The sequence below is a fragment of the Opisthocomus hoazin genome, chromosome 2 (genome assembly GCF_030867145.1).
Source record: "Opisthocomus hoazin isolate bOpiHoa1 chromosome 2, bOpiHoa1.hap1, whole genome shotgun sequence".
Classification (NCBI taxonomy): domain Eukaryota; kingdom Metazoa; phylum Chordata; class Aves; order Opisthocomiformes; family Opisthocomidae; genus Opisthocomus; species Opisthocomus hoazin.
The window spans coordinates 107,389,140-107,533,318 of NC_134415.1; positions in this window are offsets into that span (position 1 = coordinate 107,389,140).

Consider the following 144,179-nt stretch of genomic DNA (forward strand, 5'->3'; position numbering starts at 1 on the left):
GTGTAGATAATTACCAGCTTTTGACTGAGACCAGGCATGATGGTAATCAGCATTTCTGCTTTAGAGTAATTGCTGCTGCTCTCCATCCAACTTTTTTTTTTTCTTTGCTAGAGATACCATAACAAACTCTTACTCTAATATTCCTGACTGCAGTCTTTTTACTTCTGACATACCTGATACTTCCTACGATGTTTCTGGGATATTATTTAGAAACCAAACATCTTTTATTTGCTCTGTCCCGTCCATATGAGTCTGATAGTGGAATTACATGCTTTCTGTTGCTTGTAGGTCACCATCTTCTGAAACATGTTTGTTAATATATAAATCACCTGAAGTGTGATTTCACAGTGCAATAATAATTGTGGATTCCCTGGGATTTTTTGGATGTCCTGGTATGAACTTAAAAAAAAAAAACACTTCATTTTTCATACTGTTTTCAGTTGTTCAGCTTAGATGTTTGGATAGATTCACCGATCTATCAGATCAATCCATTTATAATGAAGACTGTAGAATTACATTTCCTTTTATTGTAAGGAACTTTCGTTCTTTATGAAGGTTTATACAGTTTTACTTATTCTGATATGTTAAGTCTTAAATGCTATTTGTTTTTGAAATAAGATAACTTGAAACGTGTTTCTAGTTAAATAGGGTGTTTTTTTTCTTTCAGATTCCTTTTAATAATGGGTTTTATTCTACAGGATGACTTGAAGTCATAGATGAATTAGTTTTTATGACAGACCTCAAAGGAGATTGTACGTGTACCTGACTGTGAAGTCCTGTACTTTAAATCTGGTCTTTGGTAAGATTTGCTTCAACGTGACAATAGGGCATGGACATTTCTGTTTAGTGGGTAAACTTTTATTTATGCTATTATATTCTTATTTTTCCATTACTACTCTTGTCCAAACCTCTTTTAAAACTTGCTGAAAAACTAAACTTGGTTTAAAAGTAAACAACTCCTTTAAGGTTATGACATTAATTTTTTTATATTTTAGGAATGAATTAAATCTAGGCATTTTTTGGAAAGCCAGGTACAAAATTAAGTATAAAGCAAATACCATCACTCATACTGTGCACTGTTCATCATTCTGGTTAAATGGAATGTTGAATGTTGATTAACATATTAAAACCCTGTGACAGATTCCTAAAATGTCCATTTAGTTTAAGTGTTTTTTAATCTGTTTGTTCTTAATAGATATTAAAACCTTTAACGAGACCTGCTTCTTTAAAGCCAACATGTTCTTCCTATGATGAAGATATAAAATGCTAATTAGCTTCTAAGCTCTTCTGATTCATTTGATAAGACTTCTATATCCTACCTCTGGTTGCACCTTGAACCTCCTTTATTTTCCTTTTGTTTTTTTTAGCATAAAACAGAAATACTGACATCCAGTGTCTAGACAAATTAATTGCAATTGAGTAGTCCGTAAGGGTACCACAGGTGCAAATCCTACATTCTTTACATATTTTCTAAGTATGTTTAAAGGTGACAGTGCATTCTACAATGTAATAGAAACAGCCTTCTAGTAGATAATTTTTGCGACTGAAAGACAAGAAAATAAAAAAAAAAAATCTGAAAAATATCATCACAAAAAGGAAATCAGTTATTTCATGTAAAGCCATGAGGTTATATTACTATCAAAAGGAATTCCAGTTGAAAACTTATCGGTAGAAGAATGTAATTTTTTTTCCCCAGATTTCCTTTAATTGACAAAGCGTATTCAACTTAATAATTTTAAGTTTTAAGTTCCAGTCTTTGAAATATTCTCCTTTTTTTTTTTTCTCAAAGAGTTCATTCATTTTAAAGCATCTGCAGGATGTGAGCGATGCTAAGGATTGAGTATAAGAATATAAGAAATATGACAGAAGGAAGCTGTATACATGATTTGTATAATTATAGACAAGCTTTGGAGCACAGAAGAATTACAATAATATATTTCAGTATGCTACTTCTCCTAATTAAATTTCTGATATCATTTAACTATTAGACTTTTTTTTCATTTGATTTTACCTATATTGAGTCCAGTTAAAAAGCACAATAATGTATTTCAGAGATATCTAATTTTGATGTGATATCACTAAGTTATGGAGAATTTCCTTCAAAAAATGGTGAAGAGTTTTCCACTGAAACAATTTGTACTACCAGTGCAACACCAATAACAAAGAAGTATCATATCACTTTTTTGGAAATAATAGTCTTTCAGTGTTTACAATTTTGAGTACACATTTGATACAAGAATATTTAAAAAGTTGTTCTCACTTGTTTGTAACTTGCACACTATGTACTTAGATATTATACTTTACTATTACAGAAATATACAACAGTGGTAGAAGTAGATCTAAACTTTCTTTTCTATGTTCTCGAGCCCTTTCTCATTTCCTAGGCTGCTTGTTCAAAGATGATGATTTTGCAAGGGTAGGGGAGAAGTGCTGATTACTGGTAGGACTTAATCTGGCAGATAAGTTCAGATGTGGCTAAAACTAACATGGTTGCAAGATGGTATTTGGATGAGGGAGGACGGGAAACCTCTATGCTGAAGGACAGGGGAACGGCAAGGGTCTGGAGGAGGAACAGTATGGGAAAGGTAGGAATGGAGGAAGGAAAAAAAGAACAAGTTGGTCAAGATATTGAAATATTATAGTTTTAAAACTATTTATAACTGAGAGCAACAGGATTTGAATACACACATGATTGTTATGATTAGTAAGAAAGCAGAAGGCCTGCTTGAAGAGAATACGGTCTATAACCAGAATACAGGAAACCAGAAAGAGTGAAGGAAAACTGTGGTTGGGGTGAATACTCTTTCATTCAACATTGCTTGGCATGACTGATTGGTGCAAGGGTAGCAAACAACTCCAGCAAAATTATTGAGAACTTAAACACCCTAAGCAGTATTGTGGTTAACTGCTAATATAGGATTTTATTATATTTTTAAGAGCTTTTTTTGTAGATTTTTAATTTATCAGCACAATTATTTTCAGCATCCTGAGAACTATACACAAATCTATTTTCGATCCCCAAAGTCATTTCTATTGGAAGCAAAAATTTTTGAGTTCCCAAAAACAAAGGAAGATCTTCTTGTATGTCTCTGAATCAAAGGAGTCCAACTCATTTTTCCGCTTCTGAGAAGCGTTTGACTTCATAATTCATAGGAGAGTTTGTTTTATATCTCTCTAGTACTCTTTGCTATATCTGCCTCAGTTTTTGTAAAAAAAGTTTCCTTGTTATTGCAGCAGAAAATAAGTTATGGGACTGATTCTCTAACTTGGTCCGTAAATCATATTTCCAATAGACTGTACTGCTGTATTTTGGACTTTGTTTTAGTTAATCAGGCTTTCAAAGTGGAAGAGCATCAAAAGAAGATAGAGCAAATAAAAGTAACAAAATATCATCTATGCTGTTTCTTTCATGGACTAAATAGCTTTAATTCATTTAGAAAAAATGATAGAATCAAACTCAAATCTCATTCTGGCTGACTGGCGGAAAAGAAAGAATACACACCATTAGTCTGTAATGAACGTGAAACTTTGCTTTTCTTATAAATGCATGAAAATGAAATGTTTCTTTTTGAATTAAGTCTTTTTGAATTAAGAAGGATTTTAATTCAGATACTAAAGGAACAAATTTTACCTTGATTTTTTCAGATAGTTTCCTCTGATCCTTGTTTATTGGAGTGTTAATTGTTAAGTGGAGTGCAATGAAAAGGCTGTACAAAAGTGATTAAAGAGAATTTTTACCCATTGGAACTTTTATTCTGTATAATGCCAAAAATTTTCCAGCGACTGCTAATGTTATTTTGGCTGCTACGTCCTTTAGGCTTTTTTTTTCAGTTTTTGTATTTTTTTATTTCTAGTTCATATAATGTGTGAGTTATTAATAGGATTCCAGAAATGTCTGAAGACTTTCTAAGGTCAGGACAAAACAATGGCGTTCAACCTCACTCAGGAAGCATTTCTAGACATACAAAATGAGGCCCTGAATGCTTTTAAAATTTTGGAGAGAAACATGTTAGAGAAAAACCCATTATTAATGAAATGAAAATAAGCAAATTTAAGTATGAAAGGAAGCCTAGAACAATTAGGAGCTTTTTGCTCACTTATTAACTTACAGTTCTTGAAATTTGTCTGCTTATACTTGCCTGTGGAATATTTGAAGTATTTTAAGAAATGCTTTCAATAAATTACTAAAGAACATTTTGAGATCATTCCAGTTAATGTCTTTTTTTAATGTCTTGAAATTATTGACCACAATTCATATTTAATAGCCAAAAACAAAGTTTTCTTTCATAAAAATTGTTAAGATGAGGACTAAATTTAGCCTGTATCAGTTCACGCTTCTAAATGCAAAGCTTAGATCCTCAAAATCTTTTGTTCAATTACTGATTAGCTACAGGGGAACCTACATGTCCAGAGACACGTAAAGACTTATGCTGGGTTGGTTAAAAAAAAAAAAAATGTAAGGAGTCAAGAACTTGCTAAAAATTTCTTGAGAAAGTTACCAGAAATAGTCTTTGTGAAAATGCCACACTGTCAGAGCAGGCACCTGTGATCACAGTGGCATATCAGATATTCTGTTTAGAATGAGCAAGAGCTGTTATTCTTTGTCTACTATATTGCTCAGGTATCAAAGGGGCGACAACATTAGGAGGCAAATATTCTGTAAGCTAAAGTGTTTATTTACAGTATACAGGTTGTTTCTCAATAACTCCCTGTGTGGATACTTTCACTGTGAATTAAGAATTCCTCTTCATGAAGTGGTTGACTCTACTCTGAAAATGGAGAGAAACATTTCACACCCTGAGCATACTGAATGTCTTTACAGAAAGTTAATTTCTGACAGTACGGTATAAATGGACACGCTTAATGCTCTGTGCATGAATTTTCTCATATAAGAGAGTTAATATTATGCTCTATTCCTGACATCCAGGCACAGTAAATCAGCATTTTTAGAATTGCCCAGTATTTCTCATAACACTTTCAAAATTTATTTTGACATTCTGTATCTGAGTTTCAGAGAGATTTAGGTACTTCAAGACAAGATTTGCAAAATATGTTGGTGCCTTTGGTTGCAGGTGAGAATCTAAGCAGGCTACAAGTCTAAGCAACAATAACACATTTTTATCTCTAATATTTAATTCACAGTGCAAATGCACCTCGAATACCCAATGCAGTTCTGGAATCCCAATTCAAAAGAGATATAGTAGAAACTGAAAACAGAGACCTCACATGTGATCAAAGGTATGACTCAGTTTTCATGAGAAGTGCTGAGATACAATCAGGACCACTAGTCTGAAAAAGAGAAGAGTGCAGAGCAGGAAGAGATATGATAGAATTTTTTAATATCCTGGATATTAAGGTCAGCAGAAGTCAGCTGTCTCAAGTAAAAGAACAGGAGGTGTCAAATGAAACCACTGGTTTGCAGATTCAGAAAAAAAAAAAGAAAAAGAGAAACTTCTTCACACAATGTATAGTTAAAAATAACTTTGGGTAGTGTTACCTAGATTTTGCAGACTCTCTTGGACACCGTTTGAAAGATGATATTGTGGGTAAGAGTTTTTTAAAATCATAGAATCATAGATTGGTTTGTGCTGGAAGGGACCTTTGAAGATCATCAGTTCCAACCCCCCTGCACGGGCAGGGACACCTTCCACTAGACAAGGTTGCTCAAAATCCCATCAAACCTGGCCTTGAACACTTCCAATGGTAGGGCATCCACAGCTTCTCTGCACAACCTGTTCCAGTGTCTCACGACCCTCATTGAAAAAAAATTCTTTCTTTTATCTAATCTAACTCTTTGAGTTTAAAACCTTTGTCCCTTGTCCTTTCAGTACAAACCGCAGTAAAAAGTTTCTCTCCATCGTTCTTAAAGCCCCCTAGATATATTGAAAGGCCATGATAAGGTCTCCCCAGAGCCTTCTCTTCTCCAGGCTGAACAACCCCAGCTCTCTCAGCCTTTTTTCAGAGTAGAGGTGCTCCATCCCTCTGATTATTTTCATGGTCCTCCTCTGGACCTGGTCAAACAGGTCCGTATCTTTCTTGTGCTGAAGACCCTAGAGCTGGATGCGGTACTCCAGATGGGTTCATATGAGAGTGGTGTAGAGGAGTAGAATCACCTCCCTCAACCTGCTGGCCACGTTTGATGCAGTCCAGGATACTGTTGGCCTCCTCTACTGCAAGGGTCATTGCTAACTCATGTCCAATTTTTCATCCAGCAGTATCCCCAAGTCCTCCTCTACAGCGCAGTTCTCAATTAATTCATCTCCCAGTCTGTACTGATTGGGGATTTCCCGAGCTCAGGTGCAGAACCTTGCACTTGTCCTCACTGATTTTCATGAGTCTCCCATTTGCCCATTCCATCATCCTGTCCAAGTTTTTTTAAATGTGAGCACAGCCTTGGAGAATATCAGATGGCCTCTGGTTTTAGCTGGGTTCTACCTACCCAAGGTATGGTTCTGCTGAAGAGGCCCTGGGGATCCTGATGGGCAGCAAGATAAGCACGAGCATGAGCCAGCAGTTACCCCTGGCACCAGCTGGGGCTGTAATAACAGGAAAGCACCAAGTAGATGAAGAGAAGTAATTATTTCCCTTTACTTGGCTTTGCACACAACTGGCACGTTGTGCTCAGTTTCAGCCCTTCCTTCCCCCACCCTCCCAATACAAGAAAGAAATCAATAAACTTGAACAAGTTCAGCAGAGACCACCAGGATGACCAGGCCTGGAGCACTTGCCCTATGAGGGGAAGCTGAGTGAGCTGGGCTTGTTCAGCCTGGAGAAAAGACAGCTTCAAGGAGACCTAAGAGCAGACTTCCCTTGCCTATGGACACATTATCATGGAGACTTGCCAGGCTTTTCAGAGGACTATGTAGTGGCAAGATGAGACAGTGAACATAAGCTAAAACAGGGAGGGTTCAGACTGTATAAGGAAAAGCTTCTCCACCATAAGGACAGCCAAGCAGTAGAAAAGGTTACCCTTCGGACGGGAGGTTGGACTAGAAGCCTTTTGATGTCCTCTCAACTCTGAATTATCTTATGAACCTATGATCTAACTTTGGCCTTCTAAAATTCAAGTGTCTTTTCTATACTGTTTGTTTGATACCAGATCAACAGAGAGAGACTTTCTTGTAGATAACATTTCGTCTTATCTATTTAAGTCTTCATTCTTAGGATGGAATGGATTGTCTTACTGGAGATACTTTTTCCATCGTTATATTTGAGAAAGATGAATAACTTTCTTGGATCCTTTAGAAAAGTAATCCAGTACTTTCCAGTATTTGACACAATGACACAATATGAAGAGAAGTGAAAAATGGACAAGCTTACAAGAACCAGAAAATAATGAATTATACACAGATCATTTTAAAGGCCATCTGCTTTTGTTTGGTTTAGTTTTTTAGAAAAGAAAAGAATTCTACTAGGGCATATGGGTGAATATATAGTATTTCTTTGAGTTTTACTAAAAGACATTGACTGAGAATTGGGGGGTACTGTGGAAACTTATAAAGATGCTTTTTGAAAGTTTAAAATCATTATAGCTGTTGAAGAAAATGAGTGATCTATATACCTGACAACTTTGATTATGGGTTATTTGAGCCACTTGTAGCAGTACAAATTTTTATCCCCAATTTTAACATTTTATCTTCACTACCACTGGTCACAGAAATCCTGTTCCAGGGATTTTTATCCATATATTCTTCCTGAGTTACGCGTCATTTCTGAATGGCATGTTTGGGCAGAGCTGTCTTCCCATTGCCCTTGTGTGGAGCTAATTAAAGCTATTATAGTTCTGTATTTCTGCACTCTTCATTATTGGCAGGCTCTTTGCTGTTATGGCCTTCTGCGTTTTGCTCTCCATAATCTTGAACAGATTTTCCAAGATATGAAATAAGGATACTAATTATTCAAAATTCTTTAGAAGAAAGCAAGGATTTTAAAAAATACCTAGTCCTCTGCTAACCGCTAAACTACAAACTGTCATTGCATATCTCAAGGAAAGACAACTACTGAGTTGAGTCTCTATCCCCATGATATCGAGGTACAATTTTAAGTGAGACAGAACCACTTCTAAAAGTGAATTAATAAAATGAATCATATCCAATATCCTTAAGAATGTGTCCTGTGCAGCCTGCTGTAGGTGACCCTGATTCGGCAGGAGGGTTGGACTAGATGACCCACAGAGGTCCCTTCCAACCCCTACTATTCTGTGATTCTGTGATTCTGTGATTCTGTGATGCTGCTGTGCATTCCTGTCTTGAGCATGTTATGCCTTATAGAATCTGTGGTGTCACAATCACAAAAAAATCCAAACAAAATTATAATTAGAAAAAAAAAGCTGTTGCGTGGATTTACATAGGAAGAAAACAGTTTAAAGTAATACATAGAAAAAGAAAAAAACACAGGTGAAACCTCTTGGCCTGAAATACAATAACAGAGGCAAGAAGAAAGGCAGAGACTCCTCAAAGCCTTTTCTAGACCCCTTATATTTAGTCTAAATCATAAAATGTGTTGGAAGGGACCTTCAGAGGTCATCTAGCCTAACTTCCCTGCAGTGAGCAGGGGCATCTTCAACTAGACCAGGTAACTCATAGCCCCATCCAACGTGACCTTGAACTTTTCCAGGGAAGGGAGATAGACTTCTGTTCTGAAATATTGGATGCAAGCTACAATGTTCCTCCAAGGCTGAGACTTTGTTGTGTAAGGATATTAATGGATAAATTATGTTTAGTCAGTGCAAAGATATTCTATATATTTACACTATAAAATGCTGCTGGAGGCTGGATATAGTTTAAAATACAAAAAGCCGAACAGACATCTTTGACTAATCTCTCTTTTAAAAGACTTTAGTGAGACAGAAACTTTTAAAATTATGAAACTCTGAAAATCCACTGCAAACAAAAAGATACTAGTCAATAGGAGAAAAGAATTTCATGACAGTGTACTCACAGGTGTGGTCCTAGTAATGCCTAAGACAACAGACTAAAACGTGAAACTTGTTTTATTACAAAAAAATGCTCTCTTTAACCTGGCAGAAAACTCCACCCTTCCCTTCCCTTCCCTTCCCTTCCCTTCCCTTCCCTTCCCTTCCCTTCCCTTCCCTTCCCTTCCCTTCCCTTCCCTTCCCTTCCCTTCCCTTCCCTTCCCTTCCCTTCCCTTCCCTTCCCTTCCCTTCCCTTCCCTTCCCTTCCCTTCCCTTCCCTTCCCTTCCCTTCCCTTCCCTTCCCTTCCCTTCCCTTCCCTTCCCTTCCCTTCCCTTCCCTTCCCTTCCCTTCCCTTCCCTTCCCTTCTCCCTCACCACCTTTCTTCCTGCTGTACAGTTTGAAACTAATCAGTTATTAACAGAAGACCTCCATTAACAAAATAAGTATTTGCAGAACATAATAACTCTTAGAGTTGAAGCTAAAGTTACTTTTTGTTAATCAGTTAAGAAAAGAAATGTTAATGTTATTGAATTTTTTTAAAAAATTAGAAATATTGAAATGACCTTTAAAAATAATAAAAACTTATATTTTTTATTATTGTTTCTCTGTCCTCATTTTTATTTAAACACATTATAGTATATATATGCAGCAGAAAACAATGAAAATGTTGCAATAAATATGTAAGGAAATATTTTAAAGTATTTATTAGGTCTGTTATATGCTATTTTTCCTTACTATAAACATACACAAATAATATAAATAATGGCAAGGTTAAATTCTATATGAAATTAATGGACTTAAAGCTATAGAAAGGGACATTACTTAACAAATCAAAATCCAAATTACTTGTTTTGACAGCTATTTTGTTAAAAGTGCTGCAAAAATAAATATTTTGTTACGTATTTTGAAGAAAACTTTTCTGTAATAAATTTTGACGCAGAGTTTTTTCTTCCTGTATCCACTCTTCAGTTCAAAGAACTGATAATAATGGGTTTTTTCCTGCTGTGTTATAGCTATTCCTATTTATTATTTGTCATTTTTTTCCTGCTTTCGTTTATAGCCACCAGCAAAATTTTATAGAATTGACAAGGCTTTTTGAGGGACTAATGAGCAATATTTTGCATGAAGTTAGGATTTTTACTAACTTTCTAGGAATATTTGTGTGATTTAATTCTGACTTTGACTAGGAGAATTGCAGAATTCCATCTAATAATATTTGTATGCCTTATATCTAATAAAGAAAGATAAACTCCACTTCAGGAGTAACATACTCTGTTTGCTCTGTAGTGACAAGAGTTTATGAATCAGCGCAAATCAGAATACGGTCACAGGCAGCTAAAAGGACATCTCTGCAATTAGGTTATGCTGTAATATAAAAGCTATTAAAGCTTACGGTTGTGATTAACTGCAATTAACTTGTCTTCTGTACAATAGCCTTCAAAATTTCTGAACCTATCTAAGATAAGTTTTCCTTTATACTGCTGTCCTTGTATTACTTTTAACAAGTCTTTTTGAGGTTAATATGTCTCCTTGTTTAAAATTTATCTAAATTATAAGCTTTCAGTTACAGCTATTACTTTATTTAGACATCAAACTTAGACTTATACACGGAATTTTATAAGAAAGTTGCATTCTTCATCAAGTTGTTCAATGTTTTTACTGCTGTTTTCAGTTGAGATCAGCAGAGCAAAAGCTATTCATTTTCATTGACTTATCTTAGGCAATGTAAATCTTGTCAGTATTCTTCTTGGTCCCTGCTTAATTATGGCAGTAGAAAAGACCATAGAAGAGATAGTTAGAATACATCTTTTCTTTCAGCTTATCTGGTGTCACCTATTTTAAAACAGATTTAATGAGCTGATACAATTAGTAATCTTCTTTCTTGCCATCCTCAGGTTATATGTAACTACATAACTATCTCACAGAGTTAATGGGCCACCTGTAACATCACTGAAAGTAGTTAGGTCTGTTAGGTAAATACAAAGGAGACTGCAGATCAAAAACTTAGGTACTAAAGTCAATGTCCACTTGAATGAGCTGTGCACTTTTGAAGATTATTTGCAATGTCAATAAAATAATTTAAAAAATAAAACAGAAAGCCACTGTGGGGCTTTTCATGAGTAAAAGGCTATCTAGGCTGGCAGGCATGCAACCATGCAGTTAAAACTGAAGTGGTGTTGAGATGGACTTTATAACTTTTGTTTCAGTAGTGTTTTTCTTGAACTGATTCTCTGACAATTATTAGCTACTGAAGATTCTGCGTGATGCTGAAAACCATTAGTCCTTCATGTGAACTCCCCTGAAAAGACATAGTCCAGATGCATGCTCGTGCCTTATCTATTTTATACACATTTTGCTGGGGAATTGTACTGGTTCCAGCTAGAATGGGGTTAGCTTTTTTGTAGCAGCTGCATGGTGCTGTGTTTTGGAAAGACAGTACTGACAACACAGCACTGTTTTGGGTACTGTTGAGCAGTGCTTGCACAGTGTCAAGGCATTCTCTGTTTCTCACTCTGTTCCCTGCCCAGTGAGTAGGCTGGGGGTGACCCAAATAGACCAAAGGTATATTACATACCACGTGATGTCGTGCTCAGCAACAAAACCTCAAGGAAAGCAGAAGAAAGCAGGGTTGTACGTGATTATGCTGTTCATCTTCCCAAGAAACTGTTATATGTGCTGAGATACTGCTTTCCAAGAAGGGGCTAAACATCTGCCTGTTGATGGGAAGCAGTGAACAAACTCCTCTTTTTGCTTTGCTTGCACATTCAGCTTTTTCTTCACCTATTAATCAGTCATTATCTTGATCCGCGGGTTTTCTCGACTTCAGGAGATGTTTCCCCATCCTGAGGGGGAAGGAAATGAGAGCCTGGGTAGGTTCTTGACTACTGGCTGGGGTCAATCCAGGACAAAGGTAAAGTGTAACTTGTATTTTCGGTTGTGTAGCACAATCTTTTGGGGAATTTGGTGCTGCTATTGAAGCTTGACTACTATGCAGCTGGGAAGGATGGGGTTTGAAGGCTACCAGCTGGAGACGGTAGACTGGTATTTTACTATTTCATAGAATAGCAACATCTGGTTCACAAAAGAATGGGTAAGGACCTACAGTAAGTGTCATCCAGTCTACCTCAATCCAGTTCAAACCCTCTGAATAAAAAAAAAAAAACAGAATGATGCTCAGCAAGTAATTTTATCCAGAGCACCTTTACCACCGCAGAAATGGTGAGTCTGTTCTCAACTCCAGTACAGTCACATGCAATGCACCCTTAAGAAATTCTGGATGTAAGGTGAGCTTAAGCGGCAACAGGAGACTTACCCTAGTGGAGGGAAATTTCATGGTGGAGGGTGTTTACCAGAATAAACCATCCTAATCTCAGATAAAATTTTGGTTTGTATCTGACTGGTATCCTTTTATGACTGGTAGACGATGGTTGGACTAGATGACCCACAGAGGTCCCTTCCAACCCCTACCGTTCTGTGATTCTGTGACTTCAAATGATACTGAAGTTGCTGTTGTTTCTTCTTGAAGACTGAGGCTGTGCAAACCCAGAAGCAAAGGAAAGTATCACCAGTATTATGCCTTATTTGGTAAATACGTACTACATGGTCAATGGCCAGTGCTGGAGAATCCAGCCTACAGATGTCAGTCAAGACATCTGTAAATCAAAGGCAAGAGGAGAGTCAGTTGTCCAAGGCATAACTTCTTTTGTACATATATGATGATTTAAAGTTGAAATGTGAGCTCCCTTCTCTTTGGCTTCTTTCAAAGTTTGGGCCCTGGATCTGTCTCTTCTGCATTCTCAGTTCTTATTTACTTACTGCCATGTGCCACCTCTGCCCTGGGAAGATTTGTTCCATACTACTGCCCAGGATGTATTTTTTGTGGCTCATGTAAGTTCCAGGCTGCGTTATGACAACCTGACTGCATGTTTACACTACATTATTCATTTAATTCTTAAATTCTTTCTTGAATACTTCAAAAGTGTTTATCATGGATACATTTTCCTCATAGCAGTACTGACTGACTACTTACACATGTTCTTTATTTCCATAGCATTTATTTCCCGTATCCTCAAGTGCTTTAACTTTGTGCTTGTACTGTACGTTATCCTGACTCACATTCTTGCTTTGTAAGCATAAATAGATTGTAAAATCTCATCTTCCACATGGCAACCAAACTGAATGTCACAAAAATTATAAGAAAGACAAGTCCTACTTCATTCTTAGGTCGTCTTTTAAGGAATGGAAATGGATGAAATTAATAAGGGGAAACTGCGAGGTATTTTTCTTAGATGGTAAAGGTTAATTGCATGAATACATGCTGGGGAACAACTGGTTAGGCAGTTGTTCTGATACGGATCTGTAGGGAATAGATCACAAGCTGAACATGAACTACCAAGGTCACGCCCTGTGCAAAAGGCATATATCATTCTGACATATTCAAATATCAGTATAACTTACATGAAATGTGAATAATCTTTCAAATCATTTCAACGTTATTAAGGTTTGAGCTGGAATACTGTGGTCAGTTTGGGTTATTGCAGTTAAGAAAGCTGTGTAGAAATTGGAGAGGATACTGCAGACAGGTGTGAGGATGATCAGCAGATTAAAGATGTGACCTAGAGAAAAAACTTTTTTTTCAGTAAATTGAACTTAGAACAGTTCTATCTGGAGATGGCATAATAATAGTCTTCATACAATGAATAGAGCTAAAGATTTAAATCACTGTGAGAAAGATTCAGGTAGAATTATTAACCTCTGTAATGATGAGTATTCAGAAACAGTGAATTACCTGGGAAGGCTGGAATCTGAAGGTCTTTAAGGCAGATTGGACAGCTGCTGCTTTGGACTGATCCTGCCTTGCGATGGAATGACAGAACAGACAACTTTTAAGGGTCATGTTTTTCTTCCATGACTTTGGTTTTATTAGTATAAATAACTTCTCAAGATTTAACTTCTAATATGTGAATTGCTGGGATATTTTCTATCACATTCTAATGGCAGAGCGTAGACCTTTACCACGAAAAAGGGAAAAACAGCTCTTCTGTTAAACAGTTGAGACATTAGAATTTTCTGATTAGCTCATACTCAGATGAGTGTGTATGTGTTTATATTATCATACAGATGACTTCTTTTAATGGGACTTTGTTAAATATCCCTCATTCTCAGGTAATGAATAACGATTGTTACATAAAAAGTGGGTGCTATCAGTATAATCAGCTGCACACTTTGCAAGGTCCTGATCAATCAGGGTTTGTAAATGTAATCAGCATAAAAAATGCAATTCCTAATTAGATAATTTTCTGTCCTTCCTAACATAACCATTATATTTGGAAGATATTAAACAGAATGTTGGATGATAAAACAAATCAAACTATAAAACACAGTGTGTGTATACTCTTAAAACAGGTATAACTTCTAGAAAAACATAACTAGTTTTCATCTGTTCCCCAGCAGACCTTTAGTTACCTGAGGGATATTTTCTGTCATATTTCCTGTCTTGATCACTTTCTGCTCAGTCTCTAGTGCTGTTCAGAAAAGTTATAAACATTTTTGTATGGAAGGAAGATGCATTTTGCTCTTGAAAACTGAGTAGATTATTCTGCTGAACCCTTGCAAAATGTTCTTTCCTGGCCTGAGAATCAATCTAACAAACTGCGTCCTAAAAGCTAAAACACTGACAGCCACAAAAATGAAATGGAAGGCTTTATAAATTTTAAAATAAGAATGCTATTGTCACACACGCACTTACAAGTCTGCACACATACAAAGAGTTTTATTTTATCAAAACTTGTGTATATGCATATGTATATGTATATGTATATATACATCTGAAGTTCAGTTATTGTATCTCAGGATACATAACTTCCTAAAACTTTCATTAATGAGAAGCAATCAAGCTGTTTGGTACTTTCCCTTCTATTTCAATTTTTTTTTCTGTAGCTGCTCCACTGAAAGAATTTCTTTCATGTGTTTTAATACAAGCATCCATTTTCAGGCAGCTGTTAAAATCTGAATCATTATTGCTCTTGGTTATTGAGAAGGCAATATCCCCTTGCATACAAATTCTTTCTCTTCCAGATACTTTACTTAAATGAATCACTATAAACTCATTTAAATGAAATATATGTATGTAAGAACTTAATTGTATTATTCTATCAATTATTTTTTTTTAAAATTGAACTCTCAGAACCTGTTTATGCCAGTGGATGCTGTATTAAAGATAAACATTTCACAGTAGTGGCATTTTACTGATGTATTAGAGTATTTCATCACTAGAAAAATAATTTTGGTGATATACTATTAAGGCAACATCGCAATGATGATACACTGCTTGCTAATAATGCTGGCTACTGTACATAGGTTGCAGTTCTTCCAGGATTATAATTAAACACTCTTTTCTAAGTGTGTGGCTTAAAAAGAGCTATTCATTTAATAAAAAAAAAAAAAAAGTGTTGTGTGAAAATTATATGTTCTAATGCTTCAGACGTCCCTTCACAATTCATGGTCTGAGTTAATATCTGGACTCTTTGTTGCATGTACAGACTGTTCTGTTTAAACAACATTACTTTGGAATTTTGAGGTGTTCCTATCCCAACAGCAGTGAATTGCAATCTATGAGGACTGAAAAAGTCTAACACCTCTGATAACTCCAATCAATATTTCTGCACATAGTGAATAAATCGGGAGTAGTTGTGGTGCAAGGTCTTCCCACAGCATAACCCCGTCATGCATCAGCTGTGACCTGCAGGAGAGCTTTTAAAAGGCATCTCAGTCCTAAGCATTTTGTCTGAAACCAAGAACAAATAAAACAAAAAAAGGAAGGTGGAGTGAGGTTGGCTTTATTTTTTGTTATTTTTAATTTAGAAGCCCCCCAAAAGGAAATGGACTATAATTATCAAATACGTTGGGTCTGTGTGTCAAGGTGTTGTCAGAATGGGGGCTGCAGGGTGGCCCTGTGAGGGGAGGAGAGGCCGGGGCTGCCCCGGGCTGGACACAGCCAGTTCCACCGGCCCCGACTGACCCCGCACAGGGCACAGCTGAGCCCCACAGCCATGGTAAGGAGACCTCGGAGAAAGAGGGTTGAAGACAGGGCCAAAAATGCTGCATGGCAGAGAACAGTGAGGAAAAGAAAGTGTAGAAACAGCCCTGCAGACACCAAGATGAGAGAAGCAGGGGCAGGAGGTGCTCCAGGTGCCAGAGCAGAGATTCCCCTGCAGCTTCTGGAGGAATCCGTGCAGGAGCGGGGTTATCCAGAAGGACTGCAGCCTTTATATAAAATAATGTTCATGTTTGCAGCCTTACGAAATTGATGAAGAAAAGTGAATTTTATTATTAGTGGTAATAGCTGTTGGTAGATTTCTTGAAAGATGTCATTATAAAATTCTGTGTGAGTGCAGCATGGTGCACTAACCAACCGGGCAGCATTTTCCTTGATAGTAGTAAGAAGCCATCATGGGAAGGATAATGCGGAGAATAATATGGAGGGAATACCTGTATGAAGCAAAAAGGAAAGAGTATGTAAATACTCAACTACTGGGAGCTGAGAAAGCTGCAGAATGGGTGGGAGCTCGATGCATTGTAGAATAGTCTAAATTACAAGATCAACAGCTTTCACTGACTTTGTAGGGAATTCCTACTCTAGTTTTGTTGGCTGTAGGAAATTTCATAACAAAGGAGTATAACTTTTATTATCAGGGACTTCTCCTGAGTGATTCAGTAAACCATCTGTGGTCCATCTTTTCAACATTTTTACACAGTGCCATATACGGGCATGGTCATATCTTAAAAATTATTTATCCTTAAAAAAAGATTTCTGTAAACCAAACTAACTGAAAACTGAGATGGGACTGCACTTTAGAGAAAACTTGATTTTATATAAGGGTATAAGGAAGCAGGCCTTGTTTTCACCCTACTTCCTGAGTCTGGCTCTTTTCACTTTGCAACCTAAGTCTGATTCCTGCAGGTATTGTGGAGGTAATCTACACTGTAAGAGCTTCCTTCCTTACGTGCACATCTTCATTCAGATATCGTGGAACCTGTAAATATTGATAAACTCTTAACTTGTTCTAGGGGAGAGCAAGTCTAAGTCAGAATTTATTCAAATGTCTGAAAGGAAATTTCAGAAGAAATGGAATAGCTTCCTATGACTATTAGTGATAGAATGAAGATTTTATTGTGAGATTTATATTTAGTTCATTTTGCTTTTATTTGACAGTGATTGCTGCAAGATTTTTCATTCTTTGGTTGTTTTTTTTTATGTGACATTACTTTTGGCTTTGGACTGCTAATAAAATATCACTTTCTCTAAACTGTGGCGTTTGCCAACACATGCCCATGTCAGCTTTCATTGTCCCTCATTGCATCTGTTCTAATTTGCATCTGTTCTATTATGTCCATAATTTGTCTTTCACAAAGTCCTTGCTCATAGTTTTATTAATCAAGCCAAAAATTCTAACTTTCAGATTTTCTGTGGATAGCTTGGGTGCTGATAGGGTGGATTTTAGTGTTGAGATTCATCACTAGTGTTATAGTGGTTTTGGAATTCTGCAGAGGTGTGGTTGCTTTTTATCATGCAGAGATTCACGCATTCATTGACCTACTTGAAGAGGAGTCATAAGAATGTCATGCATATTTACAGAAAGTAATTTCTCATCTAAAGCTTGATTATATTATTTATATTGAGAATTACTTGTATTATTAATTATGTTAATGTTAATGTTATGTTGTTGTGGCTATCAATATTGTTATTGTCATTTTTCCCAAAACTTGAAATAAAGATCTAGGAATCAGAATTGCTATCTTCTACACTTCCAGTTGGTGACCATGGGCACATTGCTTAGAACTTGTTGTGTGTCAGTTTTTTTTTTAATTTAGACAGCAGTGTCATCTGCACTAAGACTCAAGACCATGCCAGTAAATACAGAACAGGTATACATCTACCATAGTATACATGGTTAAGAAAAATACCTGGTTTAAGTATGCAGAGCATAATAATGCTGTTTCCTAATTTCCTTGTACTTGACTTTGCATGCTTGTAGCACTCTTTATGCTTGTCATAGGACGTAACTAAATTTTAAAATTGAATTTATGTTATGTACATCATACTTAAATACATGCAAAACCACAGATAGGAGTTTTTTTCTTTCAAATTGTGTATTTCATTGGGAAAAGGCAGGGATAAAAAGATAAAAACTGCTTAGGTCTTTATTCTATAACTTTAATTAAAGTCTACTGTAGAGTAACCTGCCTTCTCGATAAGCATTTGCACATATTTCATGGAAAGGAATACTTCTTTTTTAAAAATCTCTTATTTCATTACATGTTCAAATGAAACCTTTCCTCAGGACTTTTATTCACTCAACTGAAGGTAGAGGAAAATATTCTATACAATGGCACCTTGTCTTTACTTTACATATGCAGATGTACAAACAGCCACTGAAAGAGTGAAAGTTTATTAATATGATTATAGAGCACAAATTCTGAAATAGACTTATAAGGTCAAATCAAACCTGATTATAAGCACATCAGTGAGAAACACAGTTAGAACCTAAGGAAGACAGGCAAAAATTGTAGAGGTATCATTAAGGTTCTATTCTCTTTTAAGAACTGTTTAATGTTTAATTTGTTATTTAAATTCTAAATTTAAGTTTCTATGTCAGTTGCAGGATCTGAAATGAACCCTGTGTTGACTAAATGTGTTTTTCTGAAAATGTGTAGTATTGTTCGTACTAGAAATGGGAAAAGACTACTTGAACTGGGAAAGCTGTAAGCAAGCTCCCAAAAACTTATTCTATAATTGTCTTATTTGTAAATGCAGACTAACACCAATATTAATCTCATAAGATATTAAAATGAATATTATTTAATTTTTGAAATGTGAATTATGTCACAAAACCCACTTTTTGTTCTCTTTACCTCGCTCATATTGCATTAAATATTTCTTTATTATGTCTGAATTCCGTTACCACGTTACTCACAGGGGATATTCATCAATTATACTTTTAATTTTCTTTCCTTTTAAGATATTGGCTGTATATGAGAACTCATCACAAATTTTAGATGGCATTTCAGCATTTTTCACGTTTAGAAATTTAGGTTTTCAAGGTACATACTGTATTTGCTATGAAGACACAGTTTACACTAACTTTCTCAATAAATTATAACAATTTTTGTTCTGTATTTTTCGGGAGTCTAATATAACAGAAAATAGAGAAGCAGACTAGTCCTTAAGGCTGATTTTAATGTAATGTAAAACACAGTGTGGATATGTACAATTATGATTTTTTTCACTGAGATATGTTCAGCGGAAGCGATGGTTCTGAACTACAGTAGTACATTGAAAATTTAGAAGAGAATGGTTTTAATTTTCCTGAAGTTATAATTTAAAGACTCTCTGACTTTAGATTATACTAATTTGTCTCACCTATGTAGAGACAGACAAGGAGAGATATTGAGCAGCGAGGCTTACTAGACAGAATTTCAACACGACCTATGGAAAATAATCATAGATAAATAATACATTTTACACAGATTGCCAATACTAATTCAGAGAATGTGAGTATTACCTATTATGATGACACAGACAATTTCTTTAGCACAATTACTTTGTGATATCTCTGACTTTTTTTTAGAGAAAATGCATCTAAACCTTCTGGGCTGACAAAAGGACTGAATTTAAGACAGGATTTCTTCATCAATGATATAATGAGCAAGAAAGAACAGTGGATGTGTCAGTAAAATTAACAGCTGCTATTACACTGAGAGAAGTATAAACAGTAATCAACACAGAGAAATCAGTTAAAAAAATAGGGACAGATTGGTGTATGGATAATAACATTTGATTCAGCTGAGTACTACATAACTAGAAATCTTTACTGTGTTTCTGAAAAAGAGTAGAGTATGATAAAGACTGCAGGATTTGCAGAAGTTTAAAACTCTTGCAGCAGATTTTTTGAGGGGCTGATTAAAATTCCTAATCAAGAGATTTCAAAGAGCAGACTTAAAGGACAGCCTTAGCCACAATTGAAAATAAACTGAGGATTTACTGAGTTTAAACAGAATCTTCTTACATCTTAATTTGGTTTTAATCAAAATAGTTTTATTTTGTTGTATTATTAGAGACAGAAACAGCGGGTCATACATTACTCTCAGTTTCCACCGTCGTACACATTAGCATCTCTGCAGAAGCTGTTGATATGTCACTGGCTTTATACCTAGGTAACAAAGTGGATTTGGTTAATGCTGAAGTATGGCCATGAAATGTGGAAAGACGGAGAGGACACTTGGGAAGAATACAGGAATGTGGTCAGAGCGTGCAGGGATGCAAAGAGGAAGGCCAGGGCCCACCTGGAATTGAAGATGGCAAGGGATGTCAAAAACAACAAGAAGGGCTTCTTCAACTACATCAGTAGCAAAAGGAAGGCTAGGGACAATGTGGGGCCGCTGCTGAATGAGGCGGGTGTCCTGGTGACGGAGGATGCAGAGAAGACAGAGCTACTGAATGCCTTCTTTGCTTCAGTCTTCATTGCCAAGGAAGGCCCTCAGGAATCCCAGGCCCCAGAGGTAGAGAAGAAGCCTACAAAGAGGACGACTTTCCCTTGGTCGAGGAGGACTGTGTGAGGGATCGTCCACAAATCCATGGGCCCCGATGGAATGCACCCACGAGTGCTGAGGGAGCTGGAGGATGTCATTGGTGAGCCACTCTCCGTCATCTTTGAGAGGTCCTGGAGGACAGGAGAGGTGCCTGAGGACTGGAGAAAGGCCACTGTCACTGCAATCTTCAAAAAGGGAAAGAAGGAGGACCCAGGGAACTACAGGCTGGCCAGCCTCACCTCCATCCCGGGAAAGGTGATGGAGCAGCTTATCCTGGAGGTCATGATCAAGCAAGTGGAAGAAAAGAAGGTTCACAGGAGTAGTCAGCATGCATTCACCAAGGGGAAATCATGCCTGACCAATCTGATAGCTTTCTATGATGGCATGACTGGCTGGGTACACGAAGGGAGAGCCGTGGATGTTGTTTACCTCGACTTCAGCAAGGCTTTCGACACTGTCTCCCATAGCATCCTCCTAGGGAAGCTGAGGAAGTGTGGGCTGGATGAGTGATTGGTGAGGTGGATTGAGAACTGGCTGAATGGCAGAACTCACAGGGTTGTCGTTAGCAGCACTGAGTCTAGTTGGAGGGTGGTAACAAGTGGTGTCCCTCAGGGGTCAGTACTGGGCCCAGTCTTGTTCAACTTCTTCATCAACGACCGGGATGAAGAGTCAGAATGTACCCTCAGCAAGTTTGCTGACGACACCAAAACTGGGAGGTGTGGTAGATACACCAGAAGGCTGTGCTGCCATTCAGCGTGACCTGGACAGGCTGGAAAGTTGGGCAGAGAGGAACCTGATGAGGTTCAACAAGGGCAAGTGCAGGGTCCTGCACCTGCTCAGGAACAACCCCATGCATCAGTACAGGCTTGGGATAGACCTGCTGGAGTGCAGCTCTGTGGAGAGGGACCTGGGTGTCCTGGTGGACGACAGGTTGACCATGAGCCAGCAGTGTGCCCTGGCTGCCAAGAGAGCTAATGGGATCCTGGGATGCATTAGGAGGAGTGTGGCCAGTAGATCGAAGGAGGTTCTCCTTCCCTTCTACACTGCCCTACTGAGGCCTCATCTGGAGTACTCTGTCCAGTTCTGGACTCCACACTTGCAGAAACATGAGGAGCTACTGGAGAGAGTCCAGCGGAGGGCTATGAGGATGATGAGCGTACTGGAACATCTCTCCTATGAGGAAAGGCTGAGGGAGCTGGGCTTTTTCAGCCTGAAGAAGAGAAGGCTGCGAGGGGACCTAATAAATGTTTGTAAATATCTGAAGGTTGGGTGTCAGGAGGATGGGGCCAAGCTCTTTTCAGTGGTGCCCAGCGACATGACAAGGGTCAATGGGCACAAACTGAAGCATAGGAAGTTCTGTCTGAAAATGAGGAAGAATTTCTTCCCTCTGAGGGTGACGGAGCACTGGAACAGGCTGCCCAGGGAGGTTGTGGAGTCTCCTTCTCTGGAGATATTCAAGACCCGCCTGGACAAGGTCCTGTGCAGATTGCTGTATGTGACCCTGCTTCGGCAGGGGTGTTGGACTAGATGACACACAGAGGTCCCTTCCAACCCCTACTATTCTGTGATTCTGTGATTCTGTGAAACTATGTTCTTCGCCTTGATGAACATCCAGTAGTGAAGTGCTATCCATATAGATTTTGTGAAGAATAATTTCTTCATTTGTGGGGCTACATATTGAAAAATACTGAGTCTGATTTTTGCACTCATCATTTTATTGATTATGTACATCCTGCTCTCTTGAATATTTACTGTAGTAGTCCAATGTCTACTTGGGCACAATACTTTATACATACTGTATAAAATAATACATGCTGTACTGATGCTGTTCTCCACGCTTTTTACTGCATGATCAGAGGTAATTGATAATTCATACATGTTTAAAATTAGTATCAAACATATGCTTTGTCAATTTGGACAAAGGACTAAAATGGATGAAGTGCTATGGATGTAAGTAACAACCTAATTTCACAAACACAGGTCATAAAACTTCTCCAATTGTTTCAAATCTATGAACTAGAAAACAAATCATGACATTGGCAATTTCTTCAAATGGGAAATAATTAGAGACATAAATAAAAATAAATCAGGAAAATATCTGGAGGCAGCATCTTTTAACATCCTTACAGGTAATTCCTCAAAAAATGTCTCCAGTATACAGATTTGCAGGTAATCAAGGGGCAGAACTGGTAAGTGACACAAGAAGATATAAAAGTCTAGTCAACAAAAAACTGAAAGCAACATTAGGTATTGAGAATAACTTCAGAACACCACAAGCTGGGAAAACATCGTAAAGTTTTAATTAAAAAAGCATCTTTAAACATCCATACACTCCTATTGATCATGGAAATCAGCATGATAATACTAAGCAGAAAACACAAATAAAACTTATTAACAAGTGTAAATGCTGATCAAAATATAAATTCAAAGTAATATATCGTAATGTCTAAAGTGTTTACATTCAAGGATGTTAGTATTGTATTATTTATCAAAGTTAATTAACTTTGCCAGAGAAGAAGTAATGTCCAACTAGTTTCTAGAACTATTTAATAAAATGTCAGCCTTTGTAGGATTTATATTCATAAAAATTCTTCACTGTTTGGATATTAATATTACCCATACAATCGGTCAAGAATGAGACAACTTTAGTATAATGAGGTGGAAGTGCTGGATAAATCTGTTAGTTCTAAATATCTGATATAGGGCTCAGCTAGCAAAGAGCTGAAGGATGAAATTGTTGCCAATCAACATAAGTTTATGGAAAATAGATCCTGTCACACTAACCTGATTTCTTTTTTTCCAAATAAAAGGTGGTTTTTGAAGTAGTAGAATTGATGCATTATATTTGACTGCAATTTATTTGACTTGGTAGGGCATAACACTTCCATTAAGGAGCTAAAAAGATGTAAAATGCACACGGCACACATTAAAAGGATTGTAGTCTTTTCTTACTGACAGATGACAAAACATTCCAGGTATCACTCCCCCAGCAGATATTTTCTGAACCGAACCCCAAACACAATTTCAGCTATAAGAATTTAAATACAAACATAAAGGAGTGTCAAATATGCATTTTCCTTCATAAAAGACCAGGCTTTTCAGATGAAAATAGCAACCAGAAATTTGGGACAACAATGTCATTCCATAGATGATTTGATAAATCGAGATAGCACCTGAGAATCTTATTTGTGAAATATCATAATAACAATTATTCTATTCCAATCTCTGTATATTTTGTTTTCAGGTGCAGAAAAGGATAATGTGACACTGCAGTAAACAAAAGTAACAAGAAAGTTAACCAAAGTAACAAAAAAAAGTTACAAAAGTAACAGAAAGTAACAAGAGAAAAAAGGAAAAAGAATATTGCATAGAGATAAATACAGAGCCAGTAGGATATTATCAAGATACGTGTAGATGACGGCTTGTTGGCAAATACTCTGTTTAAGCAAACTCAGAAGTCTAAGATCTGTTAAATGAGCGAGGCATTTGCTTCTTTTAATTATCGTTAAAGAACAAGTCGTGATATTCTTCTGAAACTCTGAAAGGTTACAGAACAGGTAGTTATGCTGGATATCTCAGTGGCAAGAAGTGATCTAAGACAAAAAACTGACATTTGAAATGGCAACTCATACATACACATTTCATTCAGGCATCTCAATTAGTTTTCATAGGTTATACATCTGAGCTGTAAGCCTCAATATATTGTGAACAACACAGCTGACTTTTTAAAAAAAAAAAACCTAAGTGCTGAAGGAGAGGCCAGGAGATTGAAAAAAGGATAACAGTTGTATATTTAAGAAGTGAGCAGGGCTGCGTACCCACGAATATACGTTTTTTCTCCTCATGCTTATGCATTTTTTAATATATTCATAGATTCTTCACTTCTTTAGAAATTAATTGCTGATGTAGCTTCAATCAACAGTTTATTAGTCCATAAGCTCATTAAAAGTCTTTTCTGCCGTCTAATGGGAACAGGTAAAGTAAAGTTTATCTTTTAACTATGGAATAATTTTTATACTGTGGCTCTAATAGATCAACATTAGCTACCACAGCCCTGATACAAACATCAAAGAAGTCCAGTGGAAGTCTAAACATTAACACAAATTAACTGTGAGTCCAGACTTAAAAACAAAGGCAGAAGTTCTCCATATAGCTTGAGATATAATAAAGAGTATAAAAATACATTATATGATATTTCATGTTTACATAAGGTGTAGTAAAATAAGCTAACGTGTCTCCAAGCAATAAGTGAAAAACCCAGAAAAATTTATATTCTAATTTTGGCGCAGGAAAGACATGAGGAAGTTAAAAACTCACCCAGAGGGAACTGAGAGACTGAAATTATCAAAGAAGCAGTAGAAAGTAGGTAATGAAAGAAGTGGGATAGAAAACAAAAGTTTAAAGTAGGATAGAAACAATTCTCAAGAAGACTTATTTTGGTTTTACTTGCCACTAGACCTTTGGCCATCAACTGAAAAAATCCATTTTTCTAGCCATGGCATCTTCACCTAAGGAAGTTTGTTTTAAAGGCTTAACCCAGAAGAAAGAAAAGTGATATGAACAACGAGCTGCAGTGTATAGAACACCAAAAAAGAGTTGAAATAGTCATTATAATAATATATGAAGAGAAAATCAGTGCACACACTTCTGTCTTCAATGACAGGACAATAAGGTACTTGTTTTTTTTCTTTTCATGGAAACTGTACATATTTTGTTATTAATAAAAAATAAAAAATATTAAAAAAACAAAAACAAAGCCAAAAAAGCTAGCCTCCTTCGTATGAAGTAGAGGAGCATTGGCACTAATCCAATTTTAATTTTGTAGACAAATGTTTTTTCAGAAACAGTACGTCCCAATGGAGAACACAAAAGTGAAGGGTGAATCAGCAAAATATGTTGAAAGAAAAAAAAAAAAAGGTGCTGAGATTTATTAGATTTCTTCAGAGGATTGCTCTGCAACTGAATGAAGATCAGCATAACGTGTCATATAAATTCCTGATGAAGAAAGAAGTTGTCTAATGTAGGAAAATAGGGAAAAAGTTTTTGTACAGTGTGTCTCAGCTGTCCCCAGATGAGATTTCTTTGCCTGCATTTAACTGTTTAAAGGTTTAATTTCCCTGTACTAGAAAATCTTCATCTAGATTCCTGAGGCTAAAATTCAGACATAGACTAGTAACTACTGATGCTATATGAAGCAGCATTTGTAGCATTATACAGGCAATTGACTAACGACCCTTGTCAAAGGAACATTACAGCCCTTTAAAGAAAGTACTCAGGAAACATTATTTGAGACTTCTGTTAACCCTGTTTCTTGCTACGTACATCTCATTGACAATAAGTCTGCCATATTTGATCCTTGAAGTATAGAAGAAAATAAATTAATAAAATGTCACATTACAACTTCAAACAGACATCATATTTTGCCAATTTTATATTTTGTTTGGAATTCTTATAGAATCATAGAATGCTTTGGGTTGGAAAGGACCTTTACAGGTCATCTAGCCCAACCCCCCCGCAGTGAGCAAGGTTCATCTTTAACTAGAGCAGGCTGCTCAGAGCCCTGTCCAACCTGGCCTTGAATGTTTCCAGGGATGGGGCCTCCACTACCTCTCTGGGCAATCTGTTCCTGTGTTTCACCACCCTCATTGCAAAAAATTTCTTCCTTATATCCAGTCTAAACCTACCCTCCCTTGGTTTAAAACTATTACTCCTTGTCCTGTCACAAAAGGCCTTGCTGAAAAGATTGTCCCTGTCTTTCCTGTAGGCTCCCTTTAAGTACTGAAAGGCCACAATAAGGTGTCTCCAGAGCCTTCTCTTCTCCAGGCTGAACAGCCCCAACTTTCTCAGCCTTTCCTCAGACGAGAGGTGTTCCATCTCTCTGATTATTTTTGTGGCCCTCCTCCGGACCCGGATAATCTGGAAGTGAGTTTTACAGTGTCTTCTTGTTAAAAATCTACCTTGACTTGGCCCACATAGGATTTCTGACACTAGAAAACTACTCTGTGTTAGTTTTAACCTTGTTCTTTGTTTGCTAGCTGTTTTTAATCATGTAGAATACTGTCATAGTGATAAAAATACATCTTTCAAGACAAACTAAGGGTTTGATTTACGATAGAAGAAAGGTCTGCCATATTTACTGCTGGATGATATAGGATTAAGTGAAGGATAAAACATGTTCGACATAACACTCGTTGCCAGACCTTGCTCAGCTTCACTGTTGTGAAAAGTAGTTTATCAGAGTTGATAAAATCTGATAAAGGTTAACATGGTAAAGAAGATATAAACTAGCTCCTCATTGCAGAGCAGAGTTTCACCCACACTGAGCAAGGAAATGATTTCAGAGCCAAAATCTTTCTTATATATCGTCCAGTGCAATTTTGTATTACTCTGAGGTAGTAGGTCTTAAATCCCAGATCGATATGAGAAGGAAGATACTTAATTTAGCACTCCTAGATCTACAGTCCTGTCATTATCACTAACACATAAAGCATTAGCATATTGCAATGGGAAATCACAACTCCCACAGCCAAAGATTAAAATACTGTAGACACAAATAGATAATACACCATAAATCCCAGATGGCAACGACCAGACTAAACTGCTGTAGGACCAGATTTCTTTTGTATGTATCTGACCATCTGCAATGCTCCCACCCTACTTCTTAACTAAACAATATAAAGTTGGGATCCTTGCATTAATTTACCATACATAATAAAACTGTATGTGCTGTATGTTCAATATACCATTATGATGAGCTGTGCCTTTTTCATATGTACTATAGATGAGTTGCATTAATAAATTACACCCAATTGAACCATAAACTCTATTACTTCTTTCAAGCAACCTCAGTAACTCAGAATCATAGGTTATTGCAATGATTCTTTAGATGGGCAAGTTGCTAAAAAGAATATTGTGCCTCTCACAGCTTTTACTGAAGTGTTTTCATTGCTTCAAAAGTCAAAGTGAATAAATGCCCAACTTCAAAAAAAGTGGAACTTCTTTTTTTAGGAAATCGTTCCTTTAAAATTCTTCAACCACAAGTGTTAGCAATCTTCATCACATAGCGAAATAAAACTGCAAGAGTTTATAAAATCAATAACATCCCATCTTTCCAAAATTCTATATATAAAGAGACTGCTATTTTAAAACAAGGTAGAAACCCTAAATTGTGTGGTCAATAATGGCATATTAATAGAGAGTCGGACCTATTTTTTGATTTCACTTGATGTGTTGTATAAAAATATATGTTCCTAATAACTGATGCTCAACAGTAAGGTCTCAGCTTACTTTTTCCTAAGGCTGGACAAACTGAATTCCATCAGCATCTCCTCACATGTCACATGCACCAGAACTTTAATCATCTCGATCATCCTCTGCTGGATTAACTCCACTTTATCCAGGTATTTTTTGTAATGAGGAGTCCAAACTAGTCACAGCTCTTCAAATACATTCTCACAAATACTGAATTTAGAGTTTTCCACAACTGCTCTGCTACTGAAAGAGTATATGGTGGGCTTTCTTCTTTGCAAGGACATGTGGCTGACTCACCTTCAGTTTGGTGTTCACCGTCATTGCCAGAACCTTTTCTGTAAAGCTTCTTGCTATCCAGACAGCACCTAATCTGTTTTGTTACACTGAATTATTTTATTCCAGATGAAAGACTGCATTTTCTCTTATTTACTCTCTTGAGCTTTCTGGCAGCCCATTTCTCCAGCTTGTTGAGGTTCCTCTAAATACCATCATGTTAATTGATCCCCCTAGTTTGGTATTGTCTGCTAAATTGCTGAGTGTGCAATCTATTAGGTCAACAGGATTGTTACACCGTGTTTGCCTCAGTAACAATCCCTGAGTAATACCACTAGAAACGAGCCACCAGCTGGAATTGGTATCATTAATCACACCCCTTTGCATCTTATGGCCCAGCGAATTTTCCATCCATTTTATTGGCCACTTATCCAGTCCACAGGACACTGGGCCGACTACAAGGATGCTATGGGAGACAGTATCAAAAGCCTTACTGTCTAAGTATACAACATCCACTGCTCTCCATTTACTCACAAAGTCAGCTGTCTCGTCACAGCAAGCAGTCAGATTGGCCAGGCATAATTTGCCTTTGGTAAATCCATGCTGGCTCTACCCAGCCAGCTTGTATGTGTTCCCTTGTTCTTTATGTTCTGAGTAATGGCTCCCAGGAGGCTGATTAAGATTATACATATCCAGATCCTCCTTCTTGACTTTGCTGAAGATGTGGGCGGCATTTGCCTTTTATCAGTCATACTAACTTGAACAATAATAATTTTATAATTTATTTTCATAATAGGGAATATATTTAATCTGATTTAAGAATACGTACTATTAAAAAGGATAATTTTTGAAGTTTTTTTAAATCTAGGGAGTCTGAATTAAATAATTCATTTTTCCTCTCATCTTTAACCTGGTATCACTCATCACATTTTGTCTTACTTTCTGTGAAAGCAAGCATCAATTTGAGGGTTCAGAGGAACAGAAAATAATATAATAACAATAAAGAAAACTACATCATCACCAGCAAGTCAGCATACGATGGTGAAAAAAAGCCATGGATTTCTCAGTTTGTCCTTGAAGAGTGTAGGTTAATTTTCTCTTGGAGTAGTACTAATCAGTCATTGAAATATTGTTGTAATTCAGAAAGCTAGCAGCTTTTTCTGTTTATTTTAGTTTACATTATATATTCTGAAGAAAAGGAATGCTAAATTACAGTGAATAAGAAAATGGAGCAGAATTTGATTTAGATTTAAGATATGAATTCTCATTTCATTGTTTTTCTCGTAATGTTGAATGGCTTCTTTTAATATGAATACTTTGAATTCATACAAGAGATACTTGTATTTCATATAGCAGGGTTAAGTTTTTAAATTTTCTTATTTAATTACAGTTGTTTTCTACCAGAAAGGATTTGAGAAGTCTTAAATAATTTTCTTTAACAGTCATTTAAGTCTTTTACTCATCTAGTAAACAGTACAAGCTATCCCTCTTGTAAATAAAGTACTTCACTTACTCAAAGTTAGACATATTCTTTATGATGTAACTGCCAGGAAGGTTCTTCACAGAGACAACTGAAAGATATTCTCTAACAGAAGTAACCACTTCTTACTCTTCTATCTTGCTTTCTTTGGTATTTGTATTTTCCTTTTCCCTGTGTGCTGTTAAAAAGTAGCTACAGTTAATAACCATAATTCTTTTGCCAATATTCAATCCTGGAGTCCTGCAAAGCACAGCCAAGGCTCCATGTATTTAAAATAATGAGAGCTATATCCATGAATTGCTTCAAGGAATTATTTCTTTTGACTGAAATTTTAGTAATCTTTCTGTAGTATTATTTGTATTTCAGCAGAATGAAACCTGCTTTCAGTACCTGAAATGAGTGAGTACAACACAGTCTTCTGAGATATTTAGCTTGGGTTAGACTATGTTTATAAAATGCCTTCAGGAAACATCAGATATTTTTTCTTATCTAAAATTAAAATAAAACATTCTGAGAAGATTATTTATTTTAGTTTGATTCATAAACACCTTTTATATTTTCTTCTAGAGAAATAATATAGAGTGAAAAAGAACATTTAGGAAGGCCCACTAATATTCATCACACTATTCTGGAACTTGCATTTTATTTTCTGAAAATCAAGAACATCAAACACAGTTCTGGAGATATATTTTCAGAGGTGAGTTAAACAGTCAGCTTCAGTGTCATTTAAGAACAACCTGGTGACAGTGGAAAAGGTTCTTACTCTTTGGCTAAAATAACTGTAACAGAATTATACCCTGTTGTACTCATTTTGACAGTGCTTTGAATATCACTAAAAAACTTTATGAGCAGCATATTGCTTCATAAAAAAGGATGCTCATGCTGAACTGAAGGAAAAGGAATAGAATTATAAACATATAGAAAATAAATTTAAGGCCAGAACAAAATTCAGCCTGACTGTGATTCAGCTCCCATGAGAGTGGTAAGATGTCAATGTTATACACATATTAGAAAAAAATAATTTATTATTTTTTGTATGATTCTTTTGCAAACAGCAATCAAGGAATCATGGTGACCACTTCTGGGTGCTTGATTGCTGGTACTTTAAAACACTAAGCTGACTGTATTTGAGTTTAAGTCAGGCTGTTGTTCATTCTGTCTTATAGTCTGAAACATAATCTAATCACAATAATAGCAATAAATTTTAATAATGAAACACAGCTACAATGGGCAATATTACATTTATTAGCCATTGTGTTTTAGATTTGCTTTTCATGTACCAACAAAGTACTGTAGGCTTACAAACAGGACAAATATTGCTTCTATTGTTCAGATTTATCAATGTAGAAACAAGGATATTGCATTCCTAAAATACCAGGCATAATACATGTATCCAATTTATCCATTGATAACTTCATCAATTGGTGCTTTGACATATGAATCTTTTGTATTATTGTATACTATTATATATATTATTACTATATATTATTTTTATATTATTATTAACCATAGTGAGTATTCCTAATGCGTTCTGTATTCTTTCATTAACACTTTAAATGTTGAATAAAATACAGAGAGATTATTGTAATCTGAAAGTCTGGTGATTTGCAGCTGTTCTAACTAGGGAATAGCCATTTACTGAAGATTAATGCTCTGTTTTCTGTTATGTTTTCTTGGGAAAGAATGCCATTTTAAAAGCATAAAGAGTATTTTCTGCAGTAGAAAACCTTATCCATACTTTGTAATAGTAAATTACATCCAGAATTATGTATTTCACTTAAATGTTAGTATTTTGCCTATAGTCATTGCTAATCCTGCTGTCTGCAGTTCTAAGTTATTTAAATTGAGAGAGTACATAGCTTGACCGTTTTTAGTTGGAAACCACAGTTATCCATAACATGATGTATTGCATAGTCATCTTTGTTGTGTTTGTATCAATGTTACATAAGAAACCAAAATTAATAAACTTCTCTTACTTAATTTTCCTTCATGTTAATGTTACAATATCATAATATTTTCCCTAATCTTTCTTTATAGAGAAGTATCTATAGAAGTTTTATCAAAAAGATAACTATTTAATCTGTCACATTTATAGTTTGTATGTTTTCCTTCCATACAGAGCAGCAAAGTCAGCTACTGCCAGCAATGTTTTATACCAGGAAGCAGGCAGATTTTTTTATAAACATTTTGTGTGATAGTGTCAGTGGGATTTGCAAAACTGTGAGTCTCTGGGATAGCTAGAACAATGCAAAAGTAAATTATAGATTTAGACCAGTACTCTGAATATATTCTAATTGTTGAAGCAGGACAATTCATGTAGAAGGAACTTGATTATTTAAGTTAAACTTTGCTGTCAGAGAGGTAAAGTTTTATACTGTGCACCATGTCTCTTTTATGTGGCCACTTCCTACCTTGAATTATTTGCCTAGTGATAACATTGCTCTAAATATGTAGCTAGTTCAGGTCAGTACTTCACACAGCAAATCAGAAATGCGTTCGTTCCTAGGTAGAATTTCCATTTGTTGATCTAGCTGCTTGCCTAAGAGACAAGATATAGAGACATGTGAATCTGTGCAAATAGTTTGTTCAGACAGTGTGCAGTTTAAAAATCGTCTAAAAGATTTAACATACAATGATGGAATTTCACAGAAACCAAAATCAATTCAGTTTGGTGAGATACATTTTTTCACAAAGACATTCTGATTAACACTAATTGCAGCATTTCTTCATCTATCTTCAGCAGTTAAATTCTTCATTAAACTTTACATGATTGTGCCTTGGATTAATACTCAGATGGCAAGCATCCACTTCCTCATAAAATAAGCTCCACCTTCTTTACTTATTTTATAAGATGCATTTTCTCTTAGTTCTCTGGAACTTCTTCAGTGTTAGAAAGACTTATTGAATAATAACATATTCAGACCAGAGTTCGCCTTGTCTAGTTCTTTCGAAAGTGTGATAAAGATGATCCTGCATATTTTAAAGTGTTTGTTTTTACAAGTATTACATACTCTGCAAGGTTACTGTGCAATGAAATATCATCCTTCATTGTGTTACATGGATATGTCTGATTTTTTTTTAAAGCCAATAAGTTTTATTGAACAATTCTGACTTTGACATAGTTATTGGTCATTTTAAGATTTCCATTAGGTAGCAGAAAGCACTACTAGACAGCTTTCTTTAGGGAGAGTATCCTTTGTTATAATTCCTTTCTTATAATTAATTTGTCCTTAATTTATTATTCCTTCTATCTGGAAGTTCCTGTGTTCGTGGTCCTGGTGCGATGCCACTTTTATCTGTTTCCTTCTTGCTAACTTCACTATGCTAAAGGTGGAGATTAACAGAATTTTGCTGTACAGTATTGCTGCATTCAAAACCAAAATCTCTTTTCAGCTATTCTAACCATTTACAGATGTTCTGATAGTCAAACCAGCAATACCAATCTACGGTGGCATCTTTGTAGAAGCTCCCATTCACCTTCCATCCAGATAATAATAGTAAAACATATCGGTTTACAGATACTTAAGCACTTACCACAAAAATATCCATTATTTTACCTGTTTTGAAGAAACTACTGTTGTTTTCAGTCCTCTGGTAATTCTACATTGCAGTTAGGAAAAACAGTTGTACTCTTTGGCCTTTTGGCATAATTATTATAAATCAGAGCCAACTTAGTCTTTACTGCCTGCAGGTGATATTTCAGTGTTAATCAAAAACCTTCTTTATTTTCTAGAAGAAGCTATTCTTTCCTCATGCATACCCTAAACGGACTGAAGCCTCCCAAGTCTAACAATTTTGGAAAATGCCTGTGGCTGGCTGTCAGTCTTGTTCACAAAGGCACTGTAGCAGTCACCATAGAGGTTACCAATTTTGGCAAAGTGAAAATTAATTTACATTTAGACAGTTAAAAATATCTTTTGCTCTCATGGAGTTCACCAGCTCTGGAAGCTGCTGAGATGAGAAGGACTGGGCAGCACTAATTCATCTCCAAATGGCTGTGGGATGTTTCTGCCATACAGCAGTAGCAAGAAAAAGTGCAGTGTCACAGTATAACATGAAAGGTCTTTAAAGGTGTGCCAGTTTTATCTGGGATAGAGTTAATTTTTGTCATAGTAGCTAATATGGGGCTATGTTTTGGTGCTGAAATCTACATTGATAACACAGGGATGTTTTCATTATTGCTGAGCAGTGCTTACAGAGAGTCAAAGCCTTGTCCGCTTCTGACACCACTCACCAGCGAGTAGGCTGGGGGTGCACAAGAAGTTTGAGAGGGGGCACGGCTGGGACAACTGACTCCAACTGACCAAAGGGATATTCCATACCATATAATGTCATGCTCAGCAATAAAACTTGGGGGGATATTGACAAGGGGACCACTGCTCAGGACCTGGCTGGGCATCAGTCAGTTGGTGGTGAGCAATGGTTTTCATTTGCATCACTTGTCTGTCTTGAGTTTTATTTATCTCTCTTTGTTATTTTCCTTTTTATTACAATTTATTATTATTATTAATATATTTTTTTTAATTTTCATTATTAAAGTGTTTTTAACTCAGCCCATGAGTTTTCTCATTTTTACACTTCCAATCTTCCCCATCCCACTGGGAGGCAATGAGTGAGCAGCTGTGTGGTACTTAGTTACCAGCTGGGTTAAGCCGTGACACAAGGGAATCAGGAAAACATAAGAATCACTGTTTCATGACCTTTAGGAGGCCTTGCTTTTGAATACAATTCAAAACTCTGTTCCGTGTTTGCATTCCCTTAATGATCTTTCGGCGAAGCTACTGAAGGTGAAGGGTTCTGGAGCAGAGGCTCGCGCCGAGGGACCCTTTCTCCAGTGGCAAAACCGCAGCGGCGAGGCGGCAAAAAGCGCCGAGAGAGAGAGGAGACCCCAGCCCCCCCCCCCACGAGCGGGAAAGCAAGAGGTGCCAACGAGGGGTAGCTCTGACTCAGCGGGGGCGGAGTCGAGTGTGACAGCGGCCAAACCCCCTCACGGATAAGAGCAGCCCCCAGGGAGCGCGAGCGAACAGAGCCGGCAAACAGAGGCGGCGCAGCAGCACCGGGGCGGCTCAGCAGTTTGCGCGGCAGTTCGCGCAGGCAGGGCGAGCGGGGAAGGCGACTGGCAGGGTACAGCCGCCCCTTCTGGCAACTCAAGTAGTGGGTATCGCTCTTCCAGGAGATATTCTAGCCATGGTTACCACCCGTGGTAAAGCTCTTGCTCGAAGGAGTGTGGGGACCCAGACGGAGGCCCCACGCAAGAACGCGGGTGTCCAGGTCTCCGGCTGCAGGGAGTGCCTGAGCCTGGTGCTCGTACCGGAGGACAGCAGAGACAATGGCTGTGTTCGGTGCGAGCAGGTGAATTACCTGCTCAGCCTGGTGGCAGAGCTGAAGGAGGAAGTGGAGAGGCTGAGGAGCATCCGGGAGTGTGAGAGGGAGATCGACTGGTGGAGCCGCACCCTGCCCTCCCTGAGGCAGAGGCAGCAGGAGGAGGCTCCACAGAAAGCAGAGAACCCCCTACCCTCTTGCCACCGAGCAGAAAGAGGGGGCCTAAGAGATGGGGGGGAATGGAAACAGGTCCCTGCTCGGGGGCGCAAGCGAATCTCCCCCCGGCCTCCCTCACCTGCCCAGTTGCCCTTAAGCAACAGATATGGGGCTCTGGAATGTGAGGGACTGGCCACAGAGGATGTGGGTGAAGGTGAGGCTCCATTCAGGGGGTTGCCTAGAACGAGTCAGACAGCCCCAAGAATTACGACTGCCTCAACTAAGAAAAAAAGGAGGGTCATTGTCATAGGTGATTCCCTTCTGAGGAGAACGGAGGGCCCGATCTGCCGACCGGACCCATCCCACAGGGAAGTCTGCTGCCTCCCTGGGACCCGGGTTAGGGATGTTGCGAAGAAACTCCCTGGTCTGGTGCGGTCTTCTGATTACTACCCCTTCTTGGTAATGCAGCTTGGCGGGGACGAGATAGCAGAAAGAAGTCCCAAGGCCATCAAAAGGGACTTCAGGGCACTGGGGTGATTGGTTGAGGGATCAGGGGCGCAGGTGGTGTTTTCCTCCATCCCATCAGTGGCAGGGAACAGCACTGAAAGGGGCAGGAAAACTCACCTGGTTAACAGGTGGCTCAGGGACTGGTGCCATGGGTCGAATTTTGGCTTCTTTGATCATGGGGAGGTGTACACAGCACCGGGCCTGCTGGCGACAGGTGGTGCTCAGCTATCTCAAAGGGGAAAAAGAATTCTTGGCCACGAGCTGGTGGGGCTCATTGAGAGGGCTTTAAACTAGGTTCGAAGGGGAAAGGGGATATTGCCCAGCTCACTAGGGATGGGCCTAGGCTTGGCGTGCCAAGGCCAGGGGTGAGATTGACAGCCCAGCTCAAGTGTGTTTACACCAATGCACGTAGCATGGGCAATAAACAGGAGGAGCTGGAAGCCATTATACAGCAGGACAGCTACGACTTGGTCGCCATCACAGAAACGTGGTGGGACAACTCGCATGACTGGCATGCTGTCATGGATGGCTACAGACTCTTTAGGAAAGACAGACCAACAAGGAGAGGTGGGGGAGTTGCTCTATATGTGAGGGAGCAAGTAGAATGCATTGAGTTTGGCGTGGGGGCAAATGAGGAACGAATTGAAAGCTTGTGGGTTAGAATTAAGGGACAGGCTTATAAGGGTGACATTACGGTGGGTGTGTACTACAGGCCACCTGACCAGGAGGAGGAAGTTGATGAGGCCTTCTACAGGCAGCTGCAAGCAGCCTCACAGTTACAGGCCCTGGTTCTCAAGGGGAACTTCAACCACCCTGACATCAGCTGGGAAGACCACACAGCCAGGCAGGCGCAATCCAGGAGGTTCCTACAGAGCATCGATGATAACTTTCTGATGCAAGTGGTGGAGGAACCAACAAGGAAAGGCGCGCTGCTGGACCTTGTGTTAACAAACAAGGAGGGACTGGTGGAGGATGTGAAGGTCGGAGGTAGACTCGGCTGCAGTGACCATGAAATGGTCGAGTTCAGGATCCTGCATGGAGGAAGCAGAGCGATAAGCAGGATCAAAACCCTGGACCTCAGGAGGGCTGACTTTGCACTCTTCAAGGAGATACTGGGAGGAATCCCGTGGGCCAGGGCTCTCGAAGACAGGGGTGTCCATGAGTGCTGGTCGCTCTTTAAACAACACTTCTTCCATGCACAGGAGCAATGCATCCCCCTGAGAAAGAAATCTAGCAAAGGAGGCAGGAGACCTGCATGGTTAAACAAGGAGCTTCTAGCAGAGATCAGGCAGAACAGAAAGGTCCATGCAACGAGGAAAGAGGGGCAGGCCACTTGGGAAGAGTACAGAAACGTGGTGAGAGCGTGCAGGGATGTGACGAGGAAGGCCAAGGCTCACCTGGAAATGAAGCTGGCAAGGGATGTCAAAAACAACAAGAAGGGCTTCTTCAACTACATCAGCAGCAAAAGGAAGGCTAGGGACAACGTGGGGCCGCTGCTGAATGAGGCGGGTGTCCTGGTGACGGAGGATGCGCAGAAGGCAGAGCTACTGAATGCCTTCTTTGCTTCAGTCTTCAGTGCTAAGACTGACCCTCGAGAATCCCGGGCCCCGGAGGTAAGAGAAGAAGCCTACAAAGAGGACGACTTTCCCTTGGTCGAGGAGGACTGTGTGAGGGATCGCTTAAGCGATCTGGACGTCCACAAATCCATGGGCCCCGATGGAATGCACACACGAGTGCTGAGGGAGCTGGCGAATGTCATTGCTGAGCCACTCTCCATCATCTTTGAGAGGACCTGGAGGACAGGAGAGGTGCCCGAGGACTGGAGAAAGGCCAATGTCACTGCAATCTTCAAAAAGGGAAGACGGAGGACCCAGGGAACTACAGGCCGGTCAGCCTCACCTCCATCCCGGGAAAGGTCCAGTCTTGTTTAACTTCTTCATCAACGACCTGGATGAAGAGTTAGAATCTACCCTCAGCAAGTTTGCTGACGACACCAAACTGGGAGGTGTGGTAGATACACCAGAAGGCTGTGCTGCCATTCAGCGTGACCTGGATAGGCTGGAAAGCTGGCCAGAGAGGAACCTGATGAGGTTCAATAAGGGCAAATGCAGGGTCCTGCACCTGGGGAGGAACAACCTCATGCACCAGTACAGGCTTGGGGTGGACTTGCTGGAGAGCAGCTCTGCGGAGAGGGACCTGGGTGTCCTGGTGGACGACAGGTTAACCATGAGCCAGCAGTGTGCCCTGGCTGCCAAGAAAGCCAATGGGATCCTGGGGTGCATCAAGAAGAGTGTGGCCAGCAGGACAAGGGAGGTTCTCCTTCCCCTCTGCACTGCCCTGGTGAGGCCTCATCTGGAGTACTATTTCCAGTTCTGGGCTCCCCAGTTCAAGAAGGATGAAGAGCTACTGGAGAGAGTCCAGCGGAGGGCTACAAGGATGGTGAGGGGACTGGAGCATTTGCCCTACGAGGAGAGGTTGAGGGAACTGGGGTTGTTCAGCCTGAAGAAGAGAAGGCTGCGAGGGGACCTTATAAATGCCTACAAATATCTGAAGGGTGGGTGTCAGGAGGATGGGGCCAAGCTCTTTTCAGTGGTGGCCAGTGACAGGACAAGGGGCAATGGGCACAAACTGAGGCACAGGAAGTTCCGTCTGAACATGAGGAAGAACTTCTTCCCTCTGAGGGTGACGGAGCACTGGAACAGGCTGCCCAGGGAGGTTGTGGAGTCTCCTTCTCTGGAGATATTCAAGACCCGCCTGGACAAGGTCCTGTGCAGCCTTCTGTAGATGACCCTGCTTCGGCAGGAGGGTTGGACTAGATGACCCACAGAGGTCCCTTCCAACCCCTACTATTCTGTGATTCTGTGATTCTGTGATTCTGTGAAAGGTGATGGAGCAGCTTATCCTGGAGGCCATCATCAAGCAAGTGGAAGAAAAGAAGGTTCACAGGAGTAGTCAGCGTGGATTCACCAAGGGGAAATCATGCCTGACCAATCTAATACCTTTCTAAGATGACATGACTGGCTGGGTAGACGAAGGGAGAGCCGTGGATGTTGTTTACCTCGACTTCAGCAAGGCTTTCGACACTGTCTCCCATAGCATCCTCCTAGGGAAGCTGAGGAAGTGTGGGCTGGATGAGTCATTGGTGAGGTGGATTGAGAACTGGCTGAATGGCAGAACTCAGAGGGTTGTCGTTAGCAGCACTGAGTCTAGTTGGAGGCTGGTAACAAGTGGTGTCCCTCAGGGGTCAGTACTGGGCCCAGTCTTGTTCAACTTCTTCATCAACGACCGGGATGAAGAGTCAGAATGTACCCTCAGCAAGTTTGCTGACGACACCAAACTGGGAGGTGTGGTAGATACACCGGAAGGCTGTGTTGCCATTCAGCGTGACCTGGACAGGCTGGAAAGTTGGGCAGAGAGGAACCTGATGAGGTTCAACAAAGGCAAATGCAGGGTCCTGCACCTGGGGAGGAACAACCTCATGCACCAGTACAGGCTTGGGGTGGACTTGCTGGAGTGCAGCTCTGCGGAGAGGGACCTGGGCGTCCTGGTGGACGACAGGTTAACCATGAGCCAGCAGTGTGCCCTGGCTGCCAAGAAAGCCAATGGGATCCTGGTGTGCATCAAGAAGAGTGTGGCCAGCAGGATGAGGGAGGTTCTCCTTCCCCTCTACACTGCCCTACTGAGGCCTCATCTGGAGTACTGTGTCCAGTTCTGGGCTCCCCAGTTCAAGAAAGATGAAGAGCTACTGGAGAGAGTCCAGCGGAGGGCTACGAGGATGATGAGCGTACTGGAACATCTCGCCTACGAGGAGAGGCTGAGGGAGCTGGGCTTGTTCAGCCTGAAGAAGAGAATTCTGCGAGGGGACCTAATAAATGCTTATAAATATCTGAAGGTTGGGTGTCAGGAGGATGGGGCCAAGCTCTTTTCAGTGGTGGCCAGTGACAGGACAAGGGGCAATGGGCACAAACTGAGGCACAGGAAGTTCCGTCTGAACATGAGGAAGAACTTCTTCCCTCTGAGGGTGACGAAGCCCTGGAACAGGCTGCCCAGGGAGGTTGTGGAGTCTCCTTCTCTGGAGATATTCAAGACCCGCCTGGACATGGTCCTGTGCAGCCTACTGTAGGTGACCCTGCTTCGGCAGGAGGGTTGGACTAGATGACCCACAGAGGTCCCTTCCAACCCCTACTGTTCTGTGATTCTGTGATTCTGTGTTCAGAAAGGATACCACAGAAGTACCTGACACAGGAAAAGATGTGGAGAATGGCCATAAAATCATTACCAAAATAAAACAGATATCTAATGATTTTTTTTCTTCTTTTGTAGATTGGCAAAAAGAAAGGATGAATCTGACTTTTCCTGATGAACACATCAGTATAAACGTAAAAAAATTAGAAAATATATTTAAATTACAAACCAATGACTTCATTTATAAAACAATTTTTCTATCTAGATGAAAATTAGAAGACCTTTAACTCTTAACGAAATTTACTTCTCGGACACATTTTTTTTCACTCTAATATTAATAAGAATATTGCTTTGAAGATGGGCCTTGGTAAGTTTAGGAAAAGGGTTGTTTTATCTGGGTACTATGATAACAGAATATTGGGTTAAATGATAGAAGGTCTGTTTCTTTTTTGCAATCATCTCACATACATGAATTCCCTCCCTTTACTGCTGTGTGCCAGTACCCATCTGGATCCAAGCAACATGCAAATTCCATCTGGTTGAAACTCAGCAATGTCATTGCCAAGCAAAAAATACTGGACATTTGTAGATATCCACAGAAAGTTGCTGCTGCTCAGTCAGGATGCATTAACTTTTGATGCCTGCTTCCATGTTGTTCAGCTATTTGCATTATCAAGCCTTCAAACAGCAGGGCAATTCACATTTGCAGCCTCAGGTCAGGGGCACAAATTAATGCAACCTTGAGTTAAAATTGCAGGATATGATCTGGACCCTGGGCCATTAAACTTTTACTTGCATTAGACAGGGGTTTTCTGTTTTGTTTTGGGAGACTGGTTGGCAAAGGAGGATTATTAGACATCACCTCTTAACTGCAGCAATCTATCCTGTACCTATTGAATAACTAATATTTGATTCTTTTTGGTCTTGTTCAGGCAAAGCCTTTTGGTGTAAACTGTCGTAACTTTACAGGTACTGAAAGGGGATCTACATTTTCATTAGAATATAACCCACCTGTGTACTGGATTCAGCTGGGATGGAGTTAAATTTTCTTCATAGCAGCTCATATGGTGCTGTGTTTTAGATTAGTGATCAAAACAATGCTGATAACACACAATGTTTTAGCTCTTGCTGAACAGCGTTTGCACAGAGTCAAGTCCATCTGTTTCTCACTCTGCCCCCACAGTGAACAGATTGGGTGTGCGCGAGAGGTTGAGAGGGAACACAAGAATGCAGCTGACCCAAACTAACCAAAATAGCTATTCCATGCCATACAGTATCATGTTTAGTAGTAAAATGCCTCCATTTTTAAGGAGGATCGCTGTCTTTCACATGGGTACTAGTTGGGCATCAAACTACGAGTGGGAGGAGGTGGCTGCTTGTGTTTGCATTACTTGTTTTATTTTGTCTTCACTTTTTTCTTCCTCTCTTCCTATGCTTTTTGAACTATTTTTATCCCAACCTATGATTTTTCTTGGTTTTACTCTTCCTTTTCTTCTCCCCTGGAGGCCAGGGTGGGTGAGACTGAGCGAGCAGCTGTGAGGTGCTTAACTGCATACTGGGATTAACCCACAACAATATGAAATAGAATACGTTCAGAGAAGTATCAGAAGGTGCCATAGGGTATTAAGTGTGTTGAATCCTCAGGATCTGGGGTTTTTTTTGATCATCTAACACAGCATCAGGTAATTTTACAACACTGATATGAGTCAAGGAACATAAATAATCAACCCTGTTGCAGAAGAGTAGCCTACACATCATAGCATTGGAAGTTTTGCATTAAGGGTAAGAAGTTTTGGTTTGAAGGTAAGAAGTTTTGCATTGAAGACACGGAACATTTGCCTTAGCTTGTGTACTGTATAAACTCCAACAATTCAAGGAAGGCATAAGTGCCTACAGTTAGAAGACATTTGATATGTTATTTCAATTTATGAAGAAATACCTGAAAAGAAAATACTTTTTTAATATCAACATGTCAGTGTTCAGGTAAGATAAAATTACTTTCTATTCAGAGAATGAATATATACATTAATTTAGATTAAAATAATTCAACTGATTTAGCATTCTTTTCAGCAGTGATGAATACTTCATCTAATACGATCTACTTTTCACACACAAAAATAAAGAAAAAAGTCAAAGGAAATATTCTGTAAAACCTTGAACACTTCCTTGGTGCTTTTTTGCTGAATGCTGTTGATTAACATTCCAGCCATGTCACGTAAAATATCCTAATTATAGTGCTACTGTGCATGACAAAGATTAACGGAAACATACTTAACAGAAAATTTGTGAAAAGGATGTTTTGTTAAAATTTGGAAAGCCATTTTTTACAAAGTGTTCAAATAACTGACAAAATTAATTATGCTATGAGTCTAAAAAGCAACAGTTTATTTGCTAATATTTGCTACAAGGTATTTTCTGCAATGGTCATCTTTTATCATTTAACTTTTTGTAATGTGTAGCAGCCAAAGAACTTGTACTTCACTGTGAATATGTTAAGATTTGATGGCAGTCTCCTAATGAACAGAGTAGAGGGAGAGTGGGCCACCTGGCCATGCTTAGAGTTGCTTACCACCTTCATATACTTGGCCTTGTGTTTTTTGCTGGGAATATATTGACATACATTAAGAGGATACGTCAAATCTCTGAATTATTTTTTTCCATACTGATCTCTTATGCATACAATTTGAAATAAATGTAAGGTACAATTGGATCTGTTCAAATCTGTAGCTGTCAATGCCTATAGAAGGTTTACAGAATCTACTCAAATGTGCGCCTTTCCTCTATTGTTCAACATAGAAAACCAAACAAGAAGAACAACACCAACAACACAGATGGAGCTACAAGTTTAAAACTAGTCACTAAAACTTTTCCAGATAAAGGAGTTCATGCCTTTCATAGACGGATGCAACTGGCCATCTGGCAAATAGAATAAATGTTCTGTGAAGTTCATTTTTATCTGTGTGTAGGGAAAATGCGTTTAGAACCTTTTAACATTGTGCTATAAAGAGAAATTAAGGATATAATGATTTACTGCGCTGTACTTCAAAAAAGTAGGAAGCAGTTGTGTACTAGTAGGGCAACAGTGTCTAAGAGTGTCTTCATCAACAAGTCAGCCAGGCTTAAAGCTAGAGTTAGCAGGGGAAGGGGATGCAGTTTTGAGTAACAGGGAAGAGCCAGGGAATGGTGCTGTATTAGAAACTAACAGGGAAACACCTGTGAAATGCCTAAAAGATTTAGAGCATGTTTCTCTTAAATGGTGACGTGGTCAATAGCCCAGCTGAAATGACTCTATACCAATGCACATAGCATAGGTAAAAAACAGGAGGAGCAGGTATCCACTGTGCAGCTAGAAAGCAAGCATCTAATCACTATCACTGAAACCTGGTGGGGTGAATCACATGACTGGATTGCTGCAATCAACAGCTATAAACTATTCAGAAGGGACAGGCAAAGAAGGAGAGACTGGGGCAGGCGTTCCTTTCTATGTAAAAAAATGAATTGATTGCACAGAGCAATCTTTGATAGACAGCAACGAACCAGTTGAGAGCTTCCAGGTGAAAATTAGAGGCCAAGCCAACAAAGGAAACCTTGCGGTTGGTGTTTACTGCAGGCTGCCTGATCGAGAGGAGGATCTGGTGAAGCATTCTTACTTCAGCTACTGGAAGCACCACACCCACAGACTCCGATCATGCTGGGGGACTTCAATCACCCTGACATCTGCTGGAAAAGTGGCACAGCAAGCTGTAAGCAGTCCAGGAGACTCTCTGAGTGTGTCAAGGATAACTTCTTAATCCAGGTGAGAGACAAACTGACCAGAGGAGAAAAGTTACTGGACCTGTTTCTTACCAACACTGATGAACTAATTAGAAAGGTCATGATAGATGGCAGTCTGGGCTGCAATGAGCATGCCCTGGTGGAGTTCATGATCTTCAGTGATATGGGCCAGGGGAAAAGTAGAGTCAAGACCCTCAATTTTAGGAGAGTTGAGTTTTCAGTTGTTCAAGGAATTTGTGGATGGGACCCCCTGGGAAACTGCCCTCAGGGATGAAGATGCTGAACAGAGCTGGTAGCTTTTTAAGGAAATCTTTCTTAGAGCACAAGAGGTCTTGATTACCATGTTTAAGAAATCAGGCAAGGAAGACAGAAAACCAGCATGGCTGAGGAAGTATCTCTTGGTCAAACTAACATGTAAGAAGGAAATGCATAGGCAGTGGAACCAGGGACATGTATCTTGGGAAGAATATGGGGATGTTGTTGTTTAGGGGTGACATCAGGAAAACTAGGGCATAGCTGGGGTGGAATTTAGCAAGGAAAGTCAAGAACAATAAGAGTATCTACAGGTACATTGATCAGAAAAGGAAGGTTGAAGATTCGAATAGAATAGAATAGAATAGAATAGAATAGAATAGAATAGAATAGAATAGAATAGAATAGAATAGAATAGAATAGAATAGAATAGAATACAACAGAACAGAATAGAATATTTCAGTTGGAAGGGATCTACAACAATCATCTAGTCCAACTGCCTGACCACTTCAGGGTTGACCTGAAAACACACCCATCCTAAGAAATGCAACAGGAGAACTAGTGACATGGAGGAGGCGGAGGTACTTAACAATTTCTTTACCTCTGTTTTCACTAGCAATCACTCTTCCCACATCTCTCTAGTTCCCGAAACTCAAGGCTGGGGAAACTAAGTACCTCCCATCATAAGAGAAGATCATGTTTGAGACCACCCGAAGAACTCAAACATACACAGGTTCATGGGACCCAACGAGATGCATGACAGCGTCCTGAGGGAATTGACAGACGGTAATCGATGGCCTTGCTGGACTTGTCAAATGCAAGATGAAAGACAAATGGACTGAGGCGTCTCTCGACTGAGGTGTCAAGAGCCGAGAGCTAACAAAGGAAGTAAATAACTGATGCTTATATTATCAGGCAAAAGTAAGGGGGGATAGCCCATCACTGTAAACCCAGTGATCTGTGGGGCGCTGCGGAGGCTGCGCAGCCAGAGATTTCTTCAGAGAATGATTTGGATAAAGCACAGATGGCCCCCGAATACACATACCAAGATGCCCGCTCCGAAGGCATGTCACACTGCTGAGTCCCGCTTCTGATGACACGACATTCCATGCCAAGAGCCAATCGATACAGAATAATTGACTTAGTCCCACCTCGCAAAAAGATTTCCAAACATATAAAAATTGGCACTTGAAAACTCTCTTTGGGAGGAGGAGCCAAGCGAGAACTTCACCTGACACACGGGTCGACGGACCTGAACCTCTCTTCCACCCCGAAGAAGAGATGCCTTTTTGGTAAGAGTCGCACCTCTGACTTTGTCAGACGTATCCCCGGGAACACATTGTTAACTAAAGCGCTAAACTATTACTTTGAGCTCAACTTTTGTAGACAGTGAATTTATCAATGGCAATTCCGAATCTGTGATAACTGTTGCTTGAATAAATTACCTATTTTTTCAACTTTGCAAAACTTTGTTTCAGTGAAAGTCCTTGGAGGGTGTCTGGCAGGCAAGTTGAATATTAGACTCCCCTTACCCCCCCTTTAACGCGACACAGATGCAGTTGCTAGCCACTCTCCATCATATTTGAAAAGTCACAGCAGTCAGGCAAAGTCCCCAGTGACTGCAGAAAAGGAAATACCACACCCAGTTTTGAAAAAGGTAAAAAGAAGAACCCTGGGAACTACTGACCAGTCAGCCTCATCTCTGTGCCCAGTAAGATCATGAAACAGTCCTCTTGGAAGACATGTCAAAACATACAGAATACAAGGAGGTGACTAAGGCCAGCAAACATGGCTTCACCATAGGCAAATTGTGACTGATTATCCAAGTGACCTTCTACAGTGAAGTGATTGCATCAGTGGACAAGGGAAGAGTGACTGATGCCATCTTCTTGGACATCTGTAAGGCCTTTGATATGGTCCCCCACAACATTATTCCCTCTAAATGGGAGAGATATGGATTTGATGAATGGACTATGAGATGGATAAGAAATTGGCTGGATGGTCGCATCCAGAGAGCTACCGTAAATGGCTCGATGTCCAAATGGAAACCAGTAACAAGTGGTGTCCCTCAAGGGTCCATACTGGGACCTTACTATTGAGTATCTTCATCAATGACATAGTGGGATTGAGTGCATCCTCAACAAGTTTGCATATGACACCAAAGTGAGTGGTGCAGTTGATATGCTAGAGGGAACAGATGCCACACAGGCTGGAGAAGTGACCTTCATTAAGTTCAGCATTGACAAGTGCAACATCCTGCACCTTGGTCACAGCAATCCCCAAAGCTAGCACAGACTGGAGGACGAATAGAGTAGAGCAGTCCTGTGGAGAAGGACTTGAGGATACTGCTGGATGAAAAGTTTCACATGAGCTAGCAATGTGCACTTGCAGCCCAGGAAATCTAACCGTATCCTGGGCTTCATAAAACCAAGCACATCCAGCAGGTCGAGGGAGGAGATTCTGCCTCTCTACTCCACGCTGGTGAGAATCTACCTGGAGTACTGCATCCAGCTCTGGGACCCCATCATAAGAAAGACAGGGACTGGTTAGAGCAAGTCCAGAGGAAGACCATGAAATGATCAGAGGGTTGAAACACCTCTCCTCCAAAGAAATGCTGAGAGTTGGGGTTGTTCAGCCTGGGGGAGAGAGGACTCAGGGGAGACCTTACTGTTTTCTTTTAATAAACAGAAAGGGGCTTATAAGAAAAACAGAAAAAATGTTTTTAGCAAGGCCTGTAGTGACAGGACAAAGGACAACTCTTTTAAACTGAAATAGGGTAGATTTAGATTGGATGAAAGCAATTTTTTATGATAAGGATGGTGAGACACTGGAACATGTTGCAGGGAGAAATTGTGGATGCCCCATCAAGTGCTGAAGGTCAGATTGGACGGGGCATTGAGCAACCTGATCTAGTGGAATATGTCCCTACCCATGGCAGGTGATTGGAACTAGATGACCTCATAAGGTCCCTTCCAACCCAATAATTTCTATGATTCTACAATTCTACAGTTTAAATTCTATGATTTCATGATTCTATACATTTGAGGGTGCAACATACACAGGAGTTTTCAGTATGAAAGAAAAGAGTAAGCATGTTAGCAATGAAAATGGCTAGCTCTCTCCACGTGCACCTATAAGTTGACATATTCATATCATAGCTTTAAAAAGCTAGAAAATGATGCTTATTTCCATCTTAATTATTTTGAGTAATTATACTCACTGCTTGAGTGCATTTTTCATACAACCACTACTTTCACACTACTTTGAAACAACTAATAAAGTTTGGTTGTATGACTTTATTTAGGCTAGTAAAAGAAAATGTAATTTAATCAATCTGTTATTTATGTAAATAAATATTTTATGCTACTTTTTTGTAATGATAATAATTTCATAACAGTTGAAAAAGTAGTTTTTTGGAAACCAGATGCTTTCAAAAACAAGTTATGTAACTAATTTTTTATCTGCCACTAAAAAATTTATCTATGAGATTTCAAGATATATAACATATTTCAAATTGTTCAGAGTTTTATAATTAAAACAAGGATATAGACAGCAAAGTCAGTTCTTGGGAAAAATGCATTAACAGAGATTTATTTCAATACTAGTTTCAGAATATGGAAGAGCAACACTTATTTGACTTCAGAATTTGTACCTTTCAAGAAAATTTCAGTATATGCCCACTACCAAGAATTGTTCTACAGGATTCTTCAAGAAATTTTAGAAGAGGCACATTACAGTTTCTGACCCAAGGAAACTGATTTGTCAGTATTTGGTTATTTCAAATGGCTTCTGTCAGAAGCTGCCATCAGCCTCTCTGCATATACAGGTACTCTTGTTCCTTCTTCTGATTTCATTCCAAATACTAAACATTAATTTTCTTTTTCACCAAGAAGTTTAAATGTAGATTTCTACATTTGAAATCACTGGTATTGATTGAATAGGGTATTGAAAGGAAGAGAAGGCTTCTGGGAGACCTTATTGCAGCCTCCCAGTACCTGAAGGGGGCCTCCAAGAGTCCTGGAGAGAGACTTTTTATAAGGGCATGTATGGATAGGACAAGAGTTAATGGCTTCAAGCTGAAAGAGGGTAGATTTAGATTAGATAGAAGAAAGAAATTCTTTACGATGAGGGTGGTGAGGCACTGGAACAGGTAGTGCAGGGAAGTTGTGGCTGTCCCCTCCTTGGAAGTGTTCAAGGCCAGTTTGGATGGGGCTTTGAGCAGCCTTATCTAGTGGAAGCTGTCCCTGCCCATGGCAGGGGGGTTGGAACAAGATGATCTATAAGGTCCCTTCCAACCCAAATAGTTATGATTCTATGATTCTATGAGTATCTGTTTAGTTTTTACCTTTACTTCATCTGACAATAGCATCTGACTTCATATCAAGTGTTGTACTGAGTTGTCATATATATTTTCAGAACATAAATTTATGACTCTTTCAAGATATAATTTAAAATATATTATGATTTGCTTCCTTTTCATATTAACCATCAAAATGATCAGTTACGAAGAGGTTGTGGCTATTCTGTCTCATTCATCCAGGACTTCAAGAGCTAGATATTTTTTGTGCTGTAACTGCCTGAGAACACCTAGTAGAAGGTAATTTTGTGGTATTACAAGAAGCATATATTAATTTTATGATTTTCTAAATTGCCTATGGAAAAGAGTAATCACAATAGCACACCAGACATTTTAATGCGTTTAGGAAGTAAACTGGTCGTGCCTAGTTACATGCAAATGACGAGTTAGGTATATGAATGGTTGCCTATTGAAAATATAGGCATACAAAGCAAAAAAACAAGCAAGGCATTCTACACAAGGAGACTATCCTGGTTTTGTCAAATGAGCTAAAATTAAGAATAAGTAAATAGTAATAGTAAGAAGATTATGAATAAGACAGGATTGCAATTAATATCAATAAATGCTGTGCTGTAAAAGTACTTAATAGCCTAATGGTAAGTCTCAAATATTTACTCATATTCTATATGGAAGATAGATTACAGATCAAAATTCAAACCTTAGTTAATTCAGCTGAAATGAATGCAGCAGTTATAAGGGGTAACCAGTTTCAGTCTTTAGACAGCAATGATGTAAGCAGTTGTAGATGATATGAACCTCTGATTAAGCAAGCCATAGATACAGAAAAAGCACCTTTTACCTTAAATTCACTTATCATTCAAATTCAAATTTTACCACTGTATTACTAAGCTACAAGAATATAGAAAGCATAATAACTGATGCTGAAAGAGAAAATTCCAGGTAAAATCTGGTTGTCGTACATCTTTCATGTTCCAGTTGTTAAACTCAGCCCTTGTTATCTATCTTGTACATTGTCATTTTCCAATATGTTTTTATAGTATCTAGTAGGAAGTATAAATCATGTATTGGAGTGATCATATCAGCTTTTAGCAAAATAATGCTGCATGTTTTTCCATCGCAGTCATACTCTATACAGTAGACTTACAGTCACACACTGTGATTTACAACAAACAAAAACTACTAAAGACAAACCCTATTTCCTGCCCCTAACAGGTAGCAATATCTGGGCTTCAACAGGTTCATTATTTTGAACTAGTGTGCTGTGGCTTGTTCTAGTATTGCTTTTGAGACATGCAGAATGATCATTGTAGAAGACAAAAAAATAAAAGCCCCTACTGATCATTCAGTTTTGTGTTAGAGGAAGAAAAAGAAGCACAGGTGAAGAGCTGAAAAATACTAATGGAGGGATTTTTCAAGTGCAGTAATCTTTGTGAAAGAAGACTAGAAGCTAAGATCTGTCAAATAAAATACAAACAGTACTAAGATGACAAAAAATGTTGAAGAAAGTTGGCCATGAGGAGAAGAAGAAGGTGAAAGATGACATTCATTAACAATAAAAAATAATGCAGGATAAGGTTGAGCAACACCTGGTTTCTGAAACGGATACTTCTGATGACGTCAGCCGAAGCTTTGCTACAAACCCCAACAGGACAGCTTTGTACTAACTGTAACCATGATAATTTTATGCAAGGTTCATAGCTTCTGCTTCAATGAACAGAAGCTGGCTAATAACTTACCAAAATGCCAGCTGAATTAGAAAGCTGCAAATCACTGAACTACATCAATTACATGCTGAAAAGTTTCCATGAACGTCAAAGCTCCATGTACGCAAGTAAAGTGAGCATTAGTGGCATCAATCTCCTACAGAAATGAAATGCTAGTAGTACATTCTGCAGTCTATGCCATTATTCCCTGGTAAAAATGGTAAATGCATAATTATGGGCTCTGTGTTTGCAATTAGTTTTTGGTGGGCCAGTCTGGGCAAACTCTTGGAATATATTTCTTTCCTGCATTTGATAGACTGATAATACAGCTTGCAATTTGTTATGAAGTTGCCTAGTGCTTTGGTGGATGTCCATCAGTAATTCACAAAATGAGATAAATTCACATATAATTGTGACCTTTGTTGGTATCTTACAGCATTTAAGCATTTAAGGTAGGTGCTAGAAAGCCTTTGTGAGATATTAAGCAACAACTTTTCTAATTGGTTTTGTTTCCAATATAGACGTCTTCAGAAGTCTTCAGAAACTTAGATACTCAGTGTTGTAAAACATTTTATTTCATAGGAGCTTTTGGATTTAAGCGAATATTCTGTTGATTTCTTAGGGCTCTAATTCATGACTAATTGTTTGACTTAAGTAGCCACATGAGATACAGAAACCCCACTTAGACATTTCCAATGTAGACACCACAGTGTCTAAAAAAATAGCTACCTGGCCCCAGGAGTGTGATTCAGAACACATAATTTAGATACTTATACTTCTTATATGACATAAGGGAAGGATGAAGTAATGAAGAGTGACTAATGACTATGAAGAGCGATTCAGAAAGATTACGTACTGAACGTACACTAGAAGCAGTCTATTGTCAGAAAGTTTTCATGCTTTCAAGCCACAATAGCTGTAGGAGGAGCTGCTGGAACAACATTTTGCAATTAGCCCAGAGACTAGTAAGCCAATACCAAACTCCAGCCTTGACCTTAGAAAGCTGAAAGACATATTCCTTGTTTCTCAGATGAATGCTTTACTCACTTGACTACAATATATTTGGACAAGGCACCAGTCTTGAGCAGAGATGGAGAATCACTCTTCTGCCAAGCATTTAGTTATTCGTGATCCAAATAAAGCAAATAGAATACAGACTGATTTTGGTTAAGCAGTCAGTGAACTAAACTCTGGGATGGACATCCGAAGACTTCCATGCAAAAGACTGGGTCAGAGATGATACACCTTGAGCTAAGGAGGAAATTGAAGTGAAACTCTTTTTCATTCACTTTTCAGCCAAGTCACTCCTATGTAAAGGATGATACTGGCCCCTCACCTTTTCCATTTGTGTTTTTGAGATAAACTGAAAATATCTTCTGTGCTGATCTGTGGTTTTAAAATGCTCACCAGCTTAAATCAACTTGGCCTTTTGAAAAAGTGTTAATTTCTCTCTGCATCATGATTGTGCTTGTACAGGTACTGGTGTACAGGGGATAATAAGGAAATTATAACTTGCTCATGTCCAATCACAAACAGGTATTGTTGGGCAGTGCTCATCTGGCAATGACAGGCTTACTTCTGTCCTCTTGGAACTAGAGGGGGGCACTTCTGCCATGAGTAGCCAGCCAGGGAGCTTCTAGCATACGGTGTCACAACACGAAGCCTGCACAAAGGCACTGCTCAGGACAAAAGAGACCTGGATTATGTCTGCCCAACTCTATCTGATGCTGGAATAACAAAGCAGATAAGGTAACAGTTCTACGGAAGGTTTGCCCGAAGATCTGGACTACATCTGCTGTATTATAACTGTTGGCTCTCAGGAAGGAAACAGTGAAGCCCAGAAGCACTCCTAACTTTACATTCTTACAACATATTTGAGGCAGGAGGCCAGAAGGGGATAGCAACCCAGGTAATAATCCCCAGCTGGCTTTAGATATGGAGAAGGTCAAAGAGACAGGTCTGGGATTGCTTTGGACTAGTGAGGCCACTGACTTTTTATAAAGACAAGTGAAGTTAAAAAGCAGTAAATGGATAAAGAGTGGGAACGCATCCTCAGGTGTCCAACAGCTTGCAGAAGTGTGTTTGTGTTGTAAAATATAAAACTTTGACCAGAAATCACCATCCACCCACTATATTAATAAATGTTAGATTTTATGTCACTGAGTGGTATGGTCTGATCTCTCTACCTACCCCACCCTACATTCACCATGACAATGAGGCCACACTCGCATGACCTCTGGAATCACATTCTGAGAGCACCTATCTCTAGAGTGTCATTTTTTTCTGGCAAAATTAAATATTATTTTCCAGAGTAATTAGTCAGAATGAGAACGAACATATCAATATTAGCTTGTCAGGTAAGGATTGGTAATGCTCTGTGAATACAGAAGAATTTGTGTACAACGTATGCAGACACATGCATTCAAAGGAGTGGGGTTTTTTTCTAATCTTTTTATGCATGTATTTTATGCCTTGCAAAATGAATACTGTTTATATTTTTATCTTTTTCTCTTTTTTTTTCTGCAGAGGACTGTTGCACATGTAGCAACTGTCACTGTGAGTATTTCAAACTGTATTAAACTTCAAATTCAGTCATTTGAAAAATATTATGTTTAACAATTTACAAAATGTCTTGAGGCTGATAAAGAGGTTTCATTTAGGTCCAGTCACTACCACTAGCAATTTAGCAGAACACTTTTCTGGAAGGTGAGAGTGACCTTTCTTGATTGAACAACTTCCCGTGGTTATTCCTCTTCCAGTGGGATGAGGAATGTTTTATGTAATGCAGCTGTTGGACATCATAGAATGGTAAATTACTCTAACCACTCTGCCAGAGAGTCTTAGGGTTTTTTAGTATGTTTTCTTTTTTATTTTCACTATTCAGAAAGAATTATTGTATGAACTGACTGTACATGGAAATTCTTCTATTAACAGCCTTAGAAAATGGAAGCTTCTGTCACAGAATAGCTGGTAGCAATACAAGCATATTCACTATAACTGCATGCTTGTTCCAAATAAAGGAAGGAGATAGTGTTGTTTAAATTCTGTCCCTGTTCACTTCTTGGCTGCTTTTTTAATGCTGGTAACAGTTTTCAAACTGTGATAAGTCTGGATGGAGAATGTGCTAGTACTGCAATTAATTATTACAGAGACAGCCCCCTGTAAAGAGGGGGCTTTTAGTTGCTGTTAGTGGGCTAGACTGGAATTATTAACACTGAGACAAAATTTCCTTTATATGTTAATGAGCTTTTGAAACATTTATTCTATGAAACAGTGACCACCAAATCCATTCTTAAAAAAAATCTGGAAGTGGTATAGGGATAAGATACAAATAAATCAGAGCTTGAGCAGAATCAGTGTCTAATAACATACTTATGAGTCAACTGTTTCTTTTTGCCCTTTCCTTTTTGGTCTGCATCTAGTCTTACCTGCGTGTCTGCTATTCAGCTACCACTTCACTTGAAAAAATTTGAATACCATTGCTAATGAACCCTTTAAAAATTCCTGAAGGTACTAGCTTTCTGCACAAGCCCAGAAACACTATATTTGAACAGTGTAGTGACTATCTACTGCCTTAACAATGCACGGGAGTTATGAGGAATAACCCCTACACACTCTAAGGGACTGTGATCTCTGATTGGCCCTGATTCACTCTGATAGGATCAGAAGCCTTTCAAAATAAATTTGTAATCAATTTTTTTAAGAAAAGTGGCAATGACACTAACCTCAAATATAAGAACTTAAGAGAGGTTACAGAATCCTCTCAGAAATGTGTAGGCATGGGATAAAGTCTCTCCTCAGACTTAAGAGGATTTAAAGCTGCTTAGAACATTGAAATTTCATGTGGAATTTATTGAAATAGAGCTCAGTTTTTTGTTGCTATCAGTACCTACAAAGCAAATTCCTTTTGTAAATTTTTTCTGATTAAATATTTATGTATTTCCTCATCATTGTAGCACTTGTTTTCATTTTATCCTTTTCATGTCTCGATTTTATCATGTTCCTTTAGGTGGAAAGAAATTATTTCCAAATCGTGAAATGGCAGATGCCTCAATTTAAAAAGTATGGCTCTGATTTTAGATTACCAAAAGTGAGAATTTCAAAGGAAACTAAATTGCTTAAACTCATCTTGTTCAGTAACTTTCAATGAGATATTTACTTTGCCCTCTAGTACCTTTAAGAATCCCTCCTCTGATCCTAATTTAATCACTTGTATTAAAGTGGTAGGTTTTTGGAAGCAGTGAGTAACAAGAGTTTCCACTGACTTCAGTCAGTGCCGGCCCTGCAGCCCCTCCAGCCCAACAGGCAGTCACAGCCCCCCGATGGGCACCACGGTTGCTGCTGCCACAGCTGCAGGGTCTGCCTCGGTTTCCCCGGCGGGCACAGCAGCTGCTCCAGCCCCACCTCCGGCTGCAGGCATCGTGACTGAACCCAATGATCAACCTCTGCTGGTAGCAGTCGCTACTGTAAAAGTAAAGAAAGACGCAAAGAGAGCAGATCGCTCCAGGAGGGATGACAGTGAGCCAGGGTCATCGCGGGAGATAGAGACAGAGATCATCAGCCGGTCCTTGTCCCTGAGTGAGCTGCGAGACATGCGGAAATATTTCAGCCACCACCCAGGCAAGCACATTGTCACCTGGATGCTGTGGAGCTGGGATAACTGGGCCAGTAGCTTGGAATTAGAGGGCAAGGAAGCCAAGCAGCTGGGATCCCTGGCCAGGGATGGGGGCATTGACAAGGCCATAGGGAAAAAGGAACAAGTCCTCAGCCTCTGGAGGAGACTTCTGTCAGGAGTGAGGGAGAGGTACCCCTTCAGTGACGATTTTGTATTCTATCCTGGCAAGTGGACAAATATGGAAAGGGGTATTCAGTACTTGAGGGAATTAGCTGTGCGGAAGCTGGTTTACTATGAACCAGATGATGACCAGTTACCCACAGACCCAGATGAAGTCCAGTGCACAGCATCTATGTGGAGGAAGTTTGTGCGGAGCGCACCCTCCTCATATGCCAACTCATTGGCAGTTGTAAACTGGAAAGGTAAAGAGGCACCAACAGTGGATGAGGTGGCTGTCCGACTCTGGCAATATGAAGAAAGCCTCTCTTCCTCCCTCATTTTGGCCATGGAGAAATTGTCCCAGAAGGTCCAGCGACTCGAAGAGAGCATGTCCCACTCCCCACCAGTATGGGCCATCATCTCAGCTGTTAGGGGCAAGCGTTCCTCTGCTCAGGAGAGATTATACAGAGGCTACACACCCCGGGGCACTCTATTGTTTTACCTGTGTGACCACGGAGAGGACATGAGGAAGTGGGATGCAAAACCCACCTCAAGTCCAGAGGCACAAGTGTGTCAGTTGCGAGGTAAAACAATCACCAAAGGGGATTCTGTTAGGAAAAATGCCACTCCAGTTTCCAGCAGCCAGCTCTCCACACCAGGTAGGCAGTTTGATCTTGATTCCAATCCTCTGGAAGGGACCTCCAAGTCATTCTTACAGCAAGTGAGTAGCAAATTCTCTGACCAGGATTAGAGGGGCCCTGCCCCCAGCCAGGTGGAGGAAAGGGACAACGGCGTTTATTTGTCGGTGTGGATTCAGTGGCCTGGCACGTCAGATCCACAAGAGTATAAAACTCTAGTAGACACTGGTGCACAGTGTACCTTAATGCCATCAGAGTTCAAAGGGTCAGAGTCCATTTGCATTTCTGGAGTGACAGGGGGGTCCCAAGAGCTGAGTGTATTGGAGGCTGAAGTGAGCCTCACTGGGCAGGACTGGCAGAAGCACCCCATTGTAACTGTCCCTGAGGCTCCGTGCATCCTTGGGATAGACTATCTTAGGAGAGGGTATTTCAAGGACCCAAAGGGGTATTGGTGGGCCTTTGGCATAGCTGCTTTGGAGACGGAAGAAATTAAACAGTTGTCCATTTTGCCTGGTCTCTCAGAGGACCCTTCCGTTGTGGGGTTGCTGAGGGTTGAAGAACAACAGGTGCCAATTGCGACCACAACGGTGCACCGGTGACAGTATCGCACTAACCATTCATCAGCTGATCCGCCAGCTGGAGAGTCAAGGAGTGATCAGCAAAACTCGCTCACTCTTTAATAGTCCCATATGGCCAGTGAGAAATTCTACTGGAGAGTGGAGACTGACAATAGACTACCGTGGCCTGAATGAAATCACACCACCGCTGAGTGCTGCCGTGCCAGACATGCTAGAACTCCAATATCAGCTGGAGTCAAAGGAAGCCAAGTGGTACGCTACAATTGACATCGCTAATGCATTCTTCTCCATCCCTTTGGCAGCAGAGTGCAGGCCACAGTTTGCTTTCACCTGGAGGGGCATCCAGTACACCTGGAATCGACTGCCCCAGGGGTGGAAACACAGTCCCACCATTTGCCATGTACTAATCCAGACTGCCCTGGAAAAGGGTGAAGCTCCAGAACATCTGCAGTACATCGATGACATCATTGTATGGGGTGACACCGTGGAGGAAATTTTTGAGAAAGGGGAGAAAATAGTTCAGATTCTTCTTAAAGCCGGTTTCGCCATTAAGCGAAGTAAAGTCAAGGGACCTGCGCAAGAGATCCAGTTTTGGGGATAAAATGGCGGGATGGGGGCCGTCAAATCCCAATGGATGTCATCAACAAAATAGCAGCTGTTTATCCACCAACCAGCAAAAAGGAAGCACAGGCTTCCTGGGTGTTGTAGGTTTTTGGAGGATGCACATCCCAAATTACAGCCAAATTGTAAGCCCTCTGTACCACGTGACCCGGAAGAAGAATGATTTTGAATGGGGCCCTGAACAACGACAGCCATTTGAACAGATTAATCAGGAGATAGTTCGTGCCGTAGCCCTTGGTCCAGTCCGGTCAGGGCAAGTTGTTAAAAACATGCTCTACACCGCAGCCGGGGAGAATGGCCCAACCTGGAGTCTCTGGCAGAAAGCACCAGGGGAGACTCGAGGTCGACCCCTGGGGTTTTGGAGCCAGGGATACAAAGGATCCGAGGCCCGCTATACTCCCACTGAAAAAGAGATTCTGGCAGCATATGAAGGCGTTTTGAGCTGCTTCAGAAGTGGTTGGCACTGAAGCACAGCTCCTCCTAGCACCACGATTGCCAGACCTGGGCTGGATGTTCAAAGAGAGGATCCCCTCTATGCATCATGTCACCAATGCTATGTGGCTTAAGTGGGTCGCGCTGATCACCCAGCGTGCCTGAATGGGAAACCCCAGTCGCGCAGGACTTCTGGAGGTAATCATGGACTGGCCAGAAGGCAAAGATTTTGGAGCATTGCCAGAGGAGGAGGTGACACGTGCTGAAGAGGCCCCACTGTATAACCAGCTTCCAGAAGATAAGAAACAGTATGCCTTGTTCACGGATGGGTCCTGTCGCATTGTGGGGAAGCAGCGGAGGTGGAAGGCTGCTGTATGGAGCCCTACACGACAAGTCGCAGAAACTGCCGAGGGAGAAGGTGAGTCCAGCCAGTTTGCAGAGGTGAAAGCCATCCAGCTGGCTTTAGACATTGCCAGTCGAGAGAAGTGGCCAGTGCTCTATCTTTACACTGACTCTTGAATGGTGGCCAATGCCTTGTGGGGGTGGCTGCAGCAATGGAAGAAGAACAACTGGTAGCGCAGAGGCAAAGCTATCTGAGCTGCCCCATTGTGGCAAGATATTGCTGCCCGTCTGGAGCAGCTGGTTGTAAAAGTCCGTCATGTGGACGCCCACGTGCCTAAGTGTCGGGTCACTGAAGAACATCAAAACAACCATCAGGTGGATCAGGCTGCCAAGATTGAAGTGGCTCAGGTGGATCTGGACTGGCAACATAAGGGTGAATTCTTTATAGCTCGGTGGGCCCATGACACCTCCAGCCACCAAGGAAGAGAAGCGACATACAGAGGGGCTCTTGACCGAGGGGTGGACTTGACCATGGATACCATCGCACAGGTTATCCATGAATGTGAAACATGCGCTGCAATCAAGCAAGCCAAGCGGGTAAAGACTCAGTGGTATGGAGGACGATGGCTAAAATATAAATATGGGGAGGCTTGGCAGATTGACTACATCACACTGCCACAAACCTGCCAAGGCAAGCGCTAGGTGCTCACAATGGTGCAGGCCACCACCGGATGGCTGGAAACCTACTCTGTGCCCCATACCACCGCCCGGAATACCATCCTGGGCCTGGAAAAACAAGTCCTGTGGCGACATGGCACTCTCGAAAGAATTGAGTCGGACAACGGGACTCATTTTTGCAATAGCCTCATAGACACCTGGCCCAATGATCATGGTATTGAGTGGGTGTATCACATCCCCTACCATGCACCAGCCTCTGGAAAGATCGAGGGGTACAATGGGCTGCTAAAAACCACTTTGAGGGCAATGGGAGCGTTACTTTCAAAAATTGAGATACCCATTTAGCAAAGGCCACCTGGTTGGTCAACACCAGAGGATCCACCAACTCGGCTGGTCCTGCCCAGTCAAAACCTCAGCACTCCGTAGAAGGGGATAAAGTCCCCATAGCGCACATGCGGAACATGTTAGGGAAGACAGTCTGGGTTAGTCCTGCCTCGGGCAAAGGCAAGCCTGTCCGCGGGATTGCTTTTGCTCAAGGACCTGGGTGTATCTGGTGGGTAATGCAGAGGATGGGGAAGTCCGATGTGTACCTCATGGGGATTTGATTTTGGGTGAGAATAGTCCATAAATAAATAAATCGTGTAAAGTTAATTGTTAAATAACCCTGTCACTGTCTGTTATCACTGTTATAATTGTTGTGTGTTGTACCAGTAGTATAGTAGTAAGAATTGTCCAGATTAAAGAAGGATGGGCTTTTTGATGAAAACCTAGCAGAGCACAGTGATGATGGGACTGGACCTGGTTTTCAACAACTGGCACCCAGCAACTTCATCGAGATCGACGTCTCCAACCTGCAGACTGTGGGCACGGGCCACACCAGATACATCAGCCGCGATGTCCAGATGCAGCAAGTGACCGCCCATCACCACACATCACCTCTCCTGCCACGGAAGACCATTACGACAGATGGAGCCCGAAGTCATGGATTAAATGAACTCAACGGACACTTTAGAGTGATAATCCATAGACTAAGGGAATGATATCTGGAGACAGGAGAAGTGGTGGTGATCAACCGGACAATGGGGGACCTGGGCATGACATAGATGGTATGGAATAAGGGGTGGATAATGCCCTGGGTTCGGCCAGGACAGGGTTAATTTTCACCAGAATCCAGGAAGGGGCACAGCCGGGTGGGCTGACCCAACCCCAACCTGGCCAAACAGAGCCGGGTATTCCATACCATGTGCCGTCATGCTGGGTTCCGGTGAGGGGGGGCACGGCACGGCGGAAAGTCACTCGCGGCTCGGGAGGGCAGAGCGGCAGTGCAGTCTGAGAGAGCAGTTCTGTTCTGTGGGCTCTGTTCTGCTGGTTTGTTCTGTGTAATCCCCTTTTCTGTATCTTTGTTTTTACTGTTCCCTTTATTTGCTGTTCTGTTAAACTGCCCTTATCTCTACCCACCAGTTTCTGCCTGTTTCTTTCCATTCTCCTCCGCACCCCGGCGGGGGGAGGGGCGGCTCTGTGGCGCTTGTGTTGCCGGCTGCAGCCGAAACCAGAACACCATGCCACTAGCATCACCAAAATATGGGGTCAGAGAAATTCACCTATATGACAGTAAATCTGGAATCTCTTTCTGAGGAGTGACTCATGTTTATCACATCTGGAATCTTGTTACTGCAGTAAGTATTTCTTGGAACTCGCTAACAGTCTGAAATGCAAATTGTCTATTGATGTTAACTTCATTAAAACATGAGAGTTTAAACAAAAATAAATCTTAGAAAGTTTCACTGAGATATTAGAATAAGGTATATTATTTATAAATTTCTAAAAGTATATAATGTCTGGAGGCAATAGTCTTTTCACCCTATGAATAAATTCTAATCTGCTGAGCCATATACTAAATAAAATATTATTTAACCTTACTCTGACTCAAAAGAATCCATCCACTCTGATGTTGTTTTCACACCCATCTTCTTCTATCATACGATCTTTCCAACACTTCTATAACAAAATCTGTTTTTCACCAGGAATAGTTTTTCACAGAAATATGATCTATTTATGCGTTCGAAGCCAGCACAGTCACATACAACAAGCAATTATCAGCACTCTTTCTAGTAATCATATGTCTCTAGAGTCACTGAAGTATTTGTCAACTGTGCTACTGAATTGGGTCACATAATATTAAAAACATCAAAGCTGGTCTTCGTATCCACCCAAAATATCTCCTAAGGAATTCATATTATGTTTCTGTACATTTATAGCTTAAAAACATACACAAAATTCTGTCATCTTTTCCTCTGAGATGCCTTCAGGTCTTTGCAATGATCTCTAGATCTTGAAGCTGCTGTAATTTACATGAAGAAGAAAAGGTGCAACAGATTTCTTATAAAACGAATACAAAAATCCTTTCTTCTTTTTTGCTGTTTCAGAGCAACTTATGCTCTCAGAATTTAAAAGGGCTATTGTTAACATATTAAAGTAATCTGACTCGCAGGAATGATCAAGACATATATTTCAGCATTTCTTCTGCAGACGTAATTTTATTTCCTCTGACTTGCATGATTTTTCATAACTTCTTATTTTGTCAGTTTGTTTAAATATTATATAACTGATGTCAAAATACTAAATAGTCACTTCAACTTCAGTTGCACTATTCTGATAAAAGGTAACTATCTTTTTGCTTATATTTTTAACATCTTTTTCCAGTTAAACAAAACATCCTTCTCAATGTATACTTTATTACATGTGTGTTATTTTTTTCTTTGAAAGACAGCAGGGCTTGTAAAAAAAACCCCAACTTTTGTTTCTTAGGAAAGTATAGCAATACAGAAATTAAGGGGCATTCCTGGGCTATAGTATTAGTTCTACAAATAGATTTAGGCACATTTTCACACTCACTCAGGAAGTTAATTCACAAATGGCCTGATCCAATTCTCATTTAAATCAATAGCAGCCTTCAGTAGACTTTCAGACTAGTCTATTTAATCTCTCTGCATCTCTCTCAGTTATACCCCCGAGGAGGAGAACTTCTTTATTCATACAAGTATTCTGAGGACAAATGTTTAATAATTTAGATAGAGTCAGACAATGCTGAGAGGTAGGTTGTAAGAGCAACCAGACAGCTTCATTCTGTAACTATTACTGAAAATACTGCATGAGGTCCAGCTTGCCTATGTTTTGTGCCCTGTCTGGAGGAAAAGAAAAAGTATCTTGGATGACCCTGAAAGACTCCTGTCACTTTTCTTTGACAGGGCAAGAATCATAGAATCATAGAAAGTTTTGGGACAGAAGGGACCCCTAGAGGTCATCTAGTCCAACCCCCCCACAGTGAGTAGGGACACCGCTAACTAGATCAGGTTGCTCAGAGCCCTGTCCAACCTGGTCTTGAATGTTTCCAGGGGTGGGGCCTCCACTACCTCTCTGGGCAACCCGTTCCACTGTTTCACCACCCTCATGGTAAAGAATTTCTTCCTTATATCTAGCCTAAACCTACCCTGTTTTAGTTTAAAACCATTACCCCTCGTCCTGTCACTGTTGTCTCTACTAAAAAGATTGTCCCCATCTTTCCTATAGGCTCCCTTTAAGTACTGAAAGGCTGCAATCAGGTCTCCCCACAGCCTTCTCTTCCCCAGGCTGAACAAGCCCAACTCTTTCAGCCTGTCCTCACAGGAGAGGTGCTCCAGCCCTCGGATCATTTTTGTAGCCCTCCTTTGGACCCGCTCCAACAGTTCCATGTCCTTCTTGTGCTGAGGGTTCCAGAGCTGAACGCAGTACTCCAGGTGAGGTCTCACCAGAGCAGAGTAGAGGGGCAGAATCACCTCTCTCGACCTGCTGGCCACACTTCTCTTGATGCAGCCCAGGACACGGTTGGCCCTCTGGGCTGCCAGCGCACATTGCTGGCTCATGTCCAGCCTTTCGTCTATCAGTACCCCCAAGTCCCTCTCAGCAGGGCTGCTCTCGATCCTTTCATCCCCCAGACTGTATTGATGCCGGGGATTACCCCGACCCAGGTGTAGGCCCTTGCACTTGGCCATGTTGAACCTCATGAGGTTCACACAGGCCCACCTCTCCAGCTTGTCCAGGTCCCTCTGGATGGCATCCCGTCCTTCTGGTGTATCAACCTTAACACTCAGCTTGGTGTCATCTGCAAACTTGCTGAGGGTACACTTGATGTTACTGTTCATGTCATTGATAAATATATTGAACAGCCCCGGTCCCAGTACGGACCCCTGAGGGACTCCACTCATCACTGGTCTCCATCCGGACATTGAGCCGTTGACCACTACTCTGTGGCTGCAACCATCCAACCAATTCCTTATCAACCGAATGGCCCACCCATCAAATCCATGGCTCTCCAATTTGGAGAGAAGGATGTTGTGGGGGACCGTGTCAAAGGCTTTACAAAAATCCAGATAGATGACCTCCATTGGTTTTCCTTTGTCCACTCTTGTTGTTACACCATCATAGAAAGCCACTAGTTTGGTGAGGCAGGACTTGCCCTTGGTGAAGGCATGCTGGCTGTCTCGAATCACCTCCCTGGCCTCCATGTGCCTTAGCATATCTTCTAGGAGGATCTGTTCCATGATCTTCCCAGGCACAGAGGTAAGGCTGACAGGTCGGTAGTTCCCAGGGTCTTCCTTTCTACCCTTTTTGAAAAGGGGCACAATGTTTCCCTTTTTCCAGTTACTGGGGACTTCCCCTGACTGCCATGACTTTTCAAATATCATGGAGAGTGGCTTGGCAACTACATCAGCCAGTTCCCTCAGGACTCTGGGATGAAAGAAACTCAGATGCATTACAGGGATTGCTTCAAACTGGTGACTAAATGGAAATTAAATATGTTAGGTGACAAAGATCTCACACTTTCTGTATACCTAGCCTTTCTGATTATCAGTACTTATTTGAGACTTCAACCAGACTCCCAAATACGCCCTCAGTTCAGCTAGCGCTGTAGTGCTATATTAACATGTAGTCATTGGATGTCAAGCAGAAAAGGTTTTGTCTATAGAGCTAAGCACTGCCAGAGACTATTCTGTGGCCCTGACGGCAAACAGTGCAGCAGGAATTTCGTCCAGATATCTAATGCCTCTTTCTGAAAATACAGGATGGTTTCATTCATCCTACTTATTCAGTGTGGTTCCTGGTTTTTTATATGCTGTAACTGTGACTGGGTGTTATCTGCGAGTGTATTAACAGGCACAGGCCAAAACCATGTGAGGCACTGTGCCAACATTTAAATCGTATTCTGGACTGAGGGCAGTGCTGAAGGATGCACCTTGCCCCCAAGCAGTTTACCAGCGCAGCTTGCACCCAAGCTGCCCACAAAGCAACCGACTGAGGAATTTTTGGCCTCAATCTTGGTATTGTTAGAACTGCTAAACCATCGATGTACAGATTACAACTCTCCTTACAAAACTCTATTTTTTAGTCTATTAAAGTGTTCATGTTATGGTACAGATTCAGTACATCCAAGTAGTGACTTCAACTTTTTCTTAAAGCTGCTAACACATCTCTTGCTCTTATATAGCGCTCCAAATTGGGTTTTTTATTGAATCACAGAATACAAAGCACACTTTGTTCTCCAGTCACGTTATTTTTGTTTAACCTGCATAAATGCCAGGGGTCCACCAAAACCGCTCCATCACTACCACTCCTCAACTGGACAGGGGAGAGGAAATATGATGAAAGGCTCAAGGGTCAAGATAAGGACAGGGAAAGATCACTTGCCAATTACTGTCACGGACATAACAGATTGAACTTGGGGACAAAAGGGAGTTTAATTTATCACCAATCAAATCAGAGTAGGATAATGAGAAATAAAACTGGATCTTAAAACACTGTACCCCCACCCCTCCGTTCTTTCTGGGCTCAGCTTCAATCTTGTTTCTCTACCTTCTCCTCCCGAGTGGCGCAGGGGAAGGGGGAATGGGGGTTACAGTCAGTTCATCACATGTTGTCTCTGCTGCTCCTTCCTCCTCAGGGGTCCTCAGTCCTTTGACTGCTCACACTCTGCCCCTGCTCCAGCGTGAGGTCCCTCTCATGGAAGACAAAATTCTCCAATGTGAGTCCTTCCCATGGGCTGCAGCTCTTCACGAACTGCTCCAGCACGGGTCCTTCCCATGGGCTGCAGTTCTCCACAAACTGACCCAGCGTGGGTCCCTTCCATGGGGTGCAGTCCTTCAGGAACAGGCTGCTCCAGCCTGGGTCCCCCATGGGATCACAAGCCCTGACAGCAAACCTGCTCCAGCATGGGCTCCTCTCTCCATGGGTCCACAGGTCCTGCCAGGAGCCTGCTTCAGCATGGGCTCCCCATGGAGTCACAGCCTCCTTCAGGCATCCACCTGCTCCAGCGTGGGCTCTCCCACAGGCTGCAGGTGGATAGCTACTCTGCTATGGACCTCTATAGGCTGCAGGGGGACAGCCTGCCTCACCATGGTCTTCATCATGGGCTGCAAGGGAAAACTCACTGCTCCGGGGTCTCAAGCACCTCCTCCCCCTCCTTCTTCACTGACCTTGGTGTCTGCAGAGTTGTTTCTTTCACATTGTCTCACTCCTCTCTCTCTACTGCTATTGCACCGCAGGTTTTTCCCCTTCATAAATATGTTATCACAGAGGCACTAACACTGTCACTCATGGGCTTGGCCTTGGCCAGCAGCGGGTCCATCTTAGAGCCGGCTGGCATTGGCTCTGTCAGACATGGGGGAAGCTTCTCGCAGCTTCTCACTGAAGCCACCCCTATAGCGCCCCCCCCCCCCCCCCCACTACCAAAACCTTACCATGCGAACCCATAACACGTGTGAAAGTAGATTTTGATAAAGATAGTACAATCAAATATTCAATGTTATGCTAGGAATCTACTAAAACAGTCAAAATAAAACTGCTGTTGAAAAAACACAATTTTAATTATATTCAGATTAACAGCTAACAGAGTAATTCAATGTAGAACTTTTTATTATAAAATAATAAGGCACATTGATAACATCTTTGCACTTTGATATGAGATTCAATTCTATACTAAGTTAAAGACTGCTTTCATGAAATCCAGGTGCTTATGGTCTGGTTAACATTTAAGACAGCTATGTATCTGAAGCTCTATATCTTCGTATATTTATGCCTGGTTTATTTTGTTATTAGCTTTACAGTTTATAAATCTTTTTGTTTTTCACAGGATCACAGAATGGTAGGGGTTGGAAGGGACCTCTGTGGGTCATCTAGTCCAACCCCCATGCCAAAGCAGGGTCACCTACAGCAGGCTGCACAGCACCTTGTCTAGGCGGATCTTGAATATCTCCAGAGAAGGAGAATCCACAGCCTCTCTGGGCAACCTGAAAGTGAAGAAGTTTTTCCCATGTTCAGCTGGAACTTTCTATGCTTCATTGTGTCAGTTTTTTTCAGATACATTTGTGAACCCAGTAGCCGGAGTGAGAGATCTACAAATACCACAATGTATCACTAAAAACATTAGAACATGATAAAGAACATTTGGTAACTTTTTTATTCAAATAAATAATTGAACTTTTTTCAATCCAAAAAATTAAAAAAAAAAAAGTTGGTCAACACTGTACTTAAAAGTGACGAATTAAGCTGGCTGAACATAGGTACTAATATTATAGGAATTATTTTGTTATCATATGGTTAAATGACTGAGATGATTGTCATAATTGTTAGGTGTTTCTTCCAGAAAAGAAGAACACTTATAGGGAAAGAAAAATAAAGAAAAGAAAAAGCTTTTCAGATGACAAATTCAATCTTTGCATAAAAGACATTTATCTTCGGAAGTTTTAGTTAAAAATAATACAAAATATTTCAACATTGGTATGATTAAACATAAGTTGGGAAATTGTTGGATTGTTGTCATATCTTCTGTCTAGTAGAGGTTTTCTTTTTACATTTACGTGGGTATGGGAACGTACTGATTCTCAGATAATAAAATGAAGTATTACGTACATTTCTACAGCTTGAACTATCAGAGTGAAAAAGTGTGTTAGAAATGTTAATTACTTGCTTTATTGCTCTAATAGTCCAATGCACACAATTATCGATATATTTCATTGAAATCTTTGCCTTATTTCCTTTAGTCTATTGAGCACCTGGATGTGGAGTCCTGGCTGGACGAGAGGGGACATAGTTTGGTGCTGTTGAGCAACCCAGGCTTGCTAACGGAGACAGACCTTGAAAGCAGCGAACACGAAACACTGCTACAGAAGTAGAGTGGCGAACACGGAACGCTGGAGCAGGGAGACTACCACGTTGTTGCTTCCTGCCTTAGCCGATTACGGCCACGTCGCCGCTTCCTGCCACAGTGACGCTTCCTGCCACAGTGCTGCTTCCGCATCGAGAGATGAAGCTTTGCACCAATTGCAGCAGTTTTGACTATATATAGTTAAGAGTAACTAACCAATTAGAAGCCGTAATTGCTTTGCTATATATACCCTGTTTTGATGACTAATAAAGGAGAATGATCTTACTCACATTGGGATGGTATCGTTTCTACCGTTTCCGAGTTCCCACTCCGACACCTGGAGCCTATAGTGACACATGAAAATTAGGACTCTTCCCACCAAAAAGAGAGTTATTTATTTCAAAAATAGCCAGCATCTAGTTAATATTATGTGGTTTCTTTTAAATCAGCAGCATAGATATCATTAGGGCTTTTTAGGAAATGAGTCAGATCCTGATAATTGCAAAGTTAATTTAACTGTGAAATGAAGGTATCTCTGTGTGCCAGTAAATGTCCTCTAGTAGTCTATGGGCAATAACCTCAAATGGTATAAATCTGCATAAGTATATTGAGTTGTGGATTTACACTATCAAAGATCCTAGTCCCATGCTAAATCCTGCTATTCTTCACAATGCCTTTTACATACATTAATGGATTATACAAATAGAGTTATCACAGAAATTTCACAGAATCACAGAATCACAGAATGGTAGGGGTTGGAAGGGACCTCTGTGAGTCCTCTAGTCCAACCCTCCTGCCGAAGCAGGGTCACCTACAGTAGGCCGTAGAGGACCTTGTCCAGGAGGATCTTGAATATCTCCAGAGAAGGAGACTCCACAACCTCCCTGGGCAGCCTGTTCCAGTGCTCCGTCACCCTCAGAGGGAAGAAATTCTTCCTCATTTTCAGACGGAACTTCCTGTGCTTCAGTTTGTGCCCAAATTTCCATCTCTTTGTTGCAACCTCAGTTTTTATTATAAATGACCAAGTCTTTCTCAGACTTTTTTCAGGAGAAAGCAAAGAATTCAATAACACATCTTTAGCCAAACACAAACTTGCATAAAGCTGTGAAAGCCTTAGGGATCACAGGATTCTTATACCTAGCGCTACAAATCTCATCCATAAAGGGAGCCATTCCCAAGAAAAAATTGCACAGAACATCTACCTTCTTCACAGACACTGAGCTTATAGAATAAGCTGGAAACTCTTCTAACAGCCCAAGGGTGCATCTTGCACTGAGATTTACAGCAAAATATGCTGGTGTCGGTAATTCCTCTTTTGACTTCCAGTAAGGGGGTTGACATGTCTTATGCCCCGTTATGATTTTTTTTGGCCTTTTGCAAATGAAGCTGATTCGTAGTATTTTTCTTTGGAAACCAAATGTGTCTGTTTTAATATAGCTTTCTACATGACATGTTCTTAGATTCAGGATTGCAATCTGTAGAGAAAATAATAGGTAGCTCAAAAGCAAGGACATTTTCCTGTGATCGTGCGAAGTGAGGTTTAGGGCTCTCTTCTAATTCTTGCACTTTTTTGTCTGAACTTCAGGAATTTTCCATTCAATCTGTTTTGCTTTGTTCTGAAATTCTTTCCATGAGAGAAAAAGCTCTTTTTCAGCTAACATGTAAGATCATGATGTATTCACATAGTTACAGTAAACTCAAATAACCTGGAGCGCTAAATACAGTATGGCTTCTGGGAGCACTATGTCAAGTCAAATTTCAGATAACTGCATGCCTTTCATGACCAAGGTTTCCATTACTGGTTAAGGGAGATCTGGATTTATTTAAATTTTCTGCTTTCCAGGACTCATCAGAAATAATGCAGGGAATCTGGGCATAACTAAATTATTTAATAATAACTAAAGAATTTTGTCTAGGGGACAGCTTTGATCACCTTAGGTTAGAGCCTGATGTGATGAATGTACACCAAATGTGGACAGTTAGAAGGCTAAGAGGGTGCTGCACCAAAAAGACAATCCTACAGGATAGTACAGATACATTTTAAATCTCTGGAGGAGCCTTTCTTTTGCTTTATTAACCAAAGAGGCAAACTAACAGATTATGCTATATCAGCCAAAATCAAGCATACAGTACTTCTTTCTGCTTGGTAATTTTGGTACACATTACTAGTCAAAAACGTGCTGTGGAGCTTGTGTTTAGAAATTGGTTTATGTTTTGCCTTAACTATGTACCTCTTTTGTCAGCAGTTTAATTATCAGTTTAAACCTGTGTTTCCATGGATTGTTCTATCTGCAGTAAACCTGTGGTGAATTACAATTAATAAGTAAACTCGTATTAAGCTCCAGTTAATATCTTAACTTTCTTAAATGTCTTAATTCTCAAATTGTAAAGGAATTTAAACATTCATTTATCATCTAAGCTAAACAAATAAAATGTGTATTATACCATTCTCTGTTCAGTACAATATTAACTTGCAAAAAGTAATGAATTTACATATACACTTCTATAGTCTTCTAAATTGCTTATGACTTTGAAATAACCTGCTTTTTTTGTACCTCACATTACTGTACTTTTAATAGTACTTTCACCTGACTAACTGGTGATTCCTTGCATCATGAGACAACAAGGGAAGCTCATGGCATCTGAGCATACTGTCCTTGTACTGCTTCCTGGTTGTTGCACAGATTCCGTAACATCTCCCTGGCATCATTAGTATCTGTCTTCATTGACACAGAAATTCTAGGGCATGTGGTAGGGTTAAGTTACCTTCAATTAATAACCACTTTTAGGTTGTTTCTTTTTGTACATACACACACTAACTGGTTCCTTAATGCATCATTTAAGCTCTCTGAACCAGCAATGCTCTGTTAATTTTCTTAATTCAGCCACTTTAAAAAAAAAATTATAGAAGTGGAAATGGCCTGAAGTCACCAGCAGTTTAGGGATTAGGTCATTTTGTGCAGTTTCCACAGCTATGTAAATGTTTGCTCCACTCGTATAATAGAAAATCTTAGATTATGCAACAGCTTAAAAAGGTTAACCACCATTACCCTCACTAAAATCACAAAGCTTTTTTCACAATTTAGGATATTAGTTAGTTCATATTGTTTGAAGCCTGAGATACAGGTCGGTCAGTTCTCTATTGAGCCATCAAAAAATTCCATTTCCCCCAAGTTAGACATTAACCTTTTTTCTTTTCATACAAGCAATTTACTCACAGTCCCGGTAGCTACATAACGTTTTTTCCTTAAGTTTTTTGCTAGGCTTTAATCACTCTCTGTTTTACAATATTTTATGAGTCCATTTTATTATCAGTGTTCTGTCCTTTGCCATTGGCTTAACAATTGTATTATGAAGGAAATAAATCAGCAATTTTACTGAGTGAATTATATGTGTAACTTTCAACTAGAAATATATACAACTCAGCTAACAGTACTTTATACCTAAGAAATGGTGAAGTGATCATAGTAAAATAATTTACAAATAATTTGAAGATATATTACCAACTTATTTCACACCCAGAATGTAAAGAACTCTTTGTTTGCATATTTTTCAACAGTCCCTGAGCACAGTTCAGTTTTATAGGTTCCACACACCAAAATATGAGGCTTTGCAGTATATCTCTGGTCATTTCCCCTGTTTATACACTGCCTGCTTTACAGTGCAACATTTAACCAAGTATAGCACACACAAAAAATGATTAATTCATCTTTACAAGAGGAAGATCCTGGTATTATTGGGAATGTATTGTGCATGTCCATACTTGTATTAGCTCAGTTAGTTACTAGTTAGTAACCAAGAAAAGCAAGGTAAATTCCTGGAATATTAGAACAGGAATGTAATCAAAAGCTAAAACCACCCTTCTGTCACTGTAGTAAATCCAGAGCATACTCACCTTTTGACAATGTGAGTACGTTGGAGCCCCATCTCGAAGGACGCAAGGTAGAACTGAAAGAGACACATAACAAAGTATCAAGGCTTCTAAATGTAAAATGCCTAAAAAAATAGGACTTTTCAATCTGGAAAAGAAATAATAAACAGATGGCATGACACATCTATCAAATTGAGCGTAACATGGAGAAGATAAGTCAAGGATTGTTGATGTTTTTCTCTTCAATGTAAAAATTCAGGGATTCAGTTGAATATTAGAACCCAGACTGTTTATTTCTGATATTGTGTGACAGGAGAATATACCTTATCAGTCTGTAGTAAGAGATGCCATTTAGAGGCCATTAACACACTTTGTTCACTCTGCAGTTGGCTGTAGTTCCAAGTGCACACATGGAGAGAGAGAAATTGGACTGCAAAAAAATGAATTTTAAATCAGAATGCTTAACGGTATTTCAGCAAAGAGTATTTTAATTTGAAATTCCACATTTCTTTTTCTGCTGCTTTGGGCTGCTGAACTGCTAAAGCAGACTCTGTAAATAATAGAGCAAAAGTATTTTTTTAGTCTTCTAGGTAAGACTGTTCTCTTCACCCCTGTTTATTACTGCTCCATAATATTTAAGATTTGTATGGCTTTAAAAAAATCACTAAACTTCATAATAAAGCTTGTAAAAAACTTGTAAAACAAAGGAAATTCAGAAGCTGTAAATAAATCAAAGTGGAAAATTGGGGAATAATTCGAAATAGGAAAACTATTTGGGCAATTTAACTTGAAAATAGGACATTATACAAGAAAATGGTAAAGGGGCTTGGGATTTTAGTGGGTTTTTTTGGGGTTTTTTAAATTTATTTTTAGTATCTCAGGTCATCTGTCTAAAGAGACAACAAATTGCTCACTTTTGGTTTTCTGTAACTAGAGTTGCAATGATCACAGCCAACAGAGCAGGATTATACAGGTAAGATTTTGTCTTAAGTGGCATCATGGATCAGTGACCACACACTCATTTGAAACTTCAAGGAAGGATAGACATTAGATTCATAAGTCATATGTCAGGAGATAAGAGTTATAATAAAAGTTCTGTCCATTATAATTAGACAAATTTGCGAAGTAAAACTCTACTTATAAAATACCTCTGGATATCTCTTCTACCATTACCATTAGCACTAAAGAAACTTAGAACTTTGAAAAACTTCAACTTAATAATTTTTTAAGCTTTATGTCTGTCACTAACATATCTATTCAAGTGTCAGTCATCAAGACAGGAAAATCCAGGGAGAATGTCTTCATCCCAAGTTTTGACACTATTTTCAGTGTCACTTTATGGAGCATGGAATAGGAGATATATATAGATTTGTGAAGTACTGCGAACACAGCCTTCAGCCTACATCTGTGCTTGGGTTTCCTGCAAGATCATAGAAAAGAATGAAATTATGAATTTTTGACTGTGGCAATCTGTGTTTTCATGAAATCCCCAGTTCTGGCTCTTAGTTAAAACTTTAAAAATAACTAAGTTAAAACTTAAAAAATAACTAATCAGCAAACTGACCAAATAAATTCTAGCCAAAGTTCTATTAAAAACTCTGAAGTATAAAGGGAAAAATACAAATCAGAGGTGCTATATTAGAGTGCTACATGTCTCTTCAGTATGTTACAAATGCAACAAACGGAAAACCTGTTGCTATAGAAGTTTATTTAATCCCTATTGAAAGTCTAGATAATAGGTCTAGATGTCATCCTACACTAGCATTGTTAATGCCATGTGACAAGAAGGAACATCCATCCATGGCCACTGCTAAGATCCATTTATGAAATGGACCAAGCAAGGGAATGTGTCAGGAATAGCTAGGCATACACACGCACGTGCACATGGGCACACAGACATATACACACTGATAAATATGAATAAAAACAGTTTACAAAATTCAAGACAGTTAAAAGAAGTATTTCCAATATCAAGTCAACAGTGTTTAATGCTTTGTAAATAATGAGTGAAATCCAGTCGCAAATCAGTAATAGGAAGATAGAAAAGACTGATTTTGAAAAAAGAACAGTGACATTTTAATTTTATCAAACAAACAAACAAAAATTAATCAAGACCAAGTATAATATCCACTGAGCATCAATGAACTCCAAATAAATAGCTATGCATTTGAGAAAAACTTCAGCTTGTGTAGATTAAGTTGGATATCCAGATGGATACAGATCCCACCCTGTTTAATGTACTTCTCCACAGACAGTCTCACAATTTCAGCTGTTTTTTTCAGTCTCATTTCCTCAATCTTATACCTTGCAAGACCAGACAACAGGTTCTTTTTTTTTTCTGTATATGGCCCAACTTTCAAAGTGTTTTATTTTTCTTGATTGAGTAAATTAATTCACATTTCCTGTTTATCACCATTATCTGTCATAGTGATTCTTTTTACAATTCTGAAATAACTATTTTGAATGATTTTGATCATACTGTATTCCAGTATAATCAATTTCATGGATAAAAATGTTTATATATTTTTTTCATAAATGTTTTATAATGTAAATGTAAACAATTATGTTAAGTTTTTGGATTAAAATCTACAAAATCATTAATGAAGTTAGCAATCTTCTAACTCTTCTAAAGGATATTAAAAGAGAAAGAAAGAGAAATGCACATATGTACACGTATGCATATATTTGTATGTAACAACTTTTATCCTGATAAATCAAAAAATGTTCTTCAAAACATTTCTGATTTTTTTTTTTATTCAATAAACCTTTTACATTGGGTGTAAAACCTAGGGTAGAATGTTCAGATAATCATGGTAAAATTTGCCCCAATATTTGCATATTAAATATGTATTAAATTTTAATCTGGGGAGGGGTTCTGCTGTTCACAGAATATGAAACTATAAATTTTATTTTAATCATTCTTACTGTGGTAGCATTTTCAAGAATTTAGATACTTACTTAAATTGCTACCAATTTTCAAAATAGCTTAATAGGTGAGTAGACTACAACATAATCTTCTCGCTCTTTTCAATACACTCTCCATTTTTTATACGACAGGCATAACTATTTTTGCTCTATCCAGTCTTTAAATCCATTGTGAAACAATTTGAATACAAAATTGTAATAGATTATTCAACTGAACCTGCACCTGGGATTGGCTTTAAGCATAGACATAAAAAGGAGCTGTTTTGGACAACAAACAGACAGATGTGCTATCTGCACGACATGGAGAGAGAAAGAAATACACAGAGACTCACAGATGGACCATTTGACCCTTTAGCCACAGTTAGAGCAGCATTTCTTCATCACCACTGGCCCAGACAAGCTGAGTACTGAAAGAGGTTGCTTTTCCTCATGATATGTGGGGACAGTGACAGCTTTCATCCTTCCCCACACTTCCACCAGACATCTCAGGCAGTCTTGGTGTACTTGTAAGACTGAAGAGGTAACGTCGCTGTCAACTGTATGGCTTGTGGGGATTGTCCTTTCTCAGAGGCATTATCTACTTATAAAAAACCCACAAAAAAAAACCAAAAACCAAACCCAAAAGTTTGTCTAATCTGCTAATTCAGTCCTAATTCTACAGTTACATATTACATAGGGAAAAAGAAACCAAAACACAAATAAGGTATGATTTCAGGTGTTGAAGTAGTTTTCCTATCCATTGCTGCATAATATCACTCCACCTCATCTGTCCTTTACGCCTCTCCACCTCTCGTTACAATGACTGTCTGATACCAGGCAGTGCAAGAAATGCTGTGGGAGTGCTGGCAGAGCAGAAGGTACACCAGGGAGGCTCTCTGATGCCAAGGTCGAACAGCTGAGATCCTCCCATCTCTCCTTGTTGGGAGAATCAGTACAGGTATCTCTGCTCATAGCCATTGATTTGCACCAGACTTTCAAGTATTTATTTCCCTTTGAGACTTGTAGGCCTTTGATAAACTTCAGAATTTTGACAATGGATCAGAAGGCTTTAGACATAGATGTGGCAACATTTAAAAATGGTCAAAGACTACAATTAAAAGTATGTCCAGAAATCCACCTGCAACTGAAAAGCAGAGAGGCTGTTTGCTTTTCTGGTGAAATTCTTTACCTGGGAAGCTATTTTTTTGAACTAGATAAGATTTTGCAATTGTCTGAGAGACCAGCATCTTATAAAGAGTTAGATCAACGTGAAATGCACAATTTTTTAGCGTTACCATTTCTTTGTCATGCATGTAAAATGCATGTAAAACATAGCTTAAAAGGTAAAAAATTTCAATAAACAAGTTAATGTCCTAATCAAATTACAGGAAACTGAGCACCACATAGAAAGGTAGTATCAGTTTTAATGAGTAAGTTACTGCTATTTTTTCATAATGATGGCAATATTGTACTTTTGAGATGTATCCTTGACCAAGAGGACTGTGTACGGAGAAAAGAAATCTTCTCTTTTTTTTTATTTTGGAGTGCTTTTTTATCAATGAGAATAAAAGTTTTAAAAAAAAAAATGGTCTCTGTCCTGTTATTGAATAATTTAGACTCTGAAATGCCTGTCTTACATACCTGCACTTGATTGCATTAATAAAAAAGAAAAGCATGTTCGAAGTTATTTGTGTACTACTCTCTTCTAACAGATATTATAAGAGTGAACTAATATTTTCACTAGATTTTAAATATCGCTGCTGATCTACAAATTTCTTCAGCAAGCAGAAGAATTGAGTATGTAGTGAGATGCTTTGCTCCATTACTTTGAAAAGCCCTCCGTTTGACAAGCCGGTAGAAACTTGTTCTGCGACCACAAGTGCTAAGCAATGTTTGTTATCTATCCCAATAAAGGACAGTTTAATTTTTTAATATTGTACTGGGTCTGCGTGGCAAGGTTTTGGTAGCTGGGGGCTGCAGGGTTGTCTTCTGTGAGAAAATGCCAGAAGCTTCCCCTATGTCCAATAGAGCCAATGTCAGTCACTTCCAAGACAGACCCTCCACTGGCCAAGGCCGAGCCAATCAGCAAAGGTGGTAGTGCCTCTGTGATAATGTATTTAAAAGGGGGAAAAAAATGCTGCTCAACAGCAGACAGGAGAGACGAATGAGAATATGTGAAAGAAGCAGCCCTGCAGATGCCAAGGTCAGTGAAGGAGAGGGAGGAGGTGCTCCAGGTGCCAGAGCAGCAATTCCCCTGCAGCCTGTGATGAAGACCACAGTGAGGCAGGCTGTCCCCCTGCAGCCCATGGAAGTCCGTGGTGGAGCAGATATCCACCTGCATCCCCTGGAGGACCCCACGCCAGAGCAGGTGGATGCACCCAAAGAAGGCTATGACCCAATGGGGAGCTGACACTGGAGCAGGTTTTCTGGCAGGATTTGTGACCCTGTGGGAGACCAACGCTAGGGCAGTCTGTTCCTGAAGTACTGCACCTCATGGAAGGGACCCACACAGAAACAGTTCATGAAGAACTGCAACCTGTGGGAAGTACCCACGTTGGAGAAGTTCAGGGAGGATTGTATCCCATGGGAGGGAGCCCATGCTGGAACAGGGGAAGATTGTGAGGAGGAAGGAGCAGCAGAGACATGTGATGAACTGACTGCAACCCCTATTTCCCATAGACCTGTGCCTCTCAGGGGCAGGAGGTGGAGAACATGGGAGGGGTGGGAGGAACGTGTTTTAACATGTGTTTTTATTTCTCCTTACCCTACTCTGACTTTTAATTGGCAATAAATTCAATCAGTTTCCCAGAGTCAAGTCTGTTTTGCCCACGATGGTGATTGGAGAGTGATCTCTCCCTGTCCTTATCTCAAACCATGATCATTTTGTCATATTTTTCTCCTCCTGTCTAGCTGAGAGGGAGATGTGAAGAGTGGCTTTGGTGGGCACCTGGCGTCCAGCAGAGGTCAACCCACCACAAACATAATAGCTTCCAAATTTTCTGTTATCTATTAGCAGAAGAAAATCTTCAGACAGAAATTAGATACTCAGATTTTCTAATAATTTAGAATTATGGCAATTGGATTAAATAATTACGGCTGTGTTCACTGAGAGCAGGTGAATGACCTGCTCAGCCTGGTGGCAGAGCTGAAGGAGGAAGTGGAGAGGCTGAGGAGCATCCGGGAGTGTGAGAGAGAGATCGACTGGTGGGGCAACACCATGCCCTCCCTGAGGCAGAGGCAGCAGGAGGAGGCTCCACAGAAAGCAGAGAACCCCCTACCCTCTTGCCACCGAGCAAAAGAGGGGGCCTAAGACATGGGGGGGAATGGAAACGGGTCCCTGCTCAGGGGTGCAAGCGAATCTCCCCCCGGCCTCCCTCACCTGCCCAGTTGCCCTTAAGCAACAGATATGGGGCTCTGGAATGTGAGGGACTGGCCACAGAGGATGTGGGTGAAGGTGAAGCTCCATCCAGGGGGTTGCCTAGAACGAGTCAGACAGCCCCACGTATCATGACTGCCTCAGCTAAGAAAAAAAGTAGGGTCATTGTCATAGGTGATTCCCTTCTGAGGAGAACGGAGGGCCCGATCTGCCAACCGGACCCATCCCACAGGGAAGTCTGCTGCCTCCCTGGGGCCCGGGTTAGGGATGTTGCTAAGGAAATCCCTGGTCTGGTGCGGCCTTCTGATTACTACCCCCTCTTGGTAATGCAGCTTGGCGGGGACGAGATAGCAGAAAGAAGTCCCAAGGCCATCAAAAGGGACTTCAGGGCACTGGGGTGATTGGTTGAGGGATCAGGGGCGCAGGTGGTGTTTTCCTCCATCCCATCAGTGGCAGGGAACAGCACTGAAAGGGGCAGGAAAACTCACCTGGTTAACAGGTGGCTCAGGGACTGGTGCCATGGGTCGAATTTTGGCTTCTTTGATCATGGGGAGGTGTACACAGCACCGGGCCTGCTGGCGACAGGTGGTGCTCAGCTATCTCAAAGGGGAAAAAGAATTCTTGGCCACGAGCTGGTGGGGCTCATTGAGAGGGCTTTAAACTAGGTTCGAAGGGGAAAGGGGATATTGCCCAGCTCAGTAGGGATGAGCCTAGGCTTGGCGTGCCAAGGCCAGGGGTGAGATTGACAGCCCAGCTCAAGTGTGTTTACACCAATGCACGTAGCATGGGCAATAAACAGGAGGAGCTGGAAGCCATTATACAGCAGGACGGCTACGACTTGGTCGCCATCACAGAAACGTGGTGGGACAACTCGCATGACTGGCATGCTGTCATGGATGGCTACAGACTCTTTAGGAAAGACAGACCAACAAGAAGAGGTGGGGGAGTTGCTCTATATGTGAGGGAGCAACTAGAATGCATTGAGCTTGGCCTGGGGGCAAATGAGGAACGAGTTGAAAGCTTGTGGGTTAGAATTAAGGGACAGGCTCATAAGGGTGACATTACAGTGGGTGTGTACTACAGGTCACCTGACCAGGAGGAGGAGGTTGATGAGGCCTTCTACAGGCAGCTTCAAGCAGCCTCAAAGTCACAAGCCCTGGTTCTCATGGGGGACTTCAACCACCCTGACATCAGCTGGGAAGACCACACAGCTACGCAGGCGCAATCCAGGAGGTTCCTACAGAGCATCGATGATAACTTTCTGATGCAAGTGGTGGAGGAACCAACAAGGAAAGGCGCGCTGCTGGACCTTGTGTTAACAAACAAGGAGGGAGTGGTGGAGGATGTGAAGGTCGGAGGTAGACTCGGCTGCAGTGACCATGAAATGGTGGAGTTCAGGATCCTGCGTGGAGGAAGCAGGGCGATAAGCAGGATCAAAACCCTGGACCTCAGGAGGGCTGACTTTGCACTCTTCAAGGAGATACTGGGAGGAATCCCGTGGACCAGGGTTCTTGAAGGCAGAGGGGTCCATGTGTGCTGGTCGCTCTTTAAACGACACTTCCTCCATGCACAGGAGCTGTGCATCCCCCTGAGAAAGAAATCTAGCAAAGGAGGCAGGAGACCTGCATGGTTAAACAAGGAGCTTCTAGCGGAGATCAGGCGGAAGAGAAAGGTCCATGGAATGTGGAAAGAGGGGCAGGCCACTTGGGAAGAGTACAGTAACGTGGTGAGAGCATGCAGGGATGCAAAGAGGAAGGCCAAGGCCCACCTGGAATTGAAGATGGCAAGGGATGTCAAAAACAACAAGAAGGGCTTCTTCAACTACATCAGCAGCAAAAGAAAGGCTAGGGACAATGTGGGGCTGCTGCTGAATGAGGCCGGTGTCCTGGTGACGGAGGATGCGGAGAAGACAGAGCTACTGAATGCCTTCTTTGCTGAAGTCTTCAGTGCTAAGACTGGCCCTCAGGAATCCCAGGCCCCAGACGTAAGAGAAGAAGCCTACAAAGAGGACAACTTTCCCTTGGTCGAGGAGCACTGTGTGAGGGATCGCTTAAGCGATCTGGACGTCCACAAATCCATGGGCCCTGATGGAATGCACCCACCAGTGCTGAGGGAGCTGGTGGATGTCATTGGTGAGCCACTCTCTGTCATCTTTGAGAAGTCCTGGAGGACAGGAGAGGTGCCCGAGGACTGGAGAAAGGCCAGTGTCACTGCAATCTTCAAAAAGCGCAAGAAGGAGGACCCAGGGAACTACAGGCCGGTCAGCCTCACCTCCATCCCGGGAAAGGTGATGGAGCAGCTTATCCTGGAGGCCATCATGAAGCAAGTGGAGGAAAAGAAGGTTCACAGGAGTAGTCAGCGTGGATTCACCAAGGGGAAATAATGCCTGACCAATCTAATACCTTTCTACGATGACATGACTGGCTGGGTAGACGAAGGGAGAGCGTGGATGTTGTCTACCTCGACTTCAGCAAGGCTTTCGACACAGTCTCCCATGATATCCTCCTAGGGAAACTGAGGAAGTGTGGGCTGGATGAGTGGTCGGTGAAGTGGATAGAGAACTGGCTGATTGGCAGAACTCAGAGGGTTCTCATCAGCAGCTCTGAGTGTAGTTGGAGGCTGGTAAAAAGTGGTGTCCCCCAGGGGTCAGTACTGGGCCCAGTCTTGTTTAACTTCTTCATCAACGACCTGGATGAAGAGTTAGAATGTACCCTCAGCAAGTTTGCTGGTGACACCAAACTGGGAGGTGTGGTAGACACACCGGAAGGCTGTGCTGCCATTCAGCGTGACCTGGGTAGGCTGGAAAGGTGGGCAGAGAAGAACTTGATGAGGTTCAACAAAGGCAAATGCAGGGTCCTGCACCTGGGGAGGAACAACCTCATGCACCAGTACAGGCTTGGGACGGACCTGCTGGAGTGCAGCTCTGCGGAGAGGGACCTGGGTGTCCTGGTGGACGACAGGTTAACTGTGAGCCAGCAGTGTGCCCTGGCTGCCAAGAAAGCCAATGGGATCCTGGTGTGCATCAAGAAGAGTGTGGCCAGCAGGACGAGGGAGGTTCTCCTTCCCCTCTACACTGCCCTGGTGAGGCCACATCTGGAGTACTGTGTCCAGTTCTGGGCTCCCCAGCTCAAGAAAGATGAGGAGCTACTGGAGAGAGTCCAGCGGAGGGCTACGAGGATGATGAGGGGACTGGAACATCTCCCCTACGAGGAGAGGCTGAGGGAGCTGGGCTTGTTCAGCCTGAAGAAGAGAATTCTGCGAGGGGACCTAATAAATGCTTATAAATATCTGAAGGGTGGGTGTCAGGAGGATGGGGACAAGCTCTTTTCAGTGGTGCCCAGTGACAGGACAAGGGGCAATGGGCACAAACTGAGGCACAGGAAGTTCCGTCTGAACATGAGGAAGAACTTCTTCCCTCTGAGGGAGGCGGAGCACTGGAACAGGCTGCCCAGGGAGGTTGTGGAGTCTCCTTCTCTGGAGATATTCAAGACCCGCCTGGACAAGGTCCTGTGCAGCCTGCTGTAGGTGACCCTGCTTCAGCAGGAGGGTTGGACTAGATGACCCACAGAGGTCCCTTCCAACCCCTACTGTTCTGTGATTCTGTGATTCTGTGATTCTGTGATTCTGTGATTCCCTCCCTAGAAAGATGCAAAATAATTTCACCACTAAATGTGAAACATTTCTTTGTAGTGTTTAATTGGAAACCGTTAGTAATGATAGAACAGTGTGGATGCTATTTCTGTCATTAAATGATATCACAGTTAAAGGCCACCGCATCAAGCATATTTAATTTTTAAAACTTTTGACATTTTTTTATGTGAAAGCCAGACCATTTTTTATTTACAACATAACCCATGCAAGATTCTCTTCTAAAGTTAGAAGTATTATTTCAGTTCCATTAGTGGTAAGTTTCATTTTTCAAGGTCTCTGAGGGCAGCTCAAATAATAGCAAAAATTGAAGACAGACGCTGCTAATGAAGTCTGTTTCATAACCTCAGAGCTATGTTCTTGCACGATTTAGAGAAAAAGTAATTACTTTATTTTACCCAAAGACTAAACTTCTAACATAAGAAAAAAAAGTAAGAGAAGCAGGAAAAAGAGAATACATATTGAATTAAATGTGTAGAATAGGTAAAAATAAAATGCTACTGACTAGTAAGCTTATAAATTCTGAGATTAGTCATATACCCACCAAAAAGTAATAAAAGTAATATTGTTTGCTGATTTTGCCCATTAAACACTATTTTAAAAGACACTGAAAATTGACACATCTAAATAAACGCTCATTTTTATTTCAGTCAAAGTGAATTTTATTCATGTCAGAAATAATCACTGTAGTTTTAGAACAAAGTAAGCTGGAGTTCTGTTTAGTAATGTGTGCACTTTTATCATATCAGGTGTTACGGTCTTACATAAAGTTTGCTGTGCTGAATTCTTGTTAATATTATTTTGACAGTTTTTGTTTTTATACACTAATTACAAGAAGCTGTTTTTTCTCCCTTTTGTCTTTCCTCTATGCCTCAAAAGTGATTCTAAGTTGTTACAGTATTTAGGTGGTGTGGCTGCAAGAACAGACCACACTAAGCTGCAAAGTATAATCTAAAATATATTTGCTAAACAGGATAGGAACATTATGTGATTATTGATGGGTATTTTAAGATCTCTGCTCTGTGGCACACATAAACCAGCCCCTCCAGTCCAGTTTAGAGCAGCACCACAGACCAGAGGAGCAGGACACTTGCTCCAGTGTCAATGTGCCAAGCCCTGGATAGTGGTTGGGCTCCTACGCCAAGTAGCTCCCGTTTGGGCTCAGCCTTCTCCACAGTGCCAGAAAGCTTGCACGTGTTACCCTGTGCTCCTGCCTTTCAACTATTTGTTGTTTTTTTTAATATCAGCTCACTGGCTTAAGCCACCACCGGCATCACTAATTAGTGATTGTCACTGGGTTTCTATAACCCTCTGGTCTCCTGCCTTAAATGGGTTACAAAAATCTGCATTTTTTTTAAATTGTTTTATTTTCTAGCTTATACCAGGTTAATCTAGTCAGTTAGAGCTGGGCAGATCTAGTCAGTCTCATTTTTTTGAGTGGTGCTTTTGGGTAGACTTCATCTCATAAAACCAGCACTGAAAACTGTTATATTCCTCATAGTTTGTGGAGACGGCAGAGCATATTAGCTAGATGAGAAGCATGAAATAAAACCGTCGTCAGACAATCCTTTATCTGCACAACAAGGTCATGTCTTTATTCAGAGTGACACAGTACTCCAAAGAAGCTAGGAGTTCAACTGCTTTAATTAAACAAATACTAAAATCTTCTGTTAAAATTAATTCCAAGCTGGGCCTGTGTACTGAGCTTTAAATCAATTTTAAATTGTCTAGAGTCATCCTGTATAAATATGGTCCGGGTCTAGCTGTGCTGCTTCTACAGCATTCCCAGAGCTCAGATTACATTTGAAAACATGGTTCATGAGGATATTTAACATCTTTATTAATAAAAGGATTTAGCCAACTTGTAAGGTAAACAAGTGCCTCAGCAATTTGTATAGAATACTGGTTATTGAGAGACAGGCTAAGGTTGAAATCTTTAAATTAGATGAATAAGAGACAATTTCCAGTGTGAATCTTCCAGACTAATAGAAACCGTAAGATTTTCTGCCAGTCGACATTTCAGACTTTCGTATGTTTGCCTTCTTTGACAGAAACAACGGTTACAGTTTTCTCCCAAATAAGTAATACGTAGACAAACAAACAGACAAACAAGTAAATAATGCTTCCCCACTGCCAGCTCTTTCTGTGGACATCGCTTCAGTGGCAGTCTCATGTTTTGCATTTCAGCAATTCTGGAGAAAGTAACCACAGTTCTTTTCAGGGCAACTTGCAAATTTCCTTGGCCTTAAGTGATGTGGCATTAGATCAAGTCACAGTAAGGAAACTGCACTGACTATGCTGACAACAGATTTCTCTCTTGTGATGGATGAAGACATTTATATATTAATTCTCTTAAATTTATAGCTGTTGTTAGAAATACTGACCATGATCTCTTTTTGAATCTGAACAGTCTCATATGAAGTGAAGGGATTGCCCTAGGGGACTGCCCATATTTTTCTTTTGGTGGCACTTGAGGATCACAAAACAACTGCTTATAATTTTTAGAGATCTTTCATCCAGATAAAGGCCATGGAATCTTATGATGAGTGAGGGTTATGAAAACTGGGAAAAATTACTAGGAAAATTTACTGAGAAAATTTAACACTAACAAGCCAATAGAAGTGGTGAAAATTGTTTTTAAATAAATTAATTTTCAGTGAACTTGGTTGAATAAAAGGAGATGGATAAAAAAAAGAAACTTTCCTAAACATCAAAAGTGTTTCTTTCCAACCTTTGTAAAATGGAATCAGCGTAAGCTCTATTCCCCTAGGCTTTTTTATTTTTAACCAGGTTGTATTAACTATTCCCATCTTACAAACGTGTGCAACTGAATACATTGCTGTTATTAGCAGTTAATACAGATCTAAACTTATCAGTGCCTTTTTTTTGAAGACAACAAAGTTAATTGAAATACAGGCTTATCCTTTTGATCTACACTTTCTTACTTCGAGGTTTCATCATTTGCTACATGTTGCAAAGATGAAAGCTACTTCAAATTATACAACACTGATACTAATCCATCCAATATTAGTTTATAGAAACTGTTCCCCAAGACATGCTAGATACCAAAGGGCCTGCAGATGAAATTCACCTGCAAGTTTACAAGTTATTAAAGTTCTAATTTTGGTGTTCAAGATGTTTATCTCTCTGTCCCTGCATTTGCCTGGAAAATCAATAACAAAAAGAAGAATTTGGATGACCAGTTCCATGAGTTGATGAAGAAATGTTAGTAGTCAGAAACTTCCAGGAAAATCCTTAGAATTCACTTCTTTCTGTATTATTTGAGACTGTGTTATCCTTCATATTAATTCTCCCAGGATTCTCTTGAAGTAAGGGCAGGCAATATACGGGCAAATCTTTGTCTCAGAAAGATCACCAGAAATATCCAAAACCATATTAATTTTGGATAAATCTTATTTAATAAAATTTACAGGAGCAGATATTCAGCCTTCTAGCTGTATTTAGGTACCTCAGTAGATAGGACATGGATTTTGACGGAGTGCTGGCTAAAAAAATCATGGTTTATGTTTTAAAAATATTTGTATTATTACATTTGCATCTTGTGTTAGATGCAATTAGCAAATGTTAAGAAATATGTTATTAGCACATAACACAAATGTTAACAAACAGATATTCCTGACAGGCAGTGTTTATACATGTGTTCTTTATTTACACAACTTATTTTCAGCTTTAGAAATTTTAAGGGTAATCTCTACTTACAGTAGAAATAACTGATACACATTAAATGATGAACACTACACAGGCTGTTTTAATTCTCAGAGCAAAATATGCATGCTTATGAAATGGTGTAGCCAGGATCCTCAGAGGGTATACTCATTCACTGCAGTGGATTTAAACACAGAATTAAACTACAGTTTTGGGTTCTGCAGTGCAAGAAAATTATCAGTAAACTGCAGTGAGTTGAGCCACCAAGATGGCTGTGAAAGTGGAGAGTATGATGTAGTACGACATGTTGAAAGATCAAGATTAATTCAGTCTTGAGGAAAAAAAGACTATGGGAGTGTCTTGCTGATGTCATTAACAGTCAAATAGATGGTTATAGAAAAGACAGAGTAGGTGCACAGTGAAAGGACAATAGGCAGTAGACAGAGTTATGTCAATAAAAATTCCAATTAGGTGTTAGAAAAATAAATAAACCACACTGTTTCTGGTAAAATACTGGAACAGTTTGCCCAAGGCAAGTGTGAAACCTCCCAGAGTTTTTCATAAACAGACTGTGGTGATGACCCTGAGCAAGCAAATGGGTCCTGTTTCAAGCAAGGTGTTGGACCAGATGACCTCCTAGAGTCCATTTCAAAAGAAATTATTCCCTAAATTCATAATAGCCGACTTGCTCTTCATGGACTATTCAGATCAGTTTTATGTTTTCAGACTTTCAACTTTTCTCTGGAGTTGTTGCTATTGTGCAAAGCACATCTAATGTGCTTATATTTATTGCTATCCTACTTTATTTCTTTATTATTTGAGCAATAAACCAGTACACTATTGCCTTGTCCATTGTAAGTATCCACATCATAGCAGGTTTAGTTTTTTTGAGCTTCAACAAAGAAATGAGATGAAACAATATTAGTTAGAACGTAAAAGTTGAATTAGACCTTCAGCACTGTTTGGAAGGAAGATTTTAGCACCTGAACAAAGATATCTTTTGTCCTTGGGATCAGGACTAAATTCTGTTAGACACATCGCTTTCATAAAATTGTAATATGTATTTGGTCTTCCTCCCACATCACTGAAGTCTCAATGTGTTTTACAGCATATCAAGAATTCTGATTACATTTAAAGTTTTAATAATTTTTTTAATTTAATAGAGAAGTAGTAAGGTTATAAATATATATAAAGGTATAGTACCTGGTTTCACAGTCACATGCTATTAGTAAAAGAAAATTAATCTCTTTCAGTCATTTAAAGAAACATTTATAGACTATATATTTGTGTATATAGGTTTATGCGGATCAGGATTACCTGTCCAGAAAAGCTCAATTTTATAGACTTTCTCTAAACATTTTTTTCTTTATTTCTCAACACTGACTGCCTCTTACTCTCTTTGAACTACTGTCCACTGCTTCAACCTTTATTCTATTGCCTTCAAAGCGTGCAACAGGATTTTATGAAACAAGCAAGTTAAAAGTCTCCTCAGATTACATTTTTGTTATAATGCTAATACTTCCATTGTCCCTTGATCTATTGTCACTGAATGCTGTGTTACGTCACAATTTAGATAAACACTGCAGAATTATAAATTTTTATGTATATTTCATTCATTCCTCAAGTTGACAATGAGATATAGTGAAGCCATTTCTAGCTTATGCTAACAACTCACTTAATTGCTTACACTGGCATGACGTCAGTGCCACAGTTTTTCTATGCATTCATGTGGATAATCTTATTTTTCTTAAGATAACTTTTTATAGCAGTTACTTTCGTTTTAAAATTATGACACTGTTCCATTTCCCAGTGCTGCAAACCTCATAGGAGCCAGGATAAAAGAGATTTGTGTATTTGTGTATGGGTTTTCCTGCCTTCTCTGGGTACTTTCTTCCATATTAGCTAGGCTTGAACTCATGTTAGCTCCCTAATTATACATTTTGCCTTCCCTCTAGCTTATATCCTTCATTAAGCTACCTGACTGGAAAAGCTTCTGGCAGAGAAATTCAGACACCATCTTTGGAATAGCTTGAATTAAGGCTCACTCTTCTAAATAGCATGAATATGACCACTATGTGCCTGGAAGACTAGGATAATGCAGGCAAACAAAAGCTATCCTAATAAGCGTCACTGCCTTTTAAAATTCTTCCTAATAAACACTTCATAAGCCTTTGCATGTAGTCTTATCTTTAACCTACATAAAAGACTATGGGCTTGTAAAGCACATCCAAAGCATTTCTAGGGCAGTACATTCCACTTATAACTGTCTTAGACAACAGGTCTACTGCAGTTGTGGAGGAGAACTGGGAGTTTACAAACATTTGTAATGAGCTTGTGAGTGTACACAATTTTGTGCTAATTTCATCCCATAATTTTTCACTTTTTTGGTATCACAATGTCTGGCTACAACTAGCATTAATAAACCAGATGATCAGAGAGAAAAAAGAAAACCTGATAAGGTTCTCTGTGAAGATCTGAAGCAGCAACTTGGGGCAACAAGCCAGCCTTGTTTTTTTGTAAGGTATTTCAAAAGGTCCTTATGCAACTGACTGACAACAAGGCCTAAGTGGCTCACGACCGTCTCTCTGCCAGAAGAAAGATCTAAACATTTGGCTGTAATAACCCCAAGATCAGAGATGCTGTTTTGTAGTTTGGGGGTCCTGAGAATCCTTCACCTGACCTGATCCACATATTACCTGACAACTTCATCTCTGTAATGTTTTAGAGTAATCAGTCTTTCTGCTGGGGTTACCCAGATTGAGGAGCAATCCACAATCTCCTCAGCGAATTGATGTGCTTCTGCAATGGTCCAGTGGACGAATTCTGTGATGCAAAGCTATGTATATACTTCTTTCAGGCTATACCACAGGAAAAGACATTTGCTGTTTACTACTGAGAGCCATGGCTAGAAATGTGTCATTTGAGTGCAGAGAGAACAGAGGTAAGCATCAGCCTTTGAAGGACTGAAGTGAAGCAATAGATGGGGCCATGCTGGTCCAACTATTTTGATTTAAGGTCATGATGTTCCTACCTAGTAGGTAATGCAGGCATCAGTAAAGTAACCTCATATACTGCCCTGCTCTCACCATGGCCAAATGACCTAACAATATTTATTTAAACCCAGGCAAAGATGACCTTAAGAGACCTGTCATGATCCACCCAAGTCAATACAGAGAGCTCCTTGGAGAGACTCTTGGTTGCTGTGAAGAGTTTAGTGTCATTGTAATATACAGAGTATTTAGGTATTGGCATCCAGTCAGTCACACAATACCACATTTTGATCCAAGTTTTAAAATTTAAGCAAGTGTGCCTTACAATTAAAAACATCATTTCTAAGGAATATTAATCATTCATTAATAGTAACTGATAAGCATTTTACATGTAATTTAGCAGGAGTGGGGTTTTTAACTATACAGTCAATTGAAGCAGGTGTAAAACAGTTGACAGATTTTAGCATTCTCTTTTTATGTGGCCTTCTCTGTTTTTCCTCCAATTTTCTCTGTTGATATTCAGTTGATATAAAAAATGCCAGTGATATAAAAAATTAATATAAATTAATTTCTAAGCATTCAATTTCTGAGAGGTCTGATTTTTTGTAATAGTAAATACCGCTTGCTTTCACCTGGCAAATACATGCTAAACCTGGTATTTGGATGTATTTGGATGGTGTACATTTTTTTAATGTTCACTATCTTCTAAAAGGGCTGGGTTGCAAGTCCTTTATCCAGACAAATGGAAAGTTTGCAGACACAAAAATTATGGTTTGAGTCATGAACATAACAACATTTCTTCTAGAATTGTCAGGAATACAAACTACTAATTCAAATCTATTTGTGGTTTTCATTCCAGAGGGAGATGCTGAACAGAAACATGCGTTTAGATGAGGATTAGAAGCTGCTCTAAAGGTCAAGATAAACTTTATAAGGTTTCTTATTCTGTCATGGTTCCTGCTTCTTTGCAGCTTATCTTAGTGCACTTTTCTGTGGTCATTTCCAAACTTTCACCCTGGAAAGTTTAGTTTATAAATAACAGAGTAACCTGAAGTGTCTTCCGACACATCTTAAAGCAACTGAAACATTCTCTCCTTTCACATCTCTGTCATGAATATGAAGAGAAAGCCAAGCAGGGGAGAAATCAGATCTGATCCTCAAAAGACGTTGTTCGTCATAGAAATCTGCTTTCCAAACAAAAAAATGTTCATTCTGGGTTATTCAGTTCTGTAACAGGAAAGGACGCTGTCCAAGAATCACTGGATGACTAATCAGTTTGCCTAGTTATTTTCAGCTACAAAGGACACCAAGATAACTCAGAACACATGGTTATTCAATAAACATTTCAACAGCAATATTGAAACAAATCCTTTCCACAATTTCCCTTCAACCATTTTCTTTAGTATTCCTTAACATTTCAACTCCTCCCCAATAAACCAGTTGAGTTTTTCTGTATACTTCGCAGCAGTGGGGAGATTAAATAGAGAAATAGATATAAAGAGTTGTTTCTGAGACAGACGGAAAGATAATTCAGCTATATGGGTAAACCTTGAGGTAGTATTCGCAGATTAAACACTGACAGAGATGCATTATTCCTGAGATTTTCCTGAGAAGTTCTTTATATAAGACACAAGCATAAACACGAAGATTCTGGTGGAGTAACTCTGTATTTTTGTTAGCCTTCTGGTACTGCATTCATTTTACCTTTTCTCTTGGTTATGAAAATAATATCACTCAGAACTTGTCACTACTCAACAGCTATTCCTGTTTCTTTCCTAAGCAAGTTGGTGTAATCCTATTGAGTGCTTTCGCAAGTAAATTCACATTTATGTTTAGAGTGGTACAAAAGAGAGTGCCACAGCCTATGAAAAACAAAATATAACCACATATTTCCAACTACCCACTCAAAAAAGCCAGGAAGACCTAGGTGATTTTTTTAAACCCCAAATTTAAGCTAATAATACAAAGCACCTTTACATTACTGAAAGGTTGCCAATGTATTAATATTTCAAATTATTACTTATTCATGTTCATAATTTTTGCATTATTATCTTTTAAAAAGTGTTTTTGTTAAAATCTAGATAAGAAAGCCTAAAAACACTGAAGATGTTACTTCTGTCCAAGTCTAAACTAGTCACACATGGTCTTTTTGCATGCAGTGGCTAGTGAATATCTCTCCACTCAACAGCTGTTGGTACTTAGTATAAAATGGGATGAAGTGACCAAAGGAGAAAGGCAACTCCAGAGGTGATAAAGAAAGCCTAGAAGACTGTCTTAGACTAGCTGTCTAACTTCTAATAGCTGTGGTTTGGTCAGATGAATCCCAGGTTTATGCTACAGATTTACTGAGAATCAAGACTACTATATTCTTAGTACTTCATAACAGAGAAAAACATCATGATTGTTCTATATTCCTGATTTAATGATGCTAATTGAAAATATGAGTGCTCACAAAATACTGTCTTACAGCAGATTAGGTGTTTTGGAGCTTGAGGACACACATTTTCTCTTCAAGTGAACAAGCTGTATGAAACAGACTGTTATGATGCTTTTAAAAATAAACAATATTGTGCAATTGCATGAAATCTTTTTAGATCTGTAGTTTAGGCAATGACAACTTGACAACCTTTCATTTCTTTTTTATCTTCTGTCTTCCAAGGCCAGGCTGCTCATGATATTAAGTGTTCAAGGAAGTACAAGACATTTCTAAAGGAAAATGGTATTCTTTAAAAAAATCTCCTGTCTCTCCATGCTACCCATCCACCACATTAGCTTTTAATGCAATTTCTCAAATATTAACAAAAATATACATGTACATTACACAGGACATTTTCTAAAAATCATGTTGTAGAAAATTCATGTATTTTTGTAGGTATTTATATTTGCCATTCAGTATTTAAAGAGAGAATTATGTAAAGAACTAGACTTGCTGTGCCTTAGTAACATTTTGGCATACTTGGAGCATGTCAACCAATGGATTGAAAGTAATTTAAATTTGATTTGACTTTTTAACCATCTTCCACATTTTTTAAAAAAGGCTATTAAAACTCATAACCTTTCAGAATAATTTTGTAAATAGAAACTAGAAATTTCAAAACAAGGGACAGAAAATAGGTGGTTAGCTTTCTACATTTTCATATACTATAGGGAGAGAAAAAAGTATTGAGTAAGTGGACGATTCAGATTTTTATTAAACGATAAACTCCAACACTCAGTTTTATAGCTAAGGTGTGTTCTCTCTACATGTTAGAAACATTTTGGAAAATTCAGTGCATTTTAGAACTTCAGAAATTTAGAAAATTTATTACATTTTAGAAATTCAATAGAGGGGATATAGTCTGACATTCCATTCCAAACACATCATTCAGTCTATTGAACTAAGTGTTACCAAGGTGATATAAATATCATCCAAGAGAGGAGCGATTGAAGAGGAAAGAAAAGATAAAGAAAGCAACACATTAAAGCTACAGAGCTTGCAAAGTTTTCAAGAACTTGTAGCAGTGTTTAGTTTGTGATTTAATGCTCTTTTTAGACCTTTTCATTATTTTGCTATAAAATACCTTTCTTCATAAGCAAAAGTAAAGACAAGTAAGAGAAGACGCCTTAACTGTGTTGCCCCTAAACTCAGTGTCATTCGTTTAGCAAATTAATTTCTCATGTTGCCTTTGCCTTTTGTTGGACTATCTTCAGCATAGGAGCCCTACAGGCTATGAACTGAGTTGTGTCTAGCTGTTGTCTTAGCAACACACAGAAAGGTTCACTGTATCTTTGCGGTTTGGCTTTCAATCCTTTCCCCCCCCCTTTTTTTTTTAAGTCAATCACTTCCCTATGAATGTCCAAAAGAATGTAGCAGTTTGACCTTCCTGTGTTTTGTTGCTGTCCTTGCTCACTGTTCCCAGAATATGATCATCTGCCCTTCAAGATCACACACAATCACAGAATCACAGAATCACAGAATGTTCGCGGTTGGAAGGGACCTCTGTGGGTCATCTACTCCAACCCCCCTGCCAAAGCAGAGTCACCTAACACAGGCTGCACAGGGCCTCATCCAGGTGAGCTTCGAATATCTCCAGAGAAGGAGACTCCACAGCCCCTCTGGACAGCCCGTTCCAGTGCTCCACCACCCTCAAAGTAAAGTAAACTGGGCAGTAAATCACTGGTCACTGGCGATCGGAATCACTTAAGATATTATTCAGACTTCAGGGATTTCTTGTAGATTTTGCAGTAAAAAACAATTTGACAGCGCCTAGAAATGGTACTGATGTTCCTGTAGAGAGGTGGCTGTTGCTTTGGCTTTCATCTTCCCAGGATATGTTTGAGCCTTTGGAGAAATGTGTTATTTCCATCTCCTCCTTACTGTGCAGTGTTGGGAATATTTTTGCTTTGCATATCTCCACTCATTTTAAATGCATTCCCCAGCAGTGCATGAGGGGATGTTTGTAGGATGTATTTGTAAAACCAGCATCTGGAGTTTAAAACACTATGTGCTTTCAAAAATATAGCCTTTCTTGGTGTCTACATACTTTTTAAGCTCAGGACAAACAGAAAAAAGCCAGCTTACACATAGGACATACAAGAAATACAAAAAGAGATAATGGATTGTGAATGCCATATGCGGCTTAAATTGATGGAAAGTCATAGCATTCCATTATTAGAAGCCTAGTGGTTGAATAAAAATTGATCTTTCACCAGTGTCTAGTTCCTAGGTTCCTTTAAACTTTATTGCACAAATTCTCAACAGCTAAGAAATGTCAGAGCTCTCCTCAAGCCAAAAGTTTTACATCCATCAAAGATCTTTCCGTACCTGTAATTTACAAAACACACTGATGTCAACTGTGCCTTGTGAGGTATTTCATTTACTTTAATGGATTTTGAGCATTCACATTTGTTGCATATATCTCTCTTACAGAGCTCCCCAGGGAAGATCATCATTTGTCAAAGATGAGATTCTACCACTTTTTAATCACTTACAGGTTATGAGCTTTGGGAACCTGTAGATGAGAGCTATCCGTGTCTTTAAACTGAGTATATCCACTATTACTTGAAGTTAATTTTATAGCACTGGAAATATTACTTAGCCTGTTGCCAGAAGGACTGGGAAAGAAAAAACAAAACAAAACAAAACAAAAGCTAAAAACCTACTACTCCACAGCCCTAAAGCCCTAAAAGCCCTACAGACATCTTCAAATCTCATCTAAGGTGTTACTGCCCTGTAAGAAAGGAATCAGATACTACTAGAAATTTCCATTGTCTTCCTCCCCTTGTGCAACTTCTGGATGTATCCGCAAGAATGAATTTGCATGGCTGAAACTTATATGAGCCAAATCTCAAGCTATTAACCTTTCCCCGATTAAAGTTAACAGGCAGTAGTACTGTCCTGGTTTTGGTTAAAACAGAACCGATTCTCTTTTACTGAATCTTCCTTACAGCTAAGTTCTTCTAAGTAACTGCGTTTTTCTGAAGCTGGCTGCATATTTTACAGACAGTGTCTGCTCCAAAGCTGATGACACCAAATGTTCATAGTTACACTGAGCTAATGGCAGGAACGGAATGCAGAAAGAGGCCCTGTTTATAATTATTACTATAGCAGCCAAGGTCACTGAAAGACCTCTTAGGTCCCACAAGTCAGGAGTCGTAACGAGTTGCACTTGCGGACAGAACAGGTGACCTGATATTGACCAACGAGATATTCCATGCCATGCACATTACACTCAGTTAAAAGCCAGGGTCTCGCTCTCTTTGTCCATGGCCGGCTGCTGAGGAGGACCCTGCTCATTGTTCTGCCTGAGATCCTGATCCAGACTGCGATTCATGCATTTCTGAGTCCAGTTACTGCCTGCTGCTGAGTCCAGTCCAGGATTTCCTGGTGCTGCCTGGCAGGTGCTGATGGGACTCCAGTGCCCCGGCACCCAATTCTGGGAAACTCCGTATTGGTTTTGCATATTTTGTTTTATATATTTGTTATTAATATTATTAGTATTATTAGTGTTATTAGTAAAGCTGTTTTAGTACCCAATTTATAAATCTCTCTCCCTTTTCCTTCTTTTTCCCTTCCTCTGGTGGGAGGGCGGGGGTTCATAGTGAGCATCTGCCACCCTGTTTTTTGCTGCGCTGCTCTAAACCGTGACAAGTACAAATAAGTTTCTACAACTCTGCAGAATGCTTTGAAGTGGGCCAGTCCTACACTTATTCAGAAACTCAATTTCCAAAAGTAGTCCCAGTATATCTTTAGTTTTGGGTAAGAAGAGGTTTTTGAGATGGGCATTCTGTGGAAGAGAAAAAAGGTGGTGAAGCTCTGTTAAGCAGAACATAAATGAAAAGTTAGGTGTCTTGGTTATGGTGACATCAGAATGAAATAAGGTCCTATAAAAGCTCTTGGAAAGTGGAAAGATCAAGACAGTGAAATAAGAGAGCAAATTCTCAGCAAAAGCATATGCTGTAACCCCAAAAGGTTCTGTGGGCACAGGAAATTAATTAATTGTATCTTGTGGCTCAAATACTCTGCCAATCTCTGTGAGATCTTAGAAACGGTGTTTGAAGATTGTGTTTTCATCACAGTTTTTGTTCTCTGTATCTCCCAAGCAGTGTATCACTTTAGTGACTAAAATAAATGAGAAAGTTCTTTGTATATTTCTCTTCAGTATCTGGTAGGCTCCAGCTTTTAATAAATGTAATATTTATTTTTACTTTCAAGTGTACATGTCGAAACAAGTTTTATGTGGCTTGACAGCTACATTCTGCATGGCTGTTATTCAGGACATTATAAAGTCCTTCTAACAAATAAAATATCTTTCAGATAGATTTAACTGAAAATTATCAACCTTTTTGATCTTTAATCAATTAAATGTTTATTAAGTGAGAATAAATTAAATTATTTGCGTCAATTTCAATACCTACTTTCCACTAACTGACAGATCTGAATTACTAATGATTCACAAAAGGGAAATTTGTTATTAGTGTTAAAAGGATCACTTTTCAACAATATTTTAAATTATTCAGAGTTATAATACTCCGAGCATTTTAGTATGTAACATGGATTTGCAAAAACATTTATCTCAACAGGTTTTTTTCAAATGACGGGAAAATTTCCTGAGCAACAAGCAGACAAGCATTATTAGATACACATATAAATATACGTATAATGAAATACAAAGCTAGCTTCATAAACTTATGACTTTATACAAGACCAGCTTTGCTTTTCAGAAAAATTCATTCTCAGCATCTGATCAAAATAAAGACACATTTTTCCACATTTAGGAATCACCTCATTATAATGAATAGTAAGTGCAGAGACCTTAATATCATAAAACTTGCTATCATTACACTACAAATAGAACTTATTTTCCCTTATTAAAGCTGGTTTCACACCAGATGAAAGAGTAGGGTATCTATAAAATATAACAAAACTTTAACATCCCCATCAGGTGAAAAATATTAGTTGGCAAATGCCATCAATATATGGACTTAGATTAATAGAACAAAGTAAAAATTATATTTTCATTCTGTAAAAAAGCATATGTTAGGTATAAAAATATTCACTTCTAACTTTTTCAGTGCTATACTACACAACCAACTAAAAGGCCTGTGGAAAAATAAGTAAATGGCTATGTGATGAAGTTTACTGATACTATGAAATTAAAAAGAAGAGCAGTACACAGTGCAAAAGAGTGCTACAGATGTTCCAAGTTACCTGCTTTTCTCCTTTTGCTGGAACACCAGAGACTTGCCCAACATTGTCCACCCTCATAATCTCTTATACCATACTATGTAAGCTAATATTAAAGTTCTTTCTGCTCTTCTGAATTGAAGAGCAAGTGAAGTGTTCCATTGTGGAGTCCTGGCTGGACGAGAGGGGACATAGTTTGGTGCGTTGAGCAACCCAGGTTCCGATCCGGAAGTGAGCCTTGGGAGCGGCTGACACGGAACCCTGCTGGGAAGGCAGAGCAACGAGCTCGGGACAATGGAGCAGGGGGAACGTCACCGTTTCCTGCCACACTGTCAGTTCCTTCCTGCCACGTTGTTGTTTCCTGCCACAGTACTGTTTTCACTTCGAGATGCAGCTCTGCACCAATCACAACGAGTTGCAGTAGTTTTGCCTATATATGGATTGGGGGTTTAACCATTCAGATGCTGTAATAGTTTTGCTATATAAACCTTGTTTTGCTGACTAATAAAGGTGTACGATCATACTCATATTGGGGTCACATTCTTACAACGGGTCCGTAACCCACACCTACATTCCATCATCTAGCAATGCAGCAAAATACGCATAGAGAGGACCTCCTGGGTTGGTCAACCCTGTCTTCTGAAGTTTCAAGCACAAAATAATAAAGGAAGAAGTTTTTTGCTCAGATTGTCTAACAGGTGGCTATATGGATAAACTAAGTCATATAAAACACTGTCTGAAGGTCCCTGTTTCTATCTACTGACTATAAGACAGTCAAGAATGAGTTGCTCAGAGCTGAAGACACTTAAAATTAGGTTAAATGAATATACCTTAGACGTTCAGTGTGGAAGGGCCCACGAAACAACTACATCACACAGTAAAATGGAAAAAAAGCCTCAATGCCTTAAATAAGTGTAAAATATACAGTAGAAAATCATGAAACCCATACATCTCCAGTGAGCCACAGAAAGAGGAAAGATCAAGGCTGATCTATGTCCATTCAGGTAATTATGAAATAAAATTCATAAAGTTTTTATGTAAGGATCTTGCCCAAAACTCACGAATGAATAAAGGAATCCTTACTAGTCCTTGACTATCCGATCTTGGAAAAAGTTACACCCAGACTCCAGGGTAATCAATCTAATCAAGTGCAAATAGGCAACCAATATGAGCAGTGAACTCTACACAATGCAATAAAATACACATAACTTGCAAAAAATCCTCCAAAACAAAAACAGAAAACATTGCACTATCTTTCCAGACTGCACAGAGGCAGTAAAACACAATTCTTGTCTCTGGTAATTTTTTTGGAAATGCCTCTATGGGCTTCGCGAACTGCGCTTTAAAGTAATTTTTATTCTTTGCCTCACAACAATGTTCAAATGGTTATTTCAGAAGTTCCATTGCCAGGTGATCTGAAATTTTATGTAATATCCAGCCTAAACTTATTCATAGCCATTTATCATGTGCTAACATTATTCTTAAATATCAAAGGATTTTTCTTGCCTTGATATATCCCCTCTAAATGTAGTTATGAAAAGTCATTATATCCCCGCTTAAACTTCCCCAGCTACGCTAGACAAACAGAGATCTCCTTAATCTTTTCTTTGTAAAGTAAATATTCCATTCCTTTAATCATATGTCTTCTCTGATTCTGATCCAATTTAAATTAATCTTTCCTGAGAGAAGTGACTAGAGATATACACAATATTCCAGATGAGACCTTGCTGATGCCTTGAGTAGTGGTATTTACATTCTCCTCTCTCTTAGACAAGTGCGTCACTCGATGCATTCTACAATAGCAGTAGCCTTGTTTCATAGCTACATCACTCTGGCAATTCATACTCAACTCCAGCAAATATACCTACATATTTTTACCCATTTCATCACATCAGACTGACAGTTCCTTTTGTAGCAAAATTTTATTATTAGTTCTTGAAAATATGCCTCTGAACTTTGCGGTGTTAAACTGCATTCCATTCATGTGATTTCTCTCCTTAGGATGATCAAATCCTCTTGATAGAATCTCAGCACCTTGTTGCTGAGACATTTTTCAAGCATACACATAATTTTCATCTCTATGTCATAAATAAATGTAGTATATATGATCAGTTCCAACACTGATGCTTGAGAGGTATCTGTACTAATTTTTCTCCAGCATGTCTAGCTGTTTGAATGTAGCTGGGGATAGTCTCCCACCTAACAAGCTCTGTTCACACCTTGTATTAATCATTGTCACCACCATGTTTGATGCTGATTTTCCGTTGAGAAATCTTAAAATATGTTTAACTTAAATCCAAATAGAGTTGCTTTATTTTATTAGACTATCTAGGAAGTAAGTTATCTAAAAAGATAAGGTTAGTCTGACACAATCTGTATGAGATAAAACCATGTTTTAATGTAAGTTCCATTTACCTCTACGCCCCTAATTAGTTCTTGTTCAAAATCTGCTCTAATGCTTTGCATAGTATTATAACCAAACTAGCTTCTTGGATCATGTCCTTTCCCCACTGCTTTTCATCTTGGTGCTACATTTGTTCTTCTCCAACTTTACTACTACCAGATTTATGGATTAACTTTAAATGGCTTCTACTAGATTTGCAATACCATGCGCTAATTCGTTCAGTTGGCTTGAACAGATGTTATCAAGCTTTTTAATTCTTTCACACTTCGAAATAACAGTTTTGCTTCTCACTTCAGTACTGTAATTTTGTATCATGGTATTCTCGTTTGCAGCAGGTAATGTATATTACTCTCACAATGACCCTCAAATCAAAAGAAAACCAGCAATAACACAGAAAAAAAGAAGACGAAAACAACAAACAAAACCAACTAAGGGTAGGAGTAACTAAAATTATTTGTAACTTCTAGATCTTACTTACTACCTTCAAATTCCAAGTATAGAGAGGTCTTCTTCTTTTGTAGTTTCCCCTCTATTTATGTAAATAATACTATATAATGATTAGTATGTAGAAAAACATTTTTGTGTTTTATTTTCAAATGCTAGGATCAGACCTTCAAATCATTTAGTCTTTACCTCTTTAACCTCTGAAATATTGTCTTCTCCTACTGAATCCCTTTTCCCCATTCTGTCTCTTTTCTCCTTAATGAATCTCTTTTACACTTTCTTTTTGTCTCTGTTCTTCTTATTAAATCATTTTTCACAAGATTATTTGTATTGAAAAGCCCTTTCATACAAGTATTTATTTTTCTCTTTGAATATATACTCTAATTGTTTTGGCACATTCTACTGAAAAGTAAATTAAGAATTCCTCCAGGTCTTCTCTGAATTCAAATAATTTATTTTCCCAAACAAATAAGCTTAATTAATTAATTTCTCCAGAATCCCAAATTTTGCCTTTCTAAAATCCCCAGGATTATTTTTTGTCTGTCTTGCAGTTTAACATCCGCTGAATTAGTTCATGATTGCTGCATCGTATTTAACTTTGTGCAAGGCTGTTGTTCTTACAAACAGCTTCATAATGATAGCATGATTGTCCAATTATATCTTAATATTACATTGTTAACTGAATTCCTCACTTTCTTCTTAATTATATCTTTTGCACAACTGTACAATTTTTTTCTGTCTCTCTATCACAGCTGTAATGAAGAGATGGAACTCTTGAATTTTTGTAGTATTCATTCATTTATCTTCCATGCCACCTAATTTTTAGCTTTCTCTTTAACAGCGCCATTCTGAATTTTTCCAATGACCTCTCGCTGGGATCTCAGAGGATAAGCCACTCCAAGAGGATCTCCCAAAGGGACAGTATCTCATTTGCCTTCTACCCTACGTAGGGCTTTAATGCTAAAGCTCATTCTCAAACAAAGCGTACATTTTCCACCCTCACACAACTATGCACAGTGTATGTTAACTTATACTCTCAGTTCTGTTTCATTCTAGAAAAACAACATTCCCCTGGTTAGCCAGCTTACTCTAGAGTGAGTTTGCCTTAAATGAGCAAGACAATCAGGGGTTAATATAGATGGACTTTAGAATTCATTCCTTTAGATGTTTTTCTTTAAATAAAATGGTTAAAACAAAAAATGCTAATTCACCTTTTGGTGAAAAGAATGGTGTTGGAATAGCCTTTTATTTTGCTTACAACTTAGATATCAAAATCCCACAAGATACTTAATACATAAATAAAAAAGAGGATTTTTATCCTACCTTTTGACAGATTAAAATCATATTAAAATTAAAAGTGACTGCAGTCACTGAAGACATCAAGCAAGAAATTCTTGAAGATATACAAAAAGAAATGAGATTTTCTTGAGCAGATGCAGTCACAGATTTAAGGGGGAGCTATAGAGTCATGGAATCATAGAATAATTCAGGTTGGAAGAAATCTTATGAGGTGTCTGATCCAGCCTCTTGCTCAAAGCTGGTTGCTTAGGGATTTATCCAGGAGGGTCGTAAAAACTTCCAAGTATGTATTCTGGGTAACCTCCTCCACTGCTGGGCTGTTGTCTTGGTGAATAACTTACTCCTTATATTTAATTTTAACCTCTTTTCTTTCAACATGTGGCCACTGTCCTTCATTCTACCACCATGTACCTCTGTGGAGAGCCTGGTGCTGCGTCTTTAGTAACCTTCCCACAGGGACAGGCTGGCTTCTGTTAGGTGCCCCTGAAGCCATCTCTGCTCAGGCTGAATAAACCCATTTGCCTCCACTTTTCCTCACAGGGAAGCCACCACTATCCTGGTTGCATTCTCTGAATTCACTCCAATTTATCCAAATCCCCAGCCTTCTACTAATGGATGTCCAAACCTGCATGCAATATTACAGGTGTGGTCTAACAAGCGGAACCATACAATGTGATTCATTAACAGAACTTCGCGAAGAGTTAATTCTTTGTATTTAAATAAAGCATTCTTTTCCTTATTGCAGGTATTTTTGAGACTTCATTCAGTAAGAAACGTAAAATTAAACATTTTTTTTTAAAAAAAGCACCCTATATTTTTCATAATTTTGAATCCAGGTTCTTCCAATTTTAGGGAAAAAAAATGAAAATGAATTTCTAATAACTATAGATAGAATATCAAATTCTTAACTGAAAAATTAGGTATGGCTAAAAAACTCCACATGGATAACAATGAAAATGAGAGCAAATAAGAAAACAGAAATCTTTCAGAAGTATGGCATATGCATGTGTACTGATCATTTAAAAATTTCAGCATGCATTTGTTGTAGGTTTGAGTGGCAAGGATTTGGTAGCAGAGGGTTATAGAGATGGCTTCTCTGAGAAGTTTCCCCCATGTCTGATAAGATCTCTGTGATAACATATTTAAGAGTTATCATCAAAATCCACATTCATCACACAATCTGCACAAACTTCAGACACATCAATAAAAAAGAATTCCCCACACCAAAATCAAAATCATAACACCAAACAGAAGTGGACAATTGACACAAAACCCACCCCTCATACCTTCACCACTGTTAAAATAACAGGAAAAAGAAAATAGTTCTCCACCATCATTCTGCTCTCTTCACATTGTTCAGTCCAAGTTTTGCCCATTACCTCTCCATTAGTATCCTTATCTCAAATTCTTTGGGCCCCATGTTGGGAGCCAAAAAGTCTGTTTTGGTTTAGACTGGATAAATGGCAGGTGCCCACCGAAGCCGCTCTATCACTCCCCCTCCTCAGCTGGATGGAGGAGAGGAAATACAACGAAAGGCTCGAGGGTCGAGGTGAGGACAGGGAGAGATCATTCACCAACTACCGTCATGGACAACACAGATTGAACTCAGGGAGGAAAAAAGTTTAATTTATCACCAATCAAATCAGAGTAGGATAATGAGAGACAATAATAAATCTTAAATTGCCTTCCCCCCACCCTTCCCTCCTTCCTGGGGTTAGCTTCACTCCCATTTCTCTACCTCCTCCCCCTGAGTGGCACAGGGGGCTGGGGATAGGGGTTGTGGTCAGTTCATCATGCGTTGTCTCTGCTGCTCCTTTCTTCTCAGAGAGAGGACTCCTCACACTCTTCCCCTGCTCCAACATTAGGTCCCACCAACAGGAGACAGTCCTCCATGAATTTCTCCAACATGAATCCGTCCCACAGGCTGCAGTTCTTCACAAACTTCCCCAGCGTAGGTCCCTTCCATGGGGTGCAGTCCTTCAGCAACAGGCTGCTCCAGTGTGGGTCCCCCATGGGGTCACAAATCCTGCCAGCAAACCTGCTCCAGTGTGGTTTTCTCTCCCTCTCCATGGGTCCACAGGTCCTGCCAGGAACCTGCTCCAGTGCTGACTCCCCACGGGATTACAGCCTCCTTCAGGCATATATCTGTTCCAGCATGGAGTCTTCCAGAGACTGTAAGTGGATATCTTCTCCACTGTGGACTCCATGGGCTGCAGGGCGACAGCCTGCTTCACCATGGTCTTCATCATGGGCTGCAGGGGAAAAATCTCTGCTCCGGCCCTGGAGCACCTCCTCCCTCTCTTTCTTCACTGACCTTTGTGTCTGAAGAGTTGTTTCTCTCACATGGTCTGACTCCTCTCTCTCAACGGCTGTTTCACCGCAGGTTTTTCCCCTTTCTTAAATATATTATCACAGATGCGTTATCATCGCTGATGGGCTCAGCCTTGGCCATCAGTGGGTCCATCTTAGAGCTGGTTGGCATTGGCTCTATCAGACATGGGGGAAGCTTCTCGCAGCTTCTCACAGAAGCCATTCCTATAGCCCCCCGCTAAAAAAATCTTACCATGCAAACCCACAACACATTTCACAGAAAAGAACATTTTGACTTGTGTTATGAATATTCATTCCAAATTCTTGTATAATAACTTCAGTGAGTTTTTACAAAATCTTGAAAAAATATTTTTATATTTATGACCTGAGAACTAAAGTTTAAGTGAATATCAATTATTTTGAGCAGTGTTTAGGAATTAGATATTATGCATGGGATATAATCTGACTTAAAATAAAATTCCAAATATAAAATTAACTTCTAAGAAATTCAAGAAAGGAATGGTTTTATCTCCATTCGGTATACACAGTGCAACTAACTCCAGGCTTACTAGTTTGGAATCCTAAGCAACAAATTCTGTGTGAATGTAGCTACACTTTACAGGGTTAGTTTCTCTGTATTGATTTGGCACTTGACTGAAGATTGGGGCTCTTTATTCTGCACATATTGACTTGTTTAGAAATAGTTAGGACATCTAAAAATGGAGAGTAAAGCTACAGAACTGGGTTAAACATCTAGGACTGGAGGACTATTACTGTTATTTTTTTAATTGTAGATTCTAATCAGTTTGCACAGCCACCTAGGATACATGGAAAAAACAAAATAGATGCTGCTTCCCCAGGTGAAAAATAATTACCTACTTATAAGGCAAAATTTTTATCGAGTGGAAGGCAAACACTGCAAAAATTTAGAACAGCAGAAAACCAAGAAGTCAGCAACATAGATATAAGGGAAATACCCAATCTAACATTTTTTTTACAGCATTCCATTACCTCGATTTCCACGGATTTTATTGTTTCCATCCTTGAACAAATATCTTCGAACGTCGTTATACCTTTCCTTTCCATTTATATTCCCAGTTTACATTCCAAAGTCAAAAACTTCCCAGAATAACAAATGGATGCCGAGCTCCTTTCTTGCATCCTGCTACCACCAGCCTCCATTTACTACTGAGATTCTTTACACAGAACTGTTTTGGTATAAATAAAACATGGCTAGCATGGATGCTTTTCCTGGATTAATAAACCTGCTGTTGCTTTTTGTGACTATTGCAATCTCTGATCTCTCTAGTTACAGATTTTTCTGTTGCAATGTGCCATGTAAAATCTTCATTACATTTCATTCATTTTTTGTGATATTCTGTATCTTCAGTGGAAAATTTCCACAAGTTCCATCAAAGAGTTCAGATCTGAAATTTTACTTTGATTGTTTCATGCCATACACCTGACAAACACATACTATTTCCAAAATGCGAGCATACATTTTTACCCAGTACTATTTGTATATAAGCCTGCTACATAGTTTAGCTGAAATTTTTTGAACAGAGCCACTCAGGGGACATGAATTATATTTTTGTTAGTTCATTGTTACACATTTATTTTATTATGTCAAGCTCTAAATAAACTTTAAACAGAATGATAAAAAAAAAGGCCCTAACTTCAGAAGTTGCCTGTGATACCAGTACTTGCTCACTTTGTTTCTTCTACCAGTTTGTTCGGATGAGAGTAGGGACCCTCTTCTTACATGATCCCCCAAACCAGGTTTGCAAGTTCTTGCAAGATTATCATAGAATTCAAAGTGATTTTGCATTTCAGGTAGTAATATACTGGTCTTCTTTTTTTTCTGTTTACTGTAGCCATTAAAAACCTGTGTAATTTTGTTACACACCGAGAACAAGCATTCATTGATGTATTTAAAATGTCCAGTACTCAGTAAGGCTTTCATTTTGCAATATCCCTTATTTCATATTACCTTAACTGTAAAGTTTTTCTAAAGAAAGTTTCTTGTTTGACAGTCTTCTAGAGGGTAATAAAGATGGTAATAACTTCTCTTCTTGTGAAAATGAAAAAATGTTATAGTAGAAAATCTTACAATGTAGGTCTGTAAAGGTCATCTAGTTCCTGCCCTGAGACAGAATCAGTTCTACTAAATGTTTGACTGAGAAGGTCAAAAGCTGTTTTTATTGCTCTGCTTGTTGAAGTCAGATCTTCCTTCACTCAACATGGAACAACACATACTACACAGAATACTGGAGGAAAGAACAGCATGTACAACAGGCAGTCTGAGCTGCTCCTTTCAGAATCTCCAAACTCATAGAAACATCAGGCTATTTAAGCGACCACTTTTTAGCTGCTGTTTTCCTGTGGCTCACAGCAGCACTGTGATAAAGATAGTCTTGGTTTACCAAACTGGCTTTCTTTATCAAAAAAAGACAGAGATAAAGAGGAAGAAGACAGTAAGGTAGAGAAAGAAAGCACATAAAAATGGTAGCAACATTATGCAGGCAAATTTTACACTCTGGATTACATCCAAGATCTTGCCAAAGCCAGTGAAGACTGCAATATGGTATGAATAGAATACCTTTGCTTTTATTCAGATTGTTTGATGCTAAAGATCAAACAGTTAAGATGGTTGAGAGAGGGGAGATTGAAAGGACTGAGGTTTGCTGCCAGATTTCCCCATGAAGGCACCTTTAAGACTACATAAAAGAGTAATAACTGAAAAAGCTCAGCTGCTCAGTAGTCTACTGAAAGTGTATTCTGGGGAAATTGTTAATGCAGAACTTCAGGTGCATTAATTTTTTCTCCCCTGTTTGTCTGATGTAAGATACATGGTTTCAGCTTAGCCCTTTTTATTTAATAAGATTATTTTATTATTATTCTAGTTGACATGAATTCAGTCTTATTCTTTGACTATCACAATTTCTTTCACTATGCAAAGTTAAGATTTTGTTACTGTGACTTTTGTAATTGTCGTGTTTAAACTACATTTATGAACATTCAAATAGGAATATTCACATCTGTCCTAAAAGCAAATAGATTTTATTTTTGTTATGTTATACTAAGTAAACTGAGACAGGATAGAGACACTTAACTTGAGATGTAAAACAGAAAATATTAGTGACAAATTAACATAAGAGAAAATGGAGAAATGCTATACATATCCAGTAAATTATGTGAAGCAGTGTATAAAAACTGTGATCATTTAAAATCTTTCTTTCAGATTGCCTTTTTGAAAATGAGCTCTTAACTGCCAAATATTCAGGTGACTGAGAAAGTACACTGTCTTCACATATTTTCATGAGTACTTACATAAGCACCAACAAACTATATAAAAATAAAAATACCATTGACAAATCACGAGAAAAATCATAGTCCCCTTCATTATCTAGTGTCTTTAAATGTGTCATTAATTGCTATTCATAAAACCTTGCCGCAGTCTTCAAGTTAGGAGAAAGCAGTAGATGTGGCATCTCACAAATATGTCCAAAGTGCCATTAATTATATTATTGTGCATTTTCTACAGAAGTTGAAGCGTCTCACCTAATCTTAAAAAGGGATAATAAAACCATCATGCAGGCCACTAGTAATTCTGCATCGAACTGTCTTATGACACCATAAACTCACCATTGATTGGGCTGGGACAGTGCAGCAAATAAGGAGGGAACTGATGGTGGTATTTAGCTGCTGCTGCTATAGAAATGTTTAAAGTCTGAAGTTAAAGTAATATTATCCAGATAAATCATACAAAATCAATTAGTGGTCTTGAAAAATCTGTTCACTATTTTCAGATAAAACAGAACATTTTTTTACTAGAATTATTGATTTTGTATTACCTACCAAATGACAATTCACATGTTACTATTAAATCCCAGGTCCCGAAAACATTTCACAAAAATGCGGACTAAAAAGACAAACCCGTAGGTTCTTAGGGCTGTTATCAAGCACTACTTTCAGAACAAGGCTGGCTCTTGGTTTTTAGCGGTCTATTATAGAAATTAAATGTTGAAGAGTCCTTTTAATTTGAATTGTGACTGCTCTTTTGTGCTTAGAACAGCTCAGTAGACTTTCAGGGGATCCCACAGCACTGTATACCTGAAGTTAGGTCTACTGCAGTATACAGCAGATTCTTGTTTCTCACAATATTCATTTTTTCCTGTTGCAGTGGCACTTGTCAAAGCCATGTTTGTTTAGTATGAATAATGTAAACTTGGTTTAGCTGATCCTGCTATTTCTACATGTGCTTATTATTTCTAATGTCTCTCAAGTTTCATTGATATCCAAAAGCAAAATATTGTTTCCTCCTCCTGCATTGTTTTCTCTGTGAATAACGAAATAATAAAGATGCTATAACACAAGATATTTTTAAGAAATATTAATTTGCCTTTGCTCTGGATGCAAGGCCATCCAGTATTCAGAACAATAATCATTATTTTGTAATGTTTCATATAGGAAAATACTGCATAAACTAAAAATGTGTATGTGGTGCTGCAGAAGGTCTTACTTTAGAATAGAATAGAACAGATTAGAATAGACTACAACAGAACACTTTTTGTGCCGAGGTAGATTCTTCCTAAGCCCGTTGAAGACAAGCTGAACTACAACCAGGCTCATGAGAAGAAAACATGTAGATCATGGGATATGAGATACGCTCCTTCTCTCAGCCTACGTTATGTCATAGTAGTACCATGATTATAATACCACCAAGATCATCCTAACCACCACCAAACATGTTTTGCTCCAAAATGGGGAAAAAAAATGTTGCAGCTAAAATAAACAAAATCCCCCAAACTGTTACTTTTCTTGCCAAAATCATAGAATCATAGAATCATAGAATGGTTTGGGCTGGAAGGGAGCTTAAAGATCATCTGGTTCCAAACCCCCTGCCATGGGCAGGGACATCTTCCACTAGAACATGTCACTCAAAACCTCATCCAAACTGGCCTTGAACACTGCCAGGAAGGGGGCAGCCATAATTTCTCCGCACAACCTCTTCCAGTGCCTCACCACCCTCACAGTGAAGAAGTTCTTTCCTATATCCATTCTAAATACAGCCTCTTTCAGTTTAAGACCATTGCACTTTGTCCTATCCCTAAAAGCCCTGCTAAAAAGTCCCTCTCCAGCTTTCTTCTTTAGGCACTGGAAGGGTGCTGTAAGGTGTCCCAGGAGCCTTCTCTTTTGCAGGCTGAACAACCCCAACGCTCTCAGCCTGTCCTCATGGGAGAAGTGTTCCATTCCTCTGACCATTTTTGTGGCCCTCCTCTCGACCCGCTCCAACAGGTCCATGTCTTTCCTGTGCTGAGGGCCCCAGAGCTGGACACAGGACTCCAGGTAGGGTCTCACCAGAGTGGAGTAGAGGGGCAGAATCACCTCCCTCAACCTACTGGCCACGCTTCTCGTGATGCAGCCCATGATCTGACTGGCTTTCTCAGCTGTGAGTACACATTGACAGGTGATGTTGAGCTTCTTGTCAATCAACAACCCCAGGTCCTTCTCCTCAGGGCTGCTCTCAATCCGTTGTCCACAGAGCCTGTATCTGTGCTTGGGATTTCCCCGACCGAGATGCAGGACCTTGCACTTGGCCTTGTTGAACTTCATGAGGTTCACACAAGCCCACCTCTCAAGCCTGTCAAGTTCCCTCTGTATGGCATCCCATCCCTCCTGTGTGTCGACTGCACCACACAGCTTTTTGTCATCAGCAAACTTGCTGAGGGTGCACTCATTCACACTGTCCATGTTGTCAACAAAGATATTAAACAGCACTGGTCCCTATACCGACACTTGAGGAAAACCACTCATCACTGGCCTCCACTTGGGCATCGATCTGTTGACCACAACCCTTTGAGTGTGACCATACAGCCAATTTTTCATCCACTGAGTGGTCCAGCCATCAAATTCTTGTCTCCCCTATTTAGAGACAAGGAAGTCATGCAAGACAGTGTCATATGCTTTGCACAACTTCAGCTTGATGACGTTATTTGCTCTTCCCTTATTCACCATCATAGAAGGGCACCAAATTTGTCTGGCTTGATTAGCCCTTAGTGAAGTCATGCTGACTGTCACCTGTCACCTTCTCATTTTCCATGTGCCTTAGCATACTTTCCAGGAGGATCTAGTCCATGATCTTACCAGTCACAGATCTGAGACTGACTGCACTGTAGTTCCCCAGGTCTTCCTTTTTTCTCTTTTTAAAAATGGGGTTAAGTTTCCCCTTTTCCAGTCACTGGAAACTTTACCAGACTGCCACGACTGCTCAGATAAGTTGGAGTGGCTTAGAAACTTCTCCACCAGTTTCCTCAGGACCCATGGATATATCTCATGAGATACCATGGGCTTGTGAACCTTCAGGTTCCTTAGACATTCTCGAACCCGGTCTTCTCCTACAGTGGGAAGTTGTTCATTCTACCACTCCCTGCCTTCATAGAATCACAGAATCACAGAATCACAGAATGGTATGGGTTGGAAGGGACCTCTGTGGGTCATCTAGTCCAACCCCCCTGCCGAAGCAGAGTTGTCTAGAGCAGGCTGCACAGGACCTTGTCCAGGCGGGTCTTGAATATCTCCAGAGAAGGAGACTCCACAACCTCCCTGGGCAGCCTGTTCCAGGGCTCCGTCACCCTCAGAGGGAAGAAGTTCTTCCTCATGTTCAGACGGAACTTCCTGTGCCTCAGTTTGTGCCCATTGCCCCTTGTCCTGTCGCTGGGCACCACTGAAAAGAGTCTGGTCCCATCCCCATTCTCTTGACACCCACCCTTCAGATATTTATAAGCATTTATAAGGTCCCCTCTCAGCCTTCTCCAGGCTGAACAAGCCCAGCTCCCTCATCCTCTCCTCACAGAAGAGATGCTCCAGTCCCCTCACCATCCTCGTAGCCCTCCTCTGGACTCTCTCCAGTAACTCCTCATCTTTCTTGAAGGGGGGAGCCCAGAACTGGAAACTGCCCAGACTGAAACTGCCCAAAAGAGCCCAGACCGCCTTTGCTGTCTGTAACTTGGACAGTGTGGCTAGAGCACTTGCTCTTGAAGACTGAGGCAAAATTTCAGTCAGTACCTCAGCCTTCTCCATATTCGGGTGACCAGGACTCCCATTTCCTTCCAGAGAGGGCCCACATTTTCCCTATCCTTCCTTTTATCAATGAAGTACCTATAGAAATTTTTCTTGTTGCCCTTGATGTCCCTGGCCAGATTTAATGCTATCATGACTTTAGCTTTCCTAACTTGATCCCTGGCTGCTCAGACAATTTCTCTGTATTACTCACAGGCTGCCAACCCTTGCTTCCACCCTCAGTAGGCTTCCTTTTTGTATTTGAGTTTGTCCAGGAGCTCCTTGTTCAGCTGTGCAGGCCTGCTGACGTACATGTAAACTGCAATATAATCTATTCCTCTCACTTGAGACATATTGTTCGAGTTACAAGGCCAATCTGACCCTGAAGTACATATTGGTTAGAATGCAGAACAAATGAAGAATGAAGATGAATAATGAATAAATTAAGAGGAATAATGAGAATGAAGCAGAGAAAAAGGAAAACAAAAAGGGTAAGAGAGAATTATAAAGAGAATAAGATATATTTTTCCCAACTATAAGTTCATTCCAATTTGTCATTCAGAATTTCATGGTGGTATACGATGAAAACTCAGACCTTACTACTCTGGAGTAGAGAGAAATATCACAAAGCTGATGGACATAGAATTCAGCCAGATAGCAGCATAGAGCAAACAAAAGGCAGATTAACCATATTTTTTTATCAAATCTCGTAAAGGACAGGAGTAAATACCATTTTGATCATCACACACATTGCAGAAATGGAGAACAAAATATCAATGGGATAAACATGGCTTCCGTTAATTATTCCTTATTTTTATCCTACAGGTTTTTTGCCAAAATATCCTTTGGGAGAAATTTCTGCTTTCTAAGTGGTGAATTCTACAGTACATATGAGGTATTTTAGGACACTATATCTTGCAGGGATTTCCACTATATTATGTAGCGCAATTTAAGGTGTATCTTTAGTATTCAAGCTGTTTAATGTAACCGAACATATTTACAGTCCTGACAGAATTTAAAATGACATATTGAAAAAGCTTTTAAAAATTATTTACGGTTTTTAGAAGGTTTCTTAGTTGCATTTTGACTATTATATAACCTATGCCTGTTGTTATAGAAATTGAAAGTAATGTTCTTGTTTGGATTAAAACATTTTCCATGCAGAAAATAATTTGCTGGTAGAAACAAAAGATGATGGGGAAAAAAGACACTGGATGCTCAATATTTTGAAAAATATGCTGAAAGTAATGAATTAAAAAAACCCCACACTGATTTCAAAAAAGAAAAAGTCAGACACAATGTCATTTCCCTAATTTGCCACCAAATCATTGTTTCACACATAAAATAACTTTAAGAAAGAACTGCAGACTTTGCCGTCTTTTTCTAACAAAAGATCTGTGTGCAATAAGGTAGATCAGGAACTGAACACATTGACACTTCCAGATAGAACAATAAATATGTGACCATGGTTATTATGTCAGGCAAGGACAGAGATCACCTTTGTTATTTACTTTGTGGAACAGGATTTCAAGAAACTTTCTTTTTCAAACATGATAATGCTGAACAAGTGTGATGTGAAAGCAAGGTCAAAAACTTTCAAAGGTTGTGAATATACACATGAACAGATCTTCTAGGTTTGTTAGAGAGTAAAATTTGTCAAATTTACATCAGTTTGATTTTACTTACATTAAACTGCAAGTCTGGTGCATTTACAGCTGAAATTATGATTTAGGTCTCTGTATTAACAATGATCAAACAGCAACAGCAGATCTTCATATCATTTTTTAAATAGGAAGTGCTGATTTATAATATAAGACTAAAAAAGCTGTGGGATTTTTCTATGGGCACCTAGAGACAGCAGTGATGGACGGATGATCTAATATGGCAGAAGAAGAATTTCTGTGCAACTTAGCCTGCGTATTTCCAAGTTTCCTCATTGCAAGTTCTGAGATTCTGTGTCAGTAGGGGAGATAGGGAGAGAGGCTTTCACAGCTGCGTGATAAACATAACCATTTCTTCTCTATTTGAAGTTTAATTCACAATTTGTAGGAAACCAGTTAACGACTCTTCTACTGTTCCTAATGCACCCCTGCTTCAGAAAAGAAACATCAACACTATATGATCTCAGTCTTTCTCTGTGGCAGCCAGAATACAAGGCAGGAACATTTACAAGTATTTGAAAATCAAATCTGCCTTGTCTTTTTGGACATTTTCTAGTAGGTTGTATGTATTCTTAGGAAAAGTAGAATGTTATCTGGAAAAGCAGAGCACTTGTTTGTTAAATGGTGGTTCTCAGAGGTACTAAATCCATTTGAAGAAAAAGAGTGGGGAAAAAGCAAGTAAAGATAATTTGAATAAAAGAGAGAAAAAAAAAAGCCAATCATAAATAATCTGGTTTATAAAAATTAATCTAGGTATCTTAGAAGGGAGGCAAGAAGCTGCCCAAATGGCCAAATCAAACTAAATCAAACTAAATTTCAGAATACACCAAACCAGATGAAACTAAACCAAATAAAACCTAACAAGAAGTATAATATTCAGACAAAACTATACTAAAAAAAAGTTGTTAAAATTCGTTTTATGATTTCTAAAATGCACCTTAAAATCAGAACAATGAAGAATAAAGAGGAGGTGGAAGAACTTTATTTCAAGGTAAGATAAGTTTTACACATAGGAGGAAAGAAGCAACATTAATTGCTCTTTTGAGTAAAGAGGAGACAATACAAGAGACCAGAAGTGTAACAATAACATTCTTTGGACATATGCTGTTTAAATACAGATGTATATCATCAACAATGTCAAGACTAGTAAATAAAATGGACTGTTGACCATTCATTGACTCTGAAGACAGCAGAGATAACAAGCTTTACATCTGTGTAACTGAAGTCGCCTACTGAGTAGGATAGCTGCATGCAATGGTTTTTGGCCCAGGTTATCACAGCTGAAACTCTCTGATGGACCATTGTAACAGTTTACAGTATTTGCAGTTCTGTGTAGGTGCTTGGGTCTATGTCCTGACCTTCATAATACGACAAAAAGACCCTGGTATAAACAAGTCATTGTGTCTTGACATGCTAGCCCACAGATAGAGCACAACTGGCCTATTTCTAATTCTTAAAGTTTTCCAGCACATGAGAAAGGAAAATTTGGTTTTGCTGTTTTCTAGGAAGGTGTATGAGGTCCACATTATACTGTTATAGAATTAGTTAAATTTCTTTCTCTATGGCTTATGTTATACTTGTGATCCCTATAGCAGGCAAAACTTAAAATGCATCCTTGTGGACCTCAAAATGGTTACGTACAGACTAAAGGGGAATTAGTCAGCAGTGGAGTGCTGGCAGAGGAACAAGGAATGAATAAGTTTTCTAGTGAGCTGGCAGAAAAAAGTGTGTATTAAGTCAAAAGATAGCAACTTAGTATGTTAATACATTGCCAAGTGGGTGTGGTGTGACCCTGGCGAGAGCCAGCAAAGGGGAGATTAGTATGCCTCTTCTACTTTTCTTAAATCTTTTTGGATAGAATCAAAATGATCATGATGTAGAAAAAACCCACAGTAGTATGATAACAGAGGTCTTAATACAGACACAGGATGGTACTGGATGCCTCCAAAGTTGTAAGCACAAGCTGAAAATGGTCTCTTGCTGGTCACTATAGGAATGTAACTTTGAGAGCAGGGTTCAGTCAAGTTTAGTGCACAACAAGGAGAACAAAGAGTGTGTGTCCAAAGTACATAAAACATCCTGCATGTGGTGAAAACAGAGATGATAACAAGAAGGCATAAAGGCATTAAAAGATCCTACTTGAATGGGATTGGGAAGAATTCCTTCCGCATTGATTCACTGGGTTAAGGATGCCGAGGTGATCGAAGTTATTACTTAAATGCCAGCAGGTCCTGCATCACCTTTGCAATGTCCCCCATTGCCTTCACTAAAGAAAAGAGTGTTGCTTTTTTGTTTAATAATCACTGCGGTTTGTTGCTGCAACTTAGCTTTAGCATATAAAGCATTATCTTTTAGTCTATTACTGGGTTAAGCAAAGTAGAGTTTTATAGAGTTATATGTGGGACTGGCAGGTGAGTGGTGGGTATATGTATTTATATGTATTTTTCTACTCTAACCTTCCCAGATGACAGTGATGAATAGTGCAGTGCTGAACCACAATAAAATCGAACGAAACACTGAAGGTTTGCAATCTGTAAAGTCAGATTTTATATCAGAGTAGAAAAGAATGTTTAGAGTATGATAGATCTCTAATTACTGAAAAATGAATTATTTTCTATTAATTTTGAAATTAAATGTTGGCAAATAAATCTAGTATGATTCTGCACTCTGTTGCAGAGAAAGTCTCTGAGCCTGCCATCAAAGATCAGGCTCCCTGTGGGCCAGTGTTACGCTTTTGCTCCCTCTGCTCCATGCTCAAGGGACCACTGACTGAATACATCACCTCAGTGAACAACCATGCACCTTGCCCCTCCTTGCAGGAGAGCCCGTCTGATCCACAGTGCAGCTGCCACAGAAATACAAACAGATAGCAGTCCATTCTGGTACCCAAACAAATCCTCTTCAAAAATGTATTCAATCGATTGTCTGTTCAATAAGGTGTGGACAAGTGGATTATACCAGTTATATCAATTTTCACAGCTGACGGAAGTGATTCTTCTCTGTGTTGCTTATAGCACTCAACATATTCCTATTAAACTAGAGAAAGCCAGTAGCCATGTGGAAGGTCTTTTGTCTAGAAAAACAATTACACCACAAATAATGCGGCTTCTGACATTAGGCTTATCATTAAAATGCTTGGAATCAACATTACTGCTGTTAGTGAAGAACAGCCTATGTTCGTGTATAACGCACTGTCTGCGATGATGGAATTCCAAGGCTGGTTAATTCCAGTTACACAGCTTTTTGCATGTTAGTTTTGGCGGTAATGATCAGGCTCTTCTAATCAGCAGTTTCAAAATGCATGCATTTTCTATTTTTTTCTTTTTAGATGTTTTCTCATATATTTCCACTAGACAAATATATGTTTCATATATGAGCTGGTGTTAGGTTAAATGTATTTTCAACACTTCACGTAACATAGCATAAGCAGAGACAGATCTACACAAGTTAATACAAGGATCATGCAAAACAGAGTGTTAAACAGAATAATTTCCCAGGGCATTTGCAAGTGCCACAGGTATACTCTGTTCTGTAGTTTGCAGAGTCTAGGGCCTTTACTTCCACTTAAAGCAGAAACAACCATAAACAACCTATGCAATGGGCATTTACAATATGATGCATCTTTCCAGAAGTCTTAAATCTAACTATCAAAATATATACATGAACATTTTCTTTTCTGAATGTTGGTTTTTTTCATTTTTTCATAAGTTTATGCCATCTATATTTAAAAATACAGTTGAGTACAAAATCTGAGGCATTATGGCCTGATCTGTAACCATTTAGTTTGTGCGAGGCTGTCACAATTTAGAGGGCCCTTTGCTACAAACCATGATTCATGAAAGTATATTTAGTATGACTAGGACTGAGCACATACATAAGTAAGTTGGGAACTGCCATAAAGAACTGCTCTTTTTAGATGCCCTTAGACCTTAAACATTTGATGACTCCCTCCCTGCTGAACTCCCTTTCTCACCTTAGTTCTTTTTGGAAGTAGATACATTTGACTACTGCCTCCAAATTTCAACATCAGCCTGTATTCTCCTTTATCTGTTCTAGCTGCCACTTTTGCTAGTCCAAATACTGTGCTAAGATAAAGAAAGCTTGTTTCTTTGAACATAATTGCTTTGGAAACTTAAAACTTTTATTTACTTACATCATTAAGCTTATTGAAAATATAATAGTATCAAATTCGAGTCCATGCTGTTGCCAATCCGCTTACAAATCGTCAGTTAGATACTTGATACTGTGCTAAGACTGCCCAGATGAATAGTCACTCTGAAATTATTACAGGAATTTAAAAATTGTCAGCAATAGAAATTAAGAATAGGTTACACTTCATTATTGTTGAAATGCATGCTATGTATTCAACCGAGTCTCAGAACACAGCAATAGAAAGAGGCTAACTCCATCCCACAGTCCATAGTTGTCTTTTTGGTTTTTTAACTCTCATGTGCAATAGGACACTAAGATGGTAATAACAATTGCCCTGGAACCTCTCCAAGAAATCAACGTAACAGACAAGATGTTTTCATTTATCTGCTTCAAGTATTCATTCACTAAAAGTTTCTTAATCCATATTTGACTAATGCATTATGATGTTTAATACACCATTTGCATTAATGGGAAATTTATATCAGAACTAGGTTGTAAGAAAATCATGATTATTAAATTTTTTAGTTATAGGTGGTGGATGAAACAATTATAAAACCAATCCAATGTTTAACAAATTTCTAAATTAACAGAAATTTATATTTCTTTCTAACCACAAACAAGGTAATTTCTAATCTATAGTGACTTTTTTTTAGAGTGAACATGCACAACATTTATGAACTTCTCATAAGTTCCTCCAAAAATAAATTTTACAGAACTTTTTTTCTGCTTCCATTTCCAGAAAGGGAAAATCCGTAACGTGTTTAATGGTGGGTGTGATCCATATGATCTGGTATGCATATCTGAAGCTAATATAATCTTAAACCCATGCAAATGTTCTTATCAGCTGCTCTATCATCTTTGACTGGCCATGCGAAAAAAATACCTAAGTGCCAAAAAATTCAGTTCGTAACAGACTGGTTGGTGAATGCTTCTTTAGTTCTTGGTGTGCTCATTACAACTCTCTGCCTTCACACCCTCACAACTGGTCAGACATACTTTTCTGAGTTTCAAAAGGTCTGAAAATGCTCCACATAGTTATGCAGTATACAGGAAGTAGAAGCAGGGACAGGTAGCAAAAAGAGGAATTTATAAATCCTACCCAGGCATGTAGGACCAGTGCTAGGAAAACCAAAACTCAGCTTGAGTTGCCACTTGCAAGGGACATCAAGCACAATAAAAAAGATTCTATTGTTATGTTATTAAGAAAACACTCAACCGTAAAAATGTGGGACCATTGCTGAAAGGGATGGGTGATTCAGTGACAGCAGACCCAGACAAGGCTGAGGTAGTCTGCTGCCATTGACTCGGTCTTCAGTTAGAAAGTCTCCTAAGTTAGAGCCTCCCTGCAGTCCCTTTCAACCTACGTGATTCTGTAATTCTACAGTTCTGTGATATTTTATCCTTCTTTTGGCTCTTCTTCAACTTAAACACAATACTGGTACGACTATTCATAGTTCCAGCAGCTTGCCTGAGAAGCCATGGCACTGCCTTTTGATAGCTGAAATGCTAGTTGAAACACAAGGAGCTGATCTTCTTGTGATCTGCACTCCGAATAATAGGATTCTCTACTGAGACCTGGGCTCAGAGGAACACGACATGTTCTGAGAGAGCAAAATGTCCTTTTTTCTCGTTTGTCTTGCAAGTGTGCCTGGCTACTCAGAAGTTTCATATTCCTCTCCATTTTGCAATGAATATCCATGTACACTGAGCATGTAAATAAAGAATTCATACATAACTCCTGTGCAACAATTTTCTTCATAACACCTGGACTATGATAACTGTGTGTATGTGTGCTTTCTTAGCAATAGTATTTTCCAGTCACATAGAAATAGTTTTTTACACTTTTTTTAAACTTTGATTTTTTCCTTCATAATGAAAATTCTCATATGTACTTGAATAATTCAGTCCTCTGGTGCTGTGATTTTAATACAGTTAGATTTATGTTGGCATATTTTCTCATAAAAAATCACATTCTACTCTCTTAGCTTCTGCTATGTAAAGATGAATTAGCCTGATTTTGCTGGGTACCTCTCCTGGTTTCAGCTGGGATAGAGTTTATTTTCTTCCTAGTAGATGATATAGTGCTGTGTTTTGGACTTGGGATGAGAATAATGTTGATAACATGCTGATGCTTTAGTTCTTCCTGAGCAGTGCTTACACGAAGTCAAGGACTTTTCAACTTCTCATACTGTCCTGCCAGCAAGGAGGCTGGAGGTGCGCAAGAAGCTGGGAAGGGATACAGCCAGGGCAGCTGACCCAAACTGACCAAAGGGATATTCCGCACCATATGACGTCATGCTGAACATATAAACTGGGGTGAGTTGTCTCAGGGATGGCGACTGCTTGGGGACTGGCTGGATATCAGTCAGCGGCTGTGAGCAATTGCATTGTGCATCACTTGTTTTGTATATTCTATTTTTTCCCCCTTTCTTTTCTGTCCTATTAAACTTTCTTTATCTCAGTCCACGAGTTTTGCCTTTTTTCCAATTCTATCACCCATCGCACCGGGGACGGGCAGTGAGTGAAAGCCTGTGTGTTGTTCAGCTGGCGGTCAGGCTAAACCAAAACAGTCCCACTGCAGTCAATGAAGGCAGTTCTCACTGCCCATTATATTTGAAAATATGTCAAGTTTAGCTTTTTCCTTTTACTTTCTCTGTTTTTCATCCTTCATCATAAATGTTAATGTTTAATTTACGTGGGTTTTGTTTGGTTGAGGGTTTGCGTTTTTTTTAAGAAATACTTTGCAGCCTCAGATTTATGCATTCCCCTTCCATATTTCCTGTTCAATTGGAAAGTTCTGCTGCCAAGTGACAGTAATTGCCTGTTTCGTTTCCCAGTAACATCTAAGATTCACTACTTTCAGCTTTCTTCAGAGTAGATGTGCTTCCATTACTTAGTCAAGTCAAGTCATCACAGTACAAATAATGTGATTCATTATCATCATGTCATTTGCAGTGTGAGAGAGATGATGAGACAAAATGAGAAAATACTGCTTCCTGTCAAAAAATGAAAACTGTAAACATTTCTTTCAGGTTGGGGACTTGCTGAGTATATTTTGCAGCTGAAAAATAATATGTAATGGGAATAGATAGTACTGTTCCTGGCTTGAACATACACACTAGGAATGTGTTAGTTGTCTAATCCTACTTTCTCTAATAAGTCCTAAACTCTCAGTGGCTGGAAAGTGACTTGCTGAGATCAGCGATTTACACTACTCAGCACTATTTGAAGAAAAATCTCTAGAGCTGGAGACAGGAATTTCAGCCAGACAAAACATTTTGTTTTACAGGTACTTGTAAAATTTGATAAATAAGCAGCTGTGCATTCCCCTTGAGCTACTATATTTAGACAAGTGGAACAGATGGCATGGATCTGCTTCTCCTGCAGTGAAATCTAGATATTGATGAGGGCAATGCCAGTATTGCATGTGCAATTATACAAGGGAATTGCAAGTGGGGAGAGGAGGGGGAAAGGGGGGCAAGACCCTATGTGACCTCTGGTTGTGGACACAAAAGTGAAGATGTAAACCAAATAGCACCATTAAGATTAAGATTACTGACATTCTTTCCAGTAAGCGTTACTATGCAATAAAGACATGTGGCAATTAACCACTCCTGAATGATTGAGATCATATAACCAGAGCCTTTGCTGTGACATGGAGTTAGTTCTTTCCCCCATACAGGCCTTTTGCTATCCCCATTACTCCTGTAGTTTACAGATATTCTGAAACAGTGTTGGCTCTCCAGAGGTGTGCTATGATGTACATGTTCCTGGAGTCAGGAGTTCTTCTCATCATTTCAGCAGTATGGGAGGCTGGTACAAAATATATTTCTGATGTGTGTGTCAGGCAGTGAGTTTCAAGAGCAGTCCTTGGTGCTGAAGTAAATTAGGGTATAGTGCTGGCACATAGCAGACTCTTGACACGTAAGTTGTTCCATTCAGAGCACTATTGCTGACACATCTTTGACTCTCTTTCTCCCTTTAGGTTCAAGAACTAGCAGCTTTGGAGAAAATGCAATTGTTTGGAGGAAGCTGGAGCTATATGGTCACCTGAGAGTGGAACACCAAATCTCATTAAAAACAGGCTAGATTCAGATTCAGATAAAGAAATAGAGTTGGCCATTTAGGAGAAATGTTCATGGCCTGTCAACTTTCTTTGGGGCATTCAAACCAAGGTTTTATGGTGTCTGTTTGTTATGGTTTGGCTGCAGCCGGCAACACAAGTGCCACGGGGCCACCCCTCCCCCGCCGGGGTGCGGAGGCGAATGGAAAGAAACAAGCAGAAACTGGCGGGTCGGGATAAGGGCAGTTTAACAGAACAGCAAACAAAGGGAACAGTAACAACAACAATACAGATAAGGGGAATACACAAAACAAAACAGACCGCACAACAGAGCTGCTCTCCGTGACTACCGCCGCTGCGCACTCCCGAGCCTCGAGTGAGTTCCCGTCACCCAGCCCCCCCCACCGGAACCCAGCATGAGGGCACGTGGTGTGGAATACCCTGCTCTGTTTGGCCAGGTGGGGTCAACCCACCAGGCTGTGCCAGTTCCTGGAGTCCGGTGAAAATTGACCCTGTCCTGGCCAAACCCAGGACACTGTTATACCAGTGTAACTGGATCTTTCCAAATACATTTAATTCGACTGCTCTGTAATGGAACCCAGGTACACATGCTTATAGTTTTAAGTGAAAAATAAAGGGATCTGTTATCCCGCAGAAGGTCCATGACTTTTCAGACATTAAATGACATTTCTTAGTGATACTTTTGTGTTGAATTTGTTAAAAAAAAGAAGAAAATACAGATGTGAATGTAGAGAAAACACACTGAAACATATACGGCAAATGAAACAAAGTCCCTACTGTCTCTCTTGTTGTCACTTCCCTTAGCAGACACAATTATAATGATTCTCTCATCTTTAGAGCTGAAAAAATTACTGCAGTGTCATTTCCATTTTGTACAAATGTTTTCTTCTGTTCCCATCAGTCTTTAGGGATAAATTTATATTACAGACTACAGAGCTTGTTTGGGTCCTGAGAGCAGTGTATCTGTGTAAGCTTAGCAAATGGAACACTTGGCAGAAAATTTGCTTATTCATTGTTCTACATATATATAACCCAAATTTCATATTTTGTCTGAAATTGGACCCATCCGAAAAACCAAAGCAAAATTTGAGAAAAAAAGACTAGGAATAGTGATGATTCAATGCTGATCAATTTCTATTGACTTTAGTATATAGCTATGACTTTCAAGTTTACATAGAAGTGAAGCCAAATTCCTCCCGAAAGAATTTCAGATTTCTTGATGGGCTTCTTTTGTTAAGTTTCAATATTTTAACAAGACCCAAAATCAGCAATTGTAAGATGTAGGATGTGGTAGATTACAGATATCTAGATTTTGCTTTGTTTTATTCGTAATGTGTGTATGTATATGCATTTCTTAAGCATGAGCATGGTCTGTGAAATTTTAAATAGTTGACCCTCAACTAGGGAGTTCAAATACTTCTTTATGGTCTGCATGGCAGGTAATAACTTTTATGTTTGTATGGTGAAAACTCACATGAGTTGTAATATTTATGAAGTGTTACAAAACACTAAATTAATTAAAATATGAAACTATCAGCATTTTTTGTATAAATCTTATGGAAATAAATGGCCTAAAAAATGTTCTACCTAATGTCTGGCAAAATATTACCTGTATTTCAGGGGAATGAAAGTGAGCCATACTCACTTTGTAATTTTAACCTTATTTGAGGTGTCAGGTGAAAGTGAGAGATAGTGGGGAAAGAGAAAGTAAGGAATGCTGCAAATTGAATGTGGACATTTTGTTCTGAAAAATATATAAAAAAAGGAATAGAGGAAAATTGCAAAAGAACTCCTGAGTGGCAGCTGAATCTGATGTACCAACAAATACACCTGATCTCACCCATGATTTACACAGTAACTTGGCTGCGAAAGTTTACAACACTGAAGAATTTTTTCCACTAGAACTAGAACTAGCCATGAAATACTCTATTCTGATTCAAAATAAAAAGAAAACTAAAGAAATTTTTATTTATCTGTTAGTCAAAATCTAGTATATTTTTTGCTTCAAGCTGTGCCCTGTTTTTCAGCTTAAAGCCATGCCTCCACAAGAGTACTAAAATCACAAGAAAATACTGAGATGCTACTACATGTACTTTGGATTTTTTTTTTTTAGTACTTAGGGTTTGTATACTTTATATTTCCAAATATTGTCCAGAAAAGGACAAGTTATTTGTAATGTAATTCATTTAATAGATTACTCAGTAAATTGAATCTCACTCTCTCCATACAGAAAACACATGTATCTACTGCAGTTGCCTGAAATTGTCTTTATTTAAAAGAAATTGAGATATTTTTAAGTTTTTTTTTTTTATTTCCTGAGACTTTTCCTACATCCTGCTGAAAATGCATAACCATGGATATTTCAGATCTCCCTAATATTTATTAATCAGAATCAATAATTTTCATGTACTGCCTAAGTTTTTTCTCCATCTCCAATCCAGTAACACAATCAAATTATATTTTTGAAGAAACCAGGGATGAGCATGGAGCTACTAAACAAACTTCTAACTGAACTCAGACTCAGCATGGAAGTATACAAGAGACGGAAGCAGAAGCAGGTGACCAAGGAGGAGTAAAGAGATGCTGTCCAGTCACAAAGGGATGAGGTTAGAAATGTCAAGGTCCATCTGGAGTCAGACCTGGTGAGGGATGTGAAGGGCAAGAAGAAAGGAGTCTACAAATACGTAAACAACAGAATAAAGACAAAGGAAAACTTGGGCTTGCAACTGAACGGTGCAGCGGAAGTCATGGCAAATGACATGGAAAAGGTTAAGATACAGAATGCCTTCTATGTCTAAGTCTTTACCGCTAAGACTAACATTCAGGAATCCCAGTCCCCTGAGACAAAAGGGAAGGTCTGGAGAAAGGAAGTTTTATCCTCAGTGGAGAAGGAATAGGTTAAGAAACACTTAAACTGGACAGACTTAAGTCCATGAGGCCTAACGGATTTCCCCTTTGAGTGCTGAGCGATGTGGCTAATGTCACAGCAATGCCACTGTCAATTACCTTTAAAAGGTCATTGTGCTTGGGAGAAGTTTCTGATGACTGGAGGAGAGCAAATGTCACTCCTGGCTTCAAAAAGGACAAAACCAAGGATCTGATGAACTGCAGGCTAGTCAACCACACCTCAGTCCCTGGGAAGTTGATGGAACAGTTATTCTTGGAAACTGCTTCCAGACACATGAAAGACAAGAAAGTGACTATGAATATTTGGCATGGATTTATGAAGTGGAAATCAGGCTTAAGCAACATTTTACCTTTCTACAAAGACAAGGCTAGCTTGGTAGATGAGGGAAGAGCAGTGGATGTTGTCTATCTTGATTTTAGTAAGGCTTTGGGCACCATCTCCCATAACATCTTCATAGACAAGCTGACAAAATACAAGTCAGATAGGTGCACAGTGAAGTGAATTGAAAACTGACTGAACTATCAGACCCAGAAGGTTATGATCAGTGATACAGAGTTGGACGCAAGTTACTAGATTTGATACTGGTGCCAGTACTGTATAACATTTTCATTAAGGACATGGACTCTAGGACAGAGTGCACCCTCAGCAAGTTAATAAATGATAAAAAACCATGAGGAGTGGCTGATACACCAGATGGGTGTGCTGCCATTCAGAGACACCTCACCAGGCTGAAAAATTGAGCCAAGAAGCATCTCATGAAGCTCTACAAGGGGAAATGTGAAGTCCTGACTCTGAGGAGAAATAACCCCAGGCACTGGTACACACTGAGGACCAATTGGCTAGAAAGTGATTCTGCACAGAAGAATCTTGGGGGTTCTGATGGACAGCAAGCAGAACACCAGACAGCGATACACCTTGGTGGCAAAGAAGGCCAGTGGAATCCTGGACTGCATTAGGAGGAGCATTGCCATTGCCAGAAAGTCGAGTGAGGTGATCTTTCCCCTTTGCTCAGTCCCGGTGGCACATTTTGAGTGGTGAGTCTAGTTCTGGTCTCTCCAGTCCAAGAAAGGCATGGACATATTGAAACAAGTCCAATACAGGGACAAAAAAGATGATTAAGGGATTGGAGCACCAATAATGTGAGGAGAGTCTGAGAGAGCTGAGACTGTTCAGCCTGGAGAAGAGAAGGATCAAGGCGGAGATCTTATTAGTGAGTAGTCAAACACTTGAAAAGGTTACCCAGGGAGGTTGTGTAGTCTCCATCCTTTGGAGATATTCAAATCCTGACTGGGCACAGTCCTAGCCAGATTGCTGGAGGTGACCCAGATGATCTCAAGAGGTAGCTTCTAACCTTGGCCGTTCTGAGGTTCTGTGATTACAGATGTCTGCTGTGTGTGTGCTTTGACTGGAAAAGCAATGAAGCCAATAGCATGGCACAGAGCTGGCTGGGAGCTGGTATTCATCATTTCTATGAAAACTGCAGAAGATTTTGATAAACAAAACCCTTTTCCCCTTTCCTTTGGAAGTTTTAAGCTGCAAGACCTTGAACAAAAAAGTACAAGGCCTTCCAGAAACTGACTGGAGGAATAGATGCTCACAAAATGAGGCTATTAAAAGCAATTCCTTGTAAAACATAAATTATCTGAAATGTTTGAAGTAAAGGACTCAGTACACAGAAGCAGAAGATGGCAAACTGCAGTAATTATTTTAATTCTGAAGACTGCTTGCTCTACAGGAAAAAGAAAAAAACATTTATTAACATCATTTGCATCTCATGGTGGAAAAAAAAAAATAGTTCCCTGCTATTTAATTGGGTATATATACTTAAGAAAGGAAGAAAACATTCCTTATGCATAAATTCTGTACGTAATTAAATGTTTTAATGAAGGTTCTTCTGTCCTTCTAACCTTATGTCCTCCATCTAAATATTTTAATTATGTCACTTTGGAATATGGCTTCTGTTTAAACAAAAAATTTTAAATAACTTTTTAAGGACTCAGCAGAGGAGGATGGGAAAGAATAACTCTTCACTTTCACATTGTGAACTTCCTGGAACAGGAGAAGTCTGTACAGTTTTCTTTCTCCCTTTTGCTCATTTTCCACTGCAGTGGTCTGGAGAAAGGAGTCCCCTAATATTCTATTTTCACCTCTGGCTTCTGCAGGAGTTGCTATGGCTACAAACTATGAGACCAGACTGGCATTTCTAAGCAGACCGTCATTGTGCTTAGCAAAAATCAAACTGAGCTCTCCCATATATTCTACCCCTCCCCATCCTCACCAGCTCCCAACCCCCACTTCTTCCAGGAAAATACCCTTTGAAAACTCTTAAGAAGGTTGGCTTAATTAGGCACATGAAACATTTCCCAGTGCCAGGCTAACAACAATGACATTTCCCTAATGTCTAAAGGGAGGAATTTGTAACGGCAAATACGTCCACTTAATTATGTGTGACCACTAGTGATTTGAGTTTAAAAGACCTACTCACATAAAGAAAGTTACCTGTGAATGTTTGTTTTATTTGTCACTTACAGTGTATCCTCCTCTTTAGTTAAGATCATTGAAAGATGATTCTAACAGAATATCTAGGGCAATGTTTAATGTAGAAATTGTAGGCTGTAATGTATTCATTCATTTTTTAACCATACAGATGCTTATCGGGTATATATACACATCAGTACACTGGGTTACAGAAACACAAAGCTGTTTACTCTTTTAAAAATGTATTTGTTCATACGAAAGAAAAGCACTAGCATAAGATACATAGGTTGTTTTGAATACTTTTTTCTTCAACTAACAAAATCCACATGTAATATAATCAAGCACTTGAAACTGCAGCAGCTGAAATGGAAAAGTATTTGTGAAAGATATAACTGGTTTTAGGATTACTTTAAGGCTAAAAGACTATTTGTACACCAAAGGTTAAAGTTCAAAAATCTTGTGCAAGTTTCTTTATGGTCAGCTCAAAATGTAAAATAATTTCTTTGCTTCAAGTACTTTCATTGTTTTTTAACCAATTTTTACTGGAGTATGGTAGGTAATGTCACTTGGACGCTGCTGAGCTGGGAAATGTTTATAAAAAGTCATTGGAATATCAACTTCCCATACCATGATTGACTTTGACCTTAATTTATAATTTTTGCTGCTTAGGATTTTCTTTTTCCTAGCGTTGTTTGCTGTCTAATTAGTGCAGCAGCTTCACAGCTTCTGTAGCTGATCATGTTACCAGTTCTGATCAGCCACTGCCTGCTAAAAAGGGAAAAGTTATGAATTTTTTTTTCAAGCATTCTGAAGAATGAGAGATGGACGTTTTGACACAACTGCTGTGCTTCATCTGATTCAGCTTTTCCGTGCTCACTTTTAGAGAGACCTTATTTGAGCAGTTCTACAATAACTTTCAAATCTTTCAACCTGGCATCAAAATAAACTTCTTCCTCACCAAAAAAGTCATCTGTAGGCTACACTAGCAATTGCACACTCCATTCTCCCACAGTGGACATTGCCACCCTGTGAAAAGCAAACAAAACCTACGTATTGATTTCTTTTACTTATCTATAGTTGTTCTTTTCTCTTATATAACTCTGGGCTTTGGGTCTTCTAGTCATCATGCAGTAAAGGCTTATTTTTCTTCCAAATCTGCTCTGTGATTCTGTCTGTTAATGCACAAATGCAGAAACTTGCTGTTCACCTCAACGTCATTATAATAATAGTAGTAACAGTTTTTGAGAATTTTGAGTATATGTGGGATGCTCAGGCCAGCACGCCCCTATTGTTCTGTCTCCTGAATGGGTTTCAGGTTTTGTTTAGGGTTAAACAAGTAGTTGAAAACATCACCCAGAGACCTGCCCCGGGGCTGGAGAGCTGTGAGTGGCTGGGTGTGTGGGATAGCATGGGCAAGTATCTAGGACAGTGGGCACCCCCGGTGTTTTTGGATCTCACCCCTGAACAAATACAGAATCCTGATAAACTAGTAGAATATTTGGAAGAAGTGTGCTGCCACCCTGGGAATTCCAGGGAGATACAAATAATCTCAATGTGCTGGGGTCTGCCCCACACCTACTGAGCTCTGTTCAACACGATGCAGTGCTCTAATGGGGAAGGGGGAGAAACAAAGCGACAGGACCCACGGCTTCCCTGGCCCCACCAGCTGGCTCTGAAGCCACTCCACCCCCCCCCAGCCGGCACCGCTGCTGCCGCTGCCACAACTGCTGCGGCTGCTCCAGCCCCGCCGGGCACTGTGGCTGCTCCAGCCCAGTCAGCAGATACCGTGGCTGAGCCACAAAACCAACCCGTGCTGGTATCAGTCGCCCCTATACAGAAAAAGAAATGTGAGAAGAAATCAGTTAGTCCCGTGAGGGATGACAATGAGCCAGGGCCATCACAGGAGCAGGAGAAGGAGGCAGAGCCAGAGATCATCGCCCAGTCCCTGTCCCTGAGCGAGCTGCGAGACAGGTGGAAACATTTCAGCTGCCACCCAGGCGAGCACGTTGTCACCTGGCTGCCGCGGTCCTGGATAAAAGGGCCAGCAGCTTGGAACCAGAGGGCAAGGAAGCCAAGCAGCTGGGATCCCTGGTCATGGAAGGGGGCATTGACAAGGTAATTGGAAAAAAGGCCCAAGCCCTCAGCCTCTGGAGGTGACTTCTGTCAGGAATGAGGGAGAGGTACCCCTTCAGTGAGGATGTTGTGTGTTATCGAGGCAAGCAGACCAATATGGAGAGGGATATCCAGTATCTGAGGAAATTAGCTGTGCAGGAGATGGTTTACTATGACCCAGACAATGCGCAGTTACCCACAGACCCACATGAAGTTCAGTGCACACGACCCACATGGAGGAACTGTGTACAAAGCCCACCATCCTCATATGCCAACTAACTGGCAGTAATAGACAGGAAAGGTGAAGAGGCACCAACAGTGGATTAAGTGGCTGTCCGACTCCGGCAATATGAAGAAAGTGTCTCTTCTTCCCTCATCTCATTTATGGAGAAATTGTCCCAGGAGGTCCAGCAAACCAAAGAGCGTATGTCCTACTCTCCACATGTATGGGCCAGTGCCTCAGCTATTAAGGGCAACCATTTCTCTGCTCAGGAGAGAGGATACAGAGGCTACACACCACGGGGCACCCTGTGATTCTACCTGCGTGACCATGAAGAGGATATAAAGAAGTGGGATGGAAAACCTACCTCAAACCTAGAGGCACGAGTGCATAAGTTGCAAGGTAAAACGATCACAGAATCACAGAATCACACAATGGTAGGGGTTGGAAGGGACCTCTGTAGGTTATCTAGTCTAACCCTCCTGCTGAAGCAGGGTCATCTACAGTAGGCTGCACAGGACTACGTCTAGGCAGGTCTTGAATATCTCCAGAGAAGGAGACTCCACCATCTTCCTGGGCAGCCTGTTCCAGTGCTCCGTCACCCTCACAGGGAAGAAATTCTTCCTCATGTTCAGACGGAACCTCCTGTGCCTCAGTTTGTGCCCATTGCCCCTTGTCCTGTCGCTGGGCACCACTGAAAAGAGTCTGGCCCCATCCTCTTTACACTCACCCTTGAGATATTTATAAACATTTATTAGGTCCCCTCTCAGCCTTCTCTTCTTCAGGCTGAGCAAGCCCAGCTCCCTCATCCTCTCCTCATAAGAGAGATGCTCCAGTACGCTCATCATCCTTGTAGCCCTCCGCTGGACTCTCTCCAGTAGCGCCTCATCTTTCTTGAACTGGGGAGCCCAGAACTGGACAGAGTACTCCAGATGGGGGCTCACTAGGGCAGAGTAGAGGGGAAGGAGAACCTCCCTCGACCTGCTGGCCACAGTCCTCTTAATGCATCCCAGGATCCCATTGGCTTTCTTGACAACCAGGGCACACTGCTGGCTCATGGTTAACCTGTCGTCCACCAGGACACTCAGGTCCCTCTCCGCAGAGCTGCACTCCAGCAGGTCCACCCCAAGCCTGTACTGATGCATGGGGTTGTTCCTCCCCAGGTGCAGGACCCTGCACTTGCCCTTGTTGAACCTCATCAGGTTCCTCTCTGCCCAACTCTCCAGCCTGTCCAGGTCACGCTGAATGGCAGTACAGCCTTCCGGTGTGTCTACCACTCCTCCCAGTTTTGGTGTCATCAGCAAACTTGCTGAGGGTACATTCTGACTCTTCATCCATGTCATTTGTCCTTGAACTTGTGTTTCTGAGAATGTTAAGAGTAAGGCTTCCTGTAAATCAAAGATCTGATTCTATCTACAAGACTTTAAAATTCAGTCTTCGACCGCTGCTTCTAAACATGACCTTGAACATCTGGGGGATGCTTTCTGTTCATAAACTTGTGGAGAAGATGCATACAGCCATGCAGAGGTACCACAGTCTTTTCAAATCAAAAGCAAACAAACAAAAAAACCTGTTGTTATGCTTTTGGCCAATGGCCCACGGCCCACAACAAAAGGACCATGCAGTTGCTCTGTCGTCCCTTCCCCTGCTGGGGTGAGGAGGAGAATGGAAAGAAAAAGGCAAAATCTCATTGGTCCGGATAAGGGCAGTTTAACAGAACAGCAAACAAAGGGAACAGTAACAACAATAACACTGACAAGAAGAATATACAAAACAAACAGCAAAATGCACAGAGCAGCTCTCACTGCCCAGTGTCCAGCGTGCTCCCAATCCATGACTGACTTCTCCCCTCCATCCCCCCTGGCCAGCTCCCCCACCCGGAACCCAGCAGGATGGCATATGTTATCGAATACCTTGTTTAGTTTGGACAGTTTGGATTAGGTGGCCAAGCTGTTTTCCCTCACGGCTTGTGGTGAAAATTAACCCGCTTGTCTTGCTTGATTGCAGCTCATGTTTCACATTCATGGATAACATGTGTGATGGTGTCCATGCTCAAGTCCACCCCAACATCATGAGCCCTTCTCTGTGTCGCGTCTCTTCCTTGATGGCCTGAGAGGTCGTGGGCCCACCAAGATACAAACAGTTCACCCTTATGTTGCCAGTCCAGATCCACCCGAGATCCTTCAAGCTTGATGATCTGTCGAAGTGTAATAGGTACTACATATTAAGTACACAGCTATATATCTTTTCATAGCAATTCATCTTTTCTGTTCTATGAAATTGCCTACACATATGCTGTGCATAAAATATGTGCAGCAGGAAATATCAGAGAGAAATAACGGACCCCTCCTACAGGGACATCAAACCAACATGTATCTTGTAGCATCAATTTGCCCATAAAGAAAATGTTTCAGATTTATCTTCACGTCATAAAAGTAATGAACTCAACAGTAGAAGACGAATAAAAGATTTCTGGCAGTCATTATGGAATCAAAGTCCCTGATAAATAACACAAGTAATGTGTATGAAACAGTATGAAAAAGCTAAAAGTTCTGGTTTTTTTCTAATCAATAACTTGCCTACCCCATCCAGATTTGAATTGCTCACAATAAAGCAGTGAATCTTTAATATCACCAGGCTCTTCAGATTTCCATTTATGCAAATTAAATTTTACTTTCTAAAGACGTGAAGGCCCACTGATTTCAGTGTGAGTAATAGTGTTTCTCTGAGGGACTGAGGAAATGTGTAAAACTAGATGTAGCTTGGCATGGCATGGTGAGGCACAGAGTACTTCCAGTTACTTTTGTTTCCCTGTATAGCTAAATAGAAAAAGAAAAATTAGAATGGTATTTTGTAGACATAAGAAACTGGTTAGATTATTGCCATAAAATCTGAAAATTTATTTATAATTTTTGTCTGTAGTACACACATTTGTTATATTATCATATGATTTCTAGGCGGCCAAGTTAATGGTATAGTAAATCAATAACTTCACATTAGCAACAGGAATCCATTTAGGCCTGGATTCACACTGATGGTTTTAGTCACCAAGGCATATAACTTGCAGTCTTTAAATAGTCAGCAGAGACAGAAGTTTTCAAACAATGGTTGAAATACTAAACAACTCCAAGCATAAGAAGGGTGAGCTGCCCTTTGAAGAACATCTCTTCTCGTTATCATCAGTTAGGTAGATACCTAAAAATCGGTAGATATCTTCACTGAGCACCTAAAATCTGGTCAAATGACTACTGTATGTTTTACTGTGGTTAGAGAAGTAAATAAAGAGACTGTACACAAAGGGCAAGAGTCTTCCTTCCTCTGCTGCAGACCCTGTACAAGGGGTGGTTCTTAGATACTTCCGAGCACAAACTGCAGCACTGTCATCTGAAGGGATATACCCAGGCACACATTTAAAAGGCATGCCAGCTGTCTCCCATGCCAACATCCTGTGATCAGAGCCACTTTTGATAGTTACCCTAGGTAGCCATTTACTTTTTCTTGGCTGGACTGCAATCAGGCCAGTGCTCACAAGTTTTGGGTTTTTTTTGTGTGTGGCCAGACTGATGATTCTGACATTAGAGTCATTGCCAGCTCCCACGCAGGGGATAATCCTCCTCCTTAATTGGAACCGTTCAGTGTAACCAGCAGAGTAAGAAACTAATGCTGCTGCAAGATCACCTGCTGGCTGAAAAGGCATTTCAGGCGGCCACAGGGAGCTGGGATCTAGCCTGTTTCACTTACTACATCTTTACTCCTGCAGTGAATGGCTGTATCTTACCTATGTACCTGGTGGAGAGAGAGTCTATTGAATACCTTCAGAAGGAAAATATGTTCCTTTCATACTTCTAGCTCTCAGACAGAATGGTGCAGAAAGGATATATTTTTAGGTAAAAGAAAAAGAATCTTATCTTAAATTAATTTTGTTAAAACTATTTCCCAGTAGGTAGTAGATCAGTTACTAGCTTGCCCCTGTTATAGCTACATAGCCAGGGTTCCTGGAGCATCTGATATGCTGGGATGTGTCAAAGAGAGTTTACACTGCCCCCACTGAAATACAAATAGAAGAAAATTATTCCCTTTTAATCAAAAAGAAAAAGAAAAAACGAAACACAGAAAAAGAAAGAAATCATAAAATTTTTGTTTAAGTATGAAGGAGTTAAGATGTCTAAATAGATACGCACAAATGACCAAAGAGAATCAGATATATAACTGGTAAAAATATGCATCAAAGCCATTTTCTAATCTAAAGAAAACAGCTGTGAGAGTGTTTGTACGCGTGCGTGTGTGTGTGTGTCTTCAAATATATGCGTGCATGTGTAGCTGAGAATTTCCAGAATCATCAGCAATATTGTGCAAAGGGAAAGATCTGAATAATGAGATCATTAGTAATAATCTCATTGGTTAAAACTCTCCTTTCCTATCCTGTCTAGCTTGACCTGCATAAATTGTGCAGACTTCAAACAGCTTTTCTAGCTTTCTTGCTGAATAGATGAGCCTGCTGTATAGCTAAAGCACACGACCATGCTTTTTTAGAACAGCCATAGTCTGCCATAGGGACTGCCAGAAAAAAAAAAAAAAGAGGAAAAAACCAAACAAGCCACACAATAGCAGAAAATATTTTCCATTTAAGTGGGAATCTTTTTTGTTGTTGCTTCCAGAGCTGAAGTGAAGCTGATCTGTAAAGTAACTTTTTAAACAGAATAGGAAATACTGCAAGATGAAGTTGTTCAGTTCGAGTGATAAAACTCGAGGCTTGTGATTACCATTTTCTACCTGAAGTTATGTGCTCTCTGCTGACTGTAGCCTTCAAAAATCTTTCTTCTCAGGACCACCTTAGGAAAAATTGCTAAAACTTCATAAATCTTATCTTAGAATTTGTAGTGACATAAATGAAATCAACACACTGTAATTGTTGGAGACTAAACAGATTTCTAAATATGTCTAGCAATAAAGCTAAACAGAAATATCTATATTAGACAATACTTCTGTGCCTTATATGTGTTAGAGAGTATGCTGGTTGGTATGCAGACAGGAATTTTAAAGGTACATTTTTCTCAAGAATACAATCATCTTTATCCTACTGTATGATATACGGCTAAATTACATTGGTTACAAATAAGACCCCATGTCATGTATTTGTCTTATCTTAGAATCTAGTATGTTCAGCCTTAAATTAAGATCCCATTGCCTGCATAAGTGCAGACTGAAAAAGACTTTCTTTACCCAAAACGATTCACATCCTGAAATAAGAGAGTGATACTAGAAATCTGCCCATGTCACTTAGGATCTGGTAGAATTCGAATATAATACTGGCAGAATGATGAACACACCAAATGATTTAAAATTTGTTCAACAGATGTAGTCCAGGTTTCTGCCAAAACTTATGGCTAGAAATTGACCATTTCGTTCACAAATAAAGGATAATGGAGACTTGCAATTTTCATATACCCACATTGGCCTACTAGTGATGCTCCCTGTATGAACCTGAACTTGTACTGAATTCCTGTTTACTGGAACACAGAAAAGGAGGGAGTCATCTGAGTCCAGTGCAACTACTGTAACCACAGACGTTCGTGAAATAGGTGTCCTGCTCAGAATGGCTTCCTGAATGTCTGCTGTTCATGGCAATACGAAGACAAAAATGTTTCTGAGCTCTTTTATGTAAGAAAGCTCAAAATCTATAGTATGCCAGAAGACAATAGGAGGCAGCAAAAACCTACCCAGCATCTTAGACTACTGCTATAGGAATTTATTAAAAAAACCCCTCAAGATTTTATTATGAAATAGACTTTGCCCCAATCCACATAAACAGAACTAACTTCCCCTCCTGCCCAGTATAAGCCTTCTGATAGTACATTGACCTATGAGAAACCATGCTTCTTAACTCCAAATCTGACACTCAGTTTTAACCTTGAGCACATGAACAAAAGATACCAGCTAGATACTTCTGAATTTTTATTCATACTAGGCTTAACAGTGCACTTCTGTCTACATCCTCTTAGACTGTAGCAATCTTCCAACCTTCAAAAGAAAGGAAATCCTCTTCTTTCTCCCTGTCTTTCTTACAGAATGGCAAGTTTTGTATGCAGGTGAAAAATATCCTCTCTGATCTCTAGGAAGGTCTCCTTTGGTCTTCAGAAAAACCTCTGAAAAAAAAATGTGTTTATACTGAATATATAAATACAAGTCAAACAAATATAAGTCTACTTTACCTTAACTTTTATGGCAGATGCCAACATATAAACCTATACTCAATAAAGAATGAATGAGATCACCACAACGTTTTAGGTTTTTTGCTTGACATGTCTATTTATCTAAATTTACTTTTACATACATCTGATATACCTGTTCTGGTAGTGTTCTGATCAAAATCTTCAGCATTTAGACCTGTAAGTAGATTTTGAGAAAGTACAAAATCTAAAGAATTGATCTAAACCAAGAACTCAGGAAGCAATTTTTTGCTTGAAACTGGAGTTCTAATGTGTATTATTTCACTCTTAAATTGTTCATCTCTTTCACCTGTCCCTACCTTTTAATATAAATAAACATCTTCATTTGCTGAATTTTACACTTCAATCATGGAATCACTGGGAAAAAGCAATAGGTTAGAAGTACCTCTGGATGTCTGAAGTAGTCTAATTTCTAAGTTACGTCAAGTATCTCAGGGTTTAAGCCAAAAATTTTGAAAATCTCCAAAGGCAGAGATTTCACATCTTAGTGAAACCTGTTCTAATACTTTGTATTCTCATCAAGATCTTTTCTTTTTTTAATTATATCTGGATGAAACACCTCTTTCTTCACCTTTGACCATACAAGGATGCTATATTAGACTGTGTTGAAAGCCTTCCTAAGCCAAGGTGAATGACATCCACTGCTTTCCTCTTAGAGAAGTCTAACACATTGGTCAGGTATGATTTTCTCTTGGTAAACCCATACTGATTGTCTCCAAACACTTGCTTGTCCTTCATGTGATGGGACATGGCTTTCCGTGGAATTTGTTCCATTTTGCTCTATAATATTCTGAAGGACTGAGACAAGACTGGACATCCTGCAGTTTCCTGGACCCTCTATCTCACGCTTCTTAAAGATGCAAGTTCATTTCCTCTTTTTGATAAGGCTGTTTACAGCAGATTCCTACCACGAGACCTCCCAGGGGTGGCCACCCCAACCCATGCAACATGTCGCCACCTTCACAGGAGGTGATGCACTTCACTCTGGAAGTTGCATACAACCCCAAATACTACCTCCATTTTCCCTGTACTTCACCAGTTTCTGTATTTTCACCAACTTCTGCACTAACTTTGTAGTTCTTGTTTTCGTCTCCCAGCTGCTGGCACTCCCTCTGTGCTAGCTCAATAGGTAGCCATACAGAAGCCTGCTCTGAACCTCTACTTCCCACACACGTGATTTTGCTTGGCAGGAAATCTGTTCCATTGGCTTTTTGGCTCTGGCTGCAGGCTTACAACCTGGTGAACACCAGGTCCATTCTGCTTCCCTTTCTGAGCTCTAAATTGCTCCTAATAGATTGGTCAGTTAGCAGGTGTGTGTTTTCCCACATCTGAGGAGATACAGAAACCTGTCATCACCCTGAAAAATTCCCCTAAGGGATCCCTCTGTAAAGGTTTCTCAGGGAACACTTTACACACTCAACTAGACCACACTGCATAAATACAGTGACACCAGTCATCTTCAGAAGCTACCTTGAAAGAAAAGATGAGACCCACAGGGCCAGTGTGTCAAGATTGCTGACCCTCTGCCAGAGGACTATTGCATTGTCTCCTAGACTTAGGTACCTTACCCAAGGGTGTAGGTAAGCACCTCCATCAACTTGAGATCTCAGGTTCCTATCAACCATGAAGACAGAGACCTCCTTTAATGACACAGTAGGTCTTTGCATATAGACTGGTGATTACTAGCCCGAACTACAATCAGAAGTTAGCAACTGTGCAATTAGACCTTCTGGTCTTGCTTACAGAACAGACATGATTTTACCATCCATATTTTTCTGAAGTCAGGTGTTCACAACACTAGAGTACACTGCACCAGCTGTCACAGCCCAGTGCCATGGAGAGCTAGTTCTGTTTCTGATAGCAGTTTAACTCTCTGATACACTAATGTGGCACCATATGCAGTCTAATTAGCTGGGTCAATGGCATATGTAATGTAGTTATACAGTTTCTAGTCCCAAAGCTTGCTGGTTCAGGTTTAAGATCTAGTTTGAGGTCATATGCTGAGCATCCCGTGAATAAGCAGAGATGCTATAGATAGTTTCTCCCTTTCTTCAGTTAATAAATGTAGAAGCTTGTCAAAAGACAGGAATTTGTCAAAAATAATCATAGAATCATAGAACGCTTTGTGTTGCAAGGGACCTTTGGAGGTCATCCAGCCCAACCCCCCTGCAGTGAGCAGGGACGTTACATTCCAAGATAAAAAATGCATGAAACGTATAGATCAGACAAAAATAGTTCAACAGGGGAGATGAAAATTATTTCAGCAACTAGACTGGATGTGTTTAGTTCTTCTTTATTCTGATTATCATTATGCAGCTTTTTCAGCTGTATCACCTTGAATGCAGAACCCTTTTAACAACTTTCAAATCCCAAGAGTGACTAGCCTAAGCTGACATGATGTTTTGCAACCCTACAGCTAAAATTGCTGCAGATGTTCTACAAGCACTCTTCTTGTGTGACAATACTTGCTTCCTGAAAGTATGGAGTAAATGTTTGCTGTTAAACTGAGTTGTCCTTCACAGTTTTAGCAGATTCTGCAAAGTATTTTAAAAACATCAAAGCAATACATTTTTTTCAAGCTGGAAATCTGTAGAAGCAAAGACAAGATTTTCCTCTAAAAACAGCAACAAACCAAGGTATTAGGTACCTTTGAGAATCACTCAGAAAAATATACTCCTCTACTGACAATTTCATATTTTCTTTAAAGGAGCATTTTATGTTTCTCATTCCCCCATTTTCCTGAATTTCTTTCATTCGGTCTTAAGGGTGCTGTTTCCCAGTGTTTCAGGATGTTGGTCTGTTTTCTCCTGAGTTGAAAGATATGGTGTGTGTTACTCTTTCTGTACACAGCAATATGCTATACAAGGTAAGCTGGAGGAAAAAGATGAAACAACCCATAATAAAATATTTGGCAGTACATTCTATCAATCACTTCGGCAGGAAAATATCTTATGAACAGACTTTTTCAGTCTGCCTTTTGAAGACATAGCAGACTGAATTCTGGCTTAGGACATGACAATGTAAGTAGGAAGTGACTCAACTGAAGCCAATAGACTATAAAAAATTCAAAACTACCTTTAGTGAAAAATGAGCTAAATCCATTCGATTTCATGGGATTTATATAGGTTTTTTTTTTAATCACACTGGAGATATTTTGCTTTGAACAGAGCTAATTGAACCTGAATTGTGAAAGTGCTAAATGACTGCCGTGTCTCAGTACATGCATGTCTTGCTTACTGGGTGTTCTGAGATGGAAATATTATGGGCTAAGGGCTCCATAAGAAGGAAGAATCTATAGGATTTCTTTTTTTTTTAGTACCAGTATTTTTCCATGGTGATCTAAAGGCTGAACTAAGAGCACAGAGATTTAACTGCTTCCTGCTTCCATTAGCGTTAAAGAAACATAGATAGAAAGTACCATAGAGGTTAGTGAATTATTGCTGAAAACAGTTGTCATTTTATAAACACAGGCCAGTAAAACTGAGAGATCTCAACCACTTTAAAAAGTATATCAGACAGAATTCTTGGTTTAGAGACAGTGGATAAATAGAATATAACTGCACCAAAGTTAGTATACCTAAGAGTACCAAGTGAGTATTGGTAAAATGGAAGGATTCTCAAAGAAAAATCATTAAGACATAAAACATGTAGCAGGAAAATTATTCAAGTTTGATTTATTCCAGATCAGTGTCCTGTGAATGATATGTGACTAGTTGTTGGATTGTAATTCATATAAAACTTTAACTTTCCATAACATAATGTGGCAATGAGCTCCCCTTTTTTGTACTTTGTTTGAAAAAAATTTTGGGGGGGTCGATTTGGTTTGAACGTGCTAATTATAGTTTCTTTTAATGCTGAAAAATGTGCTTATGGAAAGAAATGAATAATCAATCTCTATTCATGTTTTCTGTGACACATGGACTTACCACAACTTCTGCTTTTGTAATAGTAATTATTCTAACATCTTAACTACTTTAGTGAGGTATATTTTAACTTATTTGATTTTGCAGAAGAAGAGAAGAAGGGGACATAGAAAAGTAGCCACTGAACACTGGCTCTGCTTATGTGATTGGAGAAAATACATACTTTAATAAAAAGTGTATCAGGTAACTAATACTGGAAACTAAAGCAGTGTCTTAGTAGCACATCTGTGTGTTGCAGTGTTCCTGTATTGCCATGAAAACCTCTGTCTAAAACATTTATATTCATGAGGTTAGTTTAAGTTATTTCTATTCCATAATTGAGATAATCTTCAAGGGTGGCATTAAATTCACTTCTGACATCTCAAATTGAGGGGAAATAAGAACTAGCTCCAGCAAGACAGAAATATTAACCAACACAAAAGTTAATCATGTATTCTATTCATCAAGACACTAAGAGGGGTAGGAATTCCCACAGGGTTACTTAAATTGCAGGGATGGATGCATTTTTCAAGGCACAGTATGATAAATTTTATTTCTGTGAAATCTTCACTGTTATACACTCCTTATTTTAGATGTGATAACAATGTGGATTGACTATTAGATAATTGATTTTCAGTGTGTGCTGTTATATGTTTGAGTAACTGCATCCAAAATTAATTAATCTAGAACAGATTTCCTCCTGGTTTCTTCAGGTTAGTTGATTAAGAATTACAACAGAGTGGTCTGAACAAATCCCCACCTAGGGCACAATGGAACGTAATGTTTTTTTCATATTGACTGAAAAATTAATCTTGAGAGTCTACAGTACCTTTCCTGAAACAGAGAGAAGATATTAACTTCAGCTAGGACAAATACAACAGAAACTTCTAAATTCCAGTTCCCTCAGAAAAAGGCAAAGAAAGGCAGTCAGTGTCTTAATGTTTATCAGCTCCAAAGATACAAGCAGACCTAGATGAACTTCGTGAGACCAATTAATATATTTCAAACATCTCTAATGCAGTTGATTTTTCAGGTTTTACAATCGTGAACTGCAACCATGCAATTTTTTATTAATCTCCTTACGTTAATATTTTGGGTACTTCGTATTCACCATGTTGTGGGTCAGCTTTATCTCTTGGCACTATCTGTTTGCACTCTAAGTGAAACTTCTAAGGAGAAGAAAAACTTCATGAAAACTCTTGGCCTGCCCAGTTGAAAGGAAAATGGGAACCGCTGTGGACATAGATTGGTGTCTTGGTTTTGGTTAAAACAAACCATTTACTCTTTAAGTGAATCTTCCTTACAGCTAAGTTCTTCTAAGTAAATTCATTTTTCTGAAGCTGGCTTCATATTTTATAGACAGAGACTGCTCCAAAGCTGATAATACCTAATGTTTATAGTTACACTGAGCTAATAGTAGGAATGGAATGCAGAAAGAGGTCCCTGTTTATAATTATTACTATAGCAGCCAAGGTCACTGAAAGATCTCTTAGGTCCTGCAAGTGAGGAGTTGCAAGGGTTGCACTTGCAGGGAGGGGCGAACAGGACATGTGACCTGATATTGACCAATGAGGTATTCCATGCCATGCATGTCACACTCCACTTAAAGCTAGGGGATCATGAAGTTCTCATTCTCTTTTTCCATGACCAGCTTGTGAAAAGAACCCTGCTACTTGTACTGCCTGAGATCCTGATCCAGATCCCGATCTGTGCAGTCCTGAGTCCAGTTCCTGTCTACTGTCAAGGCCAGTCCAGGACTTCCTAGTGCTGCCTGGCAGCTGCTGGTGGGAAGCCAGCGCCCCGGCACCCAACTCCAAGAAACTCAGTAGCGGTTTGGTATATTTTGCATTATTTATCTTATTATTAATATTATTAGTATTGATAGTGTTAAGTTGTTTTTATATTCAATTTGTAAGTCTCTCTCCCTTTTCCTCCCTTTTCCCTTCCTGTAGTGGGCTTGGGGTGGTTAATACAGAGCACCTGTCATCTTGTTTATTGCCACTCTGCAAGTGATGGTTGGGGAATGTAGGTACTTTTAGCTTTATTTTTTGTCTTTTTTCCCCTGTCGGAATACCTGATTGATTTGGCTTCTGTGTTCTTCAATTGTAGCAGAATTGGTTGGTTGGTTGGTTGTTTTTTTATAATTTCGTAGGACTTAGGACCATCTACTTTTTTCAAACTTATCCCTGAATAACTAAAAATCACTATGTAGAGCTTGTAGTAAAAACTGAGGTCATTGGTAGGAGGATCGGAGATAGGGACTGACCCTGTGTGAACAAAAATAGGGGCAGGAATAAATTACAGGAGTTATAAAATAAATTGCATTTAAGTCCAAAATGTATGCTTGTGTGCTAGTTTTGGCTGGAATAGAGATAATTTTCATAGTAGCTAATATGGGGCTATGTTTTGGATTTGTGCTGAAAACAGCGTTGATAATAGAGGGAAGATTTCATTACTGCTGAGCAGTGCTTACAGAGAGTCAAGGCCTTTTCTGCTGCTCACACCACCCCACCAGCAAGTTGGCTAGGAGTGCACAAGAAGCTGGGAGGGGACGCAGCCAGGACAGCTGACCCGAACTGACCAAAGGGATATTCCATACCATATGGTGTCATGTTCAGCGTATAAAGCTAGGGGAAGTAGAAGGAAGGGGAGGATGTTTGGAGTGATGGTGTTTGTCTTCCCAAGTAAGCGTTACACATGATGGAGCCTTGCTTTGCTGAAGATGGCTGAACACCTGCCTGCTGATGGGAAGCAGTGAATGAATACATTGTTTTTCTTTGTTTGTGTGCGCACAGCTTTTGCTTTACCTATTAAACTGTCCTTATCTCATCTTAAGAGTTTTCTCTCCTTTACCTTTCCATTTCTCTCCCCTGTCCCACCGAGGGGAGGTGGATGAGCGGCTGTATGGTGCTTAGTTGTCAGCAGGGGTTAAACCACCACAGCTTGTTGTACTGCTCTGGCTGTAAAAGTGAGTTTCAAGATTTCAGAAGAAACCTTTAAATGACAAGTAATTCTTGATTCCAACTGCAAATGAGCGTGAGCTTCATTATATTTTTCTTTTGGAATTTTCTGCGGTGCTCCTCATAAAAATATCAGAGTGCTTAGGAAATATTAACTAAATTCTATTTCTTACCTGAGTACAAGGTGAGATTTATCACATGAATAACGGTGTAATTGATGGCCTTGCTGGACTTGTGAAATGCAAGATGAAAGACATGCTTGGACAGAGGCATCAAGAGCCGAAGAGTTAACAAAGGGAGCAATTAGCTGGTGCTTATCTTATCAGACAGAAGTAAGGGGGGATAGCTAGTTCATGAGCACGTCTAGACTATTAGTGTATCCAGAATCGTGGTAGTTTAATATACATATTAAACGTGACTGGACTGGTAGTGGCAAGTTGGATATCACTCAGAATTTAAACCTAGCCGCACCTAGCCTCCCACTCCGGTGAGGAGAGTTAGAACGCAAGGAGGTTTATTTTCTGCCAAACTAACGCAACAACTTCATGTCCTGTTTTTTCAAAAAGTCCATCAACCACAAGATGATTTGCCGTTTATGACTGATGCATTATTCACTTCGACAACCCTGTATTCACGAGCAAAAAATTAGTTCCAATAAACTCTGCTAGTTACTAGCGAGACCAACCAAATTGCAGACATTTCTGAGTGCAAGCACTTCCCAAATTCAAACTAGAATAAAGCAGAAACAGATTTTTTTTGTAAAAATGTTTGCTTTCAAAAAATAAATATTTTTTCTGCTAACCCTTGCATTAGATGTGCATGCACATCTAAGAACCATTTCATCAATCAGTAACTGCCAATACAATGTAATTCTCATAAATGAAAACCAATTCTGCAGATCCTTTTACTGTATTTAGTAGCCTTCCCCCACAAAAGAGCAGATCACCTTTCAATGTAATTCAACATCATATAGCATAATTTCAGCTTCTCCTGAACTGACCACTAAAATGAAATTCAGCTATCTTTATGTTCACTGGAATACGATCACACTCAGCAGCATCTCAGAATATTTTAGCAAGCATTTCCAAAATTTTGAATCATAGAATCATAGAATCGTTTGGGTTGGAAGGAACCTTTTGAGGTCATCTAGTCCACCCTTGCTGCAATGAACAGGACCATCTTCAACTAGATCAGGTTGCTCAGAGGCCCATCCAGCCTGACCTTCAGTGTTTCCAGGGACGAGGCATCTACCACCTCTCTGGGCAACATCTTCCAGTGTTCCAACTGCACTGTAAAAAATTTCTTCCTTATGTCCTTATATATCGTTCAAATCTACCCTTTTTTAGTTTAAAAATATTATCCCTTATGCTATCACAACCGGCCCTGCTAAAAAGTTTGTCCCCATCTTTCTTATCTCCATTTTTGAGACTTTTTTTGACTTCTGAGAAAGAAGAAAGACTCATTTTCTACTCATTGTCTTAGTTATGGTTTTAAACTATTCAGTCTTTTAGAGGAAATTTAAAATGTACATAATACAAGCAATGTACAATGCATTCTTATCTTGAGTCATTCTTCATGATGCTGTGAGCAGTATAAACTGTTTTCACTAGAATGAAAGATAGAGTAGCCATTTGTTGCACGTATGTCTTGACTGTAGAAGCAGTACTATAAGCTACATAAAATCATCAGTAAAGAATACGAGATTGTTAAGAGATGAAATAAAGCTTTGTCTGAATACGTAACTGTTATCTTCACCGGTAAAATATTGGTAATGATAATTAAAATTCTGTCATAGGATGTTGGTAGGATTAATGACTGATGTAAGATGAAAAATTATGTAAATTGGCCTAGTGTCATAATTTCCATCTTAAAGGACAGAAAATTGCACAGATCTGAACTTCTGAAAAGAAATATAAAAAAGAAAGAGAAGCTTGTTCAATGGGTCAGAGGTTCATCTAAGGTTTAATTTCTCAGCTACTACTCTTATAATACATTTCAGTTTGCCTTTTTTATACAATAAATCACAGATTGAAATGAAAAAAAATTCTTTCAACAAATCATGAGTTGCTGTCTTAAAAAGGTAACATTCTAAATGATGCATTTGATTTTAGATTTATCGACATGTGTGAAAACCACTAGTTGACTCTCACCTGACAAGAAACACAACTGAAAACTATGAGCAAATTATTTTCCTCCAATCTGTCCAAAGCTTCTTTGCACTATCTCATTAACTTTGTTCTTCAGAGGGTGCCTAAAAGAAGATGATGTACCTGACTCAATGGATTTTCTGTACCAGTGTGGGGGAAACAGATTTACTAGCTGTCTCATTTTGGAAGTTAAAATCTCTTTGTTCACTTCACTTCACTTTCTTGTTTTATCTTAATTATATTTTCTCATAGGAAGCTGAAACTACAAATCTGTCTTTTGAGAGTGATCCTGTTGGTAAGCTTCACTGCATTAGAAGTTTTTCTTCATATTTGAGAGACTCTGTCCGTGCATGTAGTTATTTGATAGATGAAGCAACAATGTCCAGGAACTGGACAATGTCTTACATAATGAAGACTGGATTAAAACGATGATAACATTTCTCTTGCCTTAAGCATTAAAGATGGAGGTAAGAATTTCTGTAACAAGATCATGGGTACACATTTCTTCTATTTAATATCCATATGTTTATGTGGTGCGTTAACCTTGGCTGGCTGCCAGGTGCCTATCAAGCCACTCTATCACTCCTTCTCATCAACAGGAGGCTCGTGGGTGAGGGAGATAAGTCAGCAATTACTTCCACTGGCAAAACAGACTCAATTTAAGGAAATTAATTTAATCTATAAATTAATTTAATCTATTACCAATTAATAACAGAGTAAGATAATGAGAAATAAGAGCAAATATAAAACATTTTCCCATTACCCTTCGTCCTTAGTCCCAGGCCCAGCTTCACTCCCTCCCCCTGAGGGCCCAACTTCTGTCTCCTCCCCCTGAGCAGGACAGATTGATTAGGCATGAGGGTTGAAGTGAATTCATAAAGCCTCTGGCACTCCTTCATCCTCAATGCTCTTCCCTGGCTCAAGTGTGGGGTCCAACCCATGTAATACAGTCCTTCATGAACTTCTCCAACACAGGTCTTTTGCACAGACTGCTGTTCTTCATGAACTTTTCCAGCATGGGTCCTTTCTTTGGTGTGCAGTCCTTCGGGAATGGATGACTCCAGTGTGGGTCCCCCATAAGGTTACAGGTCCTGCCAGAAAACCTGCTCCTGAGTGGCCTCCTCTCCATGGGCTGCAGTTCCCACCAGGAGCCTGATTCAGTGTGGGCTCTCCACGGGCTGCAGCCTCCTTCGGGGCACATGCACCTGCTCCATCGTATAGTCGTCTATGGGCTTCAGGGTAGATATCTGCTCTACCATGGACCTCCATGAGCTGCAGGGGAACAACCTGAGTCATCACGGTGTTCAGCAAGCTCTGCAAGGGAATCTCTGCTCCTGTACCTGAGGCACATCCCTTTCCTCCTTCTTCACTGACCTTGGTGTCTTCTGCATTTTTTTCTCTCTCACATTCCCATTCATCATTCCCAAATGCTTTCTGCACTGCAGTTTTTGTATGAGAATAGTCTGGAACTGGCTCTGTCAGACATGGGGGCAGATCCTGGTGTTTTCTCACAGAAGCCACCCCTGCAGGCCTTCTGCTGCCAAAATCTTGTCACATAAACCCAACACAGTTTAGAACACAGTCATAACATTTGTTAAGCAAATATCACCATTACTTTCTTCAGTTCCCTGGTGACAACACAAGTTTTCACAAATAAACATAATGTGCATTAAAAATAGATTTTGAAATATTATGGGCCATAAAAATAGTTATTTGGGAAGGAGTTCTTTAACTCAATTAATAAGAATTGCTAAGCAGGTGTTCATGTGAAGGAACAGTGAGTGAGCACAGACTCCCCATGTTTCTCCATATTTTCCCCAAGTCTCCGAGTGATGGAAGCTAACTTTTCACTGTGGGATCCTAGGAGCAGCCATGTCACCAGAGCTGCCAGTTCCTGTGTGTCTGGCAATTCTGTTTCCATGTGGCAGAATGACACAGTGCAGACAGTGCTGTCTGCAGCAGTAAAAGTCATGGAGAGTTTATGCTGATGCAATGACAGCAGCTGGGGAGGATTTCTGTTTTTCTTTCTCTTTGGGGGAAGGGTGCAGAGGTAAGGAAAAAAGGTTGATAAACATTAGTCTCTTGACAGCAGCCAACATACCACAGCCATGAAGAGCAGAAAGCAAGAGGGTTGCCCTCCTCGTGTTGGCCAGCATTGGAGTTAATCAGTGGGAGGACATACTTTGGTTTGAATTAGTATTACGGTGTATTGCAGGAAACTGTATTATCACTGCAGTTTGAAAATGGTGGAGAGACTATCTGTAACATTACATAGATGTTTAATTTAAATAATCCAATTCATATTTTTTAAATTAAACTGTTGAAATAGTTATTGCTGTACAGCCATTGTTCAGTGTGTTCATAAAAGGAGGAAAGTGTATCAGATAGTGATATTGCATAAAGAAAGTTCAGGAGTTATTGCCATACTCAGTGAAATGGGAATGTATCCAAAGAGCTAGTTTTTAAAATGCTGGATTATTTTTAATCAACCACCACATCATCTTCTAGTTGTCTTTGTGGTTGCTATAACCATGTGTGACCTATAGTCTGGTTTTTGCTACATGTCATAGTTATTCATTGCAAGTTTTTTGTCTTCTGAACATCAGAAGACACTTCCTAAAACACTTTCATCTGAGTGGATTATAAAGTAATGGAGCAGACACTAATGCACATAATTAAAAGGAGCTTCTCAATATACTGATAACATAACAGCTGAATTTCTCCGAATTTCCTGTCTTCTTTTTGGAGTTGTATTAAAGTCCCCAAATTTGAAACATGAAGGACAGCTACTGGATGCCAACCTTTTCAATGTCTGTCAAGTTCCATTAGACCAAATGAAATCTCTGTGCTTTCCAACATTATGCTTGCAATACGTGTCCATGCAGCGTGACAAATATACGAGTGCAAAAATAACTGTAAATTATTTTCTAGCAATCTTCAGTTTTCTTTGACAAAGTAACCCATTAAATTAGGTGGACACTTGAATCTGATCTGAACAAGAACATACATATCTTTTCTAATCAAATTGTAAAATACATCATCTGCTACTGTGACAAAGTACTTCTGAGCTGCTATCTCTGAAAAGCATTAAAGAGCTTACTGTTGGAACAGGTTGAGGAGAAAGAGGCAGCCAAAGCTTGCAAAAGGTATGAAGTGAGACCTAGCTCTAATAGCTCAGTGGGACGTGAGGCAGCAGAGAGCTTTTCATTTGCATACTTTGAGCTGTGTCAACACGAAGATATTTCATCCTGGTTTTCCAAGTAATCGGTGAGCAGTCTTCTCTGTCTTTTCTGTATTGTGAGCCTCTATCATAAGTGGACAGAGGTGAAACTGAGATGACGAAGCTGAAAGGGAATAGCAGTGCATGTGACACCAGAGGAGGGAATGAGTGGAGAAAGACAAGAAAATACTAAGTCATCAGTGAAAATGAGGGAGTAGAAGAGAAAAAAGCATGACTAAACAAAGGACTTAGGAGGAGTCTGCAAAAAAAAGATGCATTTTTAGGAAAGGGATTTATAGAATAAAAATTATTAAAATGAAAGAAAAATAAATGCGTGGCAGAGAAGAATTGAAAAGAAATAACGCAACTTGGAGAGGAAATAGAGGAAGAATGAGATCTAGAAGAAAGGCAGTGTGGAAGAAAAGCTGTTGTTCTGGTCACAGGTTTACCCAAAGTGTATAAGGAATCACTCTTATGAAAACCTCTCCTTTATAC